The sequence below is a fragment of the Humulus lupulus genome, chromosome X (assembly GCF_963169125.1).
Source record: "Humulus lupulus chromosome X, drHumLupu1.1, whole genome shotgun sequence".
Lineage (NCBI taxonomy): Eukaryota > Viridiplantae > Streptophyta > Magnoliopsida > Rosales > Cannabaceae > Humulus > Humulus lupulus.
Window position 1 is genome coordinate 5,486,136 of NC_084802.1, and position 144,179 is coordinate 5,630,314.

General features: G+C 31.3%; 7 protein-coding genes across 7 annotated transcripts; 4 read left to right on the plus strand and 3 right to left on the minus strand.

Annotated features, from left to right (window-relative positions):
* Positions 1-27,853: 27,853 nt before the first annotated feature.
* LOC133804675 (protein GLUTAMINE DUMPER 5-like) lies at positions 27,854-28,784 on the plus strand. The gene has a single exon (XM_062242820.1). It carries the CDS (start codon positions 27,993-27,995, stop codon positions 28,536-28,538), a length of 546 nt encoding a protein of 181 aa, XP_062098804.1. The 5' UTR covers positions 27,854-27,992; the 3' UTR covers positions 28,539-28,784.
* An 18,789-nt stretch (positions 28,785-47,573) lies between these two features.
* LOC133807335 (zinc finger protein CONSTANS-LIKE 4) lies at positions 47,574-48,910 on the plus strand. The gene is made up of 2 exons (XM_062245594.1): positions 47,574-48,305; positions 48,400-48,910. Exons 1-2 carry the CDS (start codon positions 47,616-47,618, stop codon positions 48,718-48,720), a joined length of 1,011 nt encoding a protein of 336 aa, XP_062101578.1. The 5' UTR covers positions 47,574-47,615; the 3' UTR covers positions 48,721-48,910.
* A 31,256-nt stretch (positions 48,911-80,166) lies between these two features.
* Positions 80,167-84,077, minus strand: LOC133805425 (probable protein phosphatase 2C 59). The gene is made up of 10 exons (XM_062243608.1): positions 83,911-84,077; positions 83,676-83,704; positions 83,438-83,548; positions 82,637-82,764; positions 81,899-81,997; positions 81,643-81,801; positions 81,396-81,482; positions 81,222-81,313; positions 80,826-80,900; positions 80,167-80,709 (listed from the first exon to the last, which is right to left on the minus strand). The coding sequence occupies exons 2-10, from the start codon at positions 83,681-83,683 to the stop codon at positions 80,563-80,565; spliced, it is 906 nt and encodes a 301-aa protein (XP_062099592.1). The 5' UTR covers positions 83,684-83,704; positions 83,911-84,077; the 3' UTR covers positions 80,167-80,562.
* Positions 84,078-94,720: 10,643 nt separating this feature from the next.
* LOC133805439 (uncharacterized) lies at positions 94,721-95,293 on the minus strand. The gene has a single exon (XM_062243623.1). The coding sequence runs from the start codon at positions 95,291-95,293 to the stop codon at positions 94,721-94,723; it is 573 nt and encodes a 190-aa protein (XP_062099607.1).
* Positions 95,294-107,519: 12,226 nt separating this feature from the next.
* LOC133803744 (uncharacterized) lies at positions 107,520-114,886 on the minus strand. Its single transcript, XM_062241858.1, has 14 exons — positions 114,612-114,886; positions 113,828-113,954; positions 113,504-113,750; positions 113,035-113,076; positions 112,383-112,454; positions 112,112-112,247; positions 111,808-111,965; positions 111,084-111,168; positions 110,290-110,492; positions 109,962-110,123; positions 109,598-109,747; positions 109,230-109,490; positions 108,492-108,761; positions 107,520-107,936 (listed from the first exon to the last, which is right to left on the minus strand). The coding sequence occupies exons 1-14, from the start codon at positions 114,685-114,687 to the stop codon at positions 107,688-107,690; spliced, it is 2,238 nt and encodes a 745-aa protein (XP_062097842.1). The 5' UTR covers positions 114,688-114,886; the 3' UTR covers positions 107,520-107,687.
* A 3,511-nt stretch (positions 114,887-118,397) lies between these two features.
* On the plus strand, positions 118,398-119,730 carry LOC133804184 (uncharacterized). Its single transcript, XM_062242349.1, has 3 exons — positions 118,398-118,638; positions 118,736-118,844; positions 119,423-119,730. The coding sequence occupies exons 1-2, from the start codon at positions 118,543-118,545 to the stop codon at positions 118,793-118,795; spliced, it is 156 nt and encodes a 51-aa protein (XP_062098333.1). The 5' UTR covers positions 118,398-118,542; the 3' UTR covers positions 118,796-118,844; positions 119,423-119,730.
* Positions 119,731-128,789: 9,059 nt separating this feature from the next.
* Positions 128,790-129,877, plus strand: LOC133803661 (protein ENHANCED DISEASE RESISTANCE 2-like). The gene has a single exon (XM_062241770.1). It carries the CDS (start codon positions 128,830-128,832, stop codon positions 129,739-129,741), a length of 912 nt encoding a protein of 303 aa, XP_062097754.1. The 5' UTR covers positions 128,790-128,829; the 3' UTR covers positions 129,742-129,877.
* Positions 129,878-144,179: the final 14,302 nt, after the last annotated feature.

The window sequence follows — 144,179 nt, forward strand, 5'->3', positions numbered from 1 at the left end:
TTATGAGAAACCAATTTCAGCTCTAGAAACAAAGGGTTATGATCATAAACTAAAATTTCCACGTTGAAGAGTTTAGCTAGATGAAATAAATCTCTCCAAGCTTGTGTGACAAGAGCTCTATCCATCCTTAGTTCAATCCATTTTGCTAACCCTCAACCCTTCTCCCAAGTAAACTGAGACCCAATCAACTCTAAACCAATACGGTTGCAATCATTGATGGCCTATTGGAAGCCTTGGAGTAACCTTCTTGGATAGGCATTTCCCCCTCTTTTATCTGGCTGACTAAGAACATTATTGACATCCCCTATAACACACTACGACAAAGGAGAAGTACCAGGCAAAGTACGCAAAAGATCCCAAGTTTGCGCACTATATCCTTAATGCATCATGTCTCACACAGAAAAATAAATGTGGGTTTCTTTTGAACCACCAGGTCCTTTATAAATTGAATTGCACATTGGCTCTCAAGCCTACGACAATTCCAACTTATGGTACTCATCACTTTTGGCAGACCCTTCCACCAGGGTCCACCACCTACAAGTATTTTGGCACTGTGTATTCTGTGTATTCAATCTCTGAACCTTCTTCCTCTTCATTTGTTTCCTCCTTTGAACCAACTACTCTTCTTCTCTTTGAGTCATTTAATACCAGCCCACCTTCTATAATAAGTTTATGTTGTCCATCCTTATTAAGATGAAGCGACTGTTCTCCCATAGTTTCCCCCTGTGAATTGCTACTTCTTTCTTAATTAATGATACTCACCGATTGGGATATTGGATCAATCAGAGGCTATACTTCTCTAACCAAATGTCCTATATGCCCTGCCTTTAAGTTGGTAGCCTGCGATGAAGATGTTTCCCCTCCTTTGTGATGAGCTTCCATGTTACTTGTACCTATTCCACCTGATCAGAGCCATTGAGAACCAATCAAGTGATTTTTCCTTCTTGGTTGAGCCCTCGTCCATAATCCATATAGCTTATCTGTCTCCTCAAGGGGTTTGTCAAAAGTATTGTCACAGAATTGCTCCGAGTGACCTACCACTCCACAAATGAAACAAAAAGTCAGAAATCTTTCATATTGAAAGAAATCCAGTTCCACTCCTCAACACCCTTCCTAATACGCATATTCCTTGTCGATGGTTTCTCAACGTTCAGAGATACTTGAACCCTCAAGAAATCTCTCAAAATTGCTATAAAATTGTTTCTATATGATTCCACATATTTCCTGATATAGTTGCAAACGTCTCTTACCAACCTTTCGGGCATGAAGCCTAAATGAATATCATGGATTTGAACCTATATATCCAGGTTGTTCAGACTCATCTTTCTTGAATTATCCTCTATTTGAGGGGCTCAATCAGTAACTCCATCGAAATCAATGTCCATAAACTCCCTTCAATCACTTTCTTGATATCAATCTCATGATAAAATTGAAAGATATAAAGATTGTGTTCGAGCTCTTTAACGTACATACCCTTTGGTGAATGCTATATTGCCTAAAAATCAATGGTTCTTCCAAATAAAAAGTGCCCCACAAGACACCATCTAAAGTCGACACCTTCTTCAATCTGTTCTTCCACATCATACAAAATTCCCTCATTTTCCTCCTCTTCCAAATTGATTGCCGCATATTTCTATGTCAGATCTTACACTGACTCCATATCCATGACTATTTACTCATAAGGGAAATAAACCCTCAACTCGAACAACAAGAAATGAACAGAGCATAGAAATCAAGAAACGGGAAAACCCTAAAACTATGGAGAGCAACACCATGTCAAAAGACAAGACATTAATAATTAAGGAAATGTAGACAAAGCAAGTTTTAATTCCATCACTATCATAGGAAAAATTAGCTTGAATTTTTTTCAAAATGTAGGGTCTTGAGTCACATCTCTTAGACTCTTCCACTACTACAAAAACATGCTTTTAAGACACTTTTTAGGGCATTCACCTAGATGTGAGTTCTAAAAACATCTCCTAGACTTTTTAGGACACTCATTGAGAGTTCTTAAAGAATTTCTTTTAGGACTCGCAACGCGAGCCCTAAAAACTGATGCGTGTCCTAAAAGTTTGAATTTTTTTTTAACAAAAGTTCCTGAACTTTTTTAGGACACTCATTGAGAGTCCTTAAAGAATTTATTTTAGGACACGCCAAGCAAGCCCTAAAAACGTATGTGCGTCTTAAAAGTTTGAATTTTTTTTTTAACAAAAGTTCATGGACTTTTTTAAGACACTCATTGAGAGTCCTTAAAGAATTTCTTTTAGGACACGCAAAGCGAGCCCTAAAAACTTATATGTGTCCTAAAATTTTGAACAATTTTTTTTAACTAAAGTTTTATTATGTATTAAATCACAAAGAAAAAGAAACAACAACCCATTCTCTCCCTTTCTCTCCTTGCTCTCTTCCCCCATTTCTCTCTCTCTATCTCTCTCTCTCTGTCACGAACTCCACTGCCCACAAACGACGGTGATCCGACCACCCCCCGCCTACATGCGCTGGCCCACGACGTTCCCCTGCCCCCGAAACCCCTAGTCTCGCGAGCCCATGGCCTCACGCGCCCCCAAGCCTATTCGACAAAGCCTCCAAGTTCGGAAACTTTTGTGGGTTTCTCTCATGAAACCCAACTGCCCAGCCACTTACGGCGGCACTTCGACCACCCACCGCTTACACGCGCCGGCCCACAGTGTTCCCCGGCCCCCGAAACCCCACCCCTGCGAGCCCCTAGCCTCACGCGCCCCCCAGCCTAGTCGACGGAGCCTCCAAAGTTTGACGACCATGTGGGTTTCCAAAACATTTTGGGCATTTTCTGACCACCTCGAGCCACCCCGAGCAAATGACCACCACCATTGCATTCTTTGTGCTTTGGGCTTCAAAACCCACTAAAGGATTGGACTGAACCACCAACGTGGGGTGGTGGCACCGCCGTCACCGTTGGAGCTTCGGCAGGAGTTTTAGCTACCATTTAATTTTTTAAAAATTAAAATTAAATTTATTTAGGACTTGCATGAGTCCTAAACGAGCTCTCGTCGAAATGACTACACCTTAGGGAGAAAATCCAACATGTTTAGGAATATGCTAACACCACATATTATCTACTTTGTTGTAGAAGGAGATTATTAAGTTTGACAATTAATAATACTGAATATATCAAGTTGTACAAATATGTGTCCAATCTAAAATCCGGAGAGAATTCAAATATGAATCCATAAAAGGAATATATACACAAAAGATATATGTCATGTTTGTTTACTTTCAGCCCAATGATGATTAGACCACACTATCTCAAGCTCGATGAATATTATATATATATATATATATGATTATATATGGAGAATAGCTTCCAATAAAGAAAGAATAATATGATGAGAACTTAGTGCGCAGCCGTTTCATGTTTGGAATTAGATGGATGTTGACATAATTTGTTACTTTATTTATATAACTTTGATCTATGCACATCCCATGAACTATTCCATAGCCCGACTCATAATTTGTTACCTACCTACCAAGTTGAAATTCTCAAATTCGATTATAAGGAAAAGGAATTTTAATACTCCTAGAGATTATTGATTTTAATCGTGTTGTAAAAGAGTAGACTATTAGAATTTCGAATTTATTGATATGATAATACATAAATATATTATAAAAAAATTAAATATATATAATGGAAATTTTCAAAAATTAAAAACTTTTTTTATATAAAAAAATAATTGTATTTTCAAAAAATGAATACCTTTTTCGGATCTTGGAGACTCTAAGTCCAAACCTGACCTGTTTTATGTCCAGAACCGAACATATAACCATAAGACTGTAAAAGAGTGTGAGTCATTCTGCAGTGGTAGTAGTTGTATCTATAAGACTATATATAACAATATATATTGGCAAATATGGGACCATGTTTTGTTATGAAAGCAATGTCACTAAAGTTTGTGGTAAAAGGTAAGACAACATATTCGATTCGTCATTCAGAAATTTTGTGATCTTGTTTATATATAAATGAGAAAACGACATCTTATAAGCATAGATCAAATTCAAATCTCATATTGAAAACAATGATATTCCTCATATATATAATGTGATGAGTAGTGGAAAAGTTTATACTAAATCTTGCTATATGCATGATTCCATAATCATTCCACTAATTAATTTAGTTTTAACTTTTTTGGTTGTTATAACTTGTTGTATTAATTTGTACCTGAGCTAAGTTGCATTGAACTTATTGAGATTAAGGCTTTAATTCACACCTCTAATTAATAGAAGTTAGTTTTATTAGTTCTTGCAATCTAATTTTGTGGCTAAGATTGAATCATTTTAACTAAAAAGTTCTTGGAATCAATCTATTATTTCTTACTTATAATAATGATTGATTATATATTAATTAAAAGTTTTATCCATTCACAAATTGTTAAGGTGGAGCTTATATAATAATTATGTGATGACATAGGTATTTTACAAAATATTAAAGATTCCCACTAACTAAGATTTATTGTAATTAAATATCACTAGTTATAATATTTTTAATTAAGTAGTGTGATGAAGTTTATTATATAAGATGGCCCAACAGGAAAGGTAAACCGTTTTTTCTAGAAGTACCAATATGGGTACTAACTTATAGTGCTAGCCAGGTCCCTTATCTATAGATGAGAGAAGAATCATTGTCTAAATAAGAAATATAAATGTATATATATATATATAAATACGTCACATATATCCACTCAAGTGGAAGGGAACAAGTGCTCCTCTTTTTTCATGTTCTATATGAATGCACTATAATCAGCTTTAGTTTAATTATATATATATATATATCTTATATTTGATAGATTGATGGATCAATAGATTGATACGATATTATTCTCTTATTATGAGATGAAAAAAAAATTTTGATGGATTAACTTTTTTCTATGTTAGAACTAGGTCAAAACAGAGTTTTTGCGTCGTTCACCGACGCTCATGATGTATGAGGAGAAGTGGTGATAAACTGACGCCACTTCCAATTAAATGCGTCAGTACTAATAATGATGATGTTAACTATTATGTTTTGTCGTCAGTACAACTATTATGTTTTGTCGTCAGTGGTGTATTGACGCCATAACATACACTATTGGTGCCAACGATCTACTAATGCTTATGCTAAAAATTGGGGGGAATAAGTAAAAAGCTCACAAAAACTACAAAACTTAAAATGTTTCCTTTTATCCGCCCCTTCCCCAAATCTCTCACGACAATCTTTCTCTCTCTCTCTCTCTCTCTCATGACAATCCTTCCTTCTTTCTTACGAAAATCTTTCTCTCCCCCTCTCTACATTCTCACTATCTTCCTCATCTTTCTCGATCAGTCACCCTCATCTCTTATGAATCTCCCTTCTGATCTTGCGATGGTGGTGATAGCAGAGGAATGTGGCGAGGGTAAATTTTCGCTCTTTTTCTCCCCCTTTTCTCTTCTAATTTTTTTTAATTCTCAGGGGAGGTAACTCATGTAGTCATGGGGCCTCGAGGTTGGGGCTAGGGAGGCACAAGGGGTCGGGATGTTGCTCATGAGGTTTGGGGGGTCAGGATCTGGGTTTCAGTTGCCCAAAGGATGAGTGCAGGGTCATGGGGAGCTCAAGGACTACGTTTTGCTTTCTCTTTCTTTCCTTTTTTTCTTAGATTTGTTGTGTTAATTTGCTTGTTGGTTCCAGTAGTCTAAGAAGGTGGTCATGAGTGTTCGGGGGGAATAAGTAAAAAGCTCACAAAAACTACAAAACTTAAAATGTTTCCTTTTATCCGCCCCTTCCCCAAATCTCTCACGACAATCTCTCTTTCTCTCTCTCTCTCTCATGACAATCCTTCATTCTTTCTTACGAAAATCTTTCTCTCCCCCTCTCTACATTCTCACTATCTTCCTCATCTTTCTCGATCAGTCACCCTCATCTCTTATGCATCTCCCTTCTGATCTTGCGATGGTGGTGATAGCAGAGGAATGTGGCGAGGGTAAATTTTCGCTCTTTTTTTCCCCCATTTCTCTTCTAATTTTTTTTAATTCTCAGGGGAGGTAACTCATGTAGTCATGGGGCCTCGAGGTTGGGGATAGGGAGGCACAAGGGGTTGGGATGTTGCTCATGAGGTTTGGGGGGTCAGGATCTGGGTTTTAGTTGCCCAAAGGATGAGTGCAGGGTCATGGGGAGCTCAAGGACTACGTTTTGCTTTCTCTTTCTTTCCTTTTTTTCTTAGATTTGTTGTGTTAATTTGCTTGTTGGTCCCAGTAGTCTAAGAAGGTGGTCATGAGTGTTGGTGAGTCTGATGGCCAGTCTGAGATGGTGGCAATTTGAGTTGTAATCTGACATCTAAGTTGATATGTAATCTAAGTTATTTTTGTTGTTTGTTATGTTGTATTTTGGTTGTTGCTGGTTGTAGCGACCCAAATTTGCTAATAAGGCTTGGAGCCTTGATTAGTGTGCCTAGAGAGCAATAATTGTTATACTGTATTAATTTATGTGAATTTAATAAATATGTGATTAGAGTGCATGTTTAGGCGATTAAATATGCATGTGGGCCCCGTTTGGTTGTTAGGAGCATATTTGTAATTTTAGCCCGTTGACGGCATAAATGTGATGTTTGTGATATGATGGTGATATATTTGTGATGCACGTTCCGAGACGGTCCTAGGGAGATGATTAGCTAAAAAGTCACAACGGGGTCAAATACCCGGCTCCGGAGGAGCCTAGGGGTATTTTAGGAATATTATTAAGTGATCGGGAATTATTGAGTAGCGGTTAGCAATAGCGATAGTTTAGACATGTCGGGTTTAAAATGGGGATTTTTAGGCACACTCGAAGATTTAGCGGGATACATTAAAAGACTAAATCGCCTTGGTGGTTTATGAGGACTTGGGGTAACTTAAGGGGTAAATGGGTCTTTTGGAAGCTGGTTGTGTTGGGATAAGGCTGAGGGAATTTTAGAGCGGTTTAGAAAAACAAAGGAAAGAAAAAAAAATAGAACTTCTCAGCCCCTCTCTCTCTCCCATGCGATTTTCTTCTCCCTCTCTTTGGTGAATGAGAACTTGCTGAGTTTTGAGGATTTTGGGCTAGTGAATTGAAGGAATTTGGCTGTTGTGGCTAGGAAAGTTAGCTCAAAGGTGTTCTAAGGTCAGAGGTAAGGTTTTCATCTCTGTTTTGTTTGAGTTTCTAATCTTGATTTTGAGAGATTGATGTTGGAAGCTGAAAGTTGGTTTGTGGCTGGTTAGCGTGGGAATTCAGTTTGGAAACAAGAGGAATTAGCTTGGAGTTGGATTTGGAGGAGGCTCAGGGACGAATTTATACTTGAGGTAAGGGTTTCTTGCATCTCTGTTTTGTTGAGCTGATGTGGTTTAAGTTTCTAGTTTATTGGTTTAAATTTTGTAAAGTTTTAAACCAATTTGTGAATCATGGGTTTGATTGTGTATCTAGGCTTGTTGTGGATGTTTCTGAGTTGTTAGATGGCTTATATGGGGTTTTGAATTGAATTTGGGACTTAGGTATGCATTGGTATTGGTTTGGGAGTGTCTTGGCTCGAGGAAAACATTGGGAGAAACCCAGATTTCTGGGTTCGCGAAGGGGCGTCACGGCCCTGTTCCTCTGCGCCGTGGCGCTAGGTTGCATCAGGGAAGGGGGCCACGCTGGGCGCCGCGGCGCTAGGCCATTTCTGGGCAGGGGAAAATTCAGTTTTTAGGCTTTTGCCCAGGGGGCTCGGGGGACGCTTCCGCCACTTTGTGTGGGGATCCGGGAGGTCCCGAGGGCTCGGGATTGGTTCCGGGAAATGCTTTTGAATTGGTTAGTAATGGGAGTGCTATTTATGTGTTGTGACTAGGTTCTCGGACAGGCTTGGATTAGAGGACCGTGCTCGAGGGTTCAGTGCTCAAGAAGCTCGGGACACAGGTAAGAAAGCTATTGTACCCATAGACCAGCGCGAGGCCCCATAGTTATGTTGCAGGGCACGACCCTATATGATTATGTGTTGGGTGTAGCCCATTGATTGTGTTACTATATGTTTAAGTTATGTTTTAATTATGCTGTGTATGCATATATGTGAGTGATCGGCAAGGGCCAGGAACGGCGAAGGTCAGGAACGGCGAAGGCCAGGAACGGCGAAGGCCGAGAACGGCAAGGGGTCGGGAGCAGCGTTTAGCACGTGGAGTGCGAGTTGCCAGGGTAAGACCCTAAAGGATACCTGGGATATCCTTACGGTGTAGACCACAACTCAGGGCCTGGTAAAGCGCCTGAGACAGTGTGGCTATATGTGTTTAGTTTGTTGACAAATTGGTTATATGCTAAATGGTTCATATGCGTATGTTATCTGTTTTTGTGGAGTGTTCTTGCTAGGCTTCGGCTCACGGGTAAGGAGAATGTCAACCGACCATGAGTATGGAGAGCGTGACGTGATGCGTACATGTCTGGTCTGCCTGGCTGCCACGGCCAGGGGTATTTTTGGAAGTTGTTTGTAAAGAACCCTATTTTGTCGTATAGTCGACTTTAAGTATATTTTGAGTTATAAATATTTATAAACAGTATTTTGGGATCCTAAATGTTAAACGTTTTATGATTTTTAGTAGATGGAAATTATTTTCAAAGTTTAAGACTCTGTTTATGGTTTGATTACACATTTGCCTTAAAACCTCGATTAGCGAGTTATAAGCACGTTTAAAACTCACTTAGTAACGGCTCTAAGGAAGTAGGGCGTTACACTGGTGTATGTAATTTGGATATGAAGTTTCTTCTGAAGGTATATTGATATAGATGATTCATTTGATATGGTTATTATTATGATTGGTTAAATATAAGGTTAAGTGTGCTTCTACAAAATAGTGCAAAAGACTTAACGATTTCACATAATGGTGATGTGAAATTTGACATTTTATTGTAAGCTAAAAAAATTGTCTTTTGGGGTCTAAAGTGATACAATGAGATATCTAAGCATGCCCAAAATGTTTGGGAACATTTGGAGGAGTTTAAGGTCATTTTTTAACAAGTTGGACATGCTTAGAGGCGATGCATCATGCACAAGGCTGGTGTTACAGAGCTTCGGCAAGTGATGCATCGCCATAGCAGGTAATGCGCCACATGTTGCGTTCATATGGGTTATGTGATTTGCCTCCAAAATGTGTTATAGAAAGGTCTAATCCTATTGGTTGGACCTAATGGAAAATGCCTAACATATTTAAGTGGTTTTTCTTAGAGTTTTTGAGACTTGGTAACTCCTTCTAACTCTCTTTTTCTTTCTCTCTGTCTCTAGCTCTCCAAGATTGTCAATTTTCTCCAAAAAAATCATCAAGATTGCTTGACTTAAGAATTTCATAGGCTTGTTGTATCTCTCTCCTTATTCGTAGTTGTTGAAACCTCAAGCAACTCTTATAATGATTTTGGAATAAAGATATTCGACAAAGATCATTATCTTGGGCAAGACTTTGTGTTAACTTTTATTATTGTGATTTTGTTCCAAGTTTTGTAGACATTTTTGTTGAGTTAAACCACTACCCACAACAGTTATTGTAAACTATTGTTGTTCATCAATTGTTTAATTTTTCTTCTATGTTATGTTGATTGTTTATCTGGAAATCAAATGTTATATTAAGCTATTTTTTCATTGTATAACTTTAAGGTGTCAGTGTTGAACCGATTCCTTTATGCTTACGACAGTACAACTAAAGGCATCAGCAGAGAACGTATGACTTTGCTTATAAGCATAAGTAGCGTATTAATGCCAAAATTGCTACTTATGGCGTCACCAATTTTGATGTCATTTTTACCACTTGAGTCTATAATTTTTAGCATCCATGCAAAACTAATGCTAAATGCTTTATTTGTAGTATTATAGGATATGTAAGATTCTCTCAACAACAAGTTTCAACTCAAAGTCTTGGGGACACTTAAGTATTTTCTTGGTTTTGAAATCGCTCGTTCCTCTGCTGGCCACTCTCTCACTCAACGGCAGTACACTCTCCAGCTCCTCCATAATACTGGTTATTTATGGGAGCAAACCAGGCACCACTCCCATGGAACCGTACATGAGATTTATTGGCAGGTTTCTCTACCTCACGTTGTCTCGCTCAGATATAACTTACTCGGTTCACTGTCTTAGTCAGTTCATGGGTTCACCTCGGATGTCCCACCTACAAGCAGTACATCACCTTCTTCGCTATCTTAAAGATAAACCAGGACAAGGACTGCTCTATCATTCTACTTATTCTCTACAGCCGCGAACATTTTCTGATTCGGACTGGGCTTCATGTCCAATCCACTATCGATTTCTGTGTATTTTTGGGTGATTGTCTCATCTCTTAGCGCTCCAAGAAGCAACCTACCATCTCCAAAAGCTCCGCTGAAGCTGAGTATCGTGCTTTGGCAGCAACTACAAGTGAGCTTACTTGGCTCTAATATCTGCTCAAAGCTCTCCACATTCCCCAATCTTCTCCAACGTTCATCTACTGTGATAACAATTCTGCCATGCACATAGCTAATAATCCAACCTTTCAAGAACGCACTAAACATATAGAGTTGGACTGTCATTTCATACGAGACAAGATTAAAGCTTCATCGACCTGACTTATCTCAGTGAGCAGCCAGCATCAACTAGTCAATGCTTTCACAAAAGTCTTACCATCCACTACTCTTCATTCTCATATTTCTAAGATGACTGTGCACGATATCTACAGTCCATCTTAAGGGGGACTATTAGGATTACTAGGTTAACTCTGTCATCCTTCTTTTGTATGTCTCTTTACTCTGTTTAGATAGTTAGTTAGCTTTATTATTTTTGTTATTTAGTTGTAACAGATTCTGTTAAAACTCTTTAGGTTTAGGTTGTTTTGCTTTTCTTGTTTTCACGATAATTTAGAACCTATATATATCATAGGTTCTCTTATCTGTATTTATTCATTTTTCAATAATACGATCAGATTTTTCATTCTCTAAATTCTTCCGCATTAATAGTTACTCTAAAATAGAGTTTTCTTCAAGTAAATATATATCTTAAAAACACTACATTTAGATCTCTCTCAATCTTTTCAAAAATAGATAAATTTATGTATGTAAATTATAAAATTGATTTTAGATTAAGTTAAGAATTAAAAGATTATTTATTATACAGATATTTATATGCTTTATACGATTCGATAATGCCATATAAAAGAGGTTTACATTATAAAGATATACAAAATCTTACAGATATGGAAAATTATTTAGCAAATGTAATTAAGATATTAATAATTAATATATAAATATTTATATAGATACCCTACAGATCACAAAAAGTCTTCATCTACAACTGTTTGCTGGAATGGCTCATATCGAAATGACTGCACCTTAGGGAGAAAATCCAACATGGATATGCTTAATTACGCCCATATTATCCACTTTTTTTCTTTATTCAAATAATTGATATTAGTTATTTATCTGAATTTTCATATAGAAGGAAAAGTATTAAGTTTGACAATTAATAATAATAATACTGAATATATCAAGTTGTACTATACGTCCAATCCAAAATGTGGAGAGAATCACAAATATGGATGAATATGAATCCATAAAAGTTGGAATATATACATATAAAATATATATATACTCCTTTATATATAATATAATAAATGTCATGTTTGTAAACTTACAGGCCAACGATGATTAGACCACACTCGAGCTCGATGAATGAAATCATATATGAAGAATATATATATAGCTTCAAACAGAGAGAGAAACTATATATGTTTAGAATCGGATCGATGTTGACTTTTATTAATTTGTATATATATATATAACTTTGATCTATTTATATATATACTCACCATAGCTAGACCGACTCATCAACCGATAAAAAGGTGGCCAAGTTATCTACCAAGTTGAAATTCTCAAAATAGAAAGATATATATATGTGGCAAGCATTTAGTCCACGGATATATGGAATTTATATGGCTCACTATCATATATTTCATATATAATAATTAAAGTTGATCGTGAAATAAAAAATTGTATTTAATAAATTTTAAATTTATTGTGATATGATGTATTAATTTGGTAACACATAAATATATTAGAAAGTAAGAAAAGTATATATTATGATTAATTCTATGGTAAGGTATATAACTATCCTACTAGGTATATATAGTACAATCATTATTATAAAATATATAGTACAATATATATAGTACACTCTGATATATATAGTACAATCATTATTATAAAATACTACTACAAAAAAGTTTTTCTCTTCCGTTTTTTTACTTAATACAATGCAGTTTTTTAGAGTATTGAAAAACGCAGTGTATTCGACCGCAGAAAAAATGTTATGAAAATCGTAGAGAAAAGTCACATCTTTCTCTGCGGTTGTGTTGAAAAAACCGCAGAGAAAAATGTTTTTTCTTTGCGGTTTTGTTAATAGAACCGCAGAGAAAGAAATTTTTCCTCCGCGGTTTATTCAACACAACCGCAGAGAAAGACGAGAAAGATTCTTTGTCCGCGGTTGTGTTGAATAAACCGCGGAGAAAGTCATTTTAATATAAAAAATTATATATTTTTCAATTTCAATTATATATAATTATTTTCAATTCCGATTATATATATTCAGTATTATAACCTAATTTGTTAACTAATTTTCAATATTATATATATGTATACATTTCATAACTAATACAAAATAACATATATATAAATTCAAATTTCATTACTAATTAAAATATAATATTTTACATAAGTATCATTTAACACATAAGTTAAGTTAGTAAATGGCATTAATCTAGCTAACCAATCGCTTTATATCTCTTTGGTTTTTTTCCAAACACTTTGGACACGCTCATGGTAAACCTACAAAATAATCAATTAAACCAATCAATAAATTAAGCTAAATAATTCTTAAATGAAAACAACTATTATAAAGTATCACACCCGCCAGCTCGAACACGACCTAGGTGTTCCAGTATCCCTAATGCTTGAGTCAATATATCATCTCGACCATGAGCTGTAATTTCACCCCGACTCAATTTTTCTTTGAGCTCCTCCTTTTCAAGAAATTGCTACTACAAAAATATGTTCAATTAAAAAAATTTGAAATAAAATGAGTAGAATTTCAAAATTTAATCTTAAAAAAATTTGGCAGAGTTTCTCCTCTTTCTATAGCATATCTCAAGTTACTACAAACTATAAATTCAAATCAAACAAAACATACAACAAACAACATGCATGTTCTCAACCATAAGCCACCGCAACACACAGAATTTCACAGAACCTACTTCACTAAGACACACATGTTCTCAATCTTCTGTTATTTCCACAGCACACAATTTTATCTCAGAACCTACTTCACTACGGATGAATATCTAATACATTCAAACTCCTCTAACAATAGTTTGTAAAAATAAAAAGAAAATACTAAGTAGTAATTATTACTCACCTTCAAAATTAATGTTTAACAATATCAAGACAACTCAAAGTCAAACAAATATTTCCTATAATAAAATTTTAAACAAATATTAGTAAATATGGTATTGCAAAAAAAATTTAGTAAAAATGATGATTGAATTAAACCTAAACTAATATAATTAACAAAAATATATTTTTTTCAAAAATTAATTATGTAAATAATAAAAACTTATGTAAAAATTAATATTAACATTATCAAAATACACATAAACTAGATAAATAATATAAAAATAACAAAAAACCGAAATAATTAAAAAAAAAAACAAAAAAAATCACATTTTAGTGATCAATACCTGATTTGAACAATAAAAATGTCTTTTAATCATTCACAAACGTTCAAAAATGTTGGAAAAAAGCTTGAAAATTACCCTATAAACATACATTCAAAACACATTATACTCAATCAATATATCTTCATTTTTGCCCTAAAACTTCAAAATAAAATCAATATAAATATATATTTACATGAGTTACAGCCTAAATATGGAAGAACATGAAAAAAAAAAACAAAAAAAAAGGTGAAAAGAGCATTAACCGTGGCTGGGGAAGAAGGGTTGCATCGTTCCTCTCGGGTCTGCCAAAGTAAAAGAAATTAGAAGAATGAGTAAGGTTGTGGGTCTAGGGTTTTATGTAGGTGTTATCCCCAAAATTTGAAAAGATGACGTGACAATAAAAGTGACAAATGGCAAAGAATGGCTGAGTTATCTGGCTTAGGAGTGATTCGGTAGAGTTTTGTCAGACCGGTGAAGATTTTTGACTGACCAGTCAAGTGTCATGACTGACCAGTAAGGTGTCATGACCGACCAGTCAGGTGCTTGTCCGACCAGACATGTGTTTGGCCGACCAGTCACTTGTCTTGGCCGACCGGTAAAGTATTTTGGCCCTCCAGTTTTCCTTCTGGGTGTGATGTGGACCGACTAAACAGATCATTGCTCCATAAAAGATCCCAGTAACGGCTTCAGCTAGAATCGGTCATACCTGCGAGGGAATCTCTCATATTATCCCAAAGAATCGCATATTGTTGTATTTTAGATGTTATTATTAATTAAATATTGAAAGAATAACAGGAAGATCCCGATTATGAGGGACTGCGTTTGTACGATCCTGGGCTTATAAATACAAAGCTCATGGCATCATTGAGAGGATTCAGATTCGGATTCTAATTTTCCTGAGAGAGTATTTGTATCTTGAGAGAAGTATTGTATTCTTTTCATCTACACTGAAGAAACTTAGTTGACTCAGGTTCATCTGATCTTGACTGTATATCTATAATCATAACTCTAAGTGGACTAGGTTATTACCAACACATTGGGGCTGAACCACTATAAAAATCACCAGTGTCGTTTTTCTCTTGAAGGGTTACTGTAATTTTGACATCTACTCTTCGTTGGCCAAAATCGTGGTCAACAGTAGGGTAAGGGCTTTCTCCGCGGTTCCATAAATAAAACCGCAGAGAAAGGCACCATTTTCTCCGCTACTCTGTATAGAAAACCGCGGAGAAAAGTGTACTTTTCTCTGCGGTTTTCTTTATAAATCGCAATTATATATAATTTTTTTCCCACTTCGTGTTTGGGACTCATTTCAACCTTTTATCTGCGTTTTTCATTTAATGCTAGAAAAAATGCGCAGAGAAAACCTATATTTGTAATAGTAAAAATAGTTTTTAATGACATAAACATTGAGAAATAGCTCGATGTTAGGAGCTATAATGTCGAGCAATGCTCGACATTCATAAAAAAATATACATATGACTTGAAGCATAGCTCAATGTCTAAGCAACTTAAAAGAGAAAAAAAAAACTAAATCAGTTTCATATATTTAATAAGATATTTGGTGAGAAACTGTAAAACATCATACCAATAATTAAGACAAGAAAATCATGAAATATCATCAATATAAGGATGGCAGGTAAGACATAAGTAGGGTATGTCTATTCTACGACCTTATCCTATAAAAGAAAAAGAAAAGAAGTTTTACCTATACTCTACCCTATTATATTTTGTAGGTTGGGTACTAAAGAATATAAGACCCACAAGTAACCCTGCCATAATTTTTTTTAGGGTTTATACATTTTCGGATCATGAGTTTAGTCCAATTAATTACCTGTGTTGAATTTCGTGCTTTGATAAATTACTTTTTGAACCTAATGTTATGTAAACTGGTTTAAATAAACTCTTAAAATCAATTTTTAGGTAGAATAGTAATTTGTTCTAAATTATTGTTAGTTTGGTGAATTATTTGTGATTTTAGTTCTACAAATTTTGACCAAAATCGGGTTTAGGGGTATATATGAACTATTTTACAAAGCACAAGGGTCCAAAAAGTAATTTGTCAAAACACAGAGTCCAAACAGGTAATGGAACAAAACACATTGTCCAAAAAAATATAAACCCTAAAATTTATTTTATTTTTATTACATCTAACAAACATTGATGAAACCTCATCAAAAAACTACTATATATAAATCACTAAGAGGAGAAGTAAAAAAAAAAAAAAAACTCGTTGAGGAACTTGACCTTGCCAGACTGGAGGTTGCATTGTGTCACTCGCCTCCTCAGCCCGATGCTTAGCTCATCCTCCATTAATCAGTATCGTTCCATTTGTCATAGATAAGACAACGTCATCCTCCCCCATTATAAGACGTCGAGCTCGACGTCCTTATAAAAAATAAGACGTGAGCATTGATCGACGTCTTACTTCATCTGACACATAAGACGACAGGCATGAAAAACATTCGTCGTCTTACCGTATTATTGAAGTAGTAAATCTTAATTATTTATAAAAAAATATATGTGCTCTCATGATCGTACATTTTAAATGAATGGTCAAGATTATACTTTACCCATAGTAGTACATATATTTTATGCATTGGCAAATAGGATCATATGTTTCATTCTGAAAGCAATGTTACTACAGTTTGTTGTAAAAAGTAAGGCAAAACATTCGATTCTTCGTTGGGAAAATTTATTTCTTGGTTATTATATACACGAGATAACGTCTTATATATAAGAGATCAAATTCAAATCTCATACATACATATTTTATATATAAAGAATATATATATATATATATATATTAAAAACAATGAGATTCGTCGTGTGTAACATGAGTGGAAAGTTGATATAAATCTGGCTATGTACATGTATGATATTCGATCATTTTCCACTAATTAATTATTTATAAATAAAATATTATTATTAACTTTTTCTGTTTGTAATATTATTATTACAATAGTTTTTACAATTTAATTTTGTGGTAAAGAACGAAATTATACAACTAAAAAGTTCTAGGAATCTAGGGACGACTAATCTATATGTCTATACTAGTAATGATTATTAATTATTAATCAACAACTATAATAAGCTCTTATCCATTCACAAAGTGTTAAGTGGAGCTTATAATAATGATAATAATAATTAATGTGCTGACATAGGAATTTTACAAATATCGAAGATTCCCACTAACTAAGATGTATAGTAAATAATAACACTAACTATATATAATGCTTTTTAATTAAGTTAATTAATCAATAATTAAGATGGCCCTACTAGAATTAGAAAGGTTAGATTTTATTTTCTGGAAGTACCAAATAAGTGTACTACTAATGTGGCAACCTAGCTTAGTGCTAATGAAAGAAGAATCTTGTGTTTAATTAAATAAGTGTTATATTTATTTATATATATATATATATAATATGTCACATAAATCCACTCAAGTGAAATAAACAAGTGCTTTTATTTCTTTCTCATCATGTTGTTAGATTCCAACACTAATCTTTATTATGGTTTGTTGTTATATATTGAGTTGAATAGTTTGGACGCTATTAATAATCTTTTTTTTCTTAATTAAATTTAGGCTAATTTGGCCCCAAACCAAGTGCCTTGTACACTATAATATAAGTTTTAGTTTTATTATCTCTATGCATTATATATATACATATATATTTTTAGTTGATGGATTGATCGATAGATTGATACGATATTATTCTCTTACTTTTACAGCCATCACGAAGAATTTTTTTTTTAATATAATGGGAATTAGATAACGAAGAATTATTAATAATATATCATTACTTTTCCTCATTATAAAACTGATTGTACATAATTCCAATTTTTCTTAATATAAGCCACCAAAATCACCCTTTCAATTCCTTAATATAGAGTACTACAATATTAATACTGTTTTATAATTTTATTATTACATGTCAAAACTATATATATATATGGGGAACGACTACAACGCATCTTTTTTTTTGCAATACCGGTGCATCCTTTTTTTATTTCGATACCTGAATAATTATAATCCCAAAAAAAATTATATGATGGTGTACATTATAGCTATCTAGAACATCCTACAAATTTTCAAAAAATTCTGAATAAATTATAGTACCGAAACAGGGTATAAACTGTCTGTTGCACCCATGCCTGTCTTTTTGTGTACGCATGTAAAATTTGACAGTTTGAACTCTGTTTTCGACTTCGTAAACTATTCAGAATTTCTTAAAAATTTGCAGGATATTCTAAATACCTACAATGTATACCGTCATATAAATTTTTTTTTAGATTATATCTATTCGTCACTTTTTATATATATATATATATGTATTATAATTTGTGTTATGTTTGGACGAATGATAGCACAAAAACATCGATAACGTGCTTTATTAACTAAAAAATAAATTATATATTTTAAATTAATAATTACTAAATAAATTTCAAATTTTATTCAAACCATATTTTAATGTTCATTACACTTCAATTTTTATATATATATATATATTAATAATTGATTCAAAACAACTCAATTTTACTTTGTCAACATGGTCAAAATCAAAACCAAAACATATATATATTATTTATGAAAATCTTGAAATTATAATAATTATGAAAGTTTTGAAGTGGATTATTATAGTGGGGATATTTTTGTTACTAAAATCAACAAATACAGTAGGATGGGGCATCAATGCTAGTGTGACGTGTTGTAATAATCTCGAAAATGTTATGTCATTGCTTTATTATTTGATGGAACACAACAATGTCACATCATAATTAACTATCAAGTACTTATTATAGCACTAATATATATATATACAATGCTCGAATAATAATTAACGCTATCATATAATAGAAATTTGGGTGACATGTTATTACGTGTAGTGAAAATACATAATTAACTATATGTTTAATTAAGTACTTTATAAACAATTTTGTTTATTATAACCCCAAAAACATATCACGTAAATTCATCAGGATATTTTTGTTTTGCTTTATTTGAAGAATGGTATGATCGATCATGATATTTCTTTTAATATATAAATAATTATAAATGATTTTCTTAATTATTCCACTTTGTATTAAAAGATTTATTTTTATACGTACCAACTATATTATTTATAGTCACTAATTATAATAAACAAATTTAGAGTGTGCTCTCTTTCCTTTCATTTTATCTTTTTAAAGAATTTGGAAATATTTAGTTTATCTCTCTATATATATATATCTTATATAAATATATATATTGGAAAAAAAAAGGACTAAAGTTCAAGAGAAGAGCATTTCAACTCTTGACAAAGGGAATATTTATTGACGTGATAAAGCAACTTTAGCATCGAAACTATGTCATAAAAAAACAAAATAACTAATAAAAGCATAACTTTATTTTTATTTTCCTGGACATTTATTTAATTATAGTTCGTTAATTATAATTAGATTTTCAAAATGATTGCGCATATTCCTAGCTAGGGCACAAAATTATAAAAATGGGTAAATTAGGGCACACAGAGATTCGAAATTACAACATACAAATATTATCACATAATAACAACATAAGGAATTAATACCAATTAATTAAATTCTTATCCCTTGTATGTATGATGACTCATCGCTTTTGTTCGGCACTTATTCTTTATGGTTAATACATTTATATAAAACTACACTAAAATAGAAGAGGAAAATCGTTAATCTATAAGTATATATATATATGGATATAAACAAAGTCTATAAATATATTGAGGACATTTTTTTTTAGGAGCTCCACTTTAAGTTTTATTGATGGGGCATTTAGTGTTTCTCGATTCGTGAACAGTTTTTGGCGCGATTTTTTTATAACCGTCTATATTATAGCTATTTAGAGCATTCTGCAAATTTTCAGAAAATTCCGAATAGTTTATAGTACCGAAAACTATGTTCAAACATGTTGTTTTCCACGTACATAAAAAAAAAATTAATCACGCGTGCAACAACATGTTTGAACTTAGTTTTCGATATCGTAAACTATTCGGAATTTTCTGAAAATTTGCAGGATGCTCTAAATAGCTATAATATACACGGTCATAAAAAAAATTGCGCCGAAAACTATTCACGGGTCAAAAAAATTGAGAGCTCTACCGATAGAACTTAAAATGATGATGCCCCTATAAAAATATTTCCCGGTATATACATATGCTTAAAAAAAATCACACATAAATAAAAGTATAGTTATAGCTATAGCTATAGGAAGATGTTGAGAACAATAATGGGAAAAAAATATGATTAGCTTAGCCCTAATAATTAAGTGAGATATATATATATATATATATATATATATGAATATGATTGAGATTGAAATTGAAAGAGGTAGGTCCCTTGTAATTAGTGGATTGTGCTTTGTGACGTTTTAATTTATAGATTTAGAGACAAATGCCGGAGGCAATGGGGCCTGCTTGGGCAAATTATAAAGAGGGTGGCAAGCAAAGCATAAAGCGATTGGATTGGATTGGATTATTATGATGAAGATGATAATGTTCATGATCATGATAATGCTCCAATTATATATTTTTCACCAAAAAGATTTCAAACTGGCCCCCTTTTTTCCTCTCCAATAATTTCCAATCCTATGTGCTGCTATAGCATATATTTATGGCGCACCTCACAAAAAGAGGCGCATTTGTGCATACCTCTTTGGTGGTTCTCATCTGCGACTAGTTTTCGGGATAATTTTTTTTATGACGTTGTATATTGTGCTATTTAGTGTATGTATGCTGCAAATTTTTAAAAAATTACGAATAATTTACAGTACCGAAAACAAGGTTTAAACTAGTTGTTTTCCACACGCATAAAAAAATTAGTCACGCGTGCAACAATATATTTGAATTTTGTTTTTCAGTACTGTAAATTATTTGGAATTTTCTGAAAAATGTGTAAGAAGTTCTAAATAATCACAATGTACGTGGTCATTAAAAAAATTCACCGAAAACTATTCACGGATTGAAAATACGATAGAGTGGACCAAAAATTCTCCTATATATTTATTATGTAGGGTTTTGTATTTTGTCATTTTTTAAGTACAAATTTGGTTATATACTTAGTTTTAGATGTAATGTAATTCATGTTTTGTTTTATGTATTTATAAGTTTATAAAATTATTGATTGAAAACCAATTTAAAGTATACTACTTTCAATTTAAATTTAAATTTCATAAATACGTAAAACCAAACGCAAATTACATAACAGGATTGTATTCGAACAGGACAAATATCCTTGCCTTGTGTATATATATTTAACATTTTGTATTACGTTATAAATTTTCATGTACAAATGTTCTGTCTATGTATATTTTTTATTATACGTTAGTTTATTATTATTATACTTTATTATAATATCACCATGATTACAATAAAATATCCAATGACTAGTAATTAATTAAATATCCTAGTAAATTGAGATGTTTCCGGGATCAATTAATTAAATTACTCACTATAAATATATATATCCTTGTCGTTGAAAAAATCCAAAATTGTTGTCGTTTTCAAGGTTTCTATTTGAAGTACTCGAGTGTGATTATAATATATGTTTGTGTATAGACGACTATATATATATATATATATATATATAGTGATTAGTGACCAATTGAGAGAGAACCCTTTCCCTTTGTTGTGTGCCTGGCCATTATGTTTATGGTCCATACAATACAAGTTCACACCAAACAAAACAGATCATAACTGGTTTGAATACCAAATTATAATAATAATTACGATGTGTACCTGCACTAAGATATAATAATAATAATATATTTATAGAGACTGATTATCATGTATCAACTTTTTTGACAATAATGATTAATTTTTTTTTTATTTTCGGCTCGTTGATATAGATATAATTCCAAAAAAAATTATAGGACGGTGTACATTGTAGTTATCCAGAACATTCTACAAATTTTAAAGAAATTCCAAATAAATAATATACCTAAACTAGGGTTCAAACTGTACATTGCACATGTGCCTGTCTTTTTGTGTACGCGTGTAAAATTGAACAGTTTAAACCTTGTTTTTGGCTTCGTAAACTATTCATAATTTTTTGAAAATTTGCGGGATGTTCTAAATAATTACAATGTACACCGTCATATAAATTTTTTTGGGATTATATTTATCCAGGTGCTGAAAATAGAAAAATAATGCACCGATGTTGTCAGAAAAATTAATGCATTATAATCGCGCCCTATATTTATATACACCTATAAAATTTCAATTCTTTTTTTTTTTGTTTTTCTCTTGGAAAATAGAGTATTTTGATCACTAAAAAGGTGAGAGATTTCTCAAAAACACAAATTGGGTTTAATGAAACTGCATGCACAAGATCAATCTCTCCGTTCAAGAGAATAATATTATAAGTAAAAATTAAATTTTATATCCCCTATGAAAATGGTGCATCAGTGCACTTTATATTATTTTCAGCATGGATAGTTATAATGTGACAGTCAGAATCTCGTGACCTGCAGGGGGAAAGACCGGGTAAAAGCTGTGCATAATCCTACATCGCTTGGGGAAGGTCAAGTGTGATGATTCTAAGACTGTGTAGGTATGGGACTACATAGTTGAAGATGACTTAAATGGATTGATGGGTACTACTTATACCAACAAGATGGATCTTCTTTTCGTTAGCCCATCACATGAGAACTCTAAAGTTAAGCGTGCTTGACCTGGAGTAGTCTCATGATGGGTGACCTCCTGGGAACTTTTCTCAGGTAGCGTGCGAGTGAGGATAAAGTACGCTGGAAATAATCGTGTTAGTTTGCAAGGTCAGTCGTCCTTCCAGGAAGTAGACATAGTGATGTGAGGCGTTACATATAATTTCAATTTGTTATATGACTACTATATGTATTGTAGATATTTAAAAGTATATCTCACAAATTATGAATAATTTACTATGCCAAAACAAGATTCAAATCATTCGTGACACGCATACTTATTTTTTATATATGTGTGAAACAAGTTGTTTGATATCTCTTTTCAGCACAATAAATTGTTTAAAAGAATATTTTAAATAACTATATACACCATCGTATATAAAAATTAGAATTATAACTAACACCATAAAAGTATCCTATAATATATAGCTCTAATTTGAATAAAGTAAGCATATTTAAACTTAATTATACGAAATATAAAAGCTGTATTATATATAAACGTGAGAATAAGGAATGAGTAAAACTACCAAAGTTGTCCAATTTTTATAGTGCTAAGGTGTGCAATGTAATACTTCTTTTAGCAATATGAAATTAAGTTTTATTTTTCCTATTATGGTAGTACAATATGCAGATTTAATTTTTTTACAAATCACATTTATTGCATTGAATTTAATATACTTAATGGTCATGTTTGAAAAATAAAAATGGATTGAATATAATTAAACAATTTTATTATGCAATTAGAAAAAAAATTAATCCAACAACATAATTAATTTACTTACATAAATATCTTAATCTCATTGAAAATTAAAATTATTTTACACTATCTAATTTTTCAATTGCACAAATATATTAATACTAAAAAAAATGCAATGTTTCTAATTACTTATAATTGTATGTTGTAATATGATCAATTTATTCATTCATTTATTTATTTCTTTTAATCCAATTTATTTTCTAAACATAATTAATAATCGATCATAAATTTTAAAAATATATAATTTTTATAAAATTGTAAATACTATTCCACCTTTTAAATTGGTGTCTACTTTGTAAGTTAGCCATTCTTTTCATTATCACGATAAGATATTTGAATGTGTCTATACTATATGAGGTGATATTTTTATGTAGTTTTTTTTTTTTATATGAAAAATATTTTTATGTAGTTGAATTCACACTATAATTTAGTAAATAATATTGGACATTCTAAATTAAAAATAAAATGAGTAAATGGCATTTTATAAGGTGCGGGGTACCTTTTATAGCAATGTTTTTCATTTTTTTCTCCAACAAACAAGATTGCACCTCACACTGACTAGGTTTATGTGAGATTTCTTATGACTTTAAGGTAATAAAAAATGGGAAAATATAAAAATTAAATTGTATAAATAATGTCCACCATCACTTAATATACTATAAATAAGTGATTGTTTTAATTATAAAAATAAGATCCGTGAATTTTAAATGAGTTTATACATTTTTGGGATTTTTATTGTTTTGTCTAATTATTTATTTAGATCATGTATTTTGTAAATGGTTCAAATAGATCCTTAATAATTCAACAAAACTAATAATTTAAAGCAAAATCACAATCATTTTGCTTAGCAATTGTGTTGTCATATTTAATTTTTTCTTCGTCGAAATTAAATTTAGAGACCTATTTAAAATATTTTATAGAATAAATAGTCTTAAATATAATTTATTAAAATACATTATCCAAATAAATAATAAAACAAAACTCGAAATCTAAAAATGTATAAATTCATTTTAAATTCATCACAATTCACATGCAACATAGCACATGTCGCTGACACATGCATGCTTTGATAAAATCTTGATTTTGAAGTACGTGAAAGAGGCAATAATCAAAAAATATATATTACAAAACTTCCAATAATAATAATAAATAAATAAAAGAGAATATATATGTTTATACATATATATAAATATATTGGTATAAACATGGCATACAACTGTGAATGAGTGGTTTTTCTTTTGTTCATATGGCTTTGGGAAATTAGTCATGTCTTTCTCTTTACGAAACTATAAACGTACACTCAAAACTATGCCACATATATCTTGAGTAGTAGTTTATCCTTATCTTAAATAAATAAATATGATGTCATATATCAAAACCCCCCATTTTATATATATATATAATACGATTGCACTTACGTATGACCCAAAAAAATATTCAATAATTAATATAATTTTTTTAATCTATATAAGTAAGAGATGATTATTGTACAATCTTTGATCTTTTATCTAAAATTTACGATGATGATCAATGATCAAAATCATAGTGTAAATTAAAGCTTGATGAACAATAATCATAATTGTATCCTATATATTTTTAATACTAAATAAAAACAACGTAATTTTTTTTTAAATAAATAATTACATAAACATATTAAAAAAATTAAATCAAAACATTATCAGTAGTTTTTAGAAAAATAAATAATATGATAATTTTAAAAAAATAATGGTTGAACCAAAATTTCTTGATATGGTGCATTCTAGTTAAAAAAAAAAAAATTTAATTTTCTTTTAGAAAAAATACCTATGATTTCAATGTAATAAAATATTAAAAAATTATAAATTTAAAAAAGTGTATTTGATCAAATTTTAATTATTTAATTTAAAAAAAATGTAAAACCAATAAAAAGTTACATATAATATATATTATTCAATCAATGACTAGAGCAATTAAAATAAATAATTTCTAATTAAAAAAATTTAACAGCAAAATAAGAAAATATATATTTATGTATTATTTTACTATTACATATATGTTTAGATAAACAAAATATGTTAAATGATAAAATAAATAATTAATAAAAGAATAAATTTATACATAAAAATGTGTATTTTAATAGATATGTGAGAAAATAAATTTAAGTAAATAGCTAATTTATAATTTTTTATTTTGACAAAAAGCTAATTTATTAAATTTTAAATGGTGACAAAGAGGAAAATTAACATGTAATAATTCGGATAGAAAATATTTTTAGGGACTAATTAAATCTTTATTTATAATATCACTATCTAATTAATCTCAAGGAATATCTATATATCTAATTTTAAACTTTCCTAAATTAAATTAGTGAGGCAAATGAAAATAGAATAGAAAGAAAAAAAACAAATGGAATGATTTGATTAGTGGGATGCCCCATCATATATATACATGAGGAATTGTTGGGAGATTTTGTCCATACAAAAATACAAATGGATGTCCAACTTTATCTTTCTCTCAATGATTATGGTCTCTCTAACTACGAACACAAAAATCTAGTCACCATTATTATTTATACATATTTAGATATACATTATATTTATATATTTGTATAATGTAATATAAATATAGGACAATTTTTTTATAGGGGCTTCAATTTAAGCCTTATCGGTAGGGCTCTTCAATGTTGTCGATCCGTGAACAGTTTTTAGTGCGATTGTTTTTCACGACCGTGTATATTGTAATTGTTTAGAGTATCCTGCAAATTTTTCAGAAAATTCCGAATAGTTTACAGTACCGAAAACTAGGTTCTAACATGTTGTTTTCTACGCGCATAAATAAAATTAGTCACACGTGCAACAACATGCTTGAACTTAGTTTTCTGTACTGTAAACTCTTCGGAATTTTTTGAAAATTTGCAGGATGTTCTAAATAGCTACAATATACACGGTCATAAAACAAATTGCGCTGAAAACTGTTCATGGGTCGAGAACACTGAGAGCCCTACCGGTAGGACTTAAAGTAAAGCGAATTTACAAAAATTGTCTAGTAAATATATGTATATATATATATTAAATAATGAGAGTGCGTTTTGTCCAATTTTAATACATATGGACCCAAAACCAACCTAGAGCTAAGTGCCTCTTCAAGTTTTGATTAAGTCTTTTCTCTTTATTATTATTATAAATATTTTTATTAAGGTGAATAATATGTTATATACGTCACCCCCACAAAATATTTATTTATATATATTTATATATTGTATACAATATATTAGTGGGAAGTATATTATAATAACCAAAGCCTTTAATCCATACTCAAAAAGAAAGATTGATTGGATATGTTTGAAAAAATCACTATTTAACCCATATCTCTATGCTTGTGTCATGTTATTAATTAAATGCTAAATGTATGTATAATTATTCGAAAGAAAAAAAAATCATGAATTAAAATATATTCCTCATGATATTATGAATTAATACTTGGATTATATTCTTCTTTTCTACTATTAATTATGTAATATATAATATATTATTACTAAATAAAAATTTAAAACTTACACCTAAAATCATGGGATTTTCTATGTATATACTTTGTATTTTTCCCAAATTATAGTATAAATTCTTCTCTTTTTTTTTTGGCAAGAGGATAGAATAAATTCTTATTGATATGCATTTCTGCTGAAAAATATTTATAAATACACGTAAATTTATATATTTTACTTTTATTTTGAGAAACTAATACAAAAGCTATTATTATAGCTTCCACTGCATGCTAAAAGAGGCAAGTCGATCCTAATTTTTTAATTTTATAATTTTCTATCCATACATTTTTAACTTTTATTCTAATTAGTATTAAATTTTACTAATATGCTTTGTTTAAAAATATAATTTAATTTTTGGAAATTTATTGGATAGTAATTATTTTTAATTACTGCCTATAAGTATTTTTAGTATCTTTGATACATGAATAAATTACAACTCTATTTTTATTGGGGCTCTCATAAATTTTCAAAAAATTAAAAATAATACAAAATATCAAAATCAAGATTCAAATAACATATTGCACACGTATATAATTATCAAAATAATTACGCATACAACAAACTCTTTGAATTCTGATTTTGGTATCATAAATTATTCAAAAAAATTTTAAAAAAATTGTGAGAGATTTGTTGTAATTACATTATATAGATTCATATAAAAACAACATAGTTACAATTTATCCATGTACCGAAAATACTATTAGTATATATATATATATATATCGATTAAAAACAAAACAATCAGTACTGCAGCCGTGCCCTTAATTTTTTATCTTATATATTATTAATAGAAATATTTTAATAATCGAAAATATAATTATTTTGTTAAATTAAACCCTTTATTAAATTCGAGAAAGTATTATACAGTCCCCAATAGCTTTTCCGTGATAGAAGGTTCAATCCATACAGTCCAAATTAACCGGGTCGGGTTTTCCTTTGGGGCCACGCAAGGATCCCCTATTCGTCGTAACCAAACAGCCCCCACACTCATTATTCGTTTGTTTGTGCCCAACCCCAAAACCAAACACTGGATCCAAGTTTAAAGGGCATACACATACTACCCCTGTTTTTGTCGTTTATTTCCAAATATCACAACCATAAAACAGGGCCAAATCCGTGAATTCAATTAATAAAAAAGCAAAGCTAAAGTCCCAAACAGACCCCATTAAACCTTTCGTCTTCTTCCTCAACCACACTATAAATTCAACTTCAACACTATCTTTTCTTTCTCCAAGCTCACATTAATCTCTCTCTCTTTTCTCAAACCCAACTAACCAAAACTCAAATCCACCTTCCCAGATCCGTTTTCTTTATTTTCAAAAGCACAAAAAACAGAAAGTTAAAGAACGAAAATGAGAACAGTCAGCTCCATGGGTGTATCGTCGAGCATGGAAGAAGTTTCCACGTTTCCGCCTTCTCCGGCGACGTCCACCGTTGTAAATCAGCGGTCTCCGTGGCACTCTCCGGTGCCGTACCTGTTCGGAGGGTTGGCGGCGATGCTGGGCTTGATCGCTTTCGCTCTTTTGATATTGGCTTGCTCTTACTGGAGACTTAACAGCGAAATGGACGATAATGACGGCGAACGTGATGATGCCAGAGACTTGGAGAGCGGTTCCGGTACCGAAGAGAAAGATTCCGGCAAAGGGGCTAAGGTTTACGAAGAGAAGTTTTTGGTCATTATGGCTGGTGATGAAAAACCAACTTTTTTGGCTACCCCTGTTTGTGCTAAAGTTTCATCTTTTGGTGAAAAACCAGAGAAAATCGAAGGAGAAAATCATAACGAAGAGAAAGAGAACTCTGATGAGAAAGTTAAAGAGGTGATTGTGATGATGACGACGACGAACGACCATGATCATCATCAAGCTCACGGTGATGAAGAGACCAGAGAAAGCCAATGAGTTAGTTTCCTCTGTTTTCAAGAGAGAGGGCATTTATGTCTTTTCATCTACTTTTTGATCACGTGATCAGGTGAACTGATCAGAGCTTAGGCTCATTTTGTTGTATTTTCTTCTACTTCTTATATTTTTGGGTTTTTGGGGGGTTTTTTTGGAAATTTTATTTTCGGGAAATGTAAATTTTTGTTGAGAGAGAAGTAGTAAAGAATAGTTATTAACTATTAATTAATAATTAAATATATATGAATATGATGGTGAGAGAAGAAAACTATCTTTTTCCAGCTATTTGACAGCCAAAAAAAAATTAACTCTTTTTTTTTTTTTTTTTACATTTTACTTTGTGCCATGCTTAATTTACAGTTGGAAAATATAACATTTTTCTCTAATTAAGAAGAAAAACAAAAATTACACACAAAATATGTATTAGGTGTGTGATGTTTAATCTGTATTAAATTCACACAAATTAACTAATCACATTTGTTTAATGTGTGTTAAAAATAGTATTACGTGTGATTTTTAGTGCATATTTGTGATGACATGATTATTCTTAAATTAATAGACCGTGATATGAACGCTTAGAACTAATAATTAAAGAAGCTAATTAAGAAAGAAAATATGGCCAAATGGGGTACCAATTTGTATTTATTATTTCCACATTAAAGAAAAGGAAAAGCTCTTAGTATGTACAATAATGGAATATTATATCATTTCTAGGGGACATTTTGTCGAGTCACTCATTTCTAAAAGAGGCATTGAAACAAAGAGAGAGAAAAAAGAATAAAATATAAAGCAAGAGAAAATGACGACATTTATATTCTCGAGTAAATTTAAATTAAATAATTATAATTATAATTAGAGAACTGCTAAGGGTTGCAAACACTACAAAGAGATGCATGTACTGCTATTGGTATTTAAATTTAATAAATATTAGGGTGTTGATAATTGGTACCTTAAAGTGTCTAATACTATATGAAGTTGTATCATATGATTGGTTAGAAATATCTCATAATATTTATTAAATTCAAATATGTGAGACTTGATATTGGATTTTACAAATAGCGGTACACCACATTTTTGTGTTGTTAGACACTACTAGTGCCCCTTAACAATTGTCTAAGTATTATAGGGTATCGTTAATTAACTATAGAGTGTCACCACTTAGGCCCTCGTTGGCTGGACTTTTAAAATCTATTTTTGAGCTTCTGAAACTCTAAAAGTACTTCTGCGACTAGTTGAGTAACTATTGAGTATCAACTTTTACGAACTCAGCTTTAGCAGCTTTCTCATAAAAAACTTCCAAATAGCAGAAGCAAAAACTCAATAACTTAATATTAGACACCTTAAAATATCAAATAAAAACTTTTATAATTAAGTGTTTTTTTTTAATAGAGAATTGGCATAGAAACTGGAGTCACACAAAGATGAGGATGCTTAGCTTGTTACCATTTTCTTGGGAGAAATAATTTGGACACGTGTAAGGCTATGATTAGTTGGGATGGCAGCCAAATAATGCCACGTGTAATTGAGAGGGAGCTAGGTTGTTTGAGCTGTTCGAGGTATGCGGCGACGCGGAGCCGCGTATCTTATTAAATTTTATTACTATAATAATGGTGTACTTCAGTACTTCTGTCTTTGTACTACTAACTCAGGTGTTTTTTTTTTAAATATTTTTTATTCAGTTTTCCGTACAATTTTTTTCAATTATGTTTTTTTAAAAAATGACTCTATACATCTCTGTCCAAAAAAAAAATCATAAAATACAAATAATAATAATAACAGTAATTAAAATAAATAAATAAATGAGATTTCTTCCTATGATATTTATTTATATACTATATAATGAGATACTATACAAACTGGTTCTAAATATTATACTCCAATAAATAGCAAAATGATTTAATATTGTCATCATTAATTTATAATTACTATATCTTTTTTTTTTTACATAGAGTATATATATTATATATTTAATTTATTTTTTTATTATTATTTTGGATATCCCAGTATATTATTTATAATAAAAAAATATATGAAATACAGAGACATTTATATACAATCATAACTACAATTCTCTTACAATTTATAAAATATTGACATTTTACTATTATTATTATTATGAAAACACCATATGCTTTTTTGCTTAAGTTTTCATATATATTTTTGTTTTGTATGTATATATTTACTGTGTTTGGAAATTGAGTCATTGGTCATTTTCTTTTTTCTTTTGTGGGTTACTCTCCATTGAAAGTGAATTGCTTTGTTCTTTGGGATGCTTTTCCTTTGGGCTTTACCTGATTATTATTGGGCTTTTTAAAAAGTAGATCACATTGTAAACAAAAGAAAGTTCAGAGAATTTCTTTTAAAACTTAAAACAATTTGAAATTTACGATATTGTACATAAAATGAAGGGGATTTTTAAAAAATATGGCTTTTTAGCCATCAATGTGCAAAAATATGGTAATTTAACTACAAAAAATCAGAATATAGGAAAAGTTATCCCACATTAAAAAATAAAAAATAAACAAATAAATCATCCATTAAGGAGGGTAGTATTGTAATTAAATATCCAAATACTACAATGTTGAAATTTTGACTCGATCAAAAACATCCCCAACAGAATTTTTTTTTCAACAAGAACACCCATCTCCGGCTGGCAACACAATTCTCCTCCGGCAACTCCAGCCACAAACCCAAACCTCCAGTTACCTCTAGCCACCTCCAGCCACGTGAAATAACACCTTCCTACAATCGGATCTGCTTCTCCAGTGACGTCCATCTCCGGCGACGTCCTTCTCCATCACCAGCGACGTCCTTCTCCATCTCCGGCGACGAACTTCTCCATCGTCCAAAGCATCCAAGAAAACCAGGTTTGTAAAATCTTGCTCTGTCAAATACTATATTAATCTAATTTTCTTCAACTTAAAATCTATTAATTTCCTAATTCTTCTACATAATATAAAACCATTAATTTCATATTTTTCTCATAGCTATTTTACAGATTATAATGATAATCATGAAGTTCATGATGTCCATTTAAAAAAAAAAAACATAATAATTAACTTGAAATTTGAAAAAATTAATTAAACCTACTAATATGGTTGCATTGATTGACCAAAAATATACAAAAAACAAGAACTATGATTATTTTAGATTCAACTTTGTCTTTGCGATAAAAAAAACATTTGATATTGGTCTGAATTATAATTGTCAAAACATTCAATAACAACAAAGTAACCAGTTACCTTGAAAAACTGTTATATTTTCCAATTAAGTTTTTCAGTGACGTATTTAATTGCAGACTAAAGTAACCAGTTACCTTCACCAGTTACACCCAATTAACTACTTAAAAATTTACAAAATATTACAGGTATGGAAAATACTACTTCTTTGGTTCAATTTGGAGGCAAGTGGTCGGAGGCGAGGGAGGAGGTTGGTTCGTGGTCAGATCTGGTTTTTTTTTTTCTGTCTTGAGATCTGTGGTAACTGGTTAGGTTCACGTTGTTTGTTTGTATATTTTAGGAGGTAACTGGTTACCTTCACATTCTGATGTGTGTGTATATTTCTGGGTTCTATATGGTAACTGGTTACCTAGGTTACTAAATCATACTTACTCTTCTTCTTTTATTCCTTCAAATGTGATGTTTTTTTTTTCATTTCTAATATGAGTGACTCGTCAACCTCTTATGATAACTGGTTATCCCTCTTATGGCAGTAAGTTACTAATCGCATTGTAACTGGTTACCCCTCCTGATACATGTTATTTAACCTCTAAGATTATTTTTTACATAAATGTGAAAAAACACAAACAAGTAACTGGTTAACCCTCTAGATAAATGTTATTTAAGCTAGTTGTAGGAGGTAACTGGTGATGTGTGTGTATATTTCTGGGTTCTATATGGTAGCTGGTTACCTAGGTTACTAAATCATACTTACTCTTCTTCTTTTATTCCTTCAAATGTGATGTTTTTTTTTTCATTTCTAATATGAGTGACTCGTCAACCTCTTATGATAACTGGTTATCCATCTTATGGCAGTAAGTTACTAATCGTATTGTAACTGGTTACCCCTCCTGATACATGTTATTTAATCTCTAAGATTATTTTTTACATAAATGTGAAAAAATACAAACAAGTAACTGGTTATCCCTCTAGATAAATGTTATTTAAGCTAGTTGTAGGAGGTAACTGGTTACCTTCACATTCTGATGTGTGTGTATATTTCTGGATTCTATATGGTAACTGGTTACCTAGGTTACTAAATCATACTTACTCTTCTTCTTTTATTCCTTCAAATGTGATGTTTTTTTTTCATTTCTAATATGAGTGACTCGTCAACCTCTTATGATAACTGGTTATCCCTCTTATGGCAGTAAGTTACTAATCGTATTGTAATTGGTTACCCCTTCTGATACATGTTATTTAACCTCTAAGATTATTTTTTTACATAAATGTGAAAAAACACAAACAAGTAACTGGTTATCCCTCTAGATAAATGTTATTTAAGCTAGCTGTAGGATTTTTTTTATATAACTTTGAAAAATAAAATAAGTAACAGGTTACCTTACCCAGGTTTTAAAAAAAAACGTACAACCTAAAAAAAAAGGAAAAAAAATGTTTACAATAAATAAAAATAATAATAAATACAATTCATATTAAAAAAAATATATTTCAAAACAACCATGGAAAAATTTAATATAAAAATAGTTATATAAAATTAATATAAAAAAATAATCAAATAAGCTAAAAAAAAATCAAATTACAAACATACCCTTCAAAATTCATAAAACTTGATTAAGAGTGAAAATATGGCATAAACAAACTTTTATACAAAAATATGGGAAACTAAACTCATAAAAGTGAAATTAAAACAAAAAAAGCCATAGATTAACTTTTCTTGAAAAAAAGTCATATTTTTGCACAATCTATTAAAATTCTCATATAATATGTAATTGTCACTAAAATGAAATGAACTTTATGATGGCCCAAACTCCAAAAGAATAAATTGACACATTGCAAAATTTTCTTTAACATATGGTAGATTTCCAATTATTTTTTTAAAAAATAGCTTTTTAAAAAATATATATTCATAACCTGATTTACATATGATTTCATAGCAAAATGTTGTGATGATAGCTCAAAACCCATTCATAACTTAGGAAGTCTTTCCACCAATCATATTTATTTAAAATAATTTTAAATTTATTGTGTTAAAATATTACACTTGAAACCAATCATATTTTATAACTCAATATATATAATGAAAATATTTTAAAAAGTTTAAACTATTTTGTGTTCTTGTATTTTAGTTTATAAAATATATTTCTAGACTTTTTGTTTTGTCAAATAATAAAAAATGTTTCTTTAAATCTAAATTTGGTCAAAATATTTTTTATTTTAGGTTTTATTTATGGGATTATTAACTTGAGAAATGTTGGAATCCTAACAAAAATAGATCTTTCCAAAATTCAAAGAATATTTAACCATTTTAGAAAGTACATGGTAGAGCTGTAAATGTGGATCGGCCCGATCTGGCCCATATTTTCGTGCCTCTGAATAATTCGAGCGGGACCGACCTATATTTGAAAGAGTAAGCCCAGCACGGTCCATAGGCCCGGCCCACTTTTAGGCCCATTTTGTTATTGCCAAAAAAATATAAGGATGGGGAATTAAACCATCCACCTCTTCTTTAACAATTAATGAACTCACCACTAATCCAAATACTTTTATTTGTTTAAAGTATAGTTTTAGATATTTTATATACTTTTTAACAATATTTTACTCAAAATTATATCACACACAATTATTAGAATTTGAATACCTATTAAAAAATGCTAAAAAATTTAACTCACAAATCTTAAAACAAATTAATATAGTTATAAAAATATAAACATTGAGAAAAATAATAGACTTTTATTATCATTTTAATTTATAGATAATTGACAAATAAAAATTTATTATCATTATTAATGTCAAAATATCAGGTTTTTTATTGTGTCGTGTTTTTTGGCTAGTTTGTTCATACTTTCGTGTCGTGTCTTCGGGCTTGTCGTGCCGTGTCGTGCTGTGCTCAAGCTTATGTCGTGTCGTGTCGTGTCGTGCCAATTATCAATTCGTGTTATGCCTGACCCAAACATATAATTTTTCGTGTCGTTTCGTGCTTGTGTCTCTCCGGCTCGTACTAGTTTCGTGCTGTGCTAAAAAACCCGGCACATATTTACAGCTATAGTGCATGGTACAAAAATATTTTATTTAAAATAGAAAATCTATTTAGTAATTAAGGTAAAATACAGTGACATAATGGCATAGAACCTATTTCTTTTTGTCAGGATCTATTTCATATCACTTTGTTTCATTCATGATCATTTTTTCTCATTGGGATCTTCATATATATCATTACTCATGCAAAGTATACTCTTTATAACTAAACTGTTTCGTTATAGATCATTTTTTTTATTTAGTAGAATTGTCCATATAAAATGACTATTTGTAATTAATTATACCCGACAAGCAATTTAAGTAGTGATTGGACACAACTGACAAGGCCCACCGGAGACAAAAATGTAAATGAAATTTAATTAGCATTTTCAAGTTAGGTAGCAGGAAATTGGTCTCATGTCCTAATAAAAATATAGCAAAATTTACTACAATTTTCCCATGTTTGAGGAGAGAAATTTGAAATAATAATATTGATAATAAGAAGTGTAATGGGTTATGGCACAACATAGATTTGTTCTAAAAGATTAGAATGCACTGCATTATTAAATGGGGTCCAAAATCAAAAGTATCATAACCACTATCGATATGTCAATTTGGCTTTATTGTTTTCCTTAGTTCTCAAAATACCATTGGCATTTGTTTCCCACTTTTTTTCTCTATTCTCTCCCTCACTTTCCCGGTCCCGAAACCAAAACAAAAAAAAACCCCAAATCTCTTCTCGAATCTCTCGGTCCCGAAACAAGAATCCCAGACCAACACCCCCCCCCCCCCCCACAAATCTTCTATTAGCATTGCTCATATCTTTGTCGTGGTCGTTGGTGTGTCAGAAGGGACGAACGGAGGAGGGAACGACGTCGGAGGGGACAACCCATACCTCAAAGAAGCCACCCAAAAGAAGGTGAAGGTGAGTCCACAATCCATTTCTGGGTTTATTTGTCTGTGTCATGCCCTGAAATCCCTATGCGGTTTAATGGCTGGATTAGTAGGCCAGGACGGCCATAATTGTTTTATTATGCCATTAAATGATTATATGCATGTTTATGTGAATTATATCATAATATGATGTTAAATGCATGCATGTGGGTCCACATTTCATTACAGGGGTGTTTTTGTAATTTGGCATGTTGAGGGCGTAATTATATATTCGTATGCATGTCGGTGATCTATTGTTGAGGCCACATTATAATGTGGATTTGTTCGAGTCATTCGGCGTGAGACGATCTTTGAGTGAAAATTAGTAGTTTAGTCATAATGGGATTAATTTTGGGGCTCGGGGCGAGTCTCGGGGAAATTTAGAGATTTGAGCGTTGCCAGGAATTAAAGGGTAACGGGATAGGAATTATTGGTAATTGAGAATATCGAGAGTAACGGGAATTGGAGGGTGTTAATTATGATTAACGAAATAGGTGGAAAATAACAGTTTTACCATTGGGAGTCTTTAGAAACCTTTATCTGACCTATGGGTATTTTAGTCTTTTCACCCATAGGATTGATTTAAGCCATGAAGGCTGTGGAAGTTTGAAGAAAACAGAGCATAGAAAATACCTTTCCCGTACACCATTTCTTTTCATTTTCTCTTTGGATTTTTGAACCTAACTTGAGGATTCAAGCTTGGGAAGTAAGTCTTGAGGGCTTGGGAGTGTGTTCCACCATTGAAGAGCATCATAATCTGAGCTTATGGTAAGATTATAGCCATTAAATCTCTGGTTTGCTCTATTTTTGCTTTGAATTTCAGCTAGGATTTCTAGGTGGGTTGAATGGATTTGATTGGAGTTTTTAGCTAGGGTTCTTGGGGTTGTGATGCCTAAGACATGTGGGGGTGGTTTTTGGGTTCATTTGGCACTTAATTTGATGTTTGGAAGCATTGGAATCAAGTTGGAAATGAAGGAGTCGAAGGAGAAAGGTTCAAGGGCATTTCAAGCTGGGTGTAGCACTATAGCGCCCACAAGGGGGCTCAACAGCGCTACCTAGGGAGGCTTGGGCGGTTTTGGGCTCTGAGTAAAGCACTGGGGCGCTAGTGGGGTAGCGCTGGGGCTCTACCCTGTTCCATTGCATTCCCGTTTTAAGTGTTTTTAAGGGTTTTTGGCTCGGGGTTTCAATCCTTAGGGCCCGGGATCGGATCTACTCACCGTGTGGGTACATTTCGGGGTCCCGAGAGTGGGGTTTGGGTTAAGACCCTATTGTTGTTGATTTTCATTAATGGAGGTTATAATTGGTTATGATTAGGTAATCCCTAAGGAATCAAAATGTCGATCGTTCTTGTTCTATTTCTCGTTCGAACTAGAGGTAAGAAAACTGCAACCCATATGTGACATGCATGTTATTCATGAGGCATGTTGAATTTTAAATGTGGACATGGATTGAATATTGAATGCTTGGCAAATCTTGCTCATTTGTGTATGGAACTGACTGAATAGACATAATTGGCAATGGTTCGGTATCAACTGTGAAGTTGTGACTCATTAGTCAAGTTTGGCAGTGGTACTAGGCACTGGTCACACAGTATTGACTCATAAGTCAAGAGCGACCTTAGCGTGTTTAACGCAAGCCGATAAAGATTAGATTTAATCAAAATCTGCATTGAATGACTCGAATGAGCATTGATGCCAGATCGACCTCAAGTTCAATGAATATTATAAGCGCTTGTCTAGCCAAAGGCTAGTCATTTAGAGCAAGGGCCAGCGAGCCCAGTGACTGTTTAGTCACATGGCTATGGGTGCCGAGCCCCGTGAGACTTACCCATCAGTCACTCATTTGTTTAAGCTAGTGACTTATCCATCAGTCACTCATCTGTTAAGCTAGAGACTTACCCATCAGTCTCTCATTTGTTTAAGCTAGTGACTTGCTTGTCAGTCACTTAGTATAGTTTACCAGAACCTCAAGTGTTAAATCACTCATCTGATTAGAGCTATAAGCTCCTTCATGGTTAATGTAACCACAAGGTGATATTCACTCATCTGTTCAGAGCTTTAAGTTCTGTGTGATTATAATGATAATCATTTGATAATATTTATATACTTGCATTATTGTGTTTTCTTGTTGGGCTTTGGCTCATGGGTGCTATGTGGTGCAGGTAAAGGGAAAGAAAAACTCACCCAGTCTTGAGTGGAGAGCTTAGGTGGTGATGTGTACATATGCGGCCACTTGACCACCACGCCCAAGGAATTCTTAGGGGAACTAGGGGGTTTACCCTATTTTTGCCGCTTAGATCGGCGGGTTGTAAATTTTCAAACTGTAATGACCATTTTGCATTGTAAATAGCTTGTAAACGTTTTTATGGGCCCATGAACAGTTTTATGTTTTAAATAAAATATATCATTTCCTTTTGATTGGTTTTCCACCTTAGCCTGTTAATAACACCTAGAAACACGTTTTTAACCAAAGAACTCGGGTAGTGAGTTAAATTCACAGTTCAACGTTCACCGTAACGGCCTTGGGGTAACCAGGGCGTTACAGTCTGTGCCTGTTTTTATTTTGATTTTTTGTTCATAGGTTAGATCGGGTTGTTCATAGGAAAATCTGGGTTTTTTTTCAAAATTTTGCCTCGACCTCGATAGAAATCAACAGGCCTCGATAGACCTCGACAACTATAAACTCGACAGTTCTAGAAACCTCGATAAAAATCGATCAAAAATTTATATGTAGGATTTTTACTAGCTCGATAAACCTCAATGGGGCTCGATTGACCTCAACAGGATCCGGGGGATGTCACCTCAATAGGCCTCGACAAACTCGAAGTTTATAGCTGCTCAAGTGTGCTTCGATAAACCTCGACAAGTCGCGATAAGCTTCGATAGACTCAAAGTTTATAGTTGCTTAAGTGTGCCTCGATAGAACTCGACAGGTCATGATAGACCTTGATAGGCTAGAAATTTTAGAAATGCATAAGCAAGTCTCAATAGACCTCGACAGGTCTCGATAGACCTCGATGGCCTCTAGGTGTTAATGTCACCTCGACAGGCCTTGATGAGAACCGAATTTAGGTATAATTAATTATTTTTATTTTATAATTAATGTCACCTCGACACATCGAGGTGGCCTATCTATGTAAGTTTTGGTCTATCAAGGTCCATCATGCCACATCGAGGTGGCCCAATCTAGGGGAAGGCTTATGATCATATCGAGGACAATCGAGGTACTCTATCTAATTGAATCCTTATGGGCTTGTCGAGGTCCATCAAGGACCATCGAGCCTCTGATCATGTGATTCCTGTCGAGGTATGTCGAGTTTCATCGAAACTCATCGAGGCAGACATAAAACCCAGAAAAAATGCAGACAAACGGATATCCAATCCAATCGTGAAACAACACAATAAAACATGAACACATATACACATCTGTTCGAAATAGTTAAAACAATGTAAAGAAACAAGTTTCCTCATTACATAACACAAAAATATACTTATCCATAAGATTTGTGCCCCTAGATCTGAAATCCCAAAGTGAAGTTTCTTGCCTTGATAGGATTAAATCTTGCCCAAATAATAACTTCAAAACAAAGATTAAATGTGCTTCAAACTTGTTATAGATTGACATTCATCATTGGTGGTTGCCTTGTTTTTTTTAGTGAGAGCTTGGAAAGAGAGAAGGGAAAGGGAGGTGAGAGAGAGAAAAGACAAAATTAAAAATAAAATAAAAAAGACTATCCCTTCATGAATGCTCGGGGCATTTTTGGAATCAATGGGAATACTAGCATAAAAATGTGATGTGTAATTCACATGTGATACTTTTGATTTTGGACCTTTTTTCATGCATCAATACTCAAATTTCTCATATGATATAATTAAGTGTAAAAAATATTTGTTATTATATCAAGTTTAGTCTCGTGTAGTCGTGCTCATGAACTAATTAAACTAGGCGAAAGGTACTTAGCTAAGTAGTTAGTGAAAGTGCCAAGGATGAAGAGAGCGAGAAGAAAGAAAGAAAAATGGATGGAAAAATAAATAATGAGAGATAGAAAATACAAGTGATAAATTCTAAAAAAAAAATAATACAAGTGATAGGAAAGAAATATAATTATCTTATATTGTTTGGTAAAGAAAGGAAAGAAAATAATTGGGAAAGTAAAATAATTTTATAATTTTATATAAATTATTTTAAATTAAAAGTAATAGTAAATAGGTAATTTTATTATAATTATACATTATAAAAGTTTTTCTACATTTTTATCTTTTGGGATAATGATTACTGTGGTCCACTATTTTTTTTTTTGTTTTTATTATTTTGGGTATCTATATTTTAGTTTAACTTCACAACAGATTTTTTATTTTAAAAATTATATTTTTACACCATGAGTTTAATTAAAAAGTTAAAAATTGTCCCATAAATATGAATTTCTATCAAAATATTTTAAATAAACTTCATAAAAATTGATATTTGTTAAAGATCCACATATTTAAATAGTCGTTTACCTCATAAATAATGGGTAAATGTAAAATATTCTGGGCAAATTCAGATAACAAGATCTAAAAATGCATTTATTAAAAAAAATGGTCCACCGTAGAATTAATTTAAAAAATAAGGACCCAAAATAATATAAACCATTTTTCTCTTCTACTTTTTTTCTTTTCATGAAATAAATATTTTTACTTTGGATTTATATCGGTAGAGGTCCTCAATCTTTATAAAAAGGAATTTTATTCATTTGGTATCCATTATTTTTGTAAAGTATCATTTTAATATCATCTTTTTTTAATAATGTTCATATGGTACCCTGTATTTTAAAATTATATATATTTGGTACCTTAGATTCAGATTTGATAAATAATTTTTTTTTCAATATCACCAAATTGACATCCGTTATATGTAATTAAGTAATTAAATTTGAATCTGGAACTCATATGATTGAAAAAAATTTGATTAAATTGGTAAAATTTTATTAATTAAATTTGAGTTTAGGATACCAAATATGTATGATTTTAAAATATAAGGTACCAAATATGAACGATTTCAAAATACATGGTACCAAATGAACATTATTGTAAATATAGGGTACCAAAACGATACTTTACAAAAACACAGTGTACCAAATGGTTACCTCCCCAAAAAATATCACTTAGGTCCCCAAACTTTATTTTGTATCACTTAAATCCTCAAACTTACTAAATATGTATCACATAGGTAATTTCAGTTAGAAAAGGGTTTACAGAATGCACAGCAGAAAGCTATATATGACACGGTGGAATTTGATTTATGACCCTAATAACTTTGTTGTGTTCAACTGGGTCATAAACCTCCTTACACCGCATATTCTGGGTCATAAACCTCCTTACGCCGCATATTCTGGGTCATAAACCTCCTTACGCCGCATATTCTGTAACTCATTTTCTAACATAAAGAGTCTATGCGATACACATTTAATAAATTTTGGGACCTAAGTGATATTTTTTTTTAAATTAGGGACCTCAGAAAATCATTTTTCTCCCACTCACTCACTTTTCTCTTCTAACAAACATAGGATAAGCAATGTTCCCCTCACCTTAAGGTAGGTGAGGCGACTACCTTAAGCCCCCAAATATAGAGGGTCCATTATATAATATATACTAACTTATTTTAAAATTTTGTTATTTTTAAAGATTTAAAAAAAATAGTTTGGTGCGTATATAGTTTAATTAAAAAAAAAAAGGAATGATTAAGTTTTTTAAAATTAATAATTATGTTTTTACTTACAAAGCGGATAATAATAATAAAATTTTAATATAAACTAGTTATTGTACCTTTTTTAACAAATTTTCTTTTTAAAAAATAACTCATTCATATTTTCGCTTATGACCCCAAAATTTGGCCAGTTTGAGGGTTAGTCATGAACCCTTATGTTTGGTAAGAACGACGGAGAAGAAAGTAGTTTTTTCTATGTTGTTTGGTATTAGAAATGGTAGAATTCATTCGATGAGGTATATTACCAAAAACTGTAAAAAAAAAAAACTAAAACTAAGAAAAATAGGTATCCATCAGATGATGTTGTTATACCCAAAAATTGGAGATCAATAGCTTGGCAATAAAGATGACAAAATGCATCCTAGGAGAACTCAAGAAAGTGGTCTTAGGAGACCCCAAGGAGAAAGTGGTCCTAGGAGACCCCAAGGAGTATGTGGTCCTAGGAGACCCCAAGGGTGTGTCCGAGGTAAGCCTCCCAAGGTTTCCTAAGTGTTGGCTCGAAAGTGTCCAAGGTAAGTAGCTAAGGAGGAGGAGTCTCATGCAAGTCAAGAATGGAGACTTAGATTTTGACAAGGAGAGTGCCTTAGACTTGTCCAAGGTGAGATGCCAAGCAGGATGCCTCAGACCACCTTGGTTCGAGGAGAAGGTCATCATGTTCGATCGGACATGTCATGGAGGAGGATGCCTCAAAGTTGCCCGAGGTAAGGTGCCAAGGGAGTTGGCTCGGACCACCTTGGTCCGAGGAGAGCCAAGCTTTTATCACCTTGGTCCAAGGAAAGCTTGAAGGAGTAATCAACATGCATGTGAGACTACGTCAAAATCCCCGGAACGACTTCAGCAAGAGTTGGTCTAAGCATCCGGGAATCTCTCATTCCTCACTCAAATTGAGGAATCAGTTGTATTTTAAATATTTCTTGTAATATAAATATAAGATGAATAATAAAATATCCCTATCTAAAGGGGATATCAGTTGAGTATCCCAGGCCTATAAATAGAGGGCTTATGGATGAGAGAGGTTTTTTTTCTTCGTCTTCTTCTTGCTAGAGAGAGAAAATTGGGTCTGAGTATTCTAGAGAGAGAAAGTACTGAAATAAGAGAGAATTCTTGTATTTTTGCAATCTGTACTGAAGAAACTCAGTTGGCTCAGTCCATCTGATCTTGAGTACAGATCTATAAATCACAACTCTAAGTGGATTAGGCTATTACCGACAATCGGGGCTGAACCACTATAAAAATCTCCTGTGTTATTTACTTTTCTTGTTTAAACCGTCTGTGTCGTTTCTATTTTTCTTGAAGGATTGTCGTATTTGACGTTCTCACGTCGTTGGCTAAAAATGCAGTCAACAGATGTATTTTACAAATATTTTTAGATAAAGCTACAGCACAAAGCTATATCTAATGTATACTATTCATCCTTCAATCTAATATTATAATATTAAAATATATTATTGATGTTAAATTGAAAAACAATACTATGAGCATAAATCCATAAATCAGATTCAAATCAATATAGCATGCTCATACAACAATCCAGGAACGCATTTTATTTAGAGCATTGAATTGATTATATATAGATGAAACATACCTGACATTGAGTCTCCAATGTTCATCCTTAAATCTCTCACGATCTACACAAAACAATATTAGAAAAGCAATGCAAGAGAGATCTGATGGAGAGCAACCCTTACCAAACCATATGCCACTGTATGTTTCCCAACAACATATATGTTCAATATATATGTCTCATATGCCTTCTTACCCTAAGGGGTATATCGGGTCTATTGGGCTTATATTATCAGATATGGTGGACTATGATTTAATGAGCCAACCTATAGTCTTTAGGGTGCTATCATGTGCCTCAATTGCAATTAGATTAATATTAACCATCCCATTATGGTTTTTAACTATTTGTAGGCACTCTAGAAAATGATTGTGATAATGGAATTATGTTTGTAATTATATTAGTCCTTATAAAATTCTAACAATTGATAGTTATAAAAAATATTTGAAAATATAATATTTAAATGATATAGAGAAAAAAAATAGAGAATTTGATATATGGTAAAATGTAAAACTTAGAGGTAAAATAAAAAAATATGTGTTATAGGGGGGAGTGCTCTTACCCATCTCTTTTTTCTTTTTTCTTTCCTATCTAGAGCCGAAAAAACTTTGAAGAGAATAGGCCAATGCTAGTACATTAATTGCAACTAATCCTTTTATTGAAATGACAAAACCTTTGGTTCTTCTTAATTTTTTATCCGGTTAAAAGCTTTTGCTTTTCTTATTGTCTATTATTTTTTTGTCCTCATAAAGTGCATTAATATGGTTTTGTTATTTGATGATAAGACACAAAAGCACTATTTGATTCAACTCTAATAAGTGGAATACTAGATTCAAACAATTCACAATACACTTTAAATAATCAACTAACAAAGTTGATATAATTTATACCACACTTTTCATTTTCAACCCCCACTTGGAAACATGGTGTATTATGGGTGTGAGTGATTTTGGCATAGCAACTACTTTAGCATCTATTCAAGTAGAGTGAGACTTAAAAATAAAAACAAAATTTGATGGGATCAAATACCATTTTTTTAAAAAAAAAAAATAAGGATTGTTATATAATAAAAAAATAGTACATATTGGGGGCCAAGGCCACTTCACTATCCATCTACATCTGTCCCTTGGTCTATTGGAGTGGGAGTCAAGTTAGGGACCCCCCAAAGGATAGGTTGAAATAGCTATGATAAAGAAATTTCAACACAACTTTCATATTGTTTTCCTAGTTGAATCGTTTAAATCACTCACAATGAATAAGCTAAACTGGCTAATTTTAAAAAATATAGAGAAAAATGGTAAAAATGAGCTTCTAATGAGTGAGCTAAATTTAAGTTATTTTAGACATTTTTTACCTTAATGAATAATATTACTCTACATAAGAGCACTCCCAATGATTACTGTACTCTATTTATTAAAATACTTCATCAAAATCCCACTTTTTCTATTTTACCTCACAATTTTACATTACACCATACATCAGCTACTCTATATTTTTTTTTACATCATTTAAATATTATATTTATAAATATTATTTAATAGTTTAAGTAAAAAAAACATATTAAAAAAGAAAAAATAATAATAAAAAATTTGCTAATGGGAGAGAGAAAGGGAAAAAAGGACAAAAAAAATATTAAAAAATGTTTACATAGCTAATTTAAGCTTAGCTACATTTAGAATATAATTTATTGGGTTTAGTGCTAAGCTATTATACATATATATTTAGAGTAGCCGATGGAGTAGATATTAAATCATTTAGCTAAAAAAATTTACATTTGGACTACTTTAAAGCATCTGTTGCGGCTGCTCTAATGTCTACAATTATTTATTGACTTAAAATTATTTTATTATTATTTCTGTCTTTCTCTTTCAAAATTAATTATATTCTATTTTGTTTTTGTTGCCTTTTCTATTTTAGTATTTTAATGAATATAAAAAATAATATTTAAATAATATAGAGAAAATATAGATAAGAAAGTGAGAAGTTGATGTATGGTGTGATGTAAATGTTTAATGTAAAATAAACATAAAAAAATAAACTTTTTGGTGATATATTTAAAAAAATAGAGTAGAGCATCTATTAAGAATATTCTTAACCATGTAGTAACTTTCATTCAACGAGGAAGAACATCTTTAAGGAGTTCTTCAAAATAACTTCTTAAAGGAATGGAATTAAAAATACTCCACCACTCTCTATATTCACTTTCCAAATATTAGTATCAAATGAGCAAACTGAGCACAGAAAAAATTTCTAAATTATTTTCAATAGTTTTTATCTTCTAAAATATAAAAGTTAAATTTCCAAACTTAATTAATCAATTTTAAAATTTGTAAAGAATATTTAAATTAATCCATGTTAACTAAAATAAGAAACATGGTTGAAATGAAGTTACAAAAATAATTCTCTACAATAAATATATTTTTTTTTTTTAAAAATAGAAAACAACTTTAGAGTTGCTCTAACACTACGATTCCGAAAAAATTAAACAGAGAATCGCCGAGTCACAGTTATCCTTTGTATTAAAGATTTGGATTTTTTGTCTATAGACATAACCAAATTTTAATTTGTATGCACTCACTTATAGATTTGATATAATTTTATAATTAAATTATTAATACTGTCTCAATAATTAGACAATTGTAGACCAAACAAAATTTCGTGTCGATATAATCGAAGTTTTCTCTAACATGAAAATACAAAAATCACATTGTACCTGTATATATATATATATATTTATAGAGTTATATTTATAGACGCAATAAGAATAATAATAATAATAATAACAATAGATAGCAGAAGAGTGCTTATTATTAATATTACCCCTTGGAGATGTCGAAATAGTACGTAACCCAAAGATTAAGGTCCCCTGCACACACCAACTTGCCAACTGCTACCCATTCATTTAAGTGGGTCCCACAATCACATTTCATTATTAAAAAAAGATTTTATGCTTTTTTAGATCTTGTGATTTTGTTCATTACTTTTTTTGGACCCTGTAATTTTTAAAATAGTTCAAAAAGACCTATAAACCCGATTTTGACCAAAATTTTTTTAACTAAAATCATAAATAATTCATCAAACTAATAATTCAGAACAAAAATAAAATCAGCTTAAAAACTGTGTTGTTATATTTAATTTTTTGTTTATCAAAATTAGGTTTAGGGGCATATTTGAATAATTTTACAAAACACAGGGTCCAAAAATTAATTTGTCAAAATACAGAATCTAAACAGATAATAAGTCAAAATATAAGGTCTAAAAATGTATAAACCCTTAAAAAAAAAATATTTGTCCAAAAATACATAAATTATTAGGTTGATAGTACTTTAATAGGTAAGTTATTTTTTTGACCGTTAAAAGTTATTTAAGTTATGAAATATTTCGTACAAAAAGTACTTAGGTTATAAGTAAATTTGATATGTGGTGGATTTAATAGCAAAATAAATAATTGTAACAAAATATAGATAAAAAATACTTTTGTTGGCAAAAAAAACTTAGGTACTTAAGTATTACAAAAGTAATATTTGGGTATTTTCAATACAAATTTCCCTTAAAAAAAGTAAAATATTTATGAGTCATTATATTTGCACCCAAAAAAATATAAAGGCACCCCGTTAATAAAAAAACAAATTAAGTTTTAAAATTATTTTTTATACTTTTTCTCAATATTTTTTTGACATCATTTAAATTCTTTTTTTGTTAACTTCAATAATTTGATTTTATCTCGTTTTCACAATATTTTTAGGAATATTTGCAGCGAAAATACTAATGTTTGCACTCAAATACCTAATGTTTGCACTCAAGTACCTAAGTTATTTTTTTGTGGCAAAAGTATATTCCGTTTATGTTTTGATGCAGTTTGGTACAACCATCAATTGTCACCATTAAGTTCGATTGTGATATGTAGGCGAAAGTACCCAATTAAATACATATTTGTAATGAAAGCACCAGATTAAAGTGATATTTTCAGCAAAAAAAACCTAATTTAAAAGATGTTTCGGCAAAAATACTTAAATTATAAGTAAATTTTACATTATGTAGATATGCTTAAAGACAAAGCAAACAATTGTAATAAACTACACCAAAACATAAGTAATAGGTACTTTTGCTACTAAAAAAATAACTTAGATACTTAAATGTTATAAACACAATAATTTAGATACTTTCGCCGTAAATATTCTTTTTTTTAATTATTTATAATTTTTTTGAAAAAAACGTTTTTATATATATTTTTTATTTTATTTAAATATTTAAAATATATATTATTTATAGGTATTTTTTAGAATAGGAAACAGAAAAAAAATTTGAAAAATGTGAGTATATAAGTTAATAAAAATATATATTATGTATTACTTTTTAATAAAAATAGGTGTCTTAATCAATTTTTTTTTAGTTCAAATTGTTAAATATTTATTTATTATTATTCTTTTTTATTGTGGCCCTCCCGTGCTCGTTTGGGAAATGGAAAATAATAAAAATTAAAAATAAAAATCCAAGCTTCTTGTTTTGGCTAAGCCTATCCTACGTGGCAGTCACCGACTGGCTAATCCCTGGATCTCCTCGACCCCACCAGATAAACGCGTGCACTTAATCAAAAGCAGAGAGAGACTGAAGAGAAGTAGAAAAAGCTTACTCGGAGAAGCAGCTATGGCGTCGAAGCTATGCGACTCGTGCAAATCGGCTACAGCCACACTCTACTGCCGTGCCGACGCCGCGTTCCTCTGCGTCACCTGCGACTCCAACGTCCACGCAGCCAACAAGCTGGCTTCGCTCCACGCGCGAGTTTGGGTCTGCGAAGTCTGCGAGCAAGCCCCGGCTCACGTCACGTGCAAGGCCGACGCCGCCGCCCTCTGCGTCACGTGCGATCGAGATATTCACTCTGCTAACCCTCTCGCCCGCCGCCACGAGCGCGTCCCGATAACGCCGCTATACGAATCCGTTAACTCGGCGAAATCTAACGGTGCCGCCGTTAACTTCCTTAACGACCGTTACTTCCCCGAAGACGCCGAACCCGACGCTGCCGAGGTCAGTACGGAGGAGGCTGAGGCCGCTTCTTGGCTTCTTCCTAACCCTAAAGCCATGGAAAGCCCGGATCTGAACTCGGGTCAGTACGTCTTTCCTGATATGGTTCCGTATCTGGATCTGGATTACGGCCACCTGGATCCGAAGCTAGAAGCTCAAGAACAGAACAGTTCCGGTACTGATGGAGTTGTTCCGGTACACAGTAAGAGCTCTCAGTCCCAGCCTCCCATGGCGAACGAACAGTGTTACGAAATGGATTTCTCCGGATCTAAACACTTCGTCTACGGCTACAACGCTCAACATCTAAGCCACAGTGTAAGTTTTCACAATCGTATCTGTTTGATTACCGAGAAAATGATAAGTAAAGTACAGTTAAACTGATAAAAATCGTGTCTTTATTGTTCCTCAGGTATCGTCGTCGTCCCTAGACGTGGGTGTAGTCCCGGACGGGAACACCATGGCCGACGGTTACCCCAACAAGGCGATGAGCTCAAATGGGTCGGACTCAGCCCGGCAGCCGGCCCAGTTCTCGTCGGCGGACCGAGAAGCGAGAGTGTTGAGGTACAGAGAGAAGAGAAAGAATCGGAAGTTTGAGAAGACGATTCGATACGCTTCTCGAAAAGCCTACGCCGAAACCAGACCCAGAATCAAAGGAAGGTTCGCTAAGCGTACGGAAGTAGAACTCGAAGCCGACCGTATCTCGGGATACGGCGTCGTTCCGATGTTTTAGGTTTTATTTTTGATGTTTTTTTTTTTTGTAAATATTGTTTTTTTTTTTGTTTATGTAATATGTAGTAATGAATTTTGCTTTCACGATGAGCAATTTTAAGCTATGAATCTTTACAAGCTTTTTTGTTTTTTTTTTTGATGTATTTTTGTTTTTGTATTTTCAGAAATAAAATCTGATTAGTTGTATCTAATTATGAAGTTTTCTGGGTTCAGGTGATTGGATTAACAAGAGTTTTTTTAATTGAGTATTCTATATTATTATATAATGAGTTTGTCAAGTTTGGTCACTATTTTATTGGATTAGTAAGTTGTTTTATGATAAAAAAAATTATGGGAACTGGAGTAGCTGATTAGCTGAGTAATTAAAAATGTTTAATTATTTTTATAAAAAAAATAAAAATTGTTTAATTATTGAATTGTCTTTGTCATTAGACAGTGTTTAATATAATATTCAATTAGAAAAATGATCAACAAAATCTCCCACATTCTAGGATATTCCACTTCTGACTCCAAGTTACGAGCCCAGGAAGATAATGAGAAAGTATTTATTTATTTAATTTTTAATGCTCTATCTTAATTTTGTAATATTTGATTAACATGTATAAGGACCTTACACATAATTTTAATCTAATAATACTTCATTTTTTTTAAATTACTGAGTAATTCATTTCATGAATTAATATTATAACAAAAAATTAAAATCATTAATAATTAAATTAATAGTCAAATTCAATAAATAATTAATCACCCTTCAATAAAGGATGTTAAATTGTCACATCATCTTTGACAGATGTTCAATTTTAAATTGTGCCTATGAACTTTAAGTTTTTTTTTTCTTTTTAAAAAAAATAACTAGGAATTTCTATTGAATTTTCTTGTTCCAGATCATCATGATGAGATTGCTTTTCTAAAATTCTATTGAAGAAAATTATATAGAATGCCCATATGTGAATATACAGATGAATAATATTATTTTAAAGTTGAAATAAAATGAAATTTCATTAATTTAGAAAAAAATAGAAAAGAAGTGATAGACCAAAATAATTCTTAATAGACTGTACATAAGAGAAGTCACAACACCTCTTTTATTCTATCATTCAAAATATATCACTGAAATTTTACTTTTTTGTATTGTACATCAAATTTTTACAGTACACCATACAATAATTTTTCTATATTATTTTTACCTTATTTAAATATTATATATTTAAATTATTTTTATTAATTAAAATAAGAAAATAGAAGAAAAAGAGAAATAATATAAAAAATAATTAATTAGAGACAGAAAGGAATAAAATAATGAAAAAAAATGCTTAAATGAGGTTTATCATTTCTCTACATGTAGAGATGAAAATGGAAAAAATAGAAAAACTCTAAAATAGAGAACTAGTTTACATTACCTACTTGAAGGTGTTTTATGGCTTGGTTCTTCAAATTTTTGAAGAATACTCAACTTTGCATGAGCTATTAAGAGTGCTCTATGTAGCACCCACATTATTTGGATATAATATAGTCAATAATTACATGATTGCATTGCATTGCATTGTATTGCATTACATTCATACAATATGTATAATTTGAGCATATGTATATTTTTATAAGTGTTTTCATGTATAAGTATAAAAGTTGTATATGTGATGTCTATATGTATGCTCAATATTATTAACCTTGTGGCATTTGAGTTGTCTTTTATGAGTGTTTGATGTGCTCAAGATATAAGAAAGTATGAAAAATATGGACAAGGCATGGAATTAAGTGAGGAAAGTGAGATATAGAAGGCAAAAGATGTTAAGTGGTGAAAAATAGTACAATGTCGATTACTAGTATTTTGGGGTAAAATTGAGTATTAGTGGATTTACCAAATATAATTGAGGTACGATTAAGGTCTCATTGATGAAGTAAAAATGGTTTTAGAACCATTAGATCAATTCTTGATAGGAGGTATACATAATCAGTGGTATTGATGCAAAGTGAAAACGAGCTTAGCATAAGTGCGCTACGCTCGATTGGGTAAGCATAACTGTTGGGTATGAACTCATATGGACCTAAGGTTTGGTGTGAGTGTTTTACACATAAGGATAGTAGACCTAGCAGATGATTACGTCGAAATTATTGAAGTGGTAAGGTTTTCATAAGTCAAAAGGTGAAATGATGAGGTGAAAGGTGTTAAATTTTGATACAATAAGGCCAATTTCTTGAAAATAAAGAATTTTTATCAACCTTATCACTTTGCACGACCATTACTCTGAAAAACAGAGAGAAAAGAAAACCAAAAACCATTTCTTGGCTGGTTTGAAGAAATTCTAAGAAGATCCAAGTGAAATCAAAGCCAAAGAAGTGGATTAAGCTTAGTTCTAGCCTTTTTATGGTAAGTTCTTGTACTTGGAAGTTAAACTATATTTTTGAATTTTGCTGAGAGCTAATCTATGGTGTTTTATCTCTTGTTAAGATATTTCTTGGTGGTTTCCAAGTGGTTTGAGGTTTATAAAAGCTAGAAGAGATTGTTTTCGCTGAAAAGTTGTTCGGTAAGTGAAATTTTGTGTTTTATGAGGTTTTTGGGGTTCTTGGAGTACAAACTGATTTTTGGTTATTTGATTGAGTTTATAAGAGAGTATATATGTTTATAAATATTTGAATAGATGTGGAGACTCATTTAATTTGGGTGATGATCTAGGAGATTAGAATTTTATCAAAATCGGTATATGATAACTTTATGATGAATCATATTGGTATTTGGGATATATGGTTATGGCAGGTTATTTGATGTTGATTATTGGTTGATTTTGATATTTGAGGATAGCTAAAATTAAGGGGAAACTCTGTCAAAATTTCTCCAAATGTCTAAGATAAATTTAACGCTCGATCTAGGTGGTTTAAGGCATTTTAGGCATAAATTGGATATGAAATTTGATATGATGTTTTATGGGTATTTTTAAATGAGAGTTCAATGTATTACTGCCATCATTATGATGATAAATCCATGCCATTGTCAGGATAAGCACATCAACACCTAAGACACCACTTGTTACACGGTGAATTATATTTTGGACAGAAGGTAAGTAAAGTACTCAACTGCAACACAAGAATTACATGTTATATGAAAGTATGCATTATATGAATATTTTGTGAGTAAGTGGTATTAACATACATTGACACTTCATCATAAATTTGTATGCATGGCATAATAGTGATATGGTAAATTATTATATGATATAAGACCATGCATGATATTATGATGATTAATTATATGATGCATTTGCAAGTTTTGTGCAACATAAAAGAAAGTTGTAATAAGAAGTTTAAGTTCAGTGCCACTGTTTTGAAAAGGCAAATGAAAGTGTTAATAAGTGTAAACGAAGGCCTATAGTAGGCTTATAGTGGCTGCCCAATAATTTGGGCTAGGTTTTAGTGAACCAATTATATTGTTTGCCATGCTTCCGTTTTTATTTCTCCTCCATATGAGTTATTGTTATATGTATTGACACCACGGTGTGTGGCCGCCTTAACTCTTGAGCCCGGCGGGGCAACAATGGAATAAGGTTTTTAATGCGCCCTATTGTGGTGATGGCTAGCCGGAGGAGAACCCATGGGATTTTATATTATACGTGTAACAAGCCCTGCATGCATTGACCAATTCAAACAGTGTGCACAATTTTAAGGGGCCCAAAATTTAAAAAGAAGTTGTGTATGTCCTTTGACATTGAGTAATCATTAGCATTGCATGCATTACTTTGCTTACTGAGCTTTAGGCTCACAGTTGTCTTGTGTTGCAGGTAGAGAAAGAAATGAGTGAATGACATAAGGAGAACTGAAGTATGTTCTTGACCCTGATTTGTACATATGAACATATCGACCTTTTTGTGGGTAATTTCAGTTTACCAATGTGATATTTGTAATAAAGTGTGAAGTTATGTTTTGAAAAAAAATTAAGTTATTTAATACTTATGTATAATATGTTTGAGACAGACTTTATGTTTAATATAAATAATGTGAAATAAGTTTTCAAGTAAAAAAAAAAATGTCCAGACTTCTGCAGAAATAAATTATGATATAGTTTTAAAACGTAACACCTCAGATATGGTTTTAACTAAAATAAGTGAGGGTGTTACACTCTAAGGCCATGAATCCCAAGAAAAAAAATATAAAGACTAAGAAGGATTGAATTTATGAGATTATAGAAGTATTTTAGGCCATGAAGTATGTTTGAAAGAGAGTTGAAAAATTTATTCCTTGTTTGGACATTTGAATTAAGAGATAACAAAATGAGTTTTAATAGGATTCATTTTCACAGTTACAAGAAAATAGAGACATTGGATTTGCATTCTTGCCATAAATGTTTTAATATTAGCGTGAAAAATGTGTATGGTATAATAAGAAAAAAATAGGAAAATGTAGAAATTAAATAGTTGTTACTCAGAGGTGTTATGCCTGAATACAATATATCAAACAGCTGACAATGATCAACAATATTAAGTTTCGATAACAATGAATAGAAATCATAAAAATCAACAAGAATAAATAGTAATCATAAAGAGTAAGGAAGCAAGGAATTTATCCTGGTCAAGCCAGGAATGTAGTGGCCTAATCCAGCTCTTCCCAATTGAGAGTTCCACTAATCTTCTTGACTTGTTACAAATACAATATTTGCCAACTACACCATTCAAGAACACTCTGTTTTCACTCTGTGATAATCTCACACTTCCCCAAGACTCAAAGTCTTGAATACAAAACCCAGGCCCTTTCTCTCTGAGACACTCAACTCTCAAATTCTGAATCAAGACTCTCAACTCACTAACCTCACAAAACTATTTCTAATTCCTTGATCTTAACCATACCCGAAAAGTGTATTTATACTAGATGGGAATACTAACTAAAGGCTTTGGGGTACTCGGTTGTTGTTAACTAACATAACACAATTTATTTTAGGTGGATTACAACTCTACAAATTCTACCTTAATCCACTAAACATAACAAAGTGAGGATCACCCTTAGGGAAGTAATCCAGTATATCAGCCTTTTCTGAGGTTGAGCATCTTCATACAACGCTGAAACTTGTTGTGTGTAAGGACCTTAGTACTAGCATCTGCTGGGTTCTCTTCGCTTGGCACCACTTCAAGTTCTACATCACCTTCTTCTATTTTATCTCTAATCCAAAACAACTGAGTGTCTATGTGTTTGGATCTTTCGTGATAAACTGAATTTTGGCTCAAATGGATGGAAGATTGATTGTTTGAAAAAACAGTGACTTTATCTTCTATCGTGTGCATTTCCTCTAGAAGACTTTTCATCCAGACTGTTTCTTTGGAAGCTTTCGTCATGGCCATGAACTTAGCCTCTGTAGTAGAGAGTGCCACAATAGGTTGGAGCTGCGATTTTCAACTAGCACAACAATTATTCAACAGAAAACAGAAGCATGTGATAGATTTTCATGTATCCCTGTTGGAAGCATAATCAGAGTCAACATAGCCTTTTAACTCAATCCTTTTTCCTGACTTTTTGAACCATATGCCATGTTCCTGAGTAGCTTTCAAATACCTCATTAACCATTTTTTACCTTTCCAATGTTCTTCACCAGGATTAGCCATAAACCTGCTAAAAAAACTTACTGCATAAGCTAAGTCCGATCGAGTGCTTATCATAAAGTACATCATACTGCTAATAGCTTCAGCATAGGGAATCTTTGACATCCTTTATTTTCATTTTTTGTATGTAGTGACTGATTTGATGAGAACACAAAGTGTCCAGCAATAAGTACACTTACTTCGATTGCATTGGTCATATTGAACTTCTTTAAGAGATCCTCCAAGTACTTGCTTTGAAACAGCATTAGGGAGCCCTCTCTCATATTTCTCAATAAGTGAATTCCTACAATTTTATGTGTTGCACCGAGATCCTTCATCTAAAATTCACCTTTTAGGATATCCTTTAATTTTCTAATTTGATCTATTTCCTTGCTCATTATGAGCATATCATCGACATAAATCAATAAGAAAGTTGTAGCTTGAGTATTCAGATTTATGAAATAGAGACAAGGGTCATACTTTGATCTAATGCATCCAAACTTAATTAAAGCTGAGTTGAATCATTTATACCATTGTCGAGGAGACTGCTTCAGTCCATACAAAGATCTTTTCAGCAAACAAACTAGCTCTCATTTCTTAGATTCCACCTTGAAACCTTTGGGTTGGCTCATGTATATTGTTTCTTCTAATTTTCCATTTAAGAACGATGTATTAACATCCATTTGTTCTATCTCCCAATTCATCTATACTGCCAAAGCTACCATTATTCTATTGGTTTTCATGTTAAGAACAAGTGAAAAGATCTCGAACTAATCGATTCCCTCAACTTGTGTGTAGCCCTTGGCTACCAATCTCGCCTTGTAATTCTTTTCTTGTTCTATGATACCTTGTTTGACCTTGAAGATCCACTTATTGCGTACTACTTTGTGTTCTCCTGGTTTCAATACTAAATCCCAAGTGTTATTTCTTTTAAGTGAATCAAGTTCTTCTAACATTGTTTTTTTTTCCAATGGTCTACTTCCTTGCTCTGAACAACTTCAGTATAGTTTTGAGGCACATCTTCGATAGGTTCTTTCTTCATAGACAATTCATAGGCTACTATATCAGCTTCACCATATTTGGCAGGGGGTCTTATTTCTCGCCTAGCTCAATCTCTAGCAGGCTGGTAGTTTCCCAAACCTTATTTTTCTTGATGTTCCATTTCTTCTTCTGGTTCTGAATTGTCTATTTGGTTAGCATCTTGCTGATTGTCCACTTCCTCTAGCAGTGCTTTTGTTACCTGAAACATCAGAGAAAACACATTCCTCATTCTTTTTTAAAGGTAAATCAAATTCATTGAATATAACATCTATACTAACAATTATTTTGTTAGTTTCTCGAGACAACAATCTATACCCTTTAACCACACTACGATATCCCAAGAAGACACACTTTATAGATATTTTCTCAAGTTTGTCTTCAACATGATGGGCATAGGCAGTGTAGCCGAATACCCATAAATGAGAAAGTGACAGAGGTTTACCTATCCACAGATCCTTTGGGGTCTTCAAATCAATAACTCGACTTGGGCTCCTGTTAATAATATAACAATCAGCATACAGAGCTTCTCCCAATAGTGTTTCTTTAAACAAAATTCTTTTAGTAGACATTTAACTTTATTTAATAAGGTACGATTCATCCTCTCTGCAATGCCATTTTGTTGAGGGGTTCTACTAACAGTCTTGTGTCTTTGTATTCCATATTTCAAGCACAAGTCATTAAATTCTTTGTTTGCAAACTCTAAACCATTATCAGTCCTAAGAGTTTTAATCTTAGTGTTTGTTTGTGTTTCTACAAACACTTTCCGATTCTTAAACTTCTATAAGCATTCATCCTTATGTTTTAGAAAAAACACCCAAACCTTCCTACTAAAATCATCACTATAGAAATGAAGTATTGGTTACCTCCTTGAGTTTTGATTCGGCTGGCTCCCCGCAAGTCAGCATGGATATATTCTAGGACACTTTTAGCTATGAAATTGCTTTATAGAATTTGATTCTATGTTGTTTGCCTTACACACATATTTCACATAAAGGCACATTAACATGAGTATAGTTTCCAAATAAGCCTTGCTTTGATAACTCTACCAAACCTTGTTCGCTTTTATGCCCCATTTGAGAATGCCAAAACTTTGTCTTTGAATTCCATTTGTCAACTATGGCTGCATAGGCCAGTGGTAAGGTCTCTCCATCCAAAAAAAATATAGACCATGCTTTTTGGTTCCCTTAAACACCAACAAAGAGTCCTTAGTTATTCTCATACTCCCTTTGTTTATCCAGTAATTGTAGCCTTCTTCATCCAATGTCCCTAATGAAATTAAATTCATTTTTAAATCTAGAATGTATCTGACATTTGTCAAGGTCCTTATGGTCCCATTTGATCCCTTTATTGAAATAGTGCATATACCCACTATCCTTAACTTTTGATCATTTCCCATAACAACACTACCACCTTTTGTTTATGAATATTCAGTAAGCCATTCCCTTCTTGGACACATGTGGTAGGTACAACCACTGTCCAATATCCACTCATTGAAGTCCTTCTCACTCGAGCCAGTGCACACTTCTCCTTCAGACTTTGTGACTGTAAATGCAACACCCCAACTCCAGGGACCGTTACGGTGTGCCTTATAACAGTGCTAAACTCGCTAATCGAGTCATTTGGCCAAAATCGTGTAACTAAGTATGATTAGCGGTTTAGGGATTAAAAACTTTGGATAAGATGTAACGTTTCATTAGAACGTTTAATATATATGTTGGGATCCCAAAATTATAATTTCAGAGTCTACTACAAGAAGATATTTACAACAGGCCGTTCTATGCGGCAAAACAGGGTGTAACCCTAGTTCCTTCTCAACCTTGGTCGTGGTGGACGAGCAGCTGCATATGTACACCTCGTCACCTAAGCTCTCCAACTCAAGGATGGTCTAGCTTTCTTTTGCCTTTACCTGCACCACATAGCACCCGTGAGCCGAAGCCCAGCAAGAAAACTCATATGCTCATAAACAGTCAAATCACGATATCAAATCATATCTGGCATGCCTAGCAAACACAGCTCTATTAAGCATGCAAATGAGCTCAAACAATGCTGGGGTATCCAGGATAAGAAATCCTGGCCTTCTGATAGGAGGACTATCAAGTCAATCCTAATCAGATGAGTGTCGCAACACTTGAGGTTCCGATAAACCATGCTGAGTGACCGACAAGTGAGTCACTAATTCAAATGGAAGGGCGGCTGTTGGGTAAGCCTCTAGCCTTCAATAGGTTCTGGTAAACCATACTGAGTGACTGACAAGCAAGTCACTAATTCAAATGGAAGGGTGGCTGTTGGGTAAGCCTCTAGCCTTCAAGCGCTTATAATGTTCATCGACCCTTGGGGTCGGTCTGGCATTAATGCTCTTTGAGTCATTCAATGCTGATAGTCGATTAGATCTAATCTTTAATGGCTTGCGTGATACACGCTAAGGCTGTTCTGACTAATGAGTCAGCGCTACATGACCAGTGTCCAGTACCACTGCCGAACCTGACTAATAAGTCACAACTTCACAGTTGATATTAACACCTTTGCCAATTTTGACTGATGAGTCAGTGCAACGTGACCAGTGCCCAGTACCACTGCCGAACCCGACTAATGAGTCACAACTTCACAGTTGGTACTAGCACCTTTGCCAAATCTGACTAATTATAATCATGCACAAACACAGAGTCTCAAGCTCTGACCAATCTCATATTCATCATTCATGGCATGCCCTAATCACATGTTTCTCGTGCATCACATTCATCACATTTAACCAACCAGCATGCCTCAATAATAATCATATGCAAATGGGATCAGCTGAGGATCACTCAACTGACCCTCTTTAATCCTTTCCAACAATGTAGACTGTAGCGTAATGTTAGCCAACTGGCCCATCAGCAACTCTATACCAGCTCTGGTCATATCATCTGCCAACTCTCTGGCTATCAGCCTCATACCATGAATCTGCCCCGGACCCTTCCGGCTCAAAGCATCAGCTACTACGTTGGCTTTCCCTGGGTGATACAAAATCTCACAATCATAGTCTTTCACCAACTCCAGCCAACGCCTTTGCCTCATGTTCAGGTCTTTCTGGGTGAAGAAGTATTTCAGGCTCTTGTGGTCTGTATAGATCTCGCACTTCTCTCCATAGAGATAATGCCTCCATATTTTCAAAGCAAACACCACAGCCGCCAACTCCAAATCATGAGTAGGATACCTCTTTTCATACTCCTTCAACTGACGAGAAGCATAGGCAATAACCCTCTCTGATTGCATCAAAACACAGCCCAAACCCTGATGAGAAGCATCACAGTAAATCACAAACTTCTCCTGATCTGTCGGAAGACTCAGAATCGGAGCTGTAATCAACCTCTACTTCAGTTCCTGGAAGTTTTTCTCACACTTATCTGACCACACAAATTTCTGGCTCTTGCGTGTCAGTTCAGTCAAAGCACTAGCAATCTTCGAGAACCCTTCCACGAACCGCCTATAATAACCTGCCAATCTAAGGAAACTTCTAACCTCAGAAGCATTCTTTGGCCTTGGCCAATCTCTGACCGCTTCGATCTTTGCTGGATCTACCTTAATCCCCTCCTTACTGACAATATGTCCAAGAAAGGATACTTGAGACAACCAGAACTCACACTTCTTGAATTTAGCAAACAACCTGTGTTCTCTCAGTCTCTGTAGAACCAACCTCAGATGCTGCTCATGCTCTAATTCCGTCTGAGAATATACCAGAATATCATCGATGAAGACGATCACAAACTGGTCTAAGTAATCCCTGAACACTCTGTTCATCATATCCATGAAAGCAGCAGGGGCATTAGTCAATCCAAATGACATAACTAGAAACTCATAATGCCCATACCTGGTACGAAAAGCAGTCTTCGGTATATCTCCCTCCCTGACCCTCAACTGATGATAACCAGAACGAAGGTCGATCTTAGAGAATACCTTCATACCTTGCAGCTGATCGAACAGATCATCTATCCTTGGCAAAGGATACTTATTCTTAATTGTCAGCTTATTCAGTTCCCTGTAATCTATACACATTCTCAGAGAACCATCTTTCTTCTTTACAAACAGAACTGGCGCACCCCAGGGTGAAAAGCTAGGTCTAATGAAACCCATATCCAGCAGCTCTTGCAACTGCACTTTCAATTCTTTCAACTCAGCTGGGGCCATTCTGTACGGTGCTCTAGACACTGGCTCCGTCCCTGGTGCCAGTTCTATAACGAACTCAATCTCCCTGTGTGGTGGCAACCCTGGCAAATCTTCTGGAAACACATCCAGAAACTCACATACAAGTCTAGTATCCTCTGGTCTCACTGGCATGACCTGGGTGGTGTCAACCACACTGGCTAAGAATCCAATGCATCCTCTCTGCAGTAGATCCCTGGCCCTCAACACAGAAATCATAGGAACACGAGGTCCATGCACAGTACCAACAAACACAAAAGGATCCTCACCTTCAGGCTCAAAGGTGACCATCTTCCTTCTACAGTCAATAGTTGCCCCATACTTTGCCAACCAATCCATACCCAGTATCATATCAAAGTCAGTCATAACTAACTCTATCAAATCCACTGACAACTCTCTGCCCTCTACTGTCACTGGCAAAGATCTGACCCATCTTCTGGATACCACTATCTCTCCAGTGGGTAACAAAGTACCAAACCCCACAGCATAGAAATCACAAGGTCTACACAGCCTATCAATAACGCTACTAGCAACAAAGGAATGTGTAGCACCAGAATCAATTAACACATGATAAGGGGTTCCTGCACTAAGAAGCTGACCTGTAACGACTGAGGGGGAAGCCTCAGCTTCTGCTTGAGTCAACGTGAACACTCGAGCTGGGGCCAAGCTGTCCACCTTTCTGGCTTCTTCTTTCCCTACTCGAGGGCAATCTTTCTTAAGGTGACCCACTACTCCACACAAGAAGCAGGCCTTTGCCTTACACTCTCCCAGATGGCGCCTCTTGCACCTAGGGCATTCAGGATGGGTCTTCCAGGCTTCACTGCCCCCAGGACGACCTATTGAAATACCACGAGGTCTCCTGTCAGGACCTGGAACTGGGAAGGTATCAGGAACCTTCCTCTTCTGATCATTGGGGCCAACACCCCTACCAGAACCAACAAATGGAGGACCTGGCCTCCTGAAATCCCTTCTGGCTGCATTGTCACGCCAGATCTTAGTTTCTGCAATTTCAGCTGTAAGTGCCTTCTCCACCACCTGTGCATAAGTAGTAACTCCTGCCACAGTGGTGATGCGAACGTCACGAGCTAACCTGGGCTGTAGCCCCTGGAGGAATCTCTCTCTCCTGGTCCCATCAGTGGGCACCAGCTCTTTGGCAAACTTTGCCAAACGGTCAAACTTTAAGGCATATTCAGTAACTGATAAGCTTCCCTGAAGTAGCCTCATAAACTCATCGGCCTTCGCCGCTCTTATAGCATCGTTATAGTACTTCTCATTAAACAAGGTCTGAAATTCCTCCCAGCTCAAGAGATTGACATCCTTGGTCTGACCAACCACTTCCCACCATATCCGGGCATCTTCCCGAAACATATAAGCAGCACAGGCCACCCTCTCACTACCCACTACCTTCATAAAGTCAAGCATAGTGGTAAGCATGCTCATCCATTGCTCAGCTTTAATAGGATCAGCGCTGCCTTCAAAAACTGGAGGTTGCTGTTTCCTGAACCGCTCATAAAGAGGTTCCAATCTGTTTTCAACCCCAGGCTGCTGCCCAATAACTGGCACTGACACAGAAGGTGCCTCTGATACATTAACCACTGCAGGCACTTGCTGCTGCCTCAGGAGACGAAGCTCCTCTCCCTGTTTCAACACTATGGCCTGCAAATCATTAAACAACTGCTGCCAGTTTGCAGGTGCTGGCTGTGGAATCTGGGATTGGTCATTCTCTTGACCCTGGCTGTTGTCATTATTCTGACCCTGACCACTCTGGCCAGCTGTAGTGTCTGTCTGTTCTGGGTTCATTCTGTCACTGATACCTTACTGAAACAATAGTCAATACGGCCAGTTAGGTAGTAATAACTAAACCTCTTGCCGCCTCACGGTCCAAGAACAAGCAGACAATTATCATATTCCATAGTCATTCAATATGCACAAGCAGATACATGTTTATGACACTCAGCACTCAGCATGTATCACAAAACAATTCATAATATTTCAGGGGCACAAGGCCAACACAGTGTCTCATGCATGCAGGTAAAGCATTTGCACCACATTTAGGCAGTTATACACATAACTACATAAAGAGTTTACCAAACCAAGAGTCGAGCTTGTCTTCAGTGATGTGTGTACATGCCCAGCCAGTCTACAGGAACCTTAACCTTGGCATTGCACTGATACCAAGTTGTAACGCCCTGGCTACCCCAGAACAGTTACGGTGAACGGTGGACCGGAAATTTGACTCATTGCCTGAGTCCTTTGGTCAAAAACGTGCTCTAAGTGTAATTATTAGGCTAAGGTATAAAACCAATAAAAAGGGAAATGGAAATTTTCATTACAAACTGCTCTGCAGAGCTAAACAAAACATTTACAAGTGGTTCTCAGTACAAAATGGTCATTACAGTTTTAAATTTACAATCCCGCCGACCTAAGCGGCAAAAATAGGGTAAACCCCCTAGTTCCTCTGAGAACACCTTGACCGTGGTGGTCAAGCGGCCGCATATGTACACACCACCACATCAGCTCTCCACTCAAGGCTAGGTGAGCTTTTCTTTCCCTTTACCTGCACCACATAGCACCATGAGCCAAGGCCCAGCAAGAAAACATAACACTTTATATAAACATTATCAAATGATTATCGTTATAATCACACTGAGCATAAAGCTTTCAAACCAATGGGTAAACACCACATGAGGTTCCGATAAACCACACTGAGTGACTGCCGTGCAAGTCACTAAATCAAATGGGAGAGTGGCTGCTGAGTAAGCCACTAGCCTCCAAGCGCTTATTTCATTCATCGACCCTCGGGGTCGGTCAGGCATTAATGCTCCTTGAGTCATTCAATGCTAATAATCGATTAGATCCAATCTTACTGACTTGCGTGACACACGCCAAAGCCGTCCTGACTAATAAGTCAGCTCATCGTGACCAATGCCCAATACCACTGCCGAACCTGACTAATAAGTCACAGCTTCACAGTGATACTAGCACTCTTGTCAAACCTGACTAATAAGTCAGTGCCATGCACAAATGAGCAACATATGCTAAGCATTCCATATACAATCCATGTCCATACTCTCACATTCAACATGCCTCACACTTGGGGTGCAGTTTTCTTACCTCCGGTTCGAGCTAGAATGAATTAAAGAACGACCCTGAGAACGATCAACCTTTAAACTCCTTAGCGGTTACCTAATCATAGCCAATTAGAAACCATTAATAAAACAAATCAATGAATGGTTTACAAACTAAACCACACTCCCGGGACCAATCCCCCACTCTCGGGACTCTCAAACTACTCAAAAGGAGCAAAGGAACCAACCCCCGAGCCTTAAAAACCATCCCGAACCCTAAAATCAACACTTCCTGAAACTGCCCTAGCGCCTAGGCGCCACCCAGCAGCGCTGAGGCGCTGTCCCAGAAACAGAGAGGACTGATCTCTGCCCTGAGTAGCGCTGGGGCGCTAGGGCTGGCGCTGGGGCGCCAGCTTCAGACCAGCAACTGCACTGAAACTCCACTCCTGCGATTCCTCTTGAAACCAACCTTCCAAACACATCCCAAACCTCACCAAAACATCTAATTCAACCCCTAAACCTCACCTACATCACCTCCTCACCAAAACCCAATCACACACACACCAAAACTCCCCTTGATTCCAACTTTCCACATCAAATTCTAGAGCTGAAAACAAAAAGGAAAAACAGAGTACACCTGAAATTCATGGAGAATTCCTTACCTCCAACTGGTTTTGAACCCTCTTAAGATGATGAGCTAAGTCCACAACCTCCAAGCTTTGATTCCTAGCTTGCTACCTCAACTTGGGACCAAAAACCTCAAAGCAAGATAGAGAGAAAATGGATGTACGGGAAGGTGATGAAGTTGCTCTGTTTTTGCTCTACAACTTTCTACAGCCACTTGAAACATATATAACCCAAGCAAAAAAGACCTTAATACCCCTAGGTCATCAAAAGCTTCTAATGTCTCCCCAAGGGCAAAATCGTCATCTTTCACCTATTTCTTTAATCTTAATTAACGCTCCCCAATTCCCGCTAATCTCAAAATTCTCAAACACCAATATTTCACATCCCGTTACCCTTTTTACTCCCGGCAACGTTCTAATCATTAAAACATCCCGAGACTCACCCCGAGCCTCGAACTTAATCCCACTATGACTAAACCGCTACTTTACTACTTAAAGATCGTCTCATGCCAAATGGCTCGAACAAACCCACATCATAATGTGGTCTCAAATTATATCACCAACATGTGAATAAATAATCGATTTACCCTCAACGGGCCAAATTACCATCACACCCCTGTATAAAGAAATATGGACTCACATGCATGCATTTCACGTCATATCATAATATAATCAATACATACATGCATTTTATCATTTAATAAAATAATTAAACAAGTACGGCCCTCCCGGCCTACTGTTCACGCCGTTAAATACATCGGAGAATTCGGAGCATTACAATTATCAAAATACCAATTGAATTGTAACTAGTTATTTAGTGAGATTTGGAAAAAAAAACTTATATTAAAATAATAAACTAAATTGATCGTGAATGTAACTGGTTGTAACATGGTTTGAAAAAAAAGTAGATCTAAAAAAAAAGGAACTAGTTGTGATAGTAACCGATTACTTAGCTAGACTTGGAAAAAATAGGACCCAAACGAAAAATCCAAATTGATCATAATCGTAACCGGTTACATCTAAGTTTGAAAAAAAATCAGATCTAAAAAAAAATCAGTTGTCGTGGTATCTGATTACTTAGTCAGATGTGAAAACAAAATCAGATCGAAACAAAAAAAATATAAATTGACCGTCATCGTAACTGGTTATAGCTAGGTCTAAAAAAAATCAAATATGAACAAAAAGAATTAATTGCCATGAAATCTGAATACATAAACAAATCAGATTTGAACAAAAAAAACTAAACAAATCGTAATGGTAACCACTTACAGTTTGGGCTAGAAGAAAAAAAAATCAGATCTGAAGTGCAAACTTTAGGAACCATTGTAATTAACAAGTGATATAATTATTTAAGTACCAATAGAACCAAATACCCTAATCTTTTTAGGGTTTATACTTTTTTGGACCCTGTATTTTTTCTCATTACCTATTTGGATCTGTATTTTTACAAATTACTTTTTGGACCCTATGTTTTCTAAAATAGTTAAAATAGAACCATAAACTCAATTTCGATGAAGAAAAAATTGAATATAACAACACTGTTTTTAAGCAGAATAATTTTATTTTTGTTCTGAATTGTTAGTTTAGTAAATTATTTATGATTTTAGTTGAAAAAACATTGACAAAAATTGGGTTTAGGGTTCTATTTTAACCATTTTACAAAACACAAGGTCCAAAAAATAATTTGTCAAAATACAGGGTCCAAACATGTAATGAGAAAAAACACAAGTCAAAAAAAGTATAAACCCATATTTTTATTAATTGACAAAGACACGTGATTAAAAGATATATATATATATATATTTATATATATAACAAGTGATATAATTTCATTAAAAAATAGAATGATTAAGAATCTGGTCAGATCCACCAATGGGCAAATTGATGTGTTTTAGATATTTGTGTTTCAACGTCCTTGTTGGCAGTTTCTAATTTGTTCTAATCTATACATTACAATGATAAAGTTTTTTATTTTGAAAAAGTGAATCAACAACGTACACAAATTTATATTTTTAATCTCATTCTTTAAATCTTATTTGAAAGATTTAAAATTATTAATCATATCAGTGTAGTTGTAACTACAATATCTTTATCTTAAATAAATATATAAACTCCACCACCTAAGAATGGAGACATATTAAAAGACCAAAACTATTATATTATACAATAGAAAAAAATTGGGCAATCATCCACCCAATCTCGGGTTGGCCCGTATATCACTACACCGCCTGAGGAATGTCAAATGTGATGATTTTAAGACTGTGTAAGTATGAGACTACACAGTGGAAGATTGCTTAAATGAATTGATGGGTACTACCTATGCCAACAAGATGCATATTCTTTCGGTAGTCCATCACTTGAGAATTCTAACGTTAAGCGTGCTTGACTTGGAGTAGTCTCATGATAGGTGATCTCCTGGGAAGTTTTCCTAAGAAGCGTGCGAGTGAAGACAAAGCACGTTGGAAAGACTCGTGTTGGTTTGCAGGGCCAGTCATCATTCCAAGAGGCAACCATAGTGAAGTGGGGCGTTACAATTTTTATAATTTTAATCTATTTGTAATATATTTTATCATTCATATTTTATAAAACGTTTTTTACATTATTTTTTGAAGAAAAAAAATCTGAGACATTCTTCACCATGATTTTTATTCATATTTCTTCCATTTTTTATTTTCTTTAACATTTTCTACATAGTAATCGGTTACCACTATCAAAACGGTTTTGATTTATTTTAGTAATGTACCATTATCAAAATACCAATTGATTTGTAGTTGGTTACTTAGTGAGATTTGGAAAAAAAAAAACTTATATTAAAATAATAAACTAAATTGATCGTGAAGGTAACTAGTTACAACAAGGTTTGAAAAAAATTAGATCTGAAAAAAAAAAAAACTAGTTATGATGGTAATCGATTACTTAGTGAGACTTGAAAAAATACGACCCAAACAAAAAATATAAACTGATCATAATCGTAACTGGTTACACCTAGGATTGAAAAAAAAAATCAGATCTAAAAAAAAAAAAGAATCAGTTTCCGTGGTAGCTGATTACTTAGTAAGATGTGAAAACAGAATCAGATCGAAACGAAAAAAATCTAAATTGATCGTTATCGTAACTGGTTATAGTTAGGTCTAAAAAAATTAGATGTGAATAAAAAGAATTAGTCGCCATGGAACATGGTTACTTAAAAATGTCTGGAAAAAAAAAATCAAATTTGAACAAAAAAATTGAACAAATTGTGATGGTAACCACTTACAGTTTGGGCTAGAAGAAAAAAAAAATCAGATCTGAAGTGCAAAATTAGATGTGAAAAAAAAAGAAGAACAAATAGAAAAAAGAATAACATTAAAACTAGAGGAAGAAGAAGGTGATTAAATAAGGTAACTGGTTAAAACTAGGTCCACAAAAAACTCCGATTTGAAAAACAAAATCAGATCGTGATAGTAACTGATTACTTAGACAAATCTAGAAGAAAAAAAATCAGATCTAAAACAACAAAGAATACGAAAAAGAAAAAAAAAACGTGAAGAAGAAGAAAAACGCGAAGAATAAGAAAAAGAAGAAGAGAGCTCTCATTGTTGTGAGAGAAAATGGTTGACTGCTATTGTTGTGAGAGTAATGAATAGAGTGTGTGAAATTTACGTGATGGAGAAAGAAAAGTAAGAGAGAGAATATATCTTATTGTTTATGGTATTTTGTATATAGTATTTAGTATTTTCTATTTTGTGTGTTTCCCATATTTAGTTTTTTTTTAGGGTTTATGCCTTTTTATACCATGTGTTTTGCTTCATTATCTGTGTGGACACTGTATTTTGACAAATTATTTTTTGGACCCTGTATTTTCTAAAATAGTTCAAAAAGACCTCTAAACTCGATTTTGATCAAAGTTTTTTGAACTAAAATTACAAATAATTCATCAAACTAACAACTCAGAACAAAAATATAATTATTCTGCATAAGAACTGTGTTGTTATATTCAATTTTTTATTCATCAAAATCAAATTTAGGGGCCTATTTGAACCATTTTACAAAACACAAGGTCTAAAAAATAATTTATCAAAATATAGGGTCCAAATAAGTAATAGGACAAAACACAAAGTCTAAAAAGGTATAAACTTTTTTTTTTTAGAAATAATTTTTTTCCATATTTTTGCAAATTACCCTTCCAAATATTTGGGTCGATCCTATAAGTACTTTTAACGAATCAATCTGATTTTATTTTTTAATATAAAACTGAAGTTTAAGCATTTTGTGATAAAGTCAATTTCTATTCCTTTATTTGTTACTTTTTTGAACTTAGACATATTCATCATATCATGATGAATATTTTTAATTAACATGGAACTTTAAAAGTTGAACACAAACTTTACCAATAACTCTATTGATGCTTTTTTTTTTTTTTTTGCTAAAGTTTATGAAGAAATAAAAAAGTGACTAATTTCAAAAGAGAGTAGAGAGCTTAATGGCTTTTTTTTTCTTTTAAGAGAGAGATTTTATTCATTACAAATATATAAGTAAATACAAATAAATAAGGAAATTTGAGCACTTATGTTTAAAAGAAAATTCCATATTTATAAAATGTCCCCCTTTCAAAATCATTTGAAAACTATGTTCAAAATAGCAAATTGGACAAGTATGCCCTCATTCAAAAATCCTCCTATTTTTCTCTCTTCTTTCAATTCCAACCCCTCCAATCCATCACCTCCGATCAGGACAAGCACCCCATCACTGCTGAATCCATTTCTTTGGACCACCACAACCCAATGATGCTCCAAATATGAAATTGTAATCTTGGATTGTTTATAATTGAAAATTTGGTGAAACTCAGATTATTGGTACTAATTGATGGTACCATCCTAGTATCAATTTCCATCAAAATTAATAAAATAAAACAAAATTTCACCAATTGTTTAGTCTAACATTGAATTGTATCAAACTGCATTAAAATACCTCCATCTACAAAACAATCTAGCATTAATGCATCGAATTCTGCTATTATAACAAAAAAATAAAAAAATTGTCAATTGAGGTACAAATCAATTGTTGATTTTTGGAAATCAATGGTCATGCAATGGTTCTCAAAAATTTGGATTTGAGAAGCCACATTTCGATGCCAGATCAATAGCACTTCAATGATCTCCTAGTCCATAATTTTCAAAAACTTGCATTGATTTGTCATTGAATTACATTAATTTGGCATCGTATAAAACATAAAGACAAATACTTCATCGATTCTGTATTGATTTTGTATTGAATTGACATCAAAATTAGCACTAGATTTCGACATATGAACAAAAACTAAAAAAACGCAAACAAAACGAAAAGGTTATGCATGGAGAAAATATTTACCCATGATTTCTCTACTCTAAAAAATGATGAGGATTATATTTTTGAGGGTTTTAATGGTAACTTTGAGCTTTAATTAAGAGCTTGATCGTGTGTAAATCAAGTTAGTGAGGAGAAGGGTTCTGCTGGGAGTGAGTGTGGAGATGAAGAGTTGAGAGAGAATGAGAAGATGAAAATGTTAAGGGTATTTTGTCCTATTTTCATTTTTTTGAAGAATATGTTTCCAATTATTAGTGATTTCGGCATAGTTTTGTAATATGAGATATTATGATGCATAAAAACTTAAATTTTTCACCAAAAATAGGTTAGAAATTAGAGAGCAATAAACATTATCATTAAACAAATAATAAATCTTAACGTACATAATGTGCCACCTATTGGACTAAGAAATTCAACAATTTGGTTTTAACAAATTTTTCTTAGGTATTTATATATGTATTCCGAATAAACAACAATATGACTAATTTATGTTAGTTTTGAGGTAAAAGATGAATAATTTATCATTAATGTGATATTTGAATAAAAATAAATAGAGTAAAAGATAAAATTCATAACAAAAGTAAAAATCAAAGATATAAATGAAGTTAGTTAACCATTTAGATTTAGAGGTGGCATGTGATAATAAATAAATCAAAAAGTTTGAGGGGGCGAATTTCATACCAAATTTATAAGTTAGTATAGTGAAATTCTACATTTTTGAGGGGGCGAATTTCATACCCTTACCCTCTTTAACCTCTTTAGCCTTAGGTAAATCCTAATATTCACTTGGGGCTTAGTGGAAAATGATAACTTAGGTAATCAACAATATAAAATTGTCATTTCTCTACAATTTTAAAAATGAGGACGTTAGCCTCTTCATGCCATTATTTTAGGTCATTTACTATAATTTCTCTAATAAATAAATCAAAAAATTTGAGGGGGCGAATTTCATACCAAACTTATAAGTTAGAAAGCAAAAGAAGAAAGACTCGTCAAAATTTAGGGAGTTATACAAATGCAAATAAGATGTAAAATGATAGGGGGCTTTTGGTAACCTTTAAATAAATAGTTTTTTTATGTAATTAAATAAAAATCTGAAAACAAAATGGCAAACCATGTTCGGTAATGTGTTTATGTTTATTATTTTTTTAAATTTTCATCAAAATTTTAAAAATTTGTAAAACAACTTTTTTATACTTTCTAAAATTTCTTCAACATGTTCGGTAATGTCTCTATTTGTTAATGATATTTTAAAATGTCAATATAACCTAATTTGATGATTAATTTTAAAAATAATATATAATGATCACAAAAATTACTTTTATTATTTAGTTTAGAAAATAAAAATTATGAAGCACGTTTTTATTTTTATTTTTTCAGAAACAAAAAACAAAAATAATTACCAAACATAATTTTATTTTATAAAAATTAAAAAAAACAAAAATATATTTTTATTTTTATGTTTAAAAAATACAAAAACAAATTTTACCAAACACAACAATAATTGTTTCTTAATTAATAAAAAAAAAGGTGGTTGGAAAAAAATGTACAACTACCTTAAACTATATTCCTATGCTGTTTTAAAATATATATACTTTTGCTTATCTCACTAAAACCCTAAATAAATAAAAATAAACAAAAGCAATTATTAGGCTCTTGGAGCATGTTAGTGCCAAGAACTTTGACCTAATATATATTGTTTTTCTACTTATTATATATATATATATATATATATATATATATGAGTGGTCCTCAAGCCAATGAAATTGACCAACTTGTTTATTAATAATCATGTACGTACGTGGTGAGCAAGGCAAACAAATTATATTTATATCAATATCAAATAATAATTAACACCCTCCAAACTTCATTATAAATTGAACCCAAAACCAAATCCAATTGAAAATCATGCTCATTTGGTCATTAGGCACAATATGTGTCAATGCTTATAGCATCTTCTTCTTCTCTCCCTTTTTTTTTTTTAATAAATGTAATGTTAAGCTAATTTTCGAAGTTATAGAGAGGACGATGAAGATGACAAAGTTCGCTCGTCGTGCTTAAAGGCAAAATTATTGCCTTGACGATAATATCTATTGTGTCTGAGTCCTCTTCTTCCTTATTTATTTTTATTAATATTATACATAAAAATATATAAAACTAAACTTCTTGCAAGATTAGTTATTGCAAGAATTACATATATATTTCTTTTTTCTTTTGTCTTTCTAGACTTTTATGTCCCTATTTTCGTTCTTAAAACTCTTGCCTTGTTGTTCATTTTTTTTCTTTTTCTATAGATATTCACCTTAATTTACAAGCTTTTATCTTTTGTTTTGCCAATTTCATATGGTTTTTAAATTTAATGTCGTTTTATATGTTAAGTACTAGATCTCGTTATTACTTTCGTTTTCTAATGTTCTTGTTTTTTCAAAATATTGATGTCGTTGTCGTTTTCATTTGGTTTGGTGTCGTACTCTTTCATTGATATTTAATTAATATTGGTCTAGTGATGCTGTCGTTTTATTAATTTCTTGCTTTTCTTCAATTATTTAACGTTTTTATCTTTCTTATTTTTATGTTTTTCTTTTATAAAATATTATCGTCTACACATGTTTGTTGGGTCTTTGTCTTTTCCTCAGTTAATTTTCTCTTGTCCTAACAAAATATGTTTTTTTTAATATTTATTACAATCGCCTTAATAAATCTTTGTATAATCAAATAATTATTATAATACACGAACTTCTACTTTACTTTACTTTTTTAAAATTGAGATATTTTATTAATGATTTTAAAATATAGGCATCTTCATCTATCTTATGTTTAGGCATGTTTAAGACTAAACATAATCGTCTAATCTCTAATTAAGGTGCATCTATATATTTATAGACATATTTTTTTTAATACTTCAATTTATTTTCATAATTATATGTAATATATACAAAATTTTACTTTCGAAATGTTCAATGTTGTAATTTTTAAACATTAATATCGTAAAATTATTAATTGTATCAAAACTTCATAAAACATATAAATCATTTTTTAATTTTATACTATTATAATTTTAGTTTCTTCAAATATTTATTTGATAAAACTATAATAAATTTAGTAATCAAAGTTCTAACAAATATATATAATATAATCTCAACTAATTCAATTAAATCCAATCTAATTTTACTTGCGAAAATGAGATTGAGCTCCTTCTTGTACGGTCATGGATCGTCAGCGGTGGGAGGCCGGTGAAGTTCATCATGTATATTATGTCGTATATCATCAATTTGCTGCTTTGTTATTAAAGTAGTCTCTTAATTAGGTTTATTTATTTATTTTTAAGTGTAATTATGATGGAGATGTAATCATTAAAAATTCTTTGAAAATATATGTATAAATTTATTTGTTTGAAGGAGTATTGTGTTTTATTTAATGGTTTATTATGATCTTCAGTGTTGTATTAGGCAAAACTAGTTGTTGTGGGGTTGGTATCTCTACAAGCTTTGAGTGATGTTTTTTTTAATATGCCAATGAAAGGTCATCACTATGGATAGATTTCATTTAAGTGCTAATTATTTTTTCGGGAATTTATTTATTTGTTATTTTATATTTTTGCAAAGTATCGTTTTAGTATATATATATTTTTTCAATAATTCTTATTAAGTATCCTGTATTTTAAAATTATATATATTTAATATTCTAAATTTATATTTGATAAATATGACCAAATTGTCATCGGTTATATGTAATTAAGTAATTATATTTGAATTCGGAACTCATAAAATTGAGAGCAGTTTAATTAAATTGACAAAATTTTATCAATTAAATTTGAGTCTAGGGTATCAAATATGTACGATTTCAAAATATAAGGTACCAAATATATACGATTCCAAAATACATGGTTCCAAATAAGCATTATTGTAAAATAATATTTTACAAAAATACAAAGTATCAAATAGTTACGTAACCCTATTTTTATTTTCTTTATTTTAATAATATAATAAATTAACTCTTAAATCTTTGATGTTAAAAATATGTACTTTGAAAGAATGCAAGTTATGGAAATTAATTAGAGATTATATATCTTTCTTTTATTTAATGGTACTATATATGTGTGTTTTAACTCAATGCTAACAAGTCTCTAATTTTTTTTTTTTAAATTAAGTCCTTTTTGTTAACCGAATTAAAAAAAAATTGAAAGGAAATATGTAGATTATGTACATATTAATTTTTCTCAACATATTTTGATGGTAATAGAGATGAATAAGACGTGTGTGAAATTCTTTTGTTAGTATAAATAACTTAATTGTTAAAAAATTATAAGTTCGAGGACAATAATTTTTTAAAGATAAACTTTAGGAACCATTGTAATTAACAATATAATTATTTTAGTACCAATAGAACCAAATACCCTAATCTTTTTATTAATTGCCTAAGACATGTGATTAAAAGATATATATAACAAGTGATATAATTTCATTAAAAAATAATAGAAATGATTAAGAATCTGGTCAGATCCACCAATGGGCAAATTGATGTGTTTTAACGTGCTTGTTGGCAGTTTCTAATTTTTTTTAATCTATACATCACAATGATAAAGTTTTTTATTTTGAAAAAGTGAATCAACAACAAATTTATATTTTTTTAATCTCATTCTTTAAACCTTATTCGAAAGATTTAAAATTATTAATCATATCAGTGTAGTTATAACAACAAAATCTTTATCTTTTAAATAAATATATACACTCCACCACCTAAGAATGGAGACATATTAAAAGACCAAAAGTATTATTTTATACACTACAAGAAAATTGAATCTTCGACATTCCCCAATCTCAACGATCACCCACATAATCACCGAGATTGATCTAGATATTCTGTTTTCCACGCGTATGAAAAAAAAAACGAAGCATGCATTCAACTGATTATTTAAACTCTGATTTTGGCACTATAAATTATACAAAATATTTTTAAAATTTGGCATGAAATCTATTATAACTATAATGTACGTCATCATGTAAAAAAATTGGATTACAATTTCTCTAAGTGCTGAAAATAGAAAGCACACTCTTACAGTAGGAGCAAAAAGGATACTCCTACCTAAAAAGCTCCCTCTATATATCTTTCTATATAATAAGTGTGTAGATAACGCAAATTTTTGGTTTTAACGGTTTTTTATTTTTTTTAATGTTAAATTAACGGAATATTCTTATGTTTAACAGAATATTCTTATATTTAACGGTAGTTTGTAAACATTTAAACTTAAATAAAAATAAATAAATAATTAAAATTTTTAAAATAAGATATTTTACAATGATAATTATTTAAAAATAATAAATAATTAAACAGATTAAAGTATGATATTTTAAAGATATTTTACAATGATAATTATTTAAAAATAATAAAATCATATGTTTTATAACTTAAATAAAATATAATTAAACTTAAACTCACTTATTAGAATAATATCATATTAAACATATAATATAATTTACTGTTAATTAGCAACAAATTTTTTTTTTAAAATCTAGCAAGAAACATAAATTTAAAATTTATTGTTGTCACTCCCAAATTCAAAAACTAGAACAAACATAAATATAAATAAAAATAAATAAATTATTTAATTCAAAAATAAGATATTTATTTAAAATTTATATGACATTAATATAAATTTAATAAAAATTATTAATAAATTCTAGAAATAAAATTAAAACAAACGTACATGCACATTGTTTATATCTAGGATATATATAAATATAATAATTTCATGGTATGGCCACTAAAAAAGATGATATAAACCACATCAAGCATAAGGTGAGGCAAATTTTTAAAAAAATATATATATATATAAATATTCAACTAATTTTAAGAGTTATATTGAGTCGTAGTAAAGAAAATGATAAATATTGCTTTGACGATAACATCTTTCTATTATTTGAGTCCTCTTCTCTTATTTTTTTGTTTTTTTTAAGCTTTTATTAATTCACTGACGTTTCTTAATTAGATAATATTACTGATTAGCAAAGGTGTTGTCGTTTCATTTTGTTTGGTGTCGTCTGTTTAATTAATATTTTGGTATCGGTCTAATGATACTGTCGTTTTATTAATTTTTGCTGTTTTCAATGATTTTTTTATTTATTTTTTATTTTGAGAAAGTTTTTTTTCCAATTTTTATATTTCATAAAGTATCATCGTCTGCATGCTTTATCTTGTTCTATGTTTTCTTTGTCGTTTCTTTAGCTTACATACAAAATATATAATTTTTTTTAATAATTATTACAATTGCCTCAAGAAATCTTTATATAATTATCTTATTATCAATATCATTTTTTTCAATTGCCCCATTCAAATATTATATACACTTATACACATCTTTTACTACCACTTTACTATTACGTATTGACTTTTAATGAATATTTGACTATATAATATATTTTAAAAAAAATTATTTTCATTATATAATTTATATGTACAAAATTTTATACTAAAAAGGTACGACTATAACACAATTTTTTTTTTATAATATCATTATATCATTTTTTATTTTATTTTCTGCACATGAATAGATATAATTCCAAAAAATTTATATGACGGTATATATTGTAGCTATCTAGAACATTCTACAAATTTTCAAGAAATTCTGAATAAATTATGGTACCAAAAACATGGTTTAAACTGTCTATTGCACGCGTGTTTTTTTTTTTTTTTTGTGTATGCATATAAAATTTGACAGTTTGAACCTTATTTTCGGCTACGTAAACTATTCAGAATTTTTAAAAAATTTGTGGGATATTCTAAATAACTACGATGTTTATTGTCATATAAAAAAAAATTTGAATTATATCTCTTCAGATATCGAAAATAGAAAAAAGATGCACTGATAATATCAAAAAGATGAATATGTTGTAATTACTCGCTATAAATATATATAATTTTAACTTTTTCCGATCATGTACAATGATGGAAGCATTTCAAACGTTGAGCAAGGATTTGTGATAGAGATAATTATAATAAGATCATATCAATTTGTTTTGTTCTTGGGGTAGTTGAGTAGTTTAACATAATATTGTATTTGGTGTAGTTGTTTTTTTTAAATATAATTATTAATTTAAAATATATATATATATATACAATTTTATTTGTTTAAAATATATTAGGCAAAAGTAGTTGTGGTGGGTTGGGTTCTCTATCTCGAATACTTCTTTAATGTAACATACAACTTTGAGTGAATTTGCTTTGAATATCCCAATGAAAGTTACTTTTTTAAAAGTGCTATGTATTTTTAATTTTCTTTATTTTAATAATTTACTAAATTAATTCTTAGTTCCTTATTATTAAATGTGTAATTTGAAAGCATACAAATTCTTAAACTGAATCGAAGTAGGAGATTAGAGATTACCAACAAAAAATTTACATTATAGAAAAGTACATTGAGTTTATAAGTACTTTTTTTTGGCTACTAGTCCTTGGATTATATCCTGCCTTATTACAATTTAGTCCTTAAGGTTTCAATTTTAGTTACTAAGTCTGTTAAAGAAAAATTCTTAACAATTGAGTCTTTTTTTTTGTTTGTTAATCTTGTCTTTCAAAAGGACCATTTATAAAAGGAAAAATGATAAGGTGAAACACAGTTGACTCAGCAAGATTCATTTTTAAAGTTGAATCACTATAAAGTTCAAATTTATTTTCGTCATTATCTTTTGGAAAAAAAAATATCAGGAAAAGAGAGAATAATTTTAAAGTACTTTTGTGCTGTGCTACACTAACTAAATATAAGTAAAGAAAAAAGCTACTAAAACTAGAAGATAGAGGAAACACTATGCCACATGCCATAAAAAAAAAAATTATAGGAATTCGACTATCATTTCTTCTATCGTTCATTTTTTTTTATAGGATCGGTTTGGTTTTGTTTTCTATTTTTTGTTTTTAAAATTGTGTTTTCGGAAATGAGAACAAAAAATAATTTTTGTAGTTTTAAAAAAAATATATGTGTTTGGTTAATATTTTTAAAAAATAATATTTTAGTTTTATTTATAAAATAATTTAAATAAAAAATTAATAAATATTTTTATAAAGAGAAATTTTTTTTAAAAGTTTGTAATAAATAATGAGATAAAGTAATATGAAAAAAAAAATGATGAAAAAGAAAGAGAAAAATTTTGAGAAAAAAAATTGAAAAGAGAGAAATTGATACAAGAAAAAAAATGAGAGAGAAAAAATGATGAGATAGAAAAAATAAGAAGTGAAAATGACGAGATAGAAAAAGTGAGGAAAGAGAAAATAAGGAGATGAAAAATGATGAGAGAGAAAGTGAGGAGAGATAAATTAATGAAAGAGAAATTAATATGAGATAATAATAATAATTAAAAAGGTTATGTGAGAAAAAAAAATTTGAAACCAACTAAAAACAATTTTTTGTTATCAAATTCTTTTGCTTTTTGTAAGTTCGGTTTTAAAAATTATTTTCTGAAAACAATACTAAATACCCTACTTATTTTCATAAAACGATTTTTAAATTTTAAAAACAAAAAATAATTTTTTAGTTAAGAAATGAAACACCGTCTAATCATTCCTTTATTTTTATGATTTTTTTTCACTTTTATGAAATATTGGTGAGAAGTCACACGTGCAGGCACGTGCTTACTATCATTGCACAGCTTAACTTATTTTTTATTCAAAATTTCGTACACATATTTCTAAAGTGCATGTAGTGTGGTTCTTCATATAATAACAGTGGAAACTTCAGGCGAATGTGATTGATTATTTAGTCACTGAAATATGTGTTTTGATTTTTTACTTTATACCAATGAGTTTGCTGAATAAATTAAAGAATATAATACTTTATATCATAATTGAATAAAGTGAATAATCTATGTTTTGTAGAAATAATGCTTAGGTAGCATCAGACATTTTATTCTCAGTCTAATAATCTCACTCTCATACCCCTAACACATGAAACAAGGATTATAGTAAACCATAGAACATCCACGCAACATCTTCCAAAAACATTTCTTTCCCTTGCCAACCAACGACTATTATACTCCCAACTAGAGCTGTAAATGTGGGCCGGTCTAGCATGACCCGACCCACATTTTCGTGCCTTTGAATAATTCAGGTCGGACTGTCCCATATTTGAAAAAGTAAGTCCAGCATACCTCATGTCGTGTCGTGTCAGGCCGGCCCACTTTCCTTACTTGGGTCCAAATTCGGGCCCACTTTTAGGCCCATTTTATTATTGCCAAAAATGTGAAGATGGGGAATTGAATCATCTACCTCCTTTTTAACAATCAATAGACTCACCACCAATCTAATTACATTTCTTCTTTTAGATTATAATTCGAGATATTTTTTTATACTTTTTAACAATACTTTACGCAAAATTATATCAAAGATAATTATTAGAATTTGAATACATACTAATAAATGCTAAAAAATTTAACTCACAAATCTTAAAATTAATTAATATAATTATAAAATTATAAACATTGAGAAAAATAATAGATTTTTATTATCATTTTAATATATAGATAATTGACAAATAAAAATTTATTATCATTATTAATGTCAAAATATCGGATTTTTTATCGTGTCGTGCTTTCGGGCTAGTTTGTTTGTGCTTTCGTGTTGTGTCTTCGGGCTTGTCATGTCGTGCCGTGCTAATTTTTAATTCGTGTCGTGCCTTGCCCAAGCCCATATTTTTTCATGTCGTACTCGTGTCGTACTAAAAAGTCCGACCCGTATTTACAGCTCTACTCCCAACTAGGGCTGTGCAGAAACGATCCGATCCAATAACAAACTGACCGATCCAATGTCAACCGACCGCTAAAAATTGGATATCCAATCATGATTGGATTGGATCGGATGACATTTTTAAAATCCAATATTGGATCGGTCGGTTCTTGGATGACATGTAAATCCAATGGATCCAACCGACCGATCCAATCCAATAATGATCCAATATCATCCAATTAATATTCAGATAAAAAATATATTATTTTTTTTAAAGTTAAAATATTTTATATTTTATTACATTTACTGTTTACATATATTAAAAAGCATTTATACTCTAAAAGAAAAAAGAAAAAAAATCCCTAAACCCTAATAACCTAATAAATATTGGATGGATCCGATCCAATACAGGGATTCATATTCATTGGATGAAACCGATCCAATCCAATGACTTATTGGATCGGTTCGGTTCGGTTGAGCATACAGTCTTGGATTGGATCGGTTGGAGAAATCCAACATTCAATGTATAATTAGATTGGATCTGGATGGGTCCAAAAACATTGGATATGGTCCAATGAACAGCCCTACTCCCAACACATGAAGCAAGGATAACCGTCGAAAGTTGGCAAAGGATAAGTTCATTACTTCTTCATCTAAATAGTGTCTCTACTACTCATGTTAAGGAGATCATCAATTTATTACAGACAACATTTCAGATATGGAACTAACGGTTTATTTCTTAAAATTAGTAGTAGTGATACAACTATTCAGTTTTGAAAATTGTGCGACATAATCTTAGGCTTAGCTTTAGAGTCGTCTTTTACTTGCCCAAAACCACAACCAAGGCCATGCATGCAATCAATATTAATATTTGGCAAGAAAAAAAAAATTAAATAAAGAAGAAATAATTTGGAAAGTTGATGTTAAGTAAATATTATGAGAGCATATAGTTATGTTGTGAAAGAGGTGATAGTAAGTAAAGCCTTTTTACATGCCGACTTCACCTTCTCCACACCTATATTTATTTTCAATGATAATTATTTTGCTTTCTCATTTTTAGAGATCTTTTTTGTTTTATGAAAATCTTTGAAAATGTCTTACCATATATAAATGACAAAACTATGTTTCATTTCTTGATAAATATATTGAAATAGGCGAAAAGTGGAGAATAAAAAAAAATTAAAAACATAGTCATAGTCTTTTCGTGAATGTCTTAATTATTTAATTAAAATTTAGTAGTAGTAGTTCAGCTATTGTTATTTGATAAAAATATGTTTTATTAGTTAATGAGCTTTTAAAAACAAATAAATAATTGAAAGCCCATAAATATATGTGAAAGATTACCGGACATGAATAAAAAAAAATGTTCCTAGTTATTTGGTTCTAGGTTCTAAGTTATGTGACACAAATGGTATTAGACTTAGACAGTGGTCAATTATATATTTATACACAATGTTTTTTGCACAAGTGATTCATGTAAGTGATAAAAGCCTAAAGGAGTATAGAAAGAGGCAACAAAAAAAAGATGCACCAAGAGCTGCTTATGCATTCTTTTACTAAATATATTTATGAAAAATTATATAATTCACCTTCCAAAATTTTAATAGTTATTTAGGATATTAAGCAACTCTTTAAAAAATAAAGTCCAATAAACTTAGTTTTTGATATTATAAATTATTCAAAAATAAGCACAACTTAAAAATTAAGATTTAAACACGAAAGGTACACCACATAATTCCTCTACGCACTAATGTAGTGTGTAGAGTCTTTTTAAAATGGTAATATTATTTTGTGTGGACATATCATTATTTATAAACACAACACAAGCTTTTGAGGGGTATATATAGACACTTTGTTTTCTTGGGAAAATTGAGTAATAGAACCTTATCTTAGGATATCAGATAAAATACAGAAAACCCACCAAAGAAAAAACTACCAACAATACAAAAATTCAATATAGCTGATAAAGAGAAAATCCACATTTACAGCATACTAAAAAAAAGTAATGAGAATTTAGTCATACGCCTCTTTACAAACAAACAAATACACATTTCTGCTCACTTGGTAGAAACCCAAGTACAGAAACTAAACTAAAATACAATTAATTCTATTCTTGAGGCAGAACTGAAAGACACGTAAGTACACATTAGCAGGGTAGTAAAAAATTTTGATTGAGCCTCTATCCTCGTACAAATACTATTCTATCATCACATAGATTTGCTAAAACTTTTCTAGCAATGAATTTTATTGCACCCATTCATTCTAACAATCTAGCAGGAAATCAAATATGCTTGCAGCAAAGAAAAGGGTGCTCTCACTCGGTACTACTTCAAGAGGAACCCCCTTGGTTATTGGCCAAGAAACGAACAACAACGCAGGTGATGTTATCGGCGCTACCTCTTTGGTATGCTTCCTGCATCAGCCTCTCAGCAGCTTGCTTTGGGTCTTGAATTTGTTTAATCATCGAAACAGCCTCCTGATATCGAAAGAAATGTAAATAATTGAGAGAGTTGGAAAGCTCAACAAGCCCAGTAACTTGAGCAAACCCAAAGCGAACATGGAGAAAGACGTAATTAGAAAATCATGACAAACCTCATTTGTGACAACATCCCATAATCCATCACTTGCAAGAATAAGGAACTCGAGAGAGCTATCAATCTTTTCTTCCTGCACAGAAAAAGTCGGTGTTTTACGTTATATTAGATGATAGAATATTGCAGACAGACAAGGCATTATAGAATGACTTGAGAGGTGGACCACGTAAGAACAATGCCAGTTGGTAACCACATTCAGTTTACTCAATAAAATTAGGAGGAAAAGGAAGGAAGGTGTGGGGAGTTGAAAGATTCAAAGATTAGATGTGCATATAGATAGTTGCATGTTAATAAACTGCATCAGTGATGAGAAGCCATTAAAATATATATTAACACTATTTTGCAATTTAAATCTACACAAATATGCCAACAAAATATGAAATAGAAAATGAACCTGAATTTCTGGATCAGCAACAACATATTGCTTCAACAGTCTGTCACCAAAGGCACGAGAAACAGCAAGAACACCTCCGACTCTCCAAGTTCCTGTCAATATAAAATCCATCAGTAATGCAAACAATTTGCTAGAACATAAGAAAACTGTAAGATCTATAATCTGAAACCTTACCAGCCCACATAACAAATCCTCCTGCTTCCTCAATTCTTTGCCTCTCATCAGTCTGGTCTGGTTTGTGATCTCTTGAAACAGCAATTGCTATAACACATCAAAAAGTTATAGGCAACCATGAAATAGGAGAAAAATAAAAATAATCATTTGACATGAAATTTCTAGAAGCAGAAGATTTAAGTTCATGTATGGATAAAATAAAACAACTTAGCTAACACTAAATCAATATATAATGTCAAGGTCTTACCATTGCCACCCCTGCAGATTACAGCTCTGGAATCCCCAACATTTGCAACGAGCAAACGGTCACCAACTAGGATGGCAGTAGAAGCAGTTGATCCAGCATCTCTGTTCTGATTATTTTCTGACTTCAGAAATTCAGAGTCGGTATGGTTGTACGCATCAGCTGCAGAAATACATACATAGTTCCTTTTAACACTTTTCTTTTCCCTGTTGGATGTCACATATTGAATGAGTACCATTACAGGTATGGAATAACAAACCTATGGCAGATTTTGTGTCAGAAATGAACTTTGGATGCCTGATCAAATTACTGAAAAGATTCTGCTTCACATATTCAGCTGCACGAGCACCACCATGACCTGAAACAAATATGAGAAACAGTTTTGTTTTGTTATCGTCTCTTACTTGCAATGAGTACTAAAATGGCTAACATAAGAAAAGATCTTGTTTTTGTTACGGTTTCTTACGAAATATATTATTTGCATTACTCAAGGAATAAATGACCAAATGACAAACGTGACTTACATAGTTATATACATGCATGCTTATTATTTACTCATCCAGTAGCACATAAACAATACTAACTAGAAATAATTATAACGGTTAGTGAACTACCAAAAAACTTCAGTCCACGAGGGGGTTATTACATGGACGGTCAAAACAGATGCAGAATAAAACAAACCGAAAAGTCATAATAATTTATTATCTAAAGTATGGTTAAGCCCCTGGAATAAAAACAGCCCCAATGGGTTCCTCAAGTTAAAGCTAAAATTAACGCTGTTTAAAAGAGTACAATAACACTATCCAGATACAGTCACCCATGCATAGTTACATTGATATGCGACTTGAAGGTGAGTTCAAGTTGAAAATAAATCTGCCTAGCATTTACGTTCTCCATACAACATTGTATATATCATGTGTTGAGTACAGTATAATGGATTCAGGTTTGCATTTTATTTTATAAGCGTAAAGAGAGATAGAGAGAAAGAGAGAGATACCATCAAAAACACCAAAAAGACCAACAATTTCTCCCTCCACACCATCAATTCTTGTCTCGTAGAAATCTTCCATTGAAGACCTTTTCCCAGGAGAGCTAGCATATCCATAACTGAATTTTCCATTCTGACTGTTGACATTAAACATCACACCAGTGTCACATTCATTCCCACCAGACCCATTATTAAAATAATATCAGTTCATCATTATTAGTAGTAGCAAAACTAGTGAAGACCCTTAATTTCAAAATCAAAACAACATGATCACCAGATTAAATTAACATATAAAGCCCAATTAGAAAATCGAAGTCCCAGAATATCCTTCATGTCACAGTGGAGAAATATCTTTATTATAATTTGATTTTTTCAATAAGGTATGAGGGGATCTTAATTTTGAAGCTTTAACATTAGGAGTGAGTATGGTCATCAATCAAGCTCTTTAAAACCAAAAACAAAAATAACTCATTACAAGCAGTCCAAACCAAAGTAAATACCCCACACATTAAATCAAATTTCGTGAATAGTGCATGTAAGAAAACAAATCCCAATTTGTAAATAGCCTATCTTGGGGTTACAAGACATATTTGTTATCACCCATAATTCATAACTAGCCAATACAACACCATATATCATCAACACTTCCATTGTTTTGTTTTTTTTCACATAATTTTAATTTCAATTTCAGAAAATATGACAAAAATAGATAGGAATCTCGATTCAAATGTTAAAAACAAACAAAGCTACCAATTAAAACAGGTCCAGATCTAAATAAAGAGGAGGTCTAAATAAGCAAAAGAAATTGACCTGAGGCCACCGCCGCTCACGGGTGCATCGTCAGCATGAACCTGGCTTGAAGACGATAAAACCGAATTGAGATAACCCATGTTATTGCTTGGATTCCCAGATTGCCCACCTCTTAATTCCTTGGTCAAAATCAGAAAATGAAATCCTATAGCTAAAAAAACCCCTATACAGATATATTTGAGGATAAAATGACCTATTTTGGAATAACAAAGAAGCTCAACAAACCAAGGATCATTACGTATTCATGATCGAGTCCACTCCTGTGACCTGCGTATAAAAACAAAAAAAGTAAACACGAAAACGCCAATTATAGATTCATATTTTTCTCGATCCAATTCACGGATCTTTTTCTAATTGTTTATAGCTACGTGCCAAAACGCCGAATAATCCACCCAAAATAAAAAACCAAATTAAGAGTTTTCTAGCCCATTCAATGATTTAGAGAGAGAAAACTAGCAGTATCAGTGCCTTACCTGGAGAGATGAAAATGGCCGAGAAAGATCAAGATTGAGAAGAAGAAGAAGAGAGAGGAAATGAGGCTTTTATGAGTGAGAGAGAGAGAGAGAGAAGGGAATTTCTAGAGAGAGAGAGAGAGAAAGAGGGATTCGCTTGGTTCCTTCTTCTGGGGGCTGGTTTTGTTAAGCGTCCGAACACAGAAATGAAATTTAATTTTTAAAAAAAAAGGAAAATTTAATTAAAATTGTTTGTAATAAATAAAATAAAATAAAATAATTAATTTTAGTTTGTTGAAAATTATATTATTATTCTAAATATGGGAGAGGGGAGTTGAGTCGGTCAACGAGCCGAAAAAGCCGAGTGGATCGGCTTATATGGTGCCGCCGTGGCTACACCACACACGTGTCGCACATGCACAAACAGGTGGACCTGCTCCTTCACCACACCCTATAATTCACCATTTTTAGACTTTTTTTTTTCACTTGTATTAAAATTTGTGCAAAATACTTAAATATCTGAAAAATCTAAATCTGGTAAGCAATAATTTGGTACAAACTTTTTTTTTTCATTATCGGAACAATTTTTTTTTGTTTTCGTTGAGATAAGTTGTAAATTTTATATATGATGATATATATTTGTAATTTTAAAAAAATTTAACTAATTTGAGATGTTGAAATTATAATTAATTAAATTAGTTTTTAGTTTTTTTTCCTCTCTTTTCTTTTCAAGGGCGACATTAGATTTTCGTAGTTGTTTTGCCGGTTGTATTATTTTGGTGTTACTTAATGGATACTAAATAGGCAATATAAATGGAGCGGAGTGACCCGATTATTTATTATTATTATTTTTTTTTGAAGAAATATTAAATTATAATTTTAGAATTTTTCTTAAGTCTAAATATTAATTTTTTATGCCAATTTTTATTTTTTACACTTCGTATCAATTACACTCTCAAATATTTATTTTATTTTTTTATTTTAAAATTTATAAAAATAAATACAAAAATAAAAATGAATTATATAAAACATATTTTTTAATATTTACAATTATTTCATAGAGAGATCTGGTATAAAAAATTATATGAATTTTATACTTAAAGTCTATTAAGTATTGGGGCATAGTGCAAAATGACCCTTAATGTTATGTGAAAGTAAGTAAATGTCCATGTTTTTAATTTTATAGTAAAATAGTCTAATCATCTATTTAATATCACATATTACCAAATACACTATTTAACAAATTACTATTTTATTCTAAATATTTTAATACTATGGTATATGTATATTAGTTTTGTTTAATTAGTTTTTATTTTAAAGTTATTTTGATTTTTTTTCGTTTTTTATGGATTGTTGAATGATATACCATACCACAAAATATATATACTGAGTTTAAAAATAATATAACATCAAAACTTACAAAATTATTACTCAAAAATGTATATACTATGCTAATAAAGTTATATACTACTATTAAAATGTATATACCATGATACAAAATTATATACTACCACTATGTATAATAAAATATAAATTAAATATCACAAAAAAAAAATTATATACCATACCACAAAAAACATATACACTAATTGGAAAATAATATACCAACAACCTATAAAAAACTTAAAAAATCAATATAATTTTAAAATAAAAACTAATTAAACAAAACTAATATACATATACCATTATATTAAAGTCATACAGTCCTAAATAAATAAATAAATTATAAAAAAAGACAATTTAGGTAATCAATAATGTAAAAATGTTATTTATCTACAATTTTAAAAATGAGGACATTAGTTTCTTGATGGCTTTATTTTTGGCAATTTCCTATAATTTCTCTTTAGTATTAAGGATATTATAAACCACATATAAAATGTCAATTTTAAGTGTTATGCATGTGTATAAGTAACATGAGAGAATTGGGTTAGAGTATAGAAGAAAAAAAGTTTTTGGGACGGGGTGGGGTCGCCTGCCCCGCTTGAATTAATAGTGGGGCGGGGCAGCCGTGCTCTGCCTCATCACCCGATTTTACCATGCCTAACGTTGAAGATCATGCAGCTCTTTGTGATTCTCTGACGTTCACCTTGGCAACTTTAGGCTTCAATTTCATAACCCCCAATCTCCTGCATGATTAAAAATTGGGGACAAAAGCTTGGTGGCAAGATCGGTGAGGTTTTTGAGGTGGACATTAATGCCTCATGGGAATATCTTGGTAAATATATTAGAGTTCGGGTTAATTAAGATGAATATCACAAAGTCCTTACCTAAGGCTTTGAAGGCCGATTTAATTGAGGGTCATAATGCAAATCTTATAGCAGTTCGATACGAGAGGTTGCCAAATTCATGTTACAATTGTAGCGTTCTAGGACACCCTCTATTAAAATTTGAGGGGAAAAGACCACTAGGGTTAGAATTAGGATTCCATCTTAAAATCAATTAGTGTTAAGTGGAGTAACTCTTTCCTTTATAAGGATATTGTTGTTCTTATATACTTTCCATGTGGAATTTTTTTCACATCTAATACGCCATTCACGTTTGAGCATGAAAGTATGGACATTATGAACGATATTCAAATACAACAAAACCAAATATGAATATTTGATAGAATGCTACAAGGCCGACTCAGAAAATTTGTGGGAATATAAGATATCACAAGGTTTGTTGGGAAATTTGTGGGTATATACGCCGTCCGAACCAGGTCATAGAATCCAAAATACATTAGAAAGGTCACAAACCGAGGTCAAGAGTTGAGTGCAGTGGAAGTCGAACTTAGTTCTTGATATCATATTACAATTTGATGGGAGAAGGTCACTAAGACTAAGAATGTGGGGTTCCATCTTAAAACCAATTGATATTAAGTGGAGTAACACTTTCGACATTTTTCAATCTAATACACTCTACGGGAATGCACTATCAAGAAGATTTTAAAGACGGATTACAAAAAATCAGATATTTGGATTAGAGCTCCTAATATAGTGAAAAACAATGCAAAGATCTCAGTGGCAACCAAGAGGAGACGTTCTAGTTTGGATACTCACAGTCGATGGCCGATGCTGTGTGGAAAAGGAAAGATATGGCATTGACCATAGATAGGGATCTCTTAGTGAAATGATAAAAAAGACAAGTCATCAGAGATAGGCAACAGTAGTAAAGAACCCAGCCTATGATGGTGTAAGTGAAGATTCTATTTCAATATTGGGTGAACCTATGAACTTAATTGCTCCTGGAATTAAGTATGGGGACTTTGACATATATTGTGTGCCAAAGATTGAATATAGAATTCAATCAGTTTGTTCCACGAGTGTATAGAAACAAAATAGATATGTGTGCAACAAGTTATTTGAATCATAATTTACATTAGAATGTTTAACCCAATATTACAAATTTACAAGTTAGTATCTTGTTTTATTATTTTGGTAATTTTTTTTGTATTATTAAATTTATAACAAATTATTATTGCATGCAATTGTAATATTTTTTTTAGGAAGTGATATTATTCTTTTAACTTGTAAATTATGTTGAAAAAAAAATTGTTATAAATCAACGGTAAAAGTTTAGCAATATAGTTGATAGTTTTTATTTATTTATAGTAAATTGATGCAAATTCACACTTGATTTGGGAATAACTATGCCTAAAATTCAATGAAGTTTTTATGGTAGGAATTATTTTTTGAATAAGGAAATTTCTATTTTTGATAACCTAATTATTTTATATAACAATATAAATTGTAGTTGTAAGAAACTTCTTATAAGTTTTTAAAAAATTATGAATAATTTAAATTATCAAAATCATAATTTAAACAATTTACTTCTCGCATATATAAAAATACAAACCATACACATGTCTAACAAGTTGTGTAAATCCTAATTCATATTAAAATGTTGAACCCCACATTACAAATTTACAAGTTAGTATCTAGTTCTGTTTGTGCGGTAATTTTATGTTTGGGTTTATACTTTTTTGGACTCTGTATTTTTTCCTATTACCTGTTTAGACCCTGTATTTTGTAAAATTGTTAAAATAGAACCCTAAACCCGATTTTGGTCAATGTTTTTTCAACTAAAATCACAAATAATTTACCAAACTAACAATTCAGAACAAAAATAAAATCATTCTGCTTAAAAACTGTATTGTTATATTCAATTTTTTCTTCATCAAAATTGAGTTTAGGGTTCTATTTTAACTATTTTACAATATACAGGGTCTAAAAATTGAGTTTAGGGTTCTATTTTAACTATTTTACAAAACATACGGTCTAAAAAGTAATTTGTCAAAATACAGGGTCCAAACATGTAATGGAAAAAAACACAGGGTCCAAAAATGTATAAACCATTTTATGTTTTATTAAATTTATTACAAATTATGAATGCATGAAATTGTAATATTATTCTTTAACTTGTTATGAAATTGTAATATTATAAATGATGTGTGTCGTATACCACAATAAATTTAACAATTATTTTTCTTTTCAATACTTCCAATTATTTTAGTATAATAGTAAGCACAGGTCAAACCTGCGAGGACTATCGTTCACTTTATTATTCAATAATCAGCACTAAGACTAAAAAGAGGATTTAGATTTCAAACTCAAAATTAAATAACATAAACTAGAAATCAAATAAATATTTATATTACGATATTAAAAAACAGTTAAAAATTAATCTCCACCCTCAACAAACATTCACAATCACTAATAATAAATATTATTCCAATTTCTCAATTAAACTATTAACCTCGCAGATAACACTGAAGCAGACAATTATCTCAATTTCCCTATTATAAGTAATCAAGACGAAGCGCTCAATAATTAACTCTTTTAGCCAAGCAATAAATTTATGAAGCATACAATCTATTTAACTTAGGTAAAACATTAAATCTTATGGAGACAAGTCATTCTAGGCAATAAATTAATGAAGCATATAATTCATTTAACCTAGGTTATATTTTTCATCACAATCAACAATTCGTTTGACATTACTATCAATTGCAAATTATCACATACACTTAGAATCTTAAACTATTAGGTTAGTAGTAATTCTTATATGACAATTGAACAATGTAAAACCTTAATTAGTTGACCACCTAATAAGAAATCACAAAATTCATAACATTCAATTTGAAAAATAAAAACAGTTTAATATTTAGATAAATTAAAGAAAAATACTCATTATCAACAATCAAAAATTCATGTCTTGGGTTTTTGAATTAGCCCTTAACCTAAAAAGAACATACTCCATAATAGCAATCATAATCACAAACGTAATTATAATTAAAGTTCAAGAGATTAAGGGAAGAAAAGAAACTAGATTGATAAACAATAATATTGTAGTCTTCTCTCCAGCCTTTTTTTAGTCTTTTTTTCTCAAAAAAATCGTAATAAAATTTAATCTCGAATTAACCCTAAAAATCTCTTATAGTCCCATTTAAATAACATTTAAAATATAATTAAAAATCTAAAAACAGCGTCACAAGTCGTGGCCTAAATTTCTGCGTGTCGCAGCCTAAAACAGAATACAGGCAAAACTGGTCACGCAGGCCGCGGCCTGAAGAATCTGGGCAGCGACCCAATTTCACTTTTCTACACAGCAAGCAGCGACCTGACTAGAACATGCAATCTGTAACGTCAATTCCAATTAAAGTGTCGCGGCCTGAGTTTTATGGGCCGCGACCTATCTTCAATTTCTTCAATTCTCAAACTTAGAGAGCTTGTACGCTGCCACCACTTCAACACTTTAATCTCGACAACTTGGGATGCTCCTTAAACTTCATTTTAACATCATCTCAACGAGTCTTTATCAACCTATGATTCATAAACTATAATTGCTATTAAAATGTAAGATTTATCATCATAAAATACAATGTAGAAAATATGTTGCAGACTCACGAAACTAAGTTAAAACTACTAAAAAAAAATACTATCATAGCACCATCCAAGCATAGAAAAACTTATCAAATATTAATACAAAAATGACATTATCAATAAATTAATGGGTTTATACTATTTTGGACTATATGTTTTGTCTCATTACTTGTTTGGACTTTGTATTTTAACAAATTATTTTTTGGACTCTATATTTTGTAAAATAGTTCAAATAAACCCCTAAACTCAATTTTGATTAACAAAAAATTGAATACAACAATACAGTTGTTAGACATAATTGTTGTGATTTTATTCTGAATTGTTAGTTTTGTGAATTATTTGTGATTTTAGTTGAAATTTTTTTAATCAAAATTGAATGTAAGAATCTATTTGAATAATTTTACAAAACATATGGTTCAAAATATAATTTATCAAAATACAGAGTCTAAATAAATAATTGGATAAAACGCATAGTCACAAATGATATAATCCCTAAATTAATTGTCTTTCAAAAGCTTAACGGTAAAAGTTAGCAATATATAGTTGATAGTTTTACTTATTTTTTGTAAATTTAATAATATTACTATATTTTGTTTTTGTTTCTTCATGCAAATTCACAATTGACTTGGGAATAACACTATGCCCAAAATTCAATGATGGATAACATTTATAGGGATTAATTATTTTTTTATAGATATTTATTTTTCTGATCTTTTATTAACTAATTAGTATAATTTTTTGTTTCCTTTAGATCAATTAATAAATTAAAAAAAATGAAGAAAAAAAAACGGCAGTAACTTCTATTTCTAAATTGTTTTACACTAGTTTACGAACACATATTCTATATTTTGGTAAAATACCTAGCAATAAACTCTTATGTTACTTCTATTATAGTATTTTCTGAACAAATTCGTGGATAACAAGTCTAAAGATTTTCTGATTGTTGATGATAGTGACCATACTTTATTATCTTTTAACTTTTTATAATAAGGACAAATATTTTTTCCCCGTGAATTATTATTTCCACTAACTTTTATTATTTAATTTTTTTGACAGTATAACCATTATAAATATTTTTGGGAAAATCACGGGTGCACCTTTTAAAAAAAAGGGGCACATTAGTGCACCATTTTGCAGTTTTTTGCTTGAAAAATATTTTTGACGCAATTTTTTTTTTATGGTCCTATATATTGTTTAGAGTATCCAACAAATTTTCAGAAAATTATAAATAATTTAACGTTCCAAAAAATAAGATTTAAATAGTTTATTGCACGCGTGATTGTTTTTTTTAATGAGTTTGGAAGTAACTTATTTAAACATTATTTTCAGTACTGTAAATAACTAGAATATACATTTTTTTTTTTTTAGTAAGTAAGAAATTTTCATATATCAAAACAATATTACATCAAACAACTATCCCAAAGGACAGCCAAAACAGAGAAAAGACTATACATTTAATTCTCCTAACCAAATCCTATCTTTTCCAGTAATTTTTTTACTATGTAAAAGAATATTACTTCTAGCTTTAACTTCTTTCCTAACTTGCATTATTGTACAATATAAAGCCACAACTTTATGATCCCACAGAGCTAAGTTCTGAACCTTCCAAATTTGATATACAGCTGCTATCAAAGTCATGGAATAAACTCTTTTCCTGACTTGAGAAACCCCTTTAACATTAACCAGCCACCTTAATAAACCATTTAAGGTTCTGTCACTAGTATTCCAGCCCAGCCATTCACTAAGCTTAGCCAAACAAGAGTTACTATAACAGCAACCAAAAAAGAGATGATATATATCTTCTTCCCCCTGCCCACAAATCAGACAATTAGGATCATCTACAACACCATGTTGAAATAGGCGCTTCCTAGTCTTAAGGTGATTAAGTTGAGCAAGCCAAGCAATGAAAGAATGCTTAGGAATATTATGAGCACTCCAAATTACTCGAGTCCAAGAAAGCTTCACTGAATTCTCATTCTCCTTAAGCTTCCAATACACCTTTCTAATACTATACTCAGTTTCACAGAAAGTTTGGTGGGAATATAAAGTCTTCAGCTTGTTCTTAACTGCCACTATGTTTTTCCATTGCCAACTTGCAGTAGCTGAAGCTTCATAGGTCCACCAGGAAGTTCCTTTAAGATAGACTGAGTGCACCCATTTAACCCACAGACTCTCTTTATTCTTAGCCACAGCCCAAACATATTTACCAATCGCAACTATATTCCATAAATCTACATCCCTATTACCCAGACCTCCTGTAGCTTTACTCTTACAAACATCTTCCCAAGCCACATTTCCAGCACCATCAAAATCCTTAGTTCCCTTCCACAGAAAAGCCCTACAAATGGATTTCACACTTCGTAAAAGCTGCTTAGGCAAAATGGTGATTTGAGCCCAATAATCATGCAAGGAATTCAGAACTGAATTAATAATAACTAATCTAGCAGCAAAAGACAAGTATTTCCAGCTCCATTTATTTATCCTTGCAACCATTTTATCAACAATGGAGGCACAATCAACAACCGAAATGCCCTTAGAATTAATAGGAATACCAAGATATTTAATAGGTAAACTCCCCTCCCTAAACTTAGAAACATGAAGAACTCTTTGAATCTCTTCATTCGACATACCTCTACAAATAATCTCTGTTTTGCTATTGTTGATTTGCAAACCCGAGGACTTGGAAAACAGCTCAACACCTTGAAGCATCAAATATATGGACATAAAATCTCCATGCGTGAATAAAATCACATCATCAGCAAAACACATATGAGTTAGTTGAAGATCTGAGCATCTATCATGAAATCTAAAATTCTCATGTCGAGCCACCTTTGTCAAAATTCTGTTAAGGTATTCCATACAAAGAACAAAGAGTAAAGGGGAGATCGGGTCTCCCTGCCTTAGACCACGATTAGAGCTGAAAAATCCATGAAGCATCCCATTTATCAATAGAGAGAATTTGGGAGTTTTCACACAAACCATGATTAACTTGATGAACTTACTAGGAAACCCATAAGCCTCAAGCATTTCTTCTAAAAAATCACAGTCCAAGGTGTCATAAGCCTTCCTAATATCCATCTTAATAATGCAGCTAGGCTTGCAATTTCTCCGCCCATAATGCTTCAATAAGTCCTGACAAACCAACACATTTTGACCTATGCTTCTACCTTTAATAAAACCACTTTGTTTCTCCGCCACTAAATGAGGAATAACCTCTCTCAGTCTGTTACAAAGAAGCTTAGAAGCCACCTTATACAAAGTATTACAGCAAGAGATCGGCCTAAAATCACTCACATGGTCAGGACTAGACACTTTAGGAATGAGAGTAATAATAGTCGCATTAACCTCCTTTAACAATTTACCACTCTCTAGAAAGGAAAGGATAGCTTCACTAACCTCCTCTCCAATAAGATTCCAATGCTTTTGAAAGAAAGCACTATTAAATCCATCCGGCCCCGGAGCTTTATCTTGGGGTATACTAAAAACAGCTTCGCAAACCTCATCCTTCCCAAAAGGCCTAAGTAAAGCTTGGATATTATTAGATGAAAGAACTGGCCCCTCTTTAATGATGCTAGCTTTGACCTTAAATCTGTTATTCATTTGATCTCCCAACAACTGAGTATAATAATCAATAAAGGCCTGCTGAACACCCTCCGCTGTATCCTGCCAAACCCCTGAATTGTCATGAATTGCCATAACAGAATTTTGCTTCCTTCTAGCCTTAAGACTCCTATGAAACAACTGAGTATTGGCATCACCCTGCTGAAACCATAACATTCTAGATTTCTGTTTCAAAAACTCCAAATAAATCCCTTTAATCCTTTCATGTTCATTCATAACTTTCCTTTCCTGTTCAATAAGATGAGGATTTTGAGGATCAAGATGCACTGCCTGCTAAACCTTTTCTAACTCAGAAGAGGAATTACTATACAAAGAGTTAACATCCCCCACATGACTCTTATTCATATTCTTCAAAGCTAACTTCACCCTCTTCATTTTAGTAATCACTTGGAAAATAGGAACCCCTTGAACAGAACCACTCCAAGCAGCACTGACAATATCATTATAAACTGAAAAACGCTGCCACATATTAAAATATTTAAAGGGCTTACGCCCCAAAACTACTGGAATACTCAGAGATAGAATTGAGGGAGAATGATCAAAAATACCTTCAGGTAAGAAGCAAACCGTAGCCTTCTCAAAACTCTCCATCCAAGTATTATTTCCTAACACCCTATCCAATTTTGCAACTATCCTATCAGGAGGATTATGCTTGTTACTCCAAGTATGAAAGCAACCATTAAATTGAACATCCTCCAAATCACAATCAATCATACAATCTCGAAAAGCCTCAGAGTGAAGAGACCTAACCTTAACACCAACCCTCTCTTCAACATTTATAGTAGCATTAAAATCCCCTAATAAAACCCACGGCTTCTGAGATCTCAAGCACCGTAAATCTTTCCCAAGATCAGCTCTCCTAACCTCTTCATTAAAAGCATAAACAAAGGTACAGAAAAAAGACTTCAAGCCATTCCTTGGCTCAACCCAACAGTGAATACATTGGCTAGAACAAAACTGAATGTCCACAGTAAAAACAGCAGGATCCCAAGCAACTACAATCCTACCATTATTATGCCAAGCACTATTAGATGTAAAACACAAATCCCTAAACATCCTAAGGAATAAAGCTCCCATTTTCTTAGCTTTAATCCTTGTCTCCAAGAGGCCAACCAAACTAATCTTCTTATTAGTGAGGAGCTTCTTAACTTCTAGTTGCTTATTAGTTTGATTAAGACCTCTTACATTCCAAGAAAAAAATTTATCCATCTTCCACAGGAGGTGCTCCCCCTCCTCCAGTTTTAGTCCGACTCTTCTCTTCTCTAGAGACCCCACTATCCTCTTCAAGCACCTGAAAATAATTCCTGTTTGCCTCTAATAACTTCTCTCCTGAACTTTCTTTATGCTCACCATAGTTGAAACCCATCCTTATCAATCTTAGTCTTTGCCTTCATTGTAGGATCTACTGCTACAGTTTTTGGGACCCAGGCCTGTTTACTTGGCTGTTTTCGACACTGAGTAGCTTCATGACCCAATCCTTTACAAACCGAGCAAAGACTTGGCTTCCATTCATACTGCACTATCACATCCATATGTTTGTCTTGTTCATTTAAAAAACTAATCAATTGAGGAAAATCTTGATCAATTGAAACTTCTATCATAATCCTTGCAAAATTGAACTTCTCTTTGGCCTTTGTAATCGGGTCAATCTGCAGAGGTGTTCCAATCTGTGAGACAATTTTATATAAAGATTTCTCTCCCCAGTATTTAAGATCTAAATTCGACAACTGAATCCATATAGGTACTTTCTGAAAGGTCTCCTTCCTAAAATCCTCCAGTGCACTCCAAGATTTCATAACAAGAGGTTTTTTATCAAAGAAAAGAATTCCATTATTTAAAACTTGATTCCGCTGCTCTACTGTAACAAAACGCACAATGATTATGCCATGGCCAATTATTGCCACCTTATCTATTCCCATATTCTTCCACATTCTTCTGCAAAATCCCTCAAAGAGAGGCAAAGGATGATTGATTCCCAAAACATAACATTGCCATAAAATATACATTGTCATAAAAAAAAAATTACGCTGAAAAATACTTTCCAAATCAAAAACTAGAGATGGCGTGCACCGAAGAACTACCCAATATTTTTTTATATTATTTCCATCTAAATAAACATATAAATGTAGGACTCTTATCATTAGCTATTAATTTCTCTTTTGATTTATTGACCAAACCGACTTTTATTTTCTTGAATTTATGTTAAATTTTGTGCCATATCATAGTTGCATAAATGACAAAAATTATAAATGACAAAAATCAATGATATATAGTTTGAGAAAAAGGAAAAGAAAAATTATTTTCCCAAAAGAATAATTATCAAACTCCAAATCTTAGCTTAATGTGAAGAAAGTTCAAAATTTACTAAGGTGGAAAAAATTAAGAAAAATATTTTCTACAAATTTGATAAGAGATTTTTTTAATATTTTTTTCTGTAGATATTTACTATTGTTATAATTCTTAAAAAAATTATACTACATTTAAGTTTTAATTTTTATAAAAAAAAATTCTTAATTTATTGATTCGATCCAAACATGAAAAAATTGGAATTCTTTTTATTTCATTTTTTTTTTCTTTTTTAATATCCAAAGTTCAAACAATTTAATAGGAAAAAGAAACTTACTAATTGGATTTAGAGGTCAAACATATACTCAAATCATTTTCATTATAATGTGGGGATATCTACATCAACATAAACACAAGGCAACTACAATATAAAGAAATTGAAAATTACACAAGAACTATTTAATACATTTGATTTGATTGAAAATTCTACTAGCTTTACATTACGTGTCTTAGGAAACTATCAAGAAATTAACAAATTAAAATGACTAATTAATGTTTCATTAGTCAATAATCCAAAATATGATGTGATCAAATTTCTGTCTTATGTATGTTTATTTTTTTCTTCCTTGTATTGATATGATAGTTGACTAGTTATAAATATATATATATATATTGTAAATAATATTTATATTCTAATAATTGAATGTGCTTACGTATAATCCAATAAAATTATTTGGATAATAATAATAATAATAATAATTAGAATTGGTATCCGTAGACAGTCTCTAGATACTTTGACTCTCTTAAACCAAGTTGTTAAGAAAAATATTGAATATGCAAAAAAAAAAAACTTGTAATTAATTTGATTATTTTAAATGATTTTACATAATTTTGACTCTTTCTCTTGTGCCTTTTTAATTGATTTGATTTTGATTGAATATTATTGGACTTTGTGTCATAATATTCATGTACACTTAGTGGGAATAATGTTTTTTTTTTTCTTTTTTTGGAGAATGGTGGTTTTCAAGTTCTATCTTTAAGAGACCACCTATTATTTATTTTTTTTTAAAAATTGTATCTAAATTTATAAGTAATTTACTTATTAATATAATGATAAAATATTTTATGGGATTACTATATCTTTTAATGGGGGACCTATACAGCTAATTTTTTTTTAAAAAAAATAGTAGCTTTAACTTCATCTTTATTATAATTTTTATATATTTAATTTTTAATTAGTAAACCAGCCAAATTTCTTTAATGGCCAAACACATCAACGCGTAAACCATATCCTTTATGGATTGGAATATATAATAATAATAATAGCAAGTACTATGTAGTGTTTTAAGCAAGGTTGCTTTAGTTCAATATAGCTGTGATTTGTGAACTATATATATATATATATATATGGAAATATTTGTATACATAGTTATTACAGGGTGTATTGTTGTCCTTCTTGTTACTTTGTTTGACAAGTTTTGAACTGATTTTGAGTTGATTGTTGATTTGTGTTTATGCTTTGTTTATCTTGTTTAATCGTACAAACTGATAATCCGGTTCATTGTTCATAATCCGGTTCATTGTTCATAAGCATGCTAAAAAGGGAGATTGTAAATGTTTTGTCATGATATGAACGGTTTGTTAAGATTTATTTTGTTTGTTCGATCTAAACGTGTACTGTTATTTTTTATGTTTCTCTGTTGGTTATTTCGCATAGTAACTAGATTAGTGTACATGTTATTTTATTTTTGTGTTAGTTGGATACAATGATGTCGACTTTTATCCCTATCATATATAGTATCGTTTCGTTTATGCCTTCACTATTTTGCATAACAAAGAACGAGTTTATACCTAGAAATATTCTAAAAGGTTTGAAGCTTCATTGTCTATAACCATGGAGGTTTTAGTGCTTCATTGTTTCCTTGTTCAATGGTGTCGATCGAAGCTTGAAGGGAGTTCAAACTGCTACTTGAGGAGAATTCGAGGAATTTTTAAATTGTTTGTGTTTTTAATTTCTTATAATAAATCTGATTTTTAAAGTAGATTTGTTTATGTTTAGATTAGGTCACCATATAAAAATTCATAATGTTATTTACATTGATTTATTTACTTGTGTTTTTTTAATCTAAATATTTAGTAACTAGATAAATGGATAAAGTGTAAAGTAGCTAATCAAAACTTTGAGAGATGATGGTGACACATAAGTAAATCTTAAAAAATGAAATTGTAATTAAATGTTTAAGCAATTTAGTTATTAATTTAATGATAAAATCTTTTTTATGAGTTTATTATTTATATTATGGTGTACGGCTATATCTTTTATTGTGGGACCTATAGCTAATTTTTTTAATAAAAAATTAACAAATTAGTAGCTTTAACTTCATCTTTATTTTAATTAGTGAACCAGCTAGATATCTTAAAGGGACAAACACATCAACGCCTAAATCATATCCTTTAATTATGGATTGGATAATAGCAAGTACTATATAGCAAGCTAGTTATGGCTCATTATAGTTGGGATTTGTGAACTTGATGGAAATATTTTTACACATATTTAATAAATATTTAAACATTAATGTCAAAAAAAAAGTTACATCATCTTTTTAAAAAAACAAAAAAGATTGATATGTAATATGTACTAACGTGGCCAAGTTTAATATGTAGAGTGGAAAAAAAAAATATTATTAGTTGGGACTATTTTTTTAACTTTAACTAAATATATTTTTAAAATTAATTAAAAATAAATATTTATTAATTATATTAATATAAATTATAATATTATAAAATACTATTATGATAATAATATATAATATATTTAATATTTATATTAATATAAATTCAAATGTTATAAAATATTATTATGATAATAATATATCTTAATTTTTTTACTAATTATATTAATATGGATTTAAATATTATAAAATATTATTATTATAGTAATATTTAATACAAGACCAGATATTTAATATTTATATTAATATAAATTTAGATATTATAAAGTATCATTATAACAATAATATATAATACATAATCTTAATGTTTAACATCATTTATATTTAAAAAAGTTATCATATTATATATATTTTCAAAAATTATAACAAATATTTTGGTTCAGTTTTTCTTTTAATATGTTTATGTCATTTTTTTATATATAATATTGTTTATTTATTTGAAATTTATATGAAAATGATACAAATTTAATAAAAATGATTAATAAATTATATAAATAAAACTAAATAAACGTGCATTACACGTTGTTTGTATCTAGTAAAAGTATGTATATACAAAAATGGAGAAAAAAATTAGGGGGTCATGGCCACCTTCAGTCTCTCTAACTCTCTCAATTGATAAGTTAAATGTTAAACAACATTAGTACATGTTATTCTAACTAAATTATTCTTCATTTTTTCTTCTCCAATTAGATAATGAGACAGCAATAAAGAATATTTTCCGTCTATATATAATAACTTTTAAGATTTGTTATCTTGTTTTATCCAACATTCGATATTTTAAATTAGTTTTACCCTCCATAAATAGAATAAAAAACAACAAAAGCAACTGATTCGCTCGCTCCAATCCAATACAACCTGAAAAAAATGGGGAATAGGAAAAAAAAACAAAAATTTGTATTATTTTATAAATCTCGATTTTATAATTATATGAATCATCGTAAGAATTTCTCGTTCTATCGCATTAGAATATCTATCCCATAGAAGAATTATCTAAATTTATATTTTTTTCTCGATTACACTGTTATTACAAAGCTTCGATCGAATCATATAGATATCCCTTCAGCACCCTACCTACCGTGCCACAAAAAATTAATTAAGTGAAGAGACGATAGCGGAGACAATATATCTTTGTTGAAATCTATAATCACATGCAAGTGAGATATTATTGGAAAACATATGATAAGTTGGTATGGTAGTACTAGTTGCCCATAAAATAATCCTACTCATAAAAATACATGCAAAGTCCCCTCCTCTCATGGCTCTCATGTACTCTACGTACGAGACAATAGTTAGTGGTTGCTCTTGAAAACATTGAAAAATGAGAGTTTTGACAACTAATTTTTTTTGTGAGGACACTTTCGAATGAGTTAAGTTACCGACGACACTTGGCATAGGCATTAGGGCATCGCACTCGTCACAATCGACAAGTATTTTGAACAAATTGAAATATGATCAAAATATTAGATAGATGTGTGGTGTGATGTGAAGTGAAGTGAAAGTATTTGTAGTTGTATCCAGCAGGCATGTGATGTAATTATAATGAATGAATATTGAAAAGAGAAGTGTATACGTCTGTATTAACATCCATCAAAATCAATTATGATCATTCATCACTCCATATAAAGTATCTTTACAAGTCACCACGTGGTGATGGTTACTACTTCAATTTACCAAATAGTATTTAGTTTTATGTAATTTAATATTGAATTTTAAATAAGTTAATAGGTCGAAGATGATAATAAATTGAAGTTTTGTTATTTTGTATTTTTAAGATGTCAAGTATCATATATAGTTAGTTAGCCATTGATACTCCTATAGTGATATACTACATCTTTGTAATGTTGAGCAAAATTCGTTAAATTACAGTAATCACTATATGCTATCTTATTATGTTGTGTTAAGTTCTAATTTATGCGGGCATTAGATGATTGATTTAATTTAATATTAAGTATTACATATTCTATTTTAGTATGTAGAATTCATTTTTAAATTGTACCAATTATCTTATATCATATTAAGTAGTGTTGGACATCATATAATCTCTCGTATCCATATTCTAAGTTTTATATATCTCTACCCGTTCATTGTGAGTGCTTTTTTTTTCTAGTAGATGGACTAAAGCTATTCAACTTGCTTGAAATTTTAACATAATTTAAAGGGCTATAATTAAATTTACCACATACATAATTAGGTTTTCTACATAATTTTTTGGTAATGTTTTTAGGCTCTATATATGTTCACCTTATGTAATTTGTTTGGTATTGAATCATTTCTCTAGTGAAACTTGTTTAATTTTTATAAAGATATAATAAATCTAGACTCTACAGTATTCAGATTGTATTTGGCCTATTACCATAAATGATATTCAATTCTAACAAGTTTGATTAAAATATATATAAAATTATATAATATGGACATGTCTTTTGTCTTTCACCGGGAAGGACGTTTTTGGTTTTAGTGTGTGAATAAATTATAATTATTTTTTTATATATAACGGTGTACACTGTAAATGTACCCTAATATATATATATATTGATTTATAGGATCAACACCATACAAAAACAGACACATAAGTTTTGGATAACATTAAGTTGGAATAATATTTGTGTGTGTGTGTAAATTACATTGGTGTGTTGTTCTAATCTAAAAACCAAAACTATCCAAATAAATGCATGAGGACAGGACACATGCATTAATAATTGATGTTATAGTACTACGTACATAGCACTAGTCATAACAAAAGTATTTATATATGGTAAATTTTACAAATAATACTTAATAATGACTAATATGACTAAAAAATCCTAGCACTATTAATATTTTCAATTTGATGCTAAACATTCCTCTCATATTCAAAATATCTCTCATATTATATCAAAAAATCATAAAACTTTATCTTCCTCTCTCTCTCATTCTCACGAAAGCATCCCTAAAACCTACAGATTTGTATAATTTTCTTGTCAAAATCATTGTTAGTCATCTCCATTGTCTCTGTGAAGTCATCAATATCAAATACAACATCTATTTTGAGAGTTTTTGGAGGAAAAAAACCATGAGTAATAAGATTGTATATTTTATGTGTTGAGTATTATTTGTTTACATTTTTTTGGCTATTTTGAACAGACTTGAGCCTATATTGGTGTATTTTTTGGGATTTTTGGAGAGATTCCGTGATCTGCGTTTTTTTTAGTTTTCTGCAACTTTTTTACTCTATAGGAGCTCGATAACGGTTCGATATGAACTCGATGGTATGTAGAAGAATGTCTTTTATGAGCTCGATGTAGCTCGATAACAGTTCGATTTATCCATTTACATGGATATGAGTGTTGCTATTTGGCACGTGCCCAACACCACATTAGGTGGCACTTCATAATTAGTTAGTGATACCACATAATACTTATTAAATTCAAACACCAATAGCGGTATGCCACCTCTTGTGTGGTGTTGGGCACCAGTGGTGCTCCTTAGCAATTATCTAATTATATATATCAATAAAAAATTTGTATATTTAAATCTCATATCAACCATTGAGATTGTTAAGCAGGACTCTCTAATTTACTTCATATATAATATTTTTATCTATTAAATACATAACTATATACACTGGTAACGAAGATGAACCAGAAAATTTATGGCACAAAATTTAACATAAATTCAAAGAATAAAATTGGAAAAGTCAGTAATTAATTAGAAGAGAAACAAATTATTAATAGCTAACGATGAGAGTCTTACATTATAATTATATTATATATGTTTTTAAATGGAAATAATATAAAAAATAATGTATTAATATATAAAATTTATACATTAAAAGTTTAGGAAGTTTCTATGGTAGGAACTAGAAAAAGAGTCTCACTATTTTGTGTTTCCGATCCGTAAACAGTTTTCGACGCGATTTTTTAATGACTGTGTATATTGTAGTTATTTAGATAATTCTGCAAATTTTTCAGAAAATTCTGAATAATTTACAGTTCTGAAAATTAGGTTCAAACACATTGTTTTCAACAAAAAAAAAATCACGCGTATAATAACTTATTTTTAAAATAGTTTTCGGTATAGTAAATCATTCGAAATTTTCTGAAAATTTATAGAATGCTTTAAATAACTACAATATACACGGTCATAAAAAAAATCACACCAAAAACTATTTATGATCGAGAACACAAAAGAGTCACACTGGTAGAGTTTTTTTCCTAGCCCCTGCCATAGAATTTCCCAAAATGTTATTGGTTGAATCTCATTTAGAAGCCTATAACTAATTACACAATATTCTTATTACATTATTTATAAATATATAGAGATTTAAATACCCTCCTAAAAGGGGAATGGAATGAAAAGTGTGGATGAGACTAGTCTCTAGAAGATAAAATAAGTTAGGGTTAAGAGTATACTCCCTTCCCTAATGTATCCAATTTTTCTTTTTCTGGTTCATCTTGGTTACCTGTTGCTCTGGGAATTTGGATTAATTTGCAGGAATATAATAGGCTCCCAAGTTGCCATGTGGCCAAAATGCTATAAAGCCATGGCAGACCATTCAATTCAATTTAATTCAATTCATTTTATAAATATAGAAATCAAATTATTCTATTTATGTATACATCATTTTAACATTTACTTTAATTTCTGATCTATTAATAATTAAACCTGATTCATATAACTAAATAAAATTTGTATATACAGTAAAACATCAATAGCTTTGGACCAAATTAATTGTATTTTAATTGAAGAATTATAACTAAATGGAAATATTGCGTAATAAAAAATTTCCTAATAGTCAAAAGTATTAACTAACAATAAGAACTTTTAATAATTTTTATTTAAAAATATTTATTAAAATTATTTTACACGTTGATTTTCTATATAATGAGTAAGAATCATGAATGACACTCAATTGTATATATAATTATTCATGTATAAAATAATATTTCTATGATAGGAGACTTAAAAAATTTATATCTAATTACAATTTAGACGTTATTCTTTTTTATAATTGTGCCAAATTGAGACTAAATTTTTTTATAATTAAATAAAAATCATTCCTACTATATATATATTTTTGTCTAATAGAAAATTTTCTCTTATAATTCAAAATGGCAAGAAAAAATCATTGATATTTTTTTAAGGAAAAATGGTTACCATGTTTGTATTTCTTGACAAATAATGTCAGGAAAATAAAGCATAATTATTTTGTTATTGTTATTGTTCTTTCACTCTTTATTTTTATACAGTCAAGAAGTTAGAGCTAAATTAAGTAATAGAAAACTAATCCTGCAGTTTTGTTTAATCTAAATCTTCATTTTTCAAGAGTCAAAATGAATTATTTTACACTTCATCCAAGAACAAGTCAAAGTCAAAGCTAGAAGAAAATTGATAAATAAATAAAAGGGTAATAAAATTGTAAGATAAATTCGCTAAATGAATTGAGGGTCAAAATAACAATTGAGTCATAATATTTGGGAACAAAAAAAAAAGAGACTATGAGAGTTAGTGTGGTGGGTTAGTGTGAAAAAAGAGGGAAAAAACTTATCCTCTGAAAAAAAAAATGTAAATCTGAAAATATAAAATTAAGTAGTATTAATGATCAAAATTCTTTATAAAAGTGATTAGTTTTTTTTAGGGATAGTAAAAATGAAAAAAAACAAAACAAAACAAAATGTAGTAACTGTGGTAAATTCCCAATAATTTATCAATATATTATCAAAATACAGAAAAACAAATATCGATAACTAATGTCAAAAGAAGAATATTTGTTTCAATTGATAAGGTAAAAATATTATTATGAAGACGCGAATAATAATCCATACCCCTTAAATAGCCTCATTTGAGTATAATTATTATCCTTAAAATATTCTCTTTTGTTTATGAATATTATGATTTTTGTACAAATATTATCTACTAAAAATAATAGGGATAATTACAAAATGTACGGTGTTTAAACAAAAAAATCTAAATATACGGTTATATAAAATAATTATAAATTTACGGTATTAACTTTCAGGCTAAAACACCTCTACAATTATGCATATTATATATATATAAATAGATATTTACATATATATATATATTTATACAATTATAATTATAAATCTTAGACACACAACTTTTAAACTGAAAAAAGAATATTTATATATATATGATAATATTTTACTATTTTCTTTCTATTCTCTGTACTTTAGTTTTATTTTTTTTATCTTTTTCTCTTCATTAATTAATTCATACATACTTTTAGTGTGCTAATAATAATAATATCAACTATCTTCTACTTTTTTTATTTTATTATCTTAGTATCATACATAAAATTTCTAATTAAATATGTCATTTTTCACTTTTTTTTTCTCCCTTAATATTACTTTTTATATTTAATTTTTTTATAGTCCTATTTTTATTTAAATTGATATAAATGATCTTTCAATTTTATTATATATATATTCATAAATTTTTGTAACATATATTAATAGTAGTAGGAGAGATAGTGATAAAAAATGTTATATTATTTTGAAAATCATAGCAAGTCAAATCTCAACACTCAATGTTAAACTAAAATCTTAATCTAGTCAAAGTTTAAGCTTTGTTGTAAAAATATATTTTAAAGTTAAAAAATTAATTTTCTAAATTTTTGTAACAATCATGTTTAATAAATTTATAAATATTTATGTAAATATTAGTTACAAAAATAAACTTCTTGATTGTGAAATTAATTTTGCAAATTGTTGTTACAAAAATGTAAAATTTGTATATAAAATTATTGTAATTCATTACTCTCTAACTGTATTTTTATATAAATATATATATATATAATAAAGTGTTTTATAAATAATGAATATCTTAAATTTATTTTTTTAAGTTGTATAATATAAATTTAATGTTTACTGTAATTTTTTGGTACAATATTGTAACATATGGAAAATTATAATATTTTTATGTAAATTTTGGTTACGATTTCTTAACTATAAATTATTTTTGTAAATGTTAGTTACAAAAATATATTTCCAGTTATGAAACTAAATTTGTAAACTATTGTTACAAAAATAAAAAAATTAGTTATGATTTTGTTCGTAAGTTTTATGTACAAAATAATATAATTATAAAACTAATTTTTGTAAATATTATTTACAAACACGTAAATGATATTTACAATTTTGTAACAGATATTTACAAGTTTGTAAACGTTGATCACAAAAAATTGTATTTTACTGCTTTTATTTAATTTTTAAAAGCCATTCCGTATTTACACTTTTGCCACTCCGTGTTTTTATCCAAAAATTCCGTATTTTTGTAATATACCGTATTTTTCATATTTTTTTTAACTTTTAGTGCATTTTTGTAGATTTCCCAAAATAATATTTCACAGTTATAACTAACAGTTATTGAAATAGACCCACATCTATTTTAATTTTTTGCAAATTTATGGGATTTACACTAAATTATAAAAATGCGCGGAATTAACTTTTCCCAAATTAAAGATATATGAGAAAATGAATATGCTAACAAATTAAATAAGAAGTGTTTGGTACGAGAGTTTGGTTTGGTGGGAATGAAAATGTTAAATCTAACCCGTAAATTTAATTTTGATAGCTTGGGGGTTTGTGTTTCCAAATGGACCCTATTTTTTAACTTAATTTAAGGTAATCTTAATCTCTTTAAACACTTGAGTTTCACATTCCTTTAATCTAAACCTCATCTAACTCTACTCCCACAAACTCAAATTTCATACCAAACACCCTCTAAGGAACTAAATTTTAAAGCAAAATATGGCAGCCAAATAGGAGTACATTGGGAATTTATGTTCCAACTCCTCCCATAAAAACCAAGGGTGAATCCCTCACATCGCCCGTGAAGTAGAGATGAAGAGCACCAAAATCCGGCAACTTTCTAAAGCTCTGATCGACGATTCCAACAACTCCACTCTTTGTCTTCTCCAACCGACGATTTCAACAACTTCTCTTTCTTTTTCGTCTTCTTTTTCTTTTGTCGGAACCATTCATCCACAACCCTTCTTTCTTCTCCATCCTCTTCTTTTGCCGACAATATTCATCCACAACTCCTCCTCCATCTTTTTCTTTTGTTAAATATGATATATTCCCCTCGTGTTGCAGATCAAACTTGTTTGCTCATTTTTTTTAGATCTATTTTTTTTCTTCAAATCCGTGATAAGTAACTGGTTACCTTCACATTCTCATACATGTGTATATTTCTGGGCTTTTGAAGGTAACCAGTTACCTATGTTACGAAAAATATAGATTCTTCTTCTTTATTTTTTGATGAAGTGTTTGTATTTTTTTAATATATTTCTCTTTTAGTTTTAATGATTGTTTTAAGATCATATTAGGGTTTTTTTTTTCAAATTTGAATTTTTTTTTTTAGATTCGAAATTAGTAACCAATTACCAACAAACTCATGATAATATATTATTTAGTTCTGCTATATGTAACTGGCTACCCTTCTTCTTATGGTAACAAACTCATGATAATATATTATTTAATCTAGTTCTAGTAATAAAAAAATTAAAGGTGGAAACGTGAAAGGTAATCAATAAAGTTACCTTACTCAGTCTTCTTGGAAGAAAAAAAACGTGCAGTAAAAGAGGAAAAAATTGATACAATAAATAATAAAAGCAATTCATATTAAAAAAAACTTTACAAAACAAGTAAACTTTAATATAAAAATAGTAATATAATATAACATTAATATAAACAACCACTTAAGCTAAAAAAAATAATAATCAAAATACAAAAACACCATTCCAATTTAACAAAACTTGATTAATGGTAAAACTATAGCATAATCAAATTTTTGTAAAAAAAAAGGGAAAATAAACCAATAATATTGAAATTCATTTTTTTTTTTAAAACAATTCACATTAAAAAAAAAGCCATAAAATAAGTTTTTTTTTTTTTGTAAACTTGTTAAAAAAAAGCCATATAAAATATAATTTCCTCTTAAAATAGACAAATATTAACTTTTTAAATCATTTTAATATATAAATATATTCTCTCTTCAATCAATGTCTCAAATAAAAACTCTCTCAAAACAATTCTAAAGTAATAGAAAATAATTTTTGCTTTAAAATAGATGAGATTATTTTCATAAACTAAAACTATTTTCTCAAAATTACAAAATTAAATCATAAGTGAACATGTTTATTATTATTATTAACAAAGAATAATAAGTGTCTGACAACTTTGTAGAGATCAAATTTATTGTTCTTTGGTTAGTTGGTAATGTCAAAATCTAATGATAATGAGTGAAAAAAAAAGTGGCAAAATTTTGTTAGAAAGCTATCCCTATCTGATTATCATAGCTCAACAGAGCTGTCTTTTTTTGTCAACTCATGCAGTAATCTTGACAAACAGACCCAAGTAGTTTCAGGAATTTTGCGACTAAAATGAATCATTAAGGCTGAAATCAAGTCTAATCCAAAGTTATGAAGCTCACTTTTCACTGCCAATCGGAGAAACATTGCCATCCAGATATCCGGGGCCAACTTTATAGCTTGCCGGAGAGACTGAAACCCGTTGAGGACCCTCATCAACATGTCATGTTCCTGAAGAAGAGAAGAATCAGCACAAGTGAACAACAAGAAGGCATGCATTGAAAATGAACTATCTGACACATGAATATAATGAGGCAAATTTTTCACTATTAATTATAAACATGTCAATTAGATTTTGACTGTACCAGATTGCCGGAGAAATATTTTGATAGACACCTTTAGAGGGGTAGAGTAAGGAATTGAGAGAATAATTGTAGCAGAAGGGTACGTAGTAATTGTAGTAATGATTAGTTGAGGATATGATAGAGTAGCATACATAACAAAAAGAATGAGGGGATCATGGGAATGGGAATGGGAATTGAGCTTTGGCTCTTGGGAGAGTGGAGGTCTCTCGAATACCTCATTGTCCTATGACAAATTCCAGATCTGCCTAGTTCTTTCTATTGTCTTCTGCTATTATTTTCTCTCCATCTTTTTGCCTATATTGTTTTGAGGACCCTAGTTGGGGCGTATCATATTTTCAAGGATTCAAGAAACATACTTGTAAATCCATTTTCAGGGCTGTGCTAGCTCAAGAAGTTTGATAAACATTAATGGGAAACAAACCTCAAAATCTCTTGTTCTAAGGGTGTCATTTAGCATGCAGCCAACAACTTCATCATCCATAAAAGCATCAGCAGCTTCAATTATATCTCGTAACAGGAAAATACGCACTCTCTGACCCTTTCTGGATAGAATGAACAACAAAAGATCTTCAGTGGCGGAAACAACAGAATGCATGTCAAAAGATTTCCATCCGAGACGATTTCGTGTAGTTTCATCCAAATCAGGGGGCTCGTCAGCAGATGCAGAAGCTTGTTCAGATATTGCTGCTATCTGAAATAAGATATAGATGCCTGATGAATATTAGTATAGGGGGACAAGTAGAAATTCACAGCAAAGAGATAGTTAAAAGAATATATGGTCGGTTGAAATAATAGACATCTATGTACAAGAATTTAATACCACCTAAACTCTTGAGTGACATACAATCCATTAGGATTCTAGGGTCAACTTTGAATGTTGCCCAACAGCAACGAGTTCTAGAATTCAATGAACTTTAAGATTAGACAATAGCAAACCCCCTAAAGAAACTTCAACTTATCTTTTCAGATAACACTCATTATTACATATTCATACGCACTATGAGTTATGCATATAAATATAGATATATGTGCAAGTTAGTTTTCTCCTATTTTCTGGAAATGTGTGTGTATCCATGTACTATGTATTTTGTGTGCATATAGGTGCGTGTGGGTGCAGTACTACACTGCACGATAGACAAGAAAGAGAAGAAAAACCTACGAGGCGCTCTAGCCGGTTCCACCTTATCGATCCATTGTTTCGAATTAGAAGCTCCCTCAAAATTTTCCTCATATCAGGATTGGGGTCTGCCAGAAGCCTTCCAATCACAAAAGGATATGCACTCTCAATGATTTTAAAATCGGGATCTAGAACCTTTGCAGTGCCTTCTAGTGATCCCAATGCTCTTATTACGAGAGCATAATCAGGAGGAAGAGAAAAATCAAATTCATACATAACATCGTACAGCTGGTTCATGATTCCCTGGAAACAATGAAACAACAATTAAGCTCTCGTATTCTTAAAACATTATCACTACATGGACACCAACATGCTGTATTTGGTTGTGTACAGAATCCACAAGCACAAACCTGGAAATCTTGAGAATGTCTAGACCCATCACCAAACGTGGCTTGCAAGGCATCTGAAACTAATTTTATCTCAACTCCCTCAGGAAGAAATCCCAAAGAAAGAAAGTCATTTGCTAAACCCAATGAGTCACGATTAACAAAGTGCACAAGCTGAAAGAGATAGAAACTCATCAACAAAGGGCACAGGCAGAAAATATGAAAAGGAGGAAAAAGCAAGAAAAAAGTATATAGAACGACAGTTCACAGATACATTTTAGTGAATATCATTTGCACTACAGTGATGTTTAATGTATAAGTGAAATCTTAAAAGGGGAAAAAAAGAAAAGAAAATGACCATTGTTCATAATTGTCCCAGAGTTTTTACCACTTGAATCAGTCCCACACGATAATGTCGAGGAATATCACCCATCATTCCAAAATCAAAATATGCAAGTGAGCCACTTTTAGTGGCAACCAGATTTCCTGGATGTGGATCAGCATGGAAAAATCCCACCTCAAGCAATTGTCTCAAAGAGCAATATAATCCCTACAAAGAGAACAGAGAAATAAATAAATAACAATGAAAATTCAAAGTTAATGCATCATTGCCAGTAACATTGCCTAATATGTCTTAATGCTTGTGCTAACAAAATGAAGAAAGAGAATACTATAACTTGCCACCATAAAGGGATGAAGTAATTTCTGCCTAATACCTGGTCAATTAGTCCCCTCCTGTTCAAGCAGGCCTTCTTCAGGCCATTTTCATCTGTAAGCTTAATTCCATCAATCCATTCCATAGTAAGCACAGCTCTGCGGGTAAGGTCCCAATATATTTTTGGAACTTTAATACGATCTCCTACTCTATGATGAACAGTTCCCCCTTCTTTAGAATCTTGGCCACTCGTTTGGGTATCAGCTGCATATTATAATGAATTGTTTGTCAAACAATTACAGAGTGAAATAATCCTAAATTTGACTCACACAAAGAATCCTTAGCATGGCCTGCATTTGAGAATAAACTCAGTGAAAGTAGACCAAGCTGCTTCAATTAAGTTAAAACTCTAACATGCATAACCGTATAATAAAATATTTTCTTTTAATTATTATCATCATTACTTTCTGTCCTCAAAAAACCTTGAGAAAAATAGGCAACCTAGAGCATCTGGAATAAGGAAGCATAAGTTGGGCATGAAAAAAAGGAAAAACATGTCCATGCACGAAAAACAGATAAAGATATTCTGGCCTCTTTAAGATAGAACCAATAAGCAAATATCTAGAAGAAATGATGATTCAGCAATTGGTCAGGTTGGTGAATAAGTGATTGTCTGATAATGAGAAAGGAATATCCGTCTTTCCTGTTGCTAGACAGGATGTATTGAACTCATGACTATGTTGGTGAGTTCATTGTCGTATGTTATATTTTTCGAATTCATTAATTTAATGAAATTGATAAAACACACATCGACAATCAAACGAATAAATACACTATTAGGAAATAAGAACTTACAAGGGTATAAACCATATAACGAAGCAAATCGCTCAGCATTTGTTGCCTCTTGAATGTAATCAATTTCATCAAACATATGTCTTACCTGTTCATCAATAGAAACCAAGAAACATCCATGAGTAAGATTCTAAAAATCTATTTTTATTTTTAAAAGAGAATAAAAGATGGAAATAAACAGCCCACTTTGTAGGTTTGTGAGAAATTCTCCTTAAAACTAACACGCATACAAAAGATGTGGACCCACAACATTAATCTTCTCTCATTTTTATGCTTGTCGCAGGAAATCCAAAAAATCATTTCAAACCAAACTATGAGATTCAAAATTCTGGAAATGAGTTCTTTAGACCACAATTAAGAAAGAGAATTGAGGCAAATACGAGGAATAAACATTCTCTTGTATAGGCATATTGACTTTCAGCTTCACACAGGCATCTGATGATATAAACAGAGCCAACATAACTTGTATCCATAAGATGGAAGAATCTATAGACCAAAAAAAAATATATATCAAAAAGGGAAAAATTCCTCAAAGGAAACAAATATGCAACACAAGCTGATCTACGTAGAATTAGAACAACCCAACCTAATAAAAAATAAAATAAAAACTCTTTCAAAAAACACCAGAACCATAACAGAACCCAAAAGTTCATAAACAATTCTTGTAGTGTTAGATTTTCAGCAATTTTTGTATAACAGGAATGTACTAAAGATGTAATAGGCTCACCATCTCATTTACTGCTACTAATAGATCTTTGCGGGCCTTGGCAAAACGCTTCATTTGGCCACCAATCATATGAAATAACAAAGCATCAAGGGTCAATAAAAGTGTCATACCGGGTCTTTGTACCTTGACAGCAACTAGCTCTCCAGAGTGCAGGTGAGCTGCAAAACTTGAAGTGACAACACAAATCATTTAGCTTACATTCTCCAAGAAAAATAGATTATCTGAAATCCAAATGTAAGGAGGTATTCTAGCAAGTTCAGTACAGAGCCACACAGTGTTTAAATTCCAAAAACCACTCTCTAACCTTTATAGACCTGCCCTAAGGATGCTGCTGCAATGGGACTTGCACTTATGTCAGCAAAAATTTCAGAAATTGGAAGACCAAATTGTGTTTCTATGGATTTAATTGCAATACGAGTTGGAAATGGTGGTATTTGATCCTGGCATTCGAGAAAAACATCGTAGTATAAGAATATAAAAGCAAAAGGAATACATGAACATCCAAAGCATAACATTAGAGTATTAGAGTAAATGCCTACAAATATAGCATGTAGAGAAAAAAGAAATCCAGTAACCTGTAGTTTAGCAAGTTCATTGCAATATACAGTTGGTAGTATATCTGGCCTCGTGCTCAGAGCCTGCCCAAGCTGTAATTCAAATGACATAGGTTAACCATGTAACTTTGCAATAATAACAACAACAACAAAAGAATAGAGATTGAATGCTTTCAATTAAATCAATCAAACTAGAACTAATTCCATTATCTTTGCACCTCTGTTTCTATCAAACCTAAGAGGTTCTCATTGTCAAAATAATTCAAGCAAACCAAGACATTCACACACGGGAAGAAAAAAAACATAAGTAATGAATGCTAGTAATTAAAAAAAAATTAACCAGATAAGTAGAATGACTAATCAATATCTTAAACAATGAGAAATGATCAGCTATGGAAAAGTAATTATGCAATTATCCCAGGTGTATGTGTATTTCCAACTGAATGGAAAACCAACCTTTATTCTGGTAAATGCAATTACATAATTTTATAAGAGTGAGCAATCATGATATATGCATGAACCAGACATACAACATTCTACAAAGAACAAGCAAAATCCCCTACAAGGCAACAAGTAATACTGAGTTTTGAAACACTGTTGATACAGAAAGTAAGTGTATCTTGTAATATATAAATATTAATTCAAATAATTATACTAGAAGACAATAACTAACCTTGATGTAGAAAGGTCCCAACTGGATCAAAGTTTTTCGAAACTGCAAAAAAATATATAAACTTCTCAGAATTTTAGACAGTTGTTCTTATAACTTTCATAATGCTTCTGTTATGGCACTTGCATATCAGCACTAAAACAGGGATACAAACTCAATGGAAACTAATCTACGAACCCCATTCCATAAAGTTGAACCATTTTAACTCATTTTATTTAAAGATATGCGAATCAGCAGCTGGAAAGAAGTTACAAACTCTGTGATAGTAACAAGCTATTTTTTTCTCAATAAGAGAAACCATCATTTTCAAACCAGGGTGACAAATCCGAAACTTAATCAGCAGTATCATTAGAACAGTCATCACACATGTTCAAATAAACATGACAGATAGGTGAAAAGATTTTCTAATAGACTTATTTACTTATTATATATATATATATAATTAAAAGCAAATTGGTAGGTAGTCTTATACCTTGATGGCACGTTTTTCAACATCTTGAATAAATAGTTGCCAAATTGTGAGCTTTACAACATGGAAAGACACAATGGCTGCTCTGTACAAAGCCAAAAATGGACCAAAACGGTAGACAGAAGAAAAACTTTTGGAGCTATATGTCCCTAGAGCTTGTCCAAACTCACTTTCTAGTGATTCTTTCCGCAACTTTGCATACTCTGCAGATGTCCCTTCACCATGAACACTGGTAAAACCAGTAGAATATCTGCACCGCAAAGAATTTCGGTGCTTACAAAATAATACTATAATAATTTAGACAATGCCATAAATTAAATAACTTACGAATGCTGGAGTAACAAGTAATAGGGAAATCGATTATCTGGAGTCCCCCAAGCATAAATATCATTTTTATATCTCAATGATCTGCATTTCTGTAATATGGTCTCTGTGATGCTCCCATGGCGCAAAGCTGAAATTGATAAACAAGATAACACTAGAATCATCATCCATAGTGAGTGTTACGACGGTAATTGAAAGCATTCCTATTTCACTACTTAACCAATATATGCAATAACTACAAATTTTGTTGCATTTGTTTCCATAAACATTCTAGAAAAAGAAAGCCTTGAATTCCCCCACATACAACAAATTGCAAAGTATGATCATCATCATGATACAGATCATAATTTACATTGACTTACTGAATTGGTTCATCCTAAATACAGCAAAACTGATAAACTAAAGAATAACAGCAAGCTTCATAAAAAGAATCAAACAAAATATCTTAAAACAAGCATACTAAAGAGACACTTAACCCAAATTAGAATAGTCGAAGTTCATTATTCACATTGCCCACATATACACAAATTGTTTAAATTCCCTATCTTGCACAAACTTAATTTAATTATAAACATTCGACTGATTATAACGCAAGCTCCCAATCAGCTATATTTATATAAACGAATATCATTCAAAATTCCAAATTTGTGAAATCGAAATACTGTGAACATAAAATTGATAAATTTCGTCCCCGCGATTCGATTCGATCAGTCATAAAAGAAAAATCGATATAGAAAGGCATAAGTAGGTGAAAACGTATGAAAAATGAAAGGGCAGAGAGCAGTACTCGTGGAAAGCAGTGGAACACGGCGGTGACGCCTCAGAATGGGAAAGGCATTCCTCATCGCCGGCGGAAAGGGCATTGGGAAGTAAAGCAGAGTTCAGGAACCCATGGAGGATAATCGCATCACAGGTGTTTGTTAAAATGCGTAAGTGAAGTTTTAATTGTATGACTGCGCAATTAAAGCGTTTAACAACATTTTCAAGCGGAGTGGGAATAGAGTGACCAGTGTTGCGTAGTGGGTCTGCTTGGTGGCCGTGGAAACTGCCACGTTTGGCTTCGTCAGAGGGGATTCGCCTTCAATTTGTATATATAGTCTCGTTGGTTTATTATTTTATTTTTTTTACTACAATATTATTATTAGGGTCTCTTCGGAAAATAACATATTATCATTTTACACTAGTTTAATTTTAATAATTCTCTACAAAATTATTTCTCATAGATAGTTAGTCGAAAATTTAAATAGGTAGTCAAAAAATTCAAATAACTAATCGAAAAATTTAGACAACGGGTTAAATTTTAGATAGAGATCATTTTGCAAAACATTATCAAAAATAGATCATAATACAAAATCACTTAAAAAAATATATTATTTTCAAACTAAATTGTTTTCAATCAAAATAAAAGAAATTTGTAGTAAAAATTAATAAGTAGTCTGAAAGATTGTATTTAAGCTACTAAGTAGTTTTTTGGGAGGCAAAAGTCAATAAAAAAAAGTTGTACTTAAGTTGCTAAGTAGTTTTTTTGGCAATAAAAATTAGTATAAATAGTTTAAAAAATTACACTTATGTCACTAAGTAATTATTTTATTGCAAAAATTATATTTTACACTAATTTTGTCTCAATTATAATTAATTAATCAAAATTTTAAAATATATATTTCTAATATTAAAAAATTAAGACAAATGCGATACCCATATTCAAACTATGGCCTTTGTGCCCATCAAATTATTTTGTGTGACAAAAATCCCCCGAATAATAGCAATTATTGAAAATGTACCAATTTTATTACATTCTGTTCATTTGTTAAATAGTTTGCTAATATAGCACTAATGTGGTGTTTATGTAGCGCTATTGGAGAATCCTGACAAAAAATACATACATAGATAGTGGTTAAAAGATAAATTATGGAAATATACTTTCTTAAAGTTAATGTATGTATGTCTAGTGTTAATAAACTCGATTATGACTAGCTTTAATTAGTTAAATAGACCATCATACTACAACTATGCATATGACATGTGGCTACATCTGCAAATCATTTGGAAAATGAGTGGAATGTAATAGAAGAGACATATTTTTAATGATTTTTATCGTTAAGGGGCTGAGGGATTTTCGCCACGCAAAATAATTTAGGGTGCAAGACTTGACAATAATCATAATTCAAGGGGGAACTTTTTTGTCCAAAAAAAAAATTAAAAATGATTTAAATTTTCTAACATGAAAAATTATTTTGCACAAAGTTCCATTCCCGAGCACCTTCTTTGGTCAACTCTTTTGGTTGCTTTTCACTAGCTCACAGAACAACTCAACAAGTAAAAGAGCAATGTTAGACGCACACTCATTTTATACACTCTAAATTCATATAATAATGTTTAGTTTTTTTTAGAGTGAGACCGACTAATTTTATGTGTGGTGTAAAATACATCTCACATCATTGTGTGTATTTTGAGTATAAAATAAGAATGTGTCTAACATTAGTCTGAGTAAAATTGCTCGTAACAATCGCTTCGTGCTCGTCCTGCACGCAACTTTCACTTCCATAGTAACCTACTCACGTAGTAAGTGCTCGCCAATTTTCTAATATGTGCATTGAATGACTTTTATGCAAGCAGGCATTAGGGGTATTCATTGGATCACATTCAATGGATTTAAGCTCGTCAAATCCAATCCAATTATCCATTGGATGTTGGATTTTTACACCTGATCCAATCCAATTAAATTGAGTCAACTAATCCGATTTGATCCAATGGATAATTGGATTGGATCGGTTCCATCCATTGGATGCATCCCCTGGTTATTTATTGGATCGGATCGGATCCATCCAATCATTTAGAGTATTTTTTAATCTAATTTTCACATATATATTGTTGACTGCGTTTTTAGCCAACGACGTGAGAACGTCAATAATGACAAGTCTTCAAGAGAAATAAAAACGACAACAGACGGTATAAACAATAAAAGTAAACAACACAAGAGATTTTTATAGTGGTTCAGCCCCGATTGTCGGTAATAGCTTAATCCACTTAGAGTTGTGATTTATAGATCCGTACTCAAGATCAGATGGACTGAGCCAACTGAGTTTCTTCAGTACAGATTGCAAAAATACAAGAATTCTCTCTTATTTCAGCACTTTCTCTCTCGAGAATAGACAGACCCAATTTTCTCTCTCTAGAAAGAAGAAGCAAAAAGAAGCCCTTCTCTCATCCCATAAGCTCTCTATTTATAGGCCTGGGATCCTCAACTGATATCCCCTTATGATAGGGATATTTTATTATATTTATTACATTTAAACATTCAAAATTCGAAATGTAACAAACCCTCCATTTGTGCGAAGAATGAGAGATTCCCGCATATGTTGTTGGAGTTGTGTCTGACTTAGTCTCCTCTAGCTAGTTGGTCCACCTCCTACTCACTACCCATGCAAGTGCTGGTTGAACATGCATGGTGGTAGGATATGCATGATGCGTTGAACGTGCATAGTGGTAGGACATGCACTTCTCTCCTCTAACATGACACTCTCCTCTAGCATGCCATGTTCCCCCTTGAACCAATCTCCTTGGCTTCTCCTCGGACCAAGGTGGTCCGAGGCAACCTCATTGGCACCTCACCTTGGACAACATTGAAGCAACCTCCTTGGCACCCCACCTTGGACAAGTTCAAGGCATTCTCCTCTAACATCTCCCAACACATGTCCGATCGAACATTGTATAGGCTCTCCTTATCAAAATCTAAGTCTCCATTCTCTTGCATGAGACTCCTCCTCCTTAGCTACTTACCTTGGACACGTTCGAGCCAACACTTAGAAAACCTTGGGAGGCTTACCTCCTACACACCCTTGGGGTCTCCTAAGACCACATCCTCCTTGGGGTCTCCTAGGACCACTTTCTCCTTGGGGTTTCTTAAGACCACTTTCTTGAATTCTCCTCGGACCTCATCCTTGGTTCTCCTAGGATCACTCTCTTGGGGTCTCCTAGGACCACATCCTCCTTGGGGTCTCCTAGGACCATTCTCCTTAACTCTCCTAGAATGCACTCCCCTTAGTCTCCTAGGATGCATCTTCCTATTTTTTGGGTATAACATATATATATTTCAATTATAAAACACACAAATTACTCATCCAAATGAAAACACTATTTAGTTATAATAATTTAGAAGCATACAAGACAAATTCATCTAAATTAGAAGCATATACATAATTGGATGATTATTGGATCGGTTTGGTCGGTTTTTATTGGATGTTGGATCCTCATCCAACAACCGACCAATCTAATTTAAATTTTTAAAAATTATTTTGGATTCGATCAAATAATAATTAAATATTTAATTTTTAGCAATCGATTTTAATTGAATCTGTTGTAATTGGATTTGATATATTTTGCACACCCCTAAAAGGCATAGCATCTTTTCCAGTTGCGGATGTGCTACAACAATTATAAATAGGAATATAAAATAAATATTTGTTATACTCCAAAGGAATAATCTTCCTGCAGGAGTAAATTTGAAAAATAATGTAAAAAGATGTGTCTTTTGTGTAAATAACTAATAATTCAGGACTGAATATGCAATTTTCTCTTCTAATTATTTGCTGTACCAACCTCTTCCACTCCACTCCGGGAGATCGAAATTCCGTGCACAAGAAGAAATAGATTAAAACCCTGTGTTAGGGCTTATCGAATTCACAGTATATTCCAAAGAAATCTCTCCGATTTCGAAAATGGTGAAAGAGCAGTTGTCACCGACACGGCCATGGATACTCGAAGCGGTTCCATTGATGGTGGTCTTTCTCATAGCAGCTCATGTCTTCGCCTTGGTACTATCGATTTACTTTCTTTCTTTTTTTCATTCGGTATTTGAATTTTGTACGAAGCTGATCTCTGATATTGTGTCTTTCATTGTTCTTGTTTCAGGTCTATTGGATTTACAGATTGGCCACTGAGAGACAGCCACAGAGGAGGAAAGCACATTGATGGTGATGAACCGTACGATTTGAAGAACCAAAAAGAGGCGGAGGTGGAGGTTGGTGGAATACCCTAATTTCTTTGTTCTACAGTTTAGATTGAGAGTTAATTAGATAGGTTGTAGAGCGATCGATATGTTACTGCCTTACTGGTTTGTGAACTAATTCACTTGATTTGCGTTCGAAATTTACACGAATTTGGAAGATTTCAGTAGATTTGAGTACGAATAAACCATGATTTGATCGTTTCTTACTTTATTTTCTTTATAGCTAGACTGTGCATAATTTGGTTTGGTTCTAACGGTGTGTTTTATGTTCTCAATGATGCTCATTTCTTTTTCATTTTTGCCCATTTGGTCGTTTTGGTTTATTGAATAGTGTAAGATGAAGAAAAGGACTGGGGCAATTTTCTTGTTATCTTAATCCCCTGGATGTTTCATGCTCTTTTGCTTTTTGTTTATCCGAGAGTTTTGGGAAAAATTAATTTCAGGATTTGGGTTAAGCATCATTAACTATATTCCCATTGTTCGAGCTACAAAGGAGTTGAAAGAAGAATTTGAAACCTTATGTGCTTTACTGAAATAAAGAGAAGTAAGTGAATGAGTGGTTGATGATCTATTATTTGTTTTGAATGCAGTTTGGAGTGTTACAGATTGTACTGGATTCATGTTGTTGATAATATGGTATGTGCTTAGCTCCTTTGCCCCTACATTGGTCAATAAAGTGTAGATAGGCTTCCTATTTCTTGCTAAGTGTCTTGGGCTTTCTTCATGTTACTCATTCATTCCCTTACCGTGCCCTTTGTATTGTGTGTTGTGTGAACAATTCATGCTTTCTGTTCAGGGTAAACTGAGAAATGTTTGTAAACGATACTCCCTACTTTTCTATGTAGTAATTCGGAGAATTTTGAAGGAAAATAAAATCAAAGAATGATGTTCTTGTACACTTTTATTGTTCTTTGTTACTCTAACATCCTGAGTATTGCATTATCTGGGCTTCATAAGTTTAAGAAAGTCGACATAAAACTGGAGTTCTAGTTTCAATAGAAGCCTTTGATGAGCTGAATTCAAGGCTGTATTGGAATAGAGATGATGTTGTTTTCGTTTCGATTTGTCAGGGTCACAAGTTAAGTTTAAAGATGATGCAAAGAGGCACATGTAGTGCTCAGCACCATACTAATACAAATGTAAGTCTGTTCTAAGTTTAATGGTTGGACTTGTGGTCAGAGAGCTTAATGGTTATTGTTCTGTGTTCAGCGTCTATGATTGTGAGTTGGAAGTTTGTTCATTAACTTCCAAGGTTTACAATCTATTTGATGTTAGGATTACGTGATAGGAAACCTATATATGTATTGTACTTCATGTTGAGAAGTTTTGAATTTTACGGGAAGAAAATAAATGAAGACGTTACTTGAATAGAGCTTCTCTCTTTATAATCTCACATACTATATGGCTTGTGAGATATTCATAATGAAATTATAATTAACAATAAAACTTTATTTCACTTAGGGTCAGTTTGGTACAGTTGTGCTGTGGGGAAAAACAGTTGTAGTTGTTAGGAAAAACAACTGCAGTTGTGTTGTGGGAAAAAATTAGTTGGTGTTTGGTAAATTGCAGATTTTAAAGTAGTGTGAGTTAAAAAAGTTGTAATAAGATGTCATATTTATTTTATTTAAATAAATTTATATGTTTAAATTAAATATATTTGACTATTAAAGTCATCATAAACAAAAGTATTATAATATATATTATTGTATATATGTATATTATAACTAGTTGCCGAAGTTAAGATTTGATTTATAATGATGATAGTATTATAATTGTGTTCATGATATAATCAAAGTTTAGTTATTTTCCTTTATATTTTATTTTTCTTAAAGCATGAAATTGATAAATTTTTGAAAAATTATATTTTAAAATATTATGAGATACAAAAATAATGTTATAATGTATAATAAACTCTATTTTAAGGTGGTTTGTTGATTTAAACTTACTAAAATAAAATAATATCTAATAAATATAAATTATAAATATTTTTTTTGAATTAAATATTATTTATTTTATTATAATATTAATTTATTTTAAATATTTTTATTTTGAGTAATATATAATAAATAAGTTAATTGTAAAGTTTTTTCAAAAAAGTTATTTTTAGAAAAAGTTAAAAGTTGTGTTTTGCTGGCTTTAGTTTATAGCAGTAGTTTTTGCATAAAGAGTAATAATATGTGTACTCAAATATTTACACACAGTGATGTGCCAGTTTAGCTTAGCCCATGTTTGTGTGTACATATTATTATTTTTTGCATAAATTTTTCAATAAGCAATTTGCTGCCTGTTTACTAAATATCATTATTGTTCGGCTTTTCTAGAAAGTTGTCGCAAACGAGGCCTTTGGCTCTTAGATAAAAAATGGTGTTTTACCTTTTACTTAGAAGTGATACAGACTTCAATCAAGTGAAGTGTTTTTTGTGCGTTACTAATCTTTTTGTTAGTCGGGTGTTACTTAGGTCATAAGTCAGCTTAACCATAAAAGCGCCATATATATGAGACTATATCTTACATTTTGTTATAATAGTGAGCATAAAATAATCATATATATACAAATACAATACATGTGAATTCTACAATATTAATGTATTCATTTTCTTTTGTTTGATTATTAGCAAAAAAAAAAAAAAACTTAAATATATGATATTTTAATAAAATTTAGAACAATTAATAATATATTTTAAAAAAAAATTATTTACAAGTGTTACAAACTTTTTTCATCTATTTTTTTCTCTCAAAGTAGGATCAAAAGTTCGGACAAAGATAGATGTATATTTTATAAGATAATAACAAAAATATCATTTTTTTAATCAAATTATACAATTGTTTGTTTAAAAGAAATCCATTAATGGGTCACATTAAAATAAAACAATAACACGAGCAAATACGCTTGATTATTTCATTGATATGAATTACAACTAAATGCACTCATCATTTATTTTATTGTATTATTATTATTATTTTAAAAAAAATAAAAGGATCATAAGAAAATCGATCAAAGTGGGCAGCTGAAATTGACCACCATTTTTGCATCACTTTCTAGTATTGTAATTGTCATACCAAGGTGCAAAAGGATATTTTTGGCTAAACAAGTCAAAGCAAAGCTATCAACGACTTGAATTAAAGCATCAGTGCTTACCGCACCAATAACTAACTACACTTTTGTCGACATCAATGGTGGTATCATCCACATTCATTTTAAACTTGTGTAGCACAAGAGAGCTTCCTAATAATTTGTTTGGAGACTTGTATGTAGGGAAAGCTTTATTTGGGCTTGGTACCATTCTTGATAAAAACCAACAACAACTCAAACCACAAGTTGTGTTGGTGGCTTTAGTGTGGTACCATGCTTAATTTCATTGTGTTTTCTTCTCTAAACACCCAAATTAACACAATAAAATCAAATAGTTGTTGATGATCTAAGAGTCGATCATTCCATAACATCCTTAATACTCTAAGAAGAAATATTATAACTTATTATGACCGGTGAGTTTTAGAAACTAAAAAATGGAATCATAACAATGAAGCATATTATACAAAGATCATAAATTAATTTTTCATGTCATTTGGGTAATTTCTGCAATATCTTAAAATAGATATATAAAAACTCTTTTTTCTTAGACTAGGAAGAGCATAATAGGTTCTGTGGCATTCATTCTAATTGTCATTTCAAGTTGCGAGAAGAGAATTCCATGATATAATAAAATGTGTTGGGTTATAAAGAGAATCATGACTTGTCAAATTTTGATTTTACCCCGAAGTCTTGTAATAAATATTAGATGTTAATAATATTTTTTTACAGAACTCCAGTAATGATAGTGACACGATGACAAGGGATGAACCTACTATGATTTTTTTATTAGACGGTTATTGTGAAGATAAAATATTATTATCTATTTAGGTGGACCCTCTCTTTTGAAGTTGATGGGTCTCTTATGCTAGATGATTTTATGGAGTGTGGATGGTCATCAAAAAAGCATAAATAAGTTCATTTTCCTTCTAATACCAATATATCTTTAAAATAATGTTTGACTAGAAGCTTGAAGACACTATCAATTATCTTTTTCTAAAGAGAAAAAAATATATTTTTCATGGAATTACATGATAAAATATTTGTTTCAAAGTAATAAAGAAGAGTCATAAGCAAAAAAAAAATGAGTTTTTAAGATAGCACGTTTACTAATGAAAAATCTCTTATCATCGATCATGCTCAACAAATTATAGCAGTCCAGAAAGACCTTCAGTGAGAACTACACTTTCATTACTCATATCAAATAAAAAATTATATATTGAAGTTAAATTTAGGTTTGGGAAAAACTTTTATTAAATTTATTTATTGTTATATGTTAATTTTACATAATATTGTAAATATTATTTTTGTATGCTTTTATCTTTTTCAATTTGAGATTTTAATAACTGCATTTCTGTTTTATACTGTTTTTTTTATAATAATATTTTAGTATTAGATTATAACCAATAATTCAATTTATTATAACTTATAATTCAATCATACATACATATATACATACCTACCAATACAACTCATAGTACTAACATAATTACAAACACAATTCAATCAAATTTCAAGTAGTAATTCAAGTCAACCTACCTACCCAAGGGCATTATAGTCAATTAACAATGAACAAGGACAAATTATAGTAAGAAAAAAGAAAAAGTGAAGTTTTTTTTTTAAGTATATTTTATCGGTGAAAACATTGGGAACGTTAAGTAGAGAAAGATAGGTAATAATGCATGGGACATATCCAACGAATCACAATAATAAGCCAATCATCTCACTAATTTTTATATATATAATTTTTAATATATCCTCATCAAAAACATTTTTTATTGTCTTAATTGAGTGGCATTTTTCTTAGCTTTATATATATATATATATTAAGTTTGTACAATTCAATAATCATTTACATCAGAGTTAGCAGTTGTTGTTTTCTTAGTTATAATTAATTTATGTGCATGAACAACTCCATATCTCTATTTTATAGTGATATTATTAAGATCCGTTTGGTACATAATATTGAATAAAACTATTGTATTTGATTTGATTATATTATATTGAGATTGGAATAAATTTAATATTTATCAATGTTTAGTATAGTATTAGATTGGATAAATATTATATTAATTTTTAAGTATAAGATTATTTAAATATTAATATTTTTAATTTAATTTTTAATTAATTTAATTTAAAATTAATAAATGCGAGATCTTCTAACATTCAAATGTGTAATTCTAATGGTAAAGAGTGAGATTTACTGTATTATATGATAAATTATCTCACATTTTTTTTGTTAGGATGAATCTTAATCTTGAGTTTGCAATAAGAGTAAATGATATTTGCACGTAAGATATGCACAAAAACATTACATTCAGTTATGTAATACTATTTTTTTAAAGTTATGAATCTCATTTTAAATAAACATGATTGATTAAATAAACTGACATAACCCTACATTTAATAATTTAGTACATATTTGTGTGCTCATATCACACATGTAGTAGGGTAAATATTATTTTGGATTTTGTGTTTTGCAAAAGTAACCGATCAGACCATTTGTTTTGTTAAATGACCCTGTATTTTACAAAATGGAATAAAATAGTACCTTATACCTAATTTTGGTAAAAAAAAATTTAAATATAATATTTCATTCTCAGCTCATCAACTACGTTTCTTTGAACTTATCGCATCACTAACGACCCGAAAATTGATCTTATAATTGCAATTTTTTTTTTACAGAAATTAGGTATAAGATACTCTTTTATTATATTTTGCAAAACGCATAGTCTGAATTGTCATTTAACAAAACACATGGATCGATCAGCAATTTTTGTAAAACATAGAATCGAAAATGATATTTATCCTACTAATAATAATATTTTATGCATCTAAATATTAGTAATTTTTGTGAGCCAATTATTGGCCCGTTTGGTAAAATTTTTATTTTTGAATTTTTTAAACACAAAAGTAGAAATAATATTTTATTTTTGTTTCTTTATTTTTTAAAAATAAAAATATGTTTGGTAACTATTTTTATTTTTTGTTTTTAAAAACAAAAAATAATAAACGCGTTTAATAATTTTTATTTTTATTTTTTGTTTGACAATATAAAGTGTTGATTTGAATAAGATAAGAAAAAAAAAATTAAAAACTGTTTAAAAAAAATTTAAAAATAAAAAAATTCTATTTTCAAATTTTTAATTAATTAAATAAAAAAATTATTTATTTAAGTGTTACCAAACATAACCTATATTTATCTAAATTAAAATTTATGTTTTTGAAAATCAGTATCATTAGTTTGTAGTTGTTATGATAGTGACATGAACCAATCAGGGCTTCGAAATTTAGAAGGATTGAGAATAGCACGTGTGGAGCGTGAGGGACTCCGGTGAGCGTGCGGGCGTGGTGGTATATGTCAGAATGAATGAGAATAGATTAAGCTAATAATAATAATAATAATAAGTATAAAACTTTGTTTTTGAGTCATTATTATTATGTCTTTATTTTATTAATTTTAGCACGTGTCAACATCAGCTGAGGTCAAATCATAATTATGTTTCTATATTTTTTGTTGGGAGGAGTCTTGTTTTTCTCCTGAACTTTCTAATTTACTGTTTAAAAAGTGTAATAATACACATACCCATAAACCAATCTACCAACTTTTGTTTTTTAACCAATTATTATTATTATTATTATTATTATTATTATTATTATGAGAAATGAAATGCACTCAAAATATATTACTCACATTGATGTGGCAGTTTAACCTAATTAATTATATTTATTAAAACTAGACCCATTATTTTAAAAAGGTAATGTTTGTGTGCATATTTTAGGTGCATATATCATTACTCTATTATTATTATTATTATTATTATTATTATAAGGCTATTTATGATTATTTCCCACCCCACGATTCATGTCTTATAGATTATCGTACCTTTAATTTTTTCGGACTGTTAAAAATTATTCCCGAATTATTCACAGTATTGTAAAAGTGATACTTCTGTCTAATTTTATCTAATATGACTAACGACATGCTAGCGTGACTCTTTGATTATTTATGTGTCTTGGTCACTTCAGCGTCATATGTGTAATTTAAAAATATTAAAAAAATTATTTTAATTATTTAATTTTTTTTAAAATACACATGTGACGCTTACGTGGCAAAAAACACATCACAAAGAGCCACGTGAGCATGTCGTTAGCCACATTGGACAAAATTGGACAGAAGTCTCACTTTACACTACTGTGAATAGTTCAGAGGGAATTTTAACGGTCCGAAAAAATCAAGGGAACGATAATGTATAAGTCAGAGTTCGGGGACAAAAATCATAAATTGTCTTGTTATTATTATTGGGTGATGCTAAGCTATATATAGTGCACCCCAAAAAATAGGTACACTAGTACAAACCACTCGTATTTTCGGTACTTAAATGATTTTGGTCATAATTTTTGTATGACTTTATACATTGTAATTATTTAGAATATCATGTAAATTTTTGGAAAATTTTGAATAATTTATGAGTAGGTAACAATTTAGTACCTTATATTTTATTCTAAAGTATCATTTTAGTATTTTATATTTTCAATAATATTTATTTAGTAGGATATATTTTAAAATAATAATAATAATAATAATATATAATTATTCCTAGCTGGCTTGCCAGTGTGCCGAAAGCTTTTTTGGTTACATACACCTTTATACAACTCTTAACTTACACAAAAACAAAATTAAATTCAATAGCACATATTCTTTTTATAAAGTATATTTCTGTGTTTTGTGACTTTATGAAATTATTGTTTATTTTAAAATAATATTTGAATTGAGCCACCATACTACTTACTTACCATATTTGTTTATCACTATATTTCAGTTTTTTCTTAGTTATCAATTATTTTTTATATATCTCTTGGAAATTGAAACAGATTCACATATTAAATATAATATATTAAACAATACAACTTAATTTTGTAACGAGATTGATGTTTTTAATATTATAATAAAATATATTTTAAAAAATAACTTGGGGTATTACTTTTTCTTTAAATTATTATTTTAAAAAGAAAATATTTTTAAAAAATTACGTGAATATTTAAAATTTAAATTACATATACAGTTTGTAATAATAATAATAATAATAATAATATCAATTTTCTTACATTATTAACTTTTTACATCAACTAAAATGTGTTATAAATAAGTAAAAAAAATATAGATTATTAAATATAAATAAATAATATCTTATACACAGATTATTATTATTTAAAATAATGATATATAAAGATTAATTAAAGGTTATACGTACATACATTGATATATTTTTTAGTTTCCAATATTTTTTAAAGGATAAAATTAACAATTTATAAATTTGTTATTTTTAGTTTCCTATTATATTCACAATCTCATTTCTCATTTATAATTTGTGTATCGTCACTTATATTCTTAGGTCTTTTTTTAAGGAACAAAGATAATGATACTCTTTTATTTATTTCATTCCTTAATTACATGACTAAACACATTGTAAGAGTTTTGTTTGGTATTGATACCAAAAATTTAACTTTTGTATTTTTAAGAATAAGGAAAAAATTACCCTATTCTAAAATAATTCTTTATAAAAGGCAAAATGATTTATATATATATAAATTTTATTTGTTTTTTTTTTCTAATCAAATTTAAAATTTATTTTCACACACTTTTTAAATTTATATTAAGATCAAATTACTGAACAGTAAAAAATTATTTTTATCCATATATTTCATAATTCATTCACTTTTTTTATCTTATATTATGCATTTTGGGCTAATACAATGACAATACATATAAAGAAATACATACTATTTATTTATAATTTTTATTTATTTAAGATTGATAACTTCATTTTATTAGTTTTGTTTCAATAAGTTTTTACAAATTAACATTTCAGACACCTTTGACACCATTTAATGCTTTATTTGAAAATCTAGACGTTTCGTCGAAAATTCACGACTATTTATTTCTAGACAAAGATAATTTTGCAAATAATTATAAAAATAAATTATTTACAAATAATATTATAAAAAAGTCTATTTTGACTATTATTCTATAATTAAGTATATGAAAAGAAAAGTGAGCTAAGAAGTAACATTTATTATTAAAATATATATAAAAATATTCGTATACATTTATAAATAACTAATTACAATTAAAAGTGAATAGAGAAAAATAACTAACTATAAAACTAACCATATTTATAATATTTAACATGATATATGAGTATTTATGTGATTTAATATGAGAATATTTTAAGCTTAGTATGATGGTAAATATTCAAGTTTTGTAATGTATTTTTATTTTTATTATTATTACTAATTACAATTTTATTTTTTTGTAAATGAGTTTCCTTTAAATGTATTCATATGTTCATTTAGGAAAAATAATAAATGTATGTTTTGTTTTAATTTTATCAAACTCTCGTATTTTATTTTTGGAAATAATAATCTGTCATAATATCATTGAAACAATTTCTCTTTTTACATATTTTATCCTTGGACTCCAAGACTTAATTATTAAATATATTATTATATATATAATTAATATTTATCTTCTTGGAATTATAATCATTTTGTCTGTTTATTACTGGGATAAACCAAAATTTAGATCGTTTTAAATGTACAAGATTAACTTATTATTATCAATAAAACAGAAGATTAAAATTTAAAAGGTACTTCTTCTTCAATATTTTATTTATTTTAAAAAAATTATTTTTACCAAAGAAAACAAAACATATCGACATAAATAATGAAATAATTTAGAGAAAAATAAATTAAAATAAGAATAAAGAAAGTAAGAGCTAGCTGGTCCTCTTAAAAAAAAAAAAGCTGGAGGAATAAGGAAAGGGCATTATCGTAATTTCGTTCAAACCCACTCCTTTATTTTCCCTTAAAATACCAATTTTGCCTTTCACTCTCACTACTCTGAAAAACTCTTCTCTCAAAATCATGTGCCCAACTAAGCACAAACACCGGAGCTCCGGCGCCGAAATCGCCGGCCGAAGCTCCAGTTCCGACGAATCCACCACCGGAGCTACCGATTGGATGACGGATTCGATCAATGGCGGATCTCTACGTAACGTTGACCTTCACACCGGCATCAACGGCTGGGCTTCACCACCAGGTAACCTCTTCTCACTCAGAGCCAAGAATTACCTTACAAAACGACAAAAATCTCCGGCCGGCGATTATCTACTATCTCCGATCGGCATGGACTGGCTCAAATCCAGTACTAAACTCGATAACGTACTTGGTCGGTCCGATAATCGCGTGGCGAACGCGCTCCGGAGATCTCAAGGTCAAGGAAAATCTCTAAAGAGCTTCATCTTTGCCGTGAATCTCCAAGTTCCTGGTAAGGACCAGCATAGCGCCGTGTTCTACTTCGCCACAGACGATCCTATCCCTCCCGGTTCGCTCCTATACCGATTCGTCAACGGCGACGATGCGTTTCGAAACCAACGGTTCAAGATCGTGAATAGGATCGTGAAAGGTCCGTGGATCGTGAAGAAGACGGTGGGGAATTACAGCGCTTGTTTATTAGGTAAGGCATTGAACTGTAATTACCACAGAGGACCGAACTATCTGGAGATCGACGTCGATATCGGAAGCTCCGCCATAGCCAGCGCGATTCTCCACCTCGCGCTGGGGTACGTTACGAGCGTTACAATCGACATGGGGTTTCTGGTGGAGGCGCAGACCGAGGAAGAGTTGCCGGAGAGATTAGTTGGTGCGGTGAGGGTTTGCCAGATGGAGATGTCGTCAGCCGCTGTGGTCGACGCGCCTCACGCGCCGAGTGTGGTGCGTGGTTTTGCGAAGGTGAATCATCATAGGTCGGGCGACGGTAACTACGACGATGAATAATAGAACCTTTTAATTAATTAATAAATTAATTAATTAGATATTTTTAATCCGTTTTCTTTTTAAAATTATTTATTTTAATTTTCTGCTTTTTTGTAATTGTGATTTAAGAATCCCTTTAATAATGGGCTTACTTGGACGGTGGATATTGAATCATGTAGATAACAATAATAATAATAATAAAAAAAAGAAAAAAGAAAGTAACACCCAAAATATGCATTGGAATTTCAATTTGATAATTTGATTCATTTTCTGAGCTAGAGGAATATTAACTAGGGGATATATTATTTTTATAGCTAATGGCTTATAGAATTTGACTTTTACAAATTTTAATAATTTATTATCAATAGTACATAAAAAATTAATCAAATTTGAGCTTATTAAAATTAGTATTCTGTCAAGACTCTGGATCAAAATTATATTTTGTCTATTTTGATTTATTTCGTGCAAAAATCGTATCCAAGTATTAATTTTTTTAATTATTTATTGAGGCTATTAAAAAAAACAAAGAAAGAGTGACACCAAAATTGATAATGCAATGGAATTTCAATTTTTTGGGCGTGAGGAATATTATCTTCATAGACTTATACAAAATTTAATAATTTATTATTACATAGTTGGTTAGGAATGTAAGTGAAAAAATTATGGATATTAAAAATATATTTAGAGGTAGTATTATCTTCTTGTAAAATATAGGACATTTTTTAATGTAAAATTAGCTTCATTAATTGGAAATATCACATTAGTCTCCTTAATAACACAAAAAAAACAAGAAACTCGAGCTTAGGGATGCACATTTTCTTTATGGGGGACGGGAATAATTTTAAATCCTCAAATGTTATATGGGGATAGCACTCTCCACATCGACGGGCCTCCATTTAAATTTTTATATATTTTTGTAATATTTTATATATTTACTTATGTGTTATTGTAATATAGTACTAACTTTTTTAATATTTTAAATTTTATTTAGGATGATGTTTAATATTTTAAATAATAAATATACATATAATTTATAACTTTTAGTTTAAAATTTATTTTTTAAATAAATAGGTTCACCGTGAGAATTTTCCATCCCAAAAAGGGATTCTCCACTCAGCCCCCGACGAAGAATAAACGGGGATGGAACGAAAACGAAGATTAAAAATATAAATAGAGACAATGAGAATACTCTCCACCAATTCTCCATTCTGTGTGAATCACTGCTCGAACTATTTTATTAGCATACCACTAATAGATCATTACTTAAATTCAACAATAGACTCCTACCGTCGTTAAAACTTAATATTATCAATAATAAAAGATTAATATCAAAGTATTGAATTATTATTATTTTTTGTCTTTTTTAATTATTTATTTAAAATTAGGGGCTATAAAAAATAACATAAATAAAAACAAAATGATGGATATGATATAGGATGGGGAAAGGAATGGACTGTGAAGATTTTGGTGGTGGGATCAGAGTTTATTGGTAAATATTATTAAGAATTGGAAATTGTCGTTTTGCTTGTACGACGATAAGCCTTTATAATGCTTGGTTTGTTTGGTAGTGTGTGATGAATGGCCTTGACGTCAGTCATGACATTGACAAATGCACAATAATACTTTTTACTATTTTCACTTTTTCATTTTTTTTAAAGTCAAAGAAATTGTCATCCTAACTTTTGTTTTGTTTGCTTTGAACTTTTGTTAATATGCATTGATTATTCATATTTTAACACCATTTTCACTATTCAATATATGGTCGGCTACAAATAACAACAACTTGGGGAAATGTGGATTTTATATATATATATGCTATTGTATTTGTAGTGTATTTAGAATATAGTACTCTTAAATTACTATAATAATACTATACATTATTCTAAATTACAACCATATTAGTGCTCCAACAATGCTACTAATTTAGTTCTTTGAATTTAGAACATATGTAATGTATGATATAAAAAAATAATGTCAGTATTATATTTGATCGAATCAATGAGGGAGTTAAATATATGTACAAATGTATATTGGCCCACCATAAGATCCAAGAAGAAAATTACACATTTATATATATTGTTAAGTAAATCCCTTATAAGCTCAGTTCATATTACAACAGAAATTACAAGTTTGCCCTTAGGCCAAATATCAATACAGACTCTTTTTCAAAGACTCGAACAACTTCAACAACTTTCAGTTACAAACAAGAATCATCAGAATCAAGAAAGCATAACCAACTTACAACTCAGCAACTTAAACTTAACCTCTAGTATTTTACATCTATATATACTAAGGAGATCAAGTCAGAAAAACTACCAGATACGAAGTTTTTTTGTCCATTCCTTTCTTTTGTGCTGAGCTAGTGAGAGAGTCTAGAGAGAGAAGCTCCAAGGAGCTCAGTTGTTTTGTACATGCAAAAGAAAGATTAGAAACTGAGTTAGAAAGAGTGAGAAAAAGAAAGACAAGTCAGAGAGTTACAAAACCAGATTATCAATCAAATACTGTGATTCGAAATCTGAAGGAAATTCTGTGTAATACCTGTTGTGATTAGTAAAATCTCAAGCACTCTGAGGTAGCTTGACAGAGACGTAGCCCATCGTTCTGGGGTGAACTCCGAGATCAATTTTCTGGTGTATCGGCTCACACTCCCTGTTTGTTTTCTCTGAAACTCTAGCCCTAATTTCTTTGCTGTTCGTATATGTGTGCCCATGTTCTTGTGATATAAAGGGTTATATCGATTTATGAATTTCTGAGTTAATAAACTCAAGTGACTATTTTTGCTTGTGAAATCTGTGTTGGGCTGGACTGGGCCTTAAATAATTTTGTTTTTTCAATTTTGCCATTTTTCATGGACGCATGAATTAAATTGCAAGAATACCATAAACTATATTTGTGTATTAATTTGTTTCTTGGAGTTGGAAGCTGCAGATTCCCAACAGTGGTATCAGAGCCAGGTTTCTTGGCAAGATTCAAGACACAAATTGATACAATTAACAAGCAAGACTGGAAGAAATTGATAATCAAGAACAGGAGGAAGTTAATCCTCAAAATCAAGGGGGTTTTAATCCACAAGAATCTGACAGTGATATTGGAGATTTAGTGGATGTATCACTGAATGATCAACCTGAGATTCCTATTCCTATCCCTGATTTAAATTCTAATATAATCAATATGAGTAGTTTTAAAACTGACATTGATAAGTTTGATGGCTCAGGTGACTATAGGATTTGGAGGAGAAAGATCAGGTCTTTATTGGCACAACAAAAGCTGCTAAGAGTTTTGGAAGAACCTATTGAATGGCCAGAAAATACAACCAAAATCCAGCAGGAAGAATACTTGGAAACAGCCACTGGAATAATCATTTTTAATTTGAGTGATGCAATCATCAGATTAGTGGACAAAGAAGAGACTCCAGCAGGAATATGGAGAAAGCTAGAAGAACAATTCCAGCAGAAGTCTTTAACCAATAAGATTTTTCTCAAAGAAAGAATCTTTGGTTTCAAGATGAACAGATCCAAGAATCTTGAGCAGAATCTAGATGAGTTTCTGAGAATGCATATAGAATTAGCAAATTCTGGTGAGGATGAGTCTTTAAGTGATGAAAATCAGGCAATCATCATCTTAAATTCTCTGCCAGAATCCTACAGGGAAGTTAAAACAGCCATCAAATATGGAAGGACTTCTATAACCCTGGATGAAGTTATCTCTGCCCTAAAATCGATGGACTTAGAATTAAAAAATGATAAGCTAGGCAGTTCTAGTGGGGAACTAAACCTAAGCAGAGGAAGGTCTCATCAAAAGAAGCCATTGAACAATAGAGGGAGAAGTCACAGCCGAGATCCTAATAGAGGTGGAAAACCAGGAAGAGGCAGGTCTCAATCTAGGGGTCCTAAGGATTCTAATGGCTGCTTTCACTGTGGAAAACCAGGACATTTCAAAAGGGATTGCTACTTATGGAAAAGAATTAATAAGAATAAGTCTGATGACCAAAACAGTGATGTGAATCATGGAGAGAACTACTTCTCAAAACAGAAAGAAAAACAAACAGCAGCAAACTTGAGTGATGGCTATGAAAGTGGAGAAGTTTATAGTGTTGCTTCTAATTTTAAAAATGAATGGATTCTTGATTCAGGTTGTACTTTTCACATGACTAATGATAAATCTTTACTTACTGATTTCAGGGAATCTAAAGGTGGAAAGGTCATTCTCGGCAACAATCAAACATGTCACATTGAAGGTTCTGGTACTGTTAATTTCAGAATGTTTGATGGTGTGGTAAGGTCTTTGACAGGGGTAAGACTTGTACCTAATTTAACCAGAAATCCAATCTCTATAAGTGTTCTAGATGACCTTGGTGTTGTGAGTAAAATTGAAACAGGTACTATGAAACTAAGCAAAGGTTCTATGACCATAATAAAAGGCTACAAGGAGGGAGGTCTTTACTATCTAAAAGGGGAACCAGTTTCAAATTGCCACAACACAGTAGAAAATTCACCTGAGGATTCTAAAGCTACTCTATGGCATAGGAGGCTGGGACATATCAGTGAAAGAGGTTTGAAATTAATGAGTGAACAGAATCTTTTATGCAAAGATAAAGTAAGTAAAGTTGATTTTTGTGAGCATTGCATTTTGGGTAAGCATCATAGACTTAAGTTTAAAATTGGGACACATAAATCTAAAGATATACTAGAATATGTACACTCTGACTTATGGGGTCCAGAAAAGGTTACTACACATGGTGGCTGTAGTTATTTCTTGTCTATAGTTGATGATTACTCTAGGAAGGTTTGGATATTTCTTTTAAAACATAAAAATGATGCATTTGCCAAGTTTCAGGATTGGAAAATTTTAATGGAAAATCTGACTAACAAAAAGGTCAAGACTCTAAGGACAGATAATGGCCTAGAGTTTTGCAATGATATATTTGACTCTTACTGTAGGAAAACAAGTATTCAAAGGCACAGAACAGTGAGACTAACACCACAACAGAATGGTGTGGCAGAAAGAATGAACAGAACTATCCTAAACAAAGCAAGATGCATGTTGTTTCAAGCTGGATTAGCTACTGGTTTCTGGGGAGAAGCTGTGCTCACAGCAGCTTACTTGATCAACAGATGTCCATCAAGTGCTGTGGAATTTAAAACGCCAAAAGAAAGGTGGTCTGGTAAACCACCAGACTTATCACATCTGAAAGTCTTTGGATGTGCAGCATATGCACACCAAAGCACTGGTAAGTTAGAGCCTAGAGCTCTAAAATGTGTTTTCTTGGGTTATCCTGAAGGTACTAAGGGCTACAGACTATGGGTAAGGGAGAAACCCGGTTTAAAAACTATAAACAGTAGGGATGTAATTTTTAATGAAAATATTTTTCCATGCACTACTACTAACTCTAATGTTTCAGGAAATAGCACTAATATTAATTCAGCAGGAAACACCATCAGTTTTGATTTAAGGCCAGCTGTTTCAGGAGATGCTTATGATTCAGGACATGCTGAATTAGAGGAACCAGACCAGGATACGGGTCAGGTGGAACAAGGAAGTGATACTGTTCAGATGGAACAGCATGAAAACCAAGAGGAAATCCCAACTGAGAACATGGCAGAATATCAATTGGCCAGGGACAGGGTTAGAAGGGTTCCCAAACCTAATCCTAAGTACAGTTTTAATATTTGGAATGAGGATACAGCTTATGCATTATTAAGTACTCTAGAAGGGCAGAAGATAGAACCAGAAACTTATGAAGAAGCTATTAAATGCAAGGATGCAACTAAATGGAGTAAGGCAATGGATGAGGAAATGGACTCCTTAAAGAAGAGCAAGACCTGGATATATGTTTCTAGACCTAAAGAGAAGAGTATAGTGCAATGCAAGTGGCTGTTCAAACAGAAAGAAGGGAGGAGCAAGGATGAACCAGTGAGGTACAAGGCCAGATTAGTGGCTAAAGGGTTCACTCAGAAGGAAGGAGTTGACTACACAGAGATTTTTTCCCCTGTAGTCAAGTACAAAACGATAAGACTAATGCTTGCTCTAGCAAATCAATTCAACATGGTGATTGATCAGATGGATGTCACTACTGCGTTCCTACATGGTGAACTAGAGGAAGATATTTACATGGAACAGCCTAAGGGATATATAGAAAAGGGAAAAGGACATATGGTATGCAAGCTAATTAAATCCCTATATGGACTAAAACAATCTCCCAGACAATGGAATAAGAGGTTTGATGCCTTCATGACTAAGCAAGGTTTTTCTAAGAGCTATTATGATACTTGTCTATATTTCCATGGAAGTAATATCAAGGATGTCATCTACTTACTGTTATATGTAGATGACATGTTGATAATCAGCAAAGAAAAATCTAAGGTAGACCTGGTTAAGGAAATGCTTAAATCTGAGTTTGAGATGAAGGATCTAGGTACTGCTACTAAAATCCTAGGGATCACTATTGTAAGGGACAGAGGTAAAGGGGTTTTAAAGCTGTGCCAGGAAGACTACATACAGAAAATTATTGAAAAATTTCATATGACTAATGCTAAGAAGACCAGTCAGCCTATTACTAGCCAATACAAGATTTCTAGAGATGAATGCCCTAAGACAGATAAAGAGACAGAAGAAATGAGCAGAGTACCCTACTCTAATGCTGTTGGGTCTATTATGTACCTAATGGTAAGTACTAGACCTGAGATTGCCTATGCTATAAGTGTGCTAAGTAAGTATATGGCTAACCCTGGAAAATTACACTGGCTGGCTATGAAATGGATATTCAAGTACCTAATGGGAACTACAAATGTTGGTTTAGTTTTTAAACAGTCACAAAACCCAACTCTAGTAGAAGGATTTTGTGACTCTGACTATGCTGGTGATAGGGACACTAGAAGATCTACCTCTGCTTATTATTTCCTCGTTGGGGGGAACTGTATAAGTTGGAAAGTTCAATTACAACTAGTGGTTGCACTATCGACTACAGAGGCAGAATATATTTCTACAACAGAAGCTATTAAGGAGGCTGTTTGGATTAAAGGTGTGCTAAAGGAACTGAATTTACTAAAAAGTATCCCTATAGTCTATTCTGACAACCAAAGCAGTATTCATCTCTGTAAGAATCCTGTCTTTCACGACAGAACCAAACATGTTGAGATTAAATACCACTTTATCAGAGATAAGGTGACTCAGGGAGAGGTCACAGTGGAAAAAGTTCCCACTGAGCACAATCCTGCTGATATGGGAACTAAAGTGGTACCCCTAGCTAAGTTCAAGCATTGTATGAACTTGCTAGGAATCGACAAAGGAGACTGACCTTAAGAGTCATCAAGCTATGACCCTCAGAGTGCTATAAACCATCATTGCTCATAAGGAGATTTAGGTGGAATTTGTTAAGTAAATCCCCTTATAAGCTCAGTTCATATTACAACAGAAATTACAAGTTTGCCCTTAGGCCAAATATCAGTACAGACTCTTTTTCAAAGACTCGAACAACTTCAACAACTTTCAGTTACAAACAAGAATCATCAGAATCAAGAAAGCATAACCAACTTACAACTCAGCAACTTAAACTTAACCTCCAGTATTTTACATCTATATATACTAAGGAGATCAAGTCAGAAAAACTACCAGATACGAAGTTTTTTTGTCCATTCCTTTCTTTTGTGCTGAGCTAGTGAGAGAGTCTAGAGAGAGAAGCTCCAAGGAGCTCAGTTGTTTTGTACATGCAAAAGAAAGATCAGAAACTGAGTTAGAAAGAGTGAGAAAAAGAAAGACAAGTCAGAGAGTTACAAAACCAGATTATCAATCAAATACTGTGATTCGAAATCTGAAGGAAATTCTGTGTAATACCTGTTGTGATTAGTAAAATCTCAAGCACTCTGAGGTAGCTTGACGGAGACGTAGCCCATCGTTCTGGGGTGAACTCCGAGATCAATTTTCTGGTGTATCGGCTCACACTCCCTGTTTGTTTTCTCTGAAACTCTAGCCCTAATTTCTTTGTTGTTCGTATATGTGTGCCCATGTTCTTGTGATATAAAGGGTTATATCGATTTATGAATTTCTGAGTTAATAAACTCAGTGACTATTTTTGCTTGTGAAATCTGTGTTGGGCTGGACTGGGCCTTAAATAATTTTGTTTTTTCAATTTTGCCATTTTTCATGGACGCATGAATTAAATTGCAAGAATACCATAAACTATATTTGTGTATTAATTTGTTTCTTGGAGTTGGAAGCTGCAGATTCCCAACAATATATTTTGTATATATATTAATATAATATTTATTAAAAAAAATTGGCTCTCTTTCTTTTATGTTTTAATCCAAACTTTGTCACTAAACCTAATACTCACAATTAGAGCAAGCACAATATGCATATTAATTTAAAAAGCTATTTTAAAGATAGCAATACTAATAATAATTCAAAAAGTTCATAATAATTGATAATTGAGAATATACAAAAATTAATTTTTTGCTAAGATTTTTTTATCAATATTTTATTATCTAGATTTTAATATGTTTTCTACAATTGTAAGTACTCAAAAAGTTAGTCATTGATTGTCACAATGCTTAGCATGGGTTAAATTTGACAAATTTTTTAGAATATCATTAGAATAATTAAATTTTTTTAATGTACTAAAATATAACAATACAATATCTTTTTGACACATCATTAAACAATACTTTTAGTGTATATATACAAATATATCTCTTCTATATAAAAAGTGTGTAGATAACGGAAATTTTTTGTTTTAACGATTTGTTTTGTTAATTTAACGGAATATTCTAAATATTTAACGGAACATATCTTTAAAAGTAGATATTTATAAATTATATTAATTTAAATTTGTACGCCCTAAATATCCACAGGTTATTAGCGAGCTGAAAAATGACATACTTCTATCAGGCACGTGGAAACCACCTACCCGGAGTTGTTGTTACAAGTCTCTACCTCTTTAGCTCGAGATAACCAAAGGTTTAGTGAGATTACTAAGGCATCGGATCAGCAGTGTGGACACCACGAGCTGAAACTACATCAAACTCGGGGTACGAGCTGGAGCTGACACCTCCGACCCTTTATAAAGCCAACCACGCAATGTAAACGTGCATATATCAGACATCACGTGTCTACCCCATTCCTGAATTCTCAGACACGCAGCATAAACGTACGTGTTCAGGCACCCCACGACTGGTTTGGGCCATGCGGCCCATTATCCCCATTACCTATTGATTAGACCACATTTCAGTATCAGGTTTTAGGAATTAATCATGAACGTCACAGAAGTGACATGATGGGTAAGGTCACGGGATGACCTCCTTTGCCAACACCCAGGTGTCCTCTCCCTATAAATATGGAGACCTTGGGAGTTGCAAAGGGTTGACTTCTAATTTATAAAGAAATACCCTGTAAGGAATATCAGAGATATATCAATAATATTGGCTGGTGGACTAGAAGGATTTTAACCTTCGAACCACCTAAAAAAGTATTCGAGTTATAATCTTCTTTTGAGATCATTCATCTATTACGGTTCATCATTTAGCACTAATCCTTCTCCTTATTCATATAATTATCTGTTGCCGAAGAATCGCGTCAACAAAATTAAAATATTATACAATATCATTATTATAATAATATATAATACAAGACTAAATATTTAATAATTATATTAATATAAATTTAAATGTTATATAATATTACTATGATAATAATATATAATCCTAATTTTTTACTAATTATATTAATATGTATTCAAATATTATTATAATAATATTTAATACAATACTAGATGTTATACCCATTTTTGGAGTATCACTACCCATCAGCCCAGATCATGCCTAGATCCTAGTCAACTGTAACTATGTATAATTCTTGGGTTAACCCCCAATAACTTAAGCCCACATTCAAATGTAACCATATCTCTTCAATATAAATAAGAAGAGAAGGGAGAGGAGAGGAGAGAGGGGACGACAATTTTTCACAAAGAGAGTTCTCTCCATCTTCAATGGAGTCAAATAGCTAAAAACTAAATACAAATGTAATCCATGACTTGCAAGATCAATGACAGTGACTAAATGAATGTAGGCCATCTTTTTGGGGCTGAACCACTATAAAACTCTCTCTATCCATCATTTATCGGCACTAGATACATTTCTTCTACTTTATTTAGCTCTAAAAAATCCTCTTAATATTATTATTTGGGTGTTAGACGAGTTAATGAAAAAACGAATCAACATTTTGGTGCTTTCATTGAGAGCTTAACACAAGGAAAAAGACGTTGATGTCATTGAAATTCACCCTAGCAACAAGCTACCCCAAACCATCTCTGTTCAACAATATTTCAAACATATATGAACAATAGCTGGCAGATCCACATGTCTGGGGTCGCTTGGAAGTGCCTAAAGGGAGGAGTACTTTGGAGCATTCCTTATCCTGGGTTCCTAAAGGTCCTCTCACCAGGAGGACCTCTCGCCCGGAGGACCTCTCGCCTGGCGGACCAACTCAGGCTTGGAGGACAACCTCAAGCTTGGAGGACGACCTTAGGCCTTGAGGACCTTAGCTTGGTGGACCTCGGACGGCTTGCTCGGTTCTTAGAGAACCTCGAAACCTGGATCATTCATCTTGCTCGGTTTGTAGAGAACCTCGGAACTTTTGAGCATTCATCTTGCTTGGTTCCTTGAGGTCCTCAACACCTTGAGCATTCTTTTTGCTTCGTTCCTAGAGGTCCTTAGAACCTTTGAGCATTCATCTTGCTCGATTCCTGGAGAACCTCAGAACCTGGAGCATTCATCTTGCTAGGTTCGTAGAGAACCTCAGAAGCCTTAAGAATTCATCTTGCTCGGTTCCTTGAGGTGCTCGGAACCTTGAGCATTCTTCTTGTTTGGTTCCTAGAGGCCCTCAGAACCTAGAGCATTCATCTTGCTCAGTTCCTGGAGAACCTCAGAACCTTTGAGCACCCATCTTGCTCGGTTCCTTGAGGTCCTTGGAACCCTGAGAATTGTTTTTGCTTGGTGCCTAGAGGTCCTTGGAACCTTTGAGCATTCATCTTGCTCAGTTCCTGAAGAACCTCGGAACCTGGAGCATTAGAGAACCTTGGAACCTGGAGCAATCATCTTGCCCCGTTTGTAGGCAAACCTCAGAACCTTTAAGCATTCATCTTGCTCGATTCCTTGAGGTCCTCAAAACCTTGAACATTTTTTTTGCTTGGTTCCTAGAGGTCCTCGGAACCTTTGAGCATTCATCTTGCTTAGTTCATGGAGAACCTCGGAACCTGGAGCATTAGAGAACCTTGGAACCTGGAGCATACATCTTGCCCAGTTTGTAGAGAACCTCGGAACCTTTGAGCATTCATCTTGCTCAATTCCTTGAGGTCCTCAGAACCTTGAGCATTATTTTTGCTTGGTTCCGAGAAGATCTCAGAACCTTTGAGCATTCAACTAGGTCGGTTCCTGGAGAACCTCGAAACCTGGAGCATTCATCTTGCTCGGTTCGTAGAGAACCTCAGAACCTTTGAGCATTCATCTTGCTCGATTCCTTGAGGTCCTCAGAACCTTGAGCATTATTCTTGTTTGATTTCTAGAGGCCCTTAGAACCTGGAGCATTCATCTTGCTCGGTTCCTTGAGGTCCTCAGAACCTTGAGCATTCTTCTTGTTTGGTTCCTTGAGTTCCTCGGAACCTTAAGCATTCTTCTTGCTTGGTTCCTAGAGGTCATCGGAACCTGGAGCATTCATCTTGCTCGGTTCCCCAAGAACCTGGAGCATTCATTTTGCTTGGTTCCTAGAGGTCCTCAGAACCTGGAGCATTCTTCTTGCTTGGTTCCTAGAGGTCCTCAAAACCTTGAGCATTCATATTGTTTGGTTCTTGGAGGTCCTAGGAACCGCACAAGATGAATTTGTCTCCTTGAGTCACTTGGATCTTCAAGCATAAGAATTGGCTAAGGTCTGCAAGCAGCTCAGATCTTTTAACTGTCACTATTTTCCATGCTCAGGTCTGAAGCATCTCGAATGGCTTAAAAGACAACTTGTGAGGCTATGCGCACCAGAATCACTATTAAAATACCGACGAAGTCAAAAAGTGATACGTCCAAGGCCTAAAGGTCTAGTCCTCGTGAAGAGAAACCTAAATAGAGTTCACACGATAAGTCAGCCTTATGCAAACATGAAGACTGACTTGAGGGGCAATTGTTATACCCATTTTTTGAAGTGTCACTACCCATCAACCCAGATCATGCCTAGAGCCTAGTCAATTGTAACTTTGTATAATTCTTGGACCAAGCCCAATAACTTAAGCCCACACTCAAATGTACCATAACTCTTCAGTATAAATAAGAGGAGAAGGGAGAGGAGAGAGGGGGTGGGAACTTTTCACAGAGAGAGCTCTCTCCATCTTCAATGGAGTCAAATAGCTAAAAGTTAAATACACATGTAATTCATGGCTTGCAAGATTAATGACAATGACTAAGTGGATGTCAGTCATCTTTTTGGGGCTGAATCACTATAATAGTCTCTCTATCTATTATTTCTGGGCACTAGACACATTTCTTATACTTTATTTAGCTCTAAAAAATCTTCTCAATATTATTCTTTGGGTGTTAGACGAGTTAACGAAAAAATGAGTCAACATTAGATATCTAATAGTTATATTAATATAAATTTAAATATTATTAAATATCATTATAATAATATATAATACATAATCTTAATTTTTATTAAAAAAAAATATTATTTATGTTTAAAAAAGTTACCATAATATATATTTTAAAAAATCATAAACAATATTTTGGTTTAATTTTTCATTTAATATGTTTATGTCATTCTTTTATATATAATATTATTAATTTATTTGAAATTTATATGAATACAAATTTAATAAAAATAATTAATAAATTCTATAAATAAAACTAAGCAAACGTCCATTACAAATTACTTGTATCTAGTATCGTTAAATGTAAGAGTATTGAATTTTGGCATTCACAACCATTTCATCAATTCATCGTAAGATTCTCAACTATTCTAAACTTAAGTACATAAAATTATATCCAAAATACATATGGAGATATGTCTTAAAAACTCAAATTTAATTATATCTCAATAAAAAAAAAGTGATACATTGCATGACAAAAATAGAGACAATGTAATGGAGAATATAGAATAAAGATATGAAAAAGAGAGAGATGGATTAAGATCATGACATAGGTGCTATAATGCTATAAATGGAAGCTTTGAATGCCGTCCTGCCCAAGCAACTTCCTTTCCTCAAAATCTTTTATTTGAAGTTTGACATTTTAAAGTGCAATAATATTAAAGCTTTGACACTAATAAATATATTGATATATAATATAAAATCAGAAAAGCGTGTGCATTAATACCTATATATATGTGTAATTTTTATTTTTATTTGGGGTATTGATTAATGGGTAATTACTAATTAGTATTAATAATATTGAGTAAAATGGTCCCGCTAAATTTATTTTGACAAAAGTATTAAAGAGATACGAGACAATAAGGGATCCCAGTAAAGAATTTGAAAGATTTTCTTATTTTTATATTATGTATATAAAACTAAATAGATTTATAATGAGTAAAAATAATTTTGAATGGTTATGGCAGGTGTACTCTATCAATAGGGTACGATATTGAATACACAGAATCATATAATATTTTAGGAGAATTGCTAATGGCACATTAATATCGGGTCTCACAATTCAATATCGGCTCTGATATTGAATTGTACATACATTTGAATTTAATAAGTATTATGAAGTATCATTAATCAAGCATAGGGTATTACCTCATGTTGTATTGGACATTTTAAAATATCAAATAACAACACTCATATTTTATTGGTAGGGTATTTGATCATTGATGGATAGTCAAGTTCATACCCTATGGGTAGGCCTTAACACATTCATTCTCTAATTTTATTTACTTATTTTAAATTTGAATTAGTTGATTGAGTGAGAAGATTACCTCATATTTTTTTATTTTCTTTTCTCATACATGATCCAACATACAATTAAGGGGCTTAAGTCTTCCTCAATTTTTTTAAAAAAAAACTTCTATTAATTTGTGAATAATTTTCATATTTCTAAATTTAATAGAAATATCATTAAAGTCCCTCTTAAATAATCATTGATCCATGTGAATTTGGTTGGTTTAGTTTTTTTTTTCTTTTTGTCGGAGGTTGGTTTAAATTTTGGTTGTTCTTTAGTTCGATTATCTTAAATGATATAGTTAACGTTGTTAACATTTTTCTTTGACACTTTGCAGATTGATTTAACAATATCACAATAACGTTCATTCCAAAAGTTAGTATACTTTCATGTGTATAGTTAGTGTTGTGTGTCTTTTTTGTGTTAACTATTATTTGTGAATTAAAAAGAAAATAAAATGTGAATGAAATAAACAAGCTACCAGTCTAAAAGTTTATGAAGATTTCATTTTTCATTTTGTTACAGAAAAAACTATACTAAGGGTACATA

What these genes read in the sequence shown, in the direction of transcription:
- LOC133803744 (XM_062241858.1), bottom strand. Translation starts at nt 114,687, where the DNA reads ATGCCCTTTCCGCCGGCGATGAGGAATGCCTTTCCCATTCTGAGGCGT. An exon ending in TACTTGTTACTCCAGCATTC is followed by an intron (nt 113,751 to 113,827) that starts GTAAGTTATTTA and finishes TTTGCGGTGCAG; the next exon opens with ATATTCTACTGGTTTTACCA. An exon ending in GGAGGGGACTAATTGACCAG is followed by an intron (nt 110,124 to 110,289) that starts GTATTAGGCAGA and finishes TTCTCTTTGTAG; the next exon opens with GGATTATATTGCTCTTTGAG.
- LOC133805439 (XM_062243623.1), bottom strand. Translation starts at nt 95,293, where the DNA reads ATGGGAATAGATAAGGTGGCAATAATTGGCCATGGCATAATCATTGTG.
- LOC133807335 (XM_062245594.1), top strand. Translation starts at nt 47,616, where the DNA reads ATGGCGTCGAAGCTATGCGACTCGTGCAAATCGGCTACAGCCACACTC. An exon ending in CTCAACATCTAAGCCACAGT is followed by an intron (nt 48,306 to 48,399) that starts GTAAGTTTTCAC and finishes ATTGTTCCTCAG; the next exon opens with GTATCGTCGTCGTCCCTAGA.
- LOC133803661 (XM_062241770.1), top strand. Translation starts at nt 128,830, where the DNA reads ATGTGCCCAACTAAGCACAAACACCGGAGCTCCGGCGCCGAAATCGCC.
- LOC133805425 (XM_062243608.1), bottom strand. An exon ending in TCTTTTTGGTGTTTTTGATG is followed by an intron (nt 81,998 to 82,636) that starts GTATCTCTCTCT and finishes TATTTGTTTCAG; the next exon opens with GTCATGGTGGTGCTCGTGCA. An exon ending in GGGATGTTGTCACAAATGAG is followed by an intron (nt 80,710 to 80,825) that starts GTTTGTCATGAT and finishes TTTCGATATCAG; the next exon opens with GAGGCTGTTTCGATGATTAA.
- LOC133804675 (XM_062242820.1), top strand. Translation starts at nt 27,993, where the DNA reads ATGAGAACAGTCAGCTCCATGGGTGTATCGTCGAGCATGGAAGAAGTT.
- LOC133804184 (XM_062242349.1), top strand. Translation starts at nt 118,543, where the DNA reads ATGGTGAAAGAGCAGTTGTCACCGACACGGCCATGGATACTCGAAGCG. An exon ending in CAGCTCATGTCTTCGCCTTG is followed by an intron (nt 118,639 to 118,735) that starts GTACTATCGATT and finishes TTCTTGTTTCAG; the next exon opens with GTCTATTGGATTTACAGATT.